Here is a 144179-nt window from a genome sequence, read left to right on the forward strand (position 1 = left end):
TGAGATGGTAAAGGAGCAGCAGGACCAAGTATTCCTCCTCTTTAACCTGCTCAGTTTCATCAGTGTCTTACCAACCTCAGAAAATGTCATTAAAGAAAAGCTGTAGTTGTTTATAGGACATGTTAATATTTAAATATTAAAATATTTAATTTCATGTCTGATTAAATTTTACAACATTGATTTGTTCTTAAAGGCAGTAACAAATATTCTTAGATACTATTAAGTAAATTGTTTCTATTAAACAGCTTGAGGGTACAACTGGCCCATGTTTGAGATTAATTTTTACTGACATTACCAACTAAATGGTAAGAAAACGAGGAATAATTATTTTATCTAACTTATAATCTAAGTCTTAACTACACTATTTATTACAGATTTTATTTTTTAAATACTTTTATTAATCTTATAAATAAATTAGCAACACATGCCCTATATAGAGTGATCTATTTGCTTGTGGGTGCTAGGAAAATATTAATGTTTAAAATTTAGTATTAATATTTCTAAGATGTGCATTAAATTGGATCCTTGTAAATTCCCTAAATGATAACATAAAAGATATTAAAAATAATTAAAAACTAAATGTAGCATCAAAATGTTACCTTCAGGATCCTGCTTTGGCATGGTGGGTTTGGCAGCATCCCTACAGTGCCGGGAAGCAGGTTTGATCCTCGGCCCCGCACAGTGGCTTAAAGGATCTGGAGCTGCTGCAGCTGCAACATAGGTGGCCTAGGATTTCTATATGCCGTGGGGCAGCCAAAAAAGAAAAAAAAAGTTACCTTTACGTTTGTATTTTGTTTACACTGACAAATTAAACTGTGTATATGGAATAATTCATAACGTTATTGATTTTTATATAATGAAAAGGAAATAACTTTAACTAAATTATTTAATTATTTTATTACAGGAAAATATTATTTATCTAGCTCATTATATCAAATGGTCAAATGAGGTATAGACTATATCTTTACACATAGGGAGGATAAGAAAAGGAGAGAGAGGAGTTTCCGTCGTGGCTCAGTGGTTAACGAATCCGACTAGGAACCATGAGATTGCGGGTTCGATCTCTGGCCTTGCTCAGTGGGTTAAGGATCTGGCGTTGCCGTGAGCTGTGGTGTGGGTCTCAGACGCGGATCAGATCCCGCGTTGCTGTGGCTCTGGTGTAGGCCGGTGGCTACAGCTCCCATTAGACCCCTAGCCTGGGAACCTCCATATGCCGCGGGAAGCAGCCCTAGAAAAGACAAAAAGACAAAAAAAAAAAAAAAAAAAAAAAAAAAAAAGGAGAGTGATAGAAGGGAGAGGAAGACAGAGACGAGATGTATTGGAGGTTAATTCATTTTTTTAACTTTGAGAAATTAATTCCAACATTTCTCTCAACTTTATATATTTTGACTACTGGTCAGTATGTAGGTGACCCATATCCTCTGTTTGTCCCTCTATTCCTATTGCCACACTACTTTATGATTTCTTGCTTTCCAATTCTCATATTTCCCTCGTTTTCCAGCCCTTTTATCCTGTGTTAAAATTACCCAGTTCTTCATAACTCTTACATCTGCTTTCTTACTTGTTATATTTGGGCAACTGATTTCTGTTAAGGAAAATTACACAACTCTGTGGATCAATGATTCTGAAAATTCATCATCGCCAACATGTAGTGGAGCTTCAATACTGTTCAGGAGTGTTTCTGACTCAGTTTCCATTCCTCTTCTTCCCAGGGTGCTTTGAAACTGGCAGCAAGTGCCTAAAGACTTTCACTTTTAAAATATTGTACAATATGGCTATTTCAGATTTCATATAATAACCATCAGTAAGAAAGAGTCTGTTGCATTCCTCCTTCATTTATATTACTGCTATAAAATATTTCTATAATGTAAATCACTTTATTCTTTTGCTTAAAATTGTCAGCGGGCTCCCAATATTCATCAGAATGAAACCTAAACTCTTTAGCATGGCTTTTGAAACTTTTTAATGAACCCGGAGTCATTTATTCAAAAAATATTTATTAAGCATCTACTATGTTTACTCACTTTTTGTCATGTTTGAGACATACCACTGAGCAAAACAGACAATGATACCTGCCCTCAGAGAGATTACATTCTAAAATACATTCTAGTGGTGGAAGATACATAATAAATTATAAATAGAATATGTAAGTAAATTATCCAGCATATTAGAAGATGAGATGTGCTACAGGTTAAAAAAAAAAATAGGCGATCAGGAATTCTGGGAGCGATTGAGGCAGGTTGTAGTATAACGAAATGGGCAGGGTCAGTATTATAAGATTTTGAGTGCAGCTCACTACCGCATGAAGTACCTTCACTACCCACCATCCCTTACCATTTTCCTTCTCCAAATAGACCTTGTTCTGTCACTTGTTAGCACTTTCATTTTACACAGAATGTCCATTTCCTGTGGAAGCCCCCTTTTTTGTTTATTGCTCTGCACATGTTTAGTTTTGATTCCACATTCTGCTCTCACTCATTCCCTCTCTACCCCTTTGTTTCCAGATGGAGTCAATTGTCCCTCTCCTTTATTATATCTATCCTAGAGATTTTTTGCAATTACTTGTTTACTTTTGTATTATTATTTTTTGCTTGTGAAACAAAGAACCCTAAATTTTGGTGTTTTATTTCTCATCGGATACGTTTCGGCTGCAGCAACTGCAAGAACCATGTAGCTCTGAGCCATGTGTTTTCTTCATTCCAGGAGTAACTCAACCTTTGGATATGACTTTTTCTTGGAAGGAGTAAAAGAGAAATAGTCAAAACATGCAATGGCTCTTAAAACTTCTTAGGTATGGCATACATTACCTAAGCTCACATTCTGTTGGATAAAGCAAGTCACATAGCTAAGCCCAAAGTCAATGGGGTGGAAAAGATTCCTACAGAAAATCCTTGAAAGTCACATAACAATGAATGGAAGGTAGAATTTGCTCATAAGAAGAAAGAGAGTGTAAGCAATACAATGTACCACATTTCTTTCTCTCTCAACAGTATACGATGGGTATCTGGAGAATGTCTATGGCTTTCCTCATCGAGCATACTTTCTGGTACAAAACAACAGGTTAATAAAAATTTTAAAAGTGAAATAAGAAAAAGAGAAGGGGACTTAACATTTATTTAGTGTCACTGTATCAGTACCATCATGCTTTATTACCACTATGTTACAAGCCAGACAGATTCCCAGGTAAAATAATTTGTACATGACAACAGCAAAGAAGCAGCAGATCCAAGATTTTAACTCCAGTCTGTCAGACTGTAAAGCTGCTTTCTACTTCACCATCCTGCCTTTGTAGAAGTATATAATTACAAACCTTATGCAGTGATTTCTTAATATTAAAATAAAGAAAAGAGATAGATACGGTAGTACTATGAATGGTGATTCTATTTCTGTACAGAATCTTGCAGTTAACCTATTCTTATCATACCTCCCACCATTTTTCTATTTCAGGCAGTTGTTACATCCCATTTAGATTTCCATAATAACCTCTTAATTATTCTTTTCTCTCTCTAGTTTCCCTTCTACACCTAAGTAATGTTCACAAAGTATATCTTTTAGCATGTCATTCTTCTGTTCAAAAGTGTTTCAAGGTTTCTAATTATCTACACTACAAACTTTAGTTTACGCTCTTAATGTATGTGGTCTCACTGTTCTTCAAATACCTCTGCTGAACTATTTACATTTTTGAGATCTAATCATCACTTTTCCAAATACATGCTTTGCTTTCTCTTTCTGACTCCACCTGGAATAATCCATCTTTTTGCCATTATTTTAGAAATGCTTTTTAACCTAAAGTGAAATGCTGCTTATTCAATAAATATAGCTCAGGTCCTCACCTGAAAGTGGTCTCTCCCTCCACTGTTTCCATGGAACTTTGTAGCTATGCAACCGTGGAAGTTATCAAGGATGTTTAGACTCTATAACAGTGAGCTTGATGAGAAGACACTCTTTAGATATTTGAAGAGTGCTCAGTGGAAGAAGAGTAGGTAGGCTCACTATAGTTCTAGAAGGGAAGAACAAAGACCAGCATGGATAAGTTAAAGGGGAAGAAGTTGAAACAACTTTAGTATCTTCTTCAAGAAAGAGTGAATTCTTTCTTTAAAGGAAGTGTTTCAGCAAAATCTGGATGTTCCATGATTGTGGCTATTAGAGGATTTATGATTCAATTGTCATTCTTTATTTTATAGTGGTTTATGTTCATGGTATTCCCCACCCCACCACCACTAGACTTGAACTCTTTAAGAATAATGACTTTTGTCTCATTTATATTTGCGTCTCTCATCATGTTTATTGGATTAGCTTTGTTATACCAAGAAGATATGAACACATACCTTTAGTACCACATGGTATAAATATAAAATAGATTTTACTAGGGAAAAGAAAAACCTTACAAATAAAGAAATAGCCAAATACACACAATCCTTGAAATTTTCACAATCGCAAATAGAAGGGGTTTAGATTGCACCTAGCTTGGCTGTGTGCACCATGAAGGGTGCTTGGCTGCAGGGCTTCAGGGGTAGGATACACCTGGCCAAGCATTATTTCCCTGCTGGAGGAACTGGCTTTGGTAGAAAGGAGGAGCCTCTAGATGGCAGCCTCCAATGTCAGTCTATTCTTCCCTTGAGCCAAGACCTGCTGAGTTGATTTCTCCCTAAGTTATCCAAAGGAAGGAAATGAGTCACCGGGACACCTAGGTCTGTTTCTTCTTATGCTTGCAATGCCTTTGCATGAAAATAAGTACTCCTTAAGAGTACTACAGAAAGAGGAGTTCCCGTCGCAGCGCAGGGGTTAACGAATCCGACTAGGAACCATGAGGTTGCGGGTTCGGTCCCTGCCCTTGCTCAGTGGGTTAACTATCCGGCGTTGCCGTGAGCTGTGGCCGCAGACGCGGCTCAGATCCCTCGTTGCTGTGGCTCTGGCGTAGGCTGGTGGCTACAGCTCCGATTCGCCCCCTAGCCTGGGAACCTCCATAGGCCAAGGGAGCGGCCCAAGAAATAGCAAAAAGACAAAAAAAAAAAAAAAAAAAAAGAGTACTACAGAAAGAGAAGGAAGGAAAATAGACCTCTATCATTTTCATGTTTTTATTTAACACACAAGTAGAGTAGAAAATGGAAATAAACCTTCAGACTTTTGTATCCAGTTAGATATTAATAATTAATGTGCCCAGTAAGGAAATGTGTCAATTCATTATGAGTTGTGGGAAACAGGAACCAGTGACTCTGGCTAACTATGGGAAGGCTAAGTACCACAAGAAGAAGGGCACTGAGTAACTGGAATGACTGAGGGACTGGACTTGTGAGGTGCAGAAACCAAGGCAGAGCCAGAGGAATAGAAACAGGAAAGCTAGGCAAGAATAAGAACAGACTGGTTAGTACCAGTAATGCTGCGACAGGGATGAAACTTGAAAACACTATGGTAAGTGAAAGCAGTCATACATAAAAGGCCACAAGTAACATAATTTCATTTATGTGAAATACCCATCATACATAAATCCCCTGAGGCAAAAATAAGACCAGTGGTTTCCAGGGCTGAGGAGAGAGAAGAATGGGCGGTGACTGCTTGATGCGTTCGTGGTCCCCTCTTAGTGTGACGGATATGTCTTGGAACAAGACAGAGGTGATAGTTCTCCATGTGAATGCACCAAATGCCAGTGAGCTGAACATTGTAAAATGGTTAATGGTTAATGTTATGTTAACTGCACAAAATTTTACCTCAGTTTAAAAAAATTGAACAGACTGGTTGAAACTACTCTGAAAGAAATAGAACTCAATTGTTTCTTCTTCTTTTTTTTTTTGTTTCACTTGCCCCTTTCAATTTGGCCAAATTTCGATCATATGCCTTCTTTCTTGTTATTATAGGGGCAATGAAGGAAAGTATGCCCCTCTGAGGCTTCTTAGTGGGAGGCAGGCCCCAGGGTTTCATGGTCCACCAAGATTAGAGAGACAATGGGAAAGATGTAATTTTCCTAAAGTAATAATTATGCTGTTAGGAAGGGATAGTGGATATTGGGCAAATACAAACTCAGAAAGACAAAAAATCAGTAACCAGGCATAAAACAATTTTTGTAAGCAAAACTGTAGCTGCTGTGCATGTAAAACAAATGTTTTGGAATGTACAAATAGTTAAAACGAAATTCTATTCCCTTTCAATGCTTCCTAGAATGCATACTGTGCAGAATTCAGAGGATAAAAAGAGCTGACTCACAGCCCCTTTTATGTCCATTGGAATGCAATGCACATTTTGAAAATAATACAGGAAAATAGATGTCACAATTAGTTCTCCACTTTTCATTAATCACAGTGCTTAAGAGTCTTTGTGGGATTATGTTTTCGTTTAAACTTGATAATTTAGATGAATTTCCTTGAGGTGTTTGACAGCCCTGAAGAAAGATTACCAAGAAAAAAAAGCAATAATAAATTGACACTTGATTTTTAGGACACAAGGAATATAAAGAATTCAGCTGCAGTTCATGTCTGTTTCTGTTCCTATATCCAGTCTGAGCAGGGTGCAATGATTCTTGTTCTCTGTGGTAACTGAGAAAGTTGCCAGACAAAGGACTTAAATGTGCAAAATTGAATATATATCAGATCAACATATCTTTTTTATGTATCAAGAAAATAGCATGGTCAGTCACGAATCTTCTTTGTGCTGAATTTATTACAATAGGAATTTACCCCAAACACAGGTGACCTGTATTTATTCTTTATGCTATAATAATGTATCAGACAAGTTTTCATCCAAATAGGAAAGGAATTCATTTCAACTTTACAATACACACTATAATTTTTTTTCTCTTACTGGCACACAGGTCAGAAAAAGTACAGAATTGGATATAGTTAGAAAGATCACTGGATATGGATCCCAAAGACCTGGGTTTGAGAGCTGAATGCTACTATCTTTGCAAACTGAGGCAGGTTGTCTGAATTCTCTGTAACTTAGTTTACTGCCCTGCAATGATGTTGTGTGGAGTATCATCCAAGTGTCACTTGTTATGGTATATTTTCTGTTTTTTGTTTTATGGAATCTTCCTCAAGAGAGAACTCTATTTTTTCTCAAAATACCACTCATTGTTTTAATGTTCTTTGAGGTAAAATGAGGAAATGTAGAATCCAGTTAGTCCTATTCTAAGAAAACTTTTCTGCAAATTGTTGTCCTCTCCTTGGTAAAATCACATATTTGCTTCTATTCCATTAATTAGTAAATTTTGACTATGGCTGCCACTTACTCCCAACCATCCCCTCTTATGACCTGCTTAACATGACTTTCATTCACAGTACGTTTATTTAACACCGGTTCTTAGCTTGAGCCTAAGTTATCTTCGGTGACATAATTCTTGATAATAAAAGGAAAAATAAAAGCCCCAGAACAAAACCAGCATGAAATCTGTAGGTAGCACTTGGACAGTGGGTATGGATCTGGTCCTATTAAAGAACAGATAGAGAGGGATGAAGATGGACTTTTTCTATGGCAAAGTGGGAAGTGAGATAGGAATTAGCAGGTGAGTAGCAGAGGGAGGGGAAGAACAAGAAAGGAGATGAGAAAGACAGGGCTGAACGTGAGGAATGAGAGGACAAACAGTACCAGGATCCAAGCACAATTGGGTATACTTAGATTCTATTTTAGATTATGTCAAATAACACTTTTACCTGTGTAGCTATTGGGAACTGACATTTAATTAGTGAATGACAAGCAAGAAATAGCAAGGTGACATGGAACCACTTAAGAATAAAGCCATCATTATTTCTCTTGCAGTTTATACTTGCAAAAGTTTTGCATTGTCCTTTATTAAACCTTCACAATATTACTGTGAGAAAGATAGATAACAAGACCTAGCTATTCACCCTCCCCTGTGGACTAAACAAAAGGAAATTGACTTAAACTGTAGTCAAGTAAAAATGTTTTGGCTGCAAAAGCCTGTATCTGTGCCAAAAAGTATTTCCTAAATGAATTGCCCATTTTAGTAAACAGCTACTGAATTTACTAATTTTATTGCTTTTTTTGTTTGTTTGTTTGGCTGTACCTGAGGCATGTGGAAGTTCCCAGGGCCTGAGATCAAGCTGCAGCTGTGACTTATGCTGCAGCTGTGGCAACCCCAGATCCTTAACCCACTGTGTGGTGCCAGGGATCAAACTACACCTCAGCAGTGACCTGAGCTGCTGAAGGGACTGTGCTGGATCCTTAACCCACTGTGCCAAAGCAGGAATTCTGAATTTACTTATTTTCATATTTACAGCACATCAGCTTTAAGCCAGGGTGATTACATTAGAAGATTCGAGGTTGAACACAGACATAGAAGGCAAAGGCAGCTTTCTACACTGTACGTTTAACATTCACTCGCCCTCAAACTTTCTCCCCCCAAACTCACATTTCCTGAAATCTTCACATTATTGACTCTTTGGGATGAGTCACTGAGGGCCCCACAATGGAAAATAGTATCTGGATTACAATGCACATTAATTTCAGCCATCTGCATTCACCTAGATAATTTTTTAAATAATAATTCCCAATCACCTGGAACAATTCCAAGAGAATGAAACACAGGAGTGGAGAAATGAATTAAAAATCAGTCACTTAAGGTAAAAGTTACCAGGTGAAATTCCCTGCTGGTGGCTTGTAAGCATGAAAATCCCTAGAGAAGGAGGCCAGCCATTTGAGATCACAAAGAACACATCCAGTAACTGAGTTATTCACTCAATAAATATTTACTGAGCCCATATAATAATGAAGAAGACACTGTCCTTGGTGCTGGGCTGGGGTAGTTAATAAAACAGACAAAAATCCCTGTCCTCATGGACCTTGAATTCTAATGGGAAAGACAGACAATCAACAATGATAAACGAGTCAAACATATAGTGTGTTAAATATTGAGAAGGAAAGCAGGGGAAGGGGACAAGAAGAGTGTGTGTGTGTGTGTGTGTGTGTGTGTGTGTGTGTGTGTGTGCATGCATGCACTTCCCAGAGATGAGCTTGTAATTTTAGTTAGGAGGGCTGTTCTATGGTAAGGGTTAAAGGAATCCAGGGATATCTATGAGATATCTCAGATGTGTGGGGGTAAGAGCCATCAAGCAGAAGAAACAGCAGAAGGCACTGGATAATCTCACAAGGGTAAAAGGAAAGAGGATTTCTGAAAAGAATGATGAAACAATGAAATCTTGTCCTTAATAATTTTATGTCAAGCTTGCCTTGAACCACGTCTTCAGACGACACCCAGAGGGCTACCCAGAGGGCAGCACTTGCCCTGTCTCACCATTCCCTTTGCCACTCGGGCCTTTGCTTCTTTGTGAAAAGCACTATCTACAGACACTCTTCTAAAAATCTCATCTCTCTTTGGCCCACATCCTCATCACCCTCTATTCATCATTTGACTTGGTTTCTCCATCCCTGGAACTTGATGCCTCCTCTGTCAACTCTTGTGACTGTACTGCCCTGCCACCAACACCCTTAATGTGCCTATCCCTTACTTTTCTGGCACAATTCATCTGTAACTGCCAGCCTTTGATCATTTCCATCACCCTTGCCCTAGTTTAGGTCTTCAACTGTAATCTACTCATGGCAACATACTTTCCCAGTCAGCTCCTACTTCCATTCTCTCTCAATAGCCCATTCTGTCACTCTTCCCCGTGTACCACTGCAGTGCTCTGGACACAAGCAGTGACTGCATGCATGGGGGGAGAACAGGCTGAGGACCCTGGAACTGCTTCCTGTTGCCACATGGTGCTACTCTGATGCTTAGCCCTCCTCAGGCTGAGCAATGCGCAATTCTAGTGCAAATACTGCTACCAGCTGCCCAGATTTCTACTCAGCTTGTTAAAGTAAAGGCAATCCCATTCCATTCTAGGAGGTTTGGATCTCTTTACTCTCAGTTTTTCCAGTATTCCCAGTGTGGCAGCTGCTATCAGGAATGCTGAGTTAGGGCTTGCTCTAGAATATGGTATCTATCTGGATACAAACCCCTTAAGAGAAGGTAAGTCAGAAAAAGAAAGACAAATACCATATGATATCACTTATATATGGAATCTAATATATGGCCCAAATGAAACTTTCCACAGAAAATAAACTCATGGACTTGAAGAATAGACTTGTGGTTGCCAAGGGGGAGTGCGAGGGAGTGGGATGGACTGGGAGTCTGGGGTTAATAGAGGCAAACTATTGCATTTGGAATGGATAAGCAGTGAGATCCTGCTGTATAGCACAGGGAACTATATCTAGTCACTTATGATGGAACATGATGGAGGATAATGTGAGAAAAAGAATGTATGTATATGACTAGGTCACTTTGCTGTACAGTATAAATTGACAGAACACTAAACTAATTATAATGGAAAAATAAAAATCATTAATAAAAAATGTTAAAAAATAAAAAAATAAAATTCTCAAATAATTTTCCTCTAGGTCATGGGCTGTTTGCCTGCTTTCTAAGGGAGGCTACCCCACAGAAACTCTGTGGTGATTGGTCCGCTAAAGGAAGTTCTAGGTGGGAGAACTTGCTCAAGGACACAAAAATCATTCTCTGGCAACACTCTCAGTTGAGAAAATATGAGGAATAGTTGCCTCATCCCCCTCCCCCACCACAAATACCCATTTCATCTCTTATGAGGTGTCTGGAGTCACAACAGTAAAAAGGAGAATTGTTCCAAACTGTTAAGGAGTTTACAATCTAGTTGAGAAGATTAAGTTTAATTTACCTTAAGGGGAGAATGCTGTCTTTGGAGTCTCTTCACCCAAAGTTCTGAATTGCTGAGCCTATCGCTGCATAAAGTAAGTAAGAGAAGACAATATATTAAGTTTCAAATTTGTAAAAATGTATAAAAGGCTATTCAAGTGGAGACATCCAAATAAATAAGAAAGATAAATAGGGCATAGGAGCTTTGTGAAATGGGGACTAGGGAGTCACTTAAATAGTGATAAGAAAAAAAAAGGAGCAGATTATTATCGTAAAGGAAGTTAATTCTGGTTAAAGATGACACTGCATGAGGTTTTAATATATAATAATAAAATCTATTGCTTGTTATTTCCCCTGGAGTTATCTCATTTAAACATCACAACAGTCTTACGGGAGTAATGGTATTATTATCCCTGTTTTACAGTTGAGGCTCAGAATACACAGATTATTTTTCCAAAATCATACAGTATATCACAGAGATTAAGTTAGAACCTAAGAATTTGAGCTTCAGAGCTTCATTCAAAGAGGCTAATGACTTGGTGGCTTCTGAAATTTTGCTGTATATTGTGAAGTTTTGTTTTACATTTGCATGTATGTGTGTACAGATATATAGATGTTTGGTTCTGCCTCTGATTGTTTAACTAATCTTGTCTCCAATCAGGGAAAATTTATAAGAGCCTAACACGGAGGCTTAACATTATCTTCTATTTTGACTCATTCAGGTCATATACCTAATTTTAGGAGCTGAGCTCCTGTCTTGTGATACACTTCCAGGAAGTTTTTGTCCCTTTTTATTTCCATTTTGGTTGCATGGCAGCATTCTAGTTCTCTGCCTTTTGCATGCTCTGAGGCTACAAAATTAAAGTATTCAAGTTGTGTAAACTCGAAACTTAAATACTTAAATCTTCCAAGTATTCAAGTTTATACACTACTTAGTTTGACCAACCCCTTTATCATGTGATAGAATAAATCCAAGCAACTTCTCAGATGGTAGCATCTCCCAGCTTTGGTGGTTGATTGCATCAGGGAGGAGAGAGTACAATCTGCATTGCTACTATCACTTTCTCTCTAGCCAGAGAGATGGGATATTGGACATGAGCCTGCTCTACATTTCTGGCCTGAATTGTTGGATGGATGCTGATGCCTCCATTTGGAATACAGAAGGAATTAATAATAGAAGACAAGGCCAAGAAAAGGATTAAGAATGAAGCCTGTCTGCTGACTGGCTGGTTGGTGGTGCCAGCAACTAAAATAGAAAATATGAAAGAGAAAAATGTTTAGGGAGAGTGTAGTAAATTATGAACACAATTCTTGACATAATAAGTTTAATATGCCTTTAAGAATGAAGGTAAATATTAAAACTCATGAGTTTAGGAGAGGGTTAGTGTTATAAAGAAAGGTATGGGAAGTATCCACATGTGATTTTATATGTCTACGTTGCAGTACCACTGAATGACTTGAGCAAGGAAGAACATATTGATTCCCAATAATATTTTAAACTACATCTTAGTTTAAAATATGGTTGGCCCTCTCTATCCAGAAGATGAAGAAACTGTTGATGCATGGGGCCAACTATACTATGCCATTTTACGTAATAAACTCCCATCTTCTTCAGATTTTGGTATCTATGAGGTGGTCCTGGAACCAATCCCTTGTGAATATTGAAGGGCAACTGTAATGACAATATTTTTCTTGTGAAGGTTTGTGCTTTCTTACATTTATGTAAAAACTAAATAAAATTTCATAAAACATTGATATTTTATTGGCTATAATATACAACTTAAATGAAAGCAGTGTACTTGCTCTGCAAATGTAACTTCAACACAAGATTCTTGGATTAACTAGATTTCTGTCCTAAAGCCCCACTTACGTAGACTTTTGAGGCCACCATCTTTGTGTAACATATACATTTCTGGACTTTCTTTTTATTAAGATATTCAAGACCTTGTTGGTTACAAATTCAGTATGTTTTAAGAGAAGGTTCTATTTTTATATACTGTTGAATAGTATATGAGATAATTTATGAGGACAATAAGTATTTTTTCCCTAAAATTACAGTCAATAGGAATAGAACAGAAGTATAGCATTATATGTTATAATCTTGTGTCCACTATTTACAGTAATATTGGCATTTATAGAATGTAATCAATCTAAAAATACTTATAGATAAAAATTTTAATACTTTATTGGCTAGTTAATCAAAGACAATATTTGTATTTAGTCATAACACTATTACTCTATAAGCTAGTTTTTTTCAAGCCTCATTTCCATTTACTTTCTGTTCTATAAAATGAATTTTACATAAAATTATAAATATGGGTTAAGAGAAATAAATATTTTTATTCAATAAATGGAGAATGATTATATATTTTCAGGACTGCATTTTGTGAACATTTCTTACAATGTTATAAAATTAAAGAATAATGAATATAAATTTAAAAACTTCAAAATACCTTTTAATAGGTGATTAAAAGTTTTAGTGATTAGTGTAAACAGGGTTTTGATAATAACATTTGTGCCAAAATATAACCCATTCTACTCATAATCTTTCAATAGACTTTCTGTACTTGATCATAATATTTTAGCATCTTTCTTCTCATAGAATGCAAGCAAGGTGCTATCTGAACAACTGGATAAATGGGACACTAATAAAAGGATTAGTCCTGATTTTACTACAAAATACTGGACTTTCATCATTTGGGAAATTATTTTTTTAATACTACTTAGTGATTACAACTCTTCTTTCCTTCTAAAATGTGTGTGCTGTACTGAAAGCTAAACATTTCCAATAGTATATCTGATAGTAGGGAGTGTGTCTTTTTCATTTTTGGTAACATCTGGCACAATTTGTAGCATGCAATAGGTGCTTTATAATATCTGTCAACTAATGAAAGAATTTGTTTGTTTTTTCAGATTACTGAATATGATCCACAATTCTCAAGGTTTTTGTTGCTGTTTCTGCCTATTCTCTGGTGATATAAAAGTGTGCCCAGTTTAGGCAGGAACCATGGCTGTGCATTTTTAAACTGAGCCACTACTAAAAATATTTTTTAAATATTCCTTTCTTCATCCTAGATTCAGCACAAAGGTTATCTCTTCTGGGAAGCATTTTTAAGTCAGAATCAATCATTCACCTCTAAATACTCAGCAAGAGTATAGTGGGATCTATATGTTGAGTATTACTTATGTGGCTTATTCTTTTGTCTTTCTGAGCTATGTTCCAATGAAGAGATCCTTCTGTTTTGATTTGGTTAAGGTTTCTTCAAAAAGGAATGAAAAGAACAAGTCTGAGGTAGTAATTAGTGTTCAACAATAGAATTTGCAACAAGGCCATAGTCTGAATTTCAGTGATTTAGAATTGGACTTTCTAAATTTCATTATCTATTATTGGCACAAACTTAGAAACTTAGTCCATAGATTTTTCCTAAGAATTCTAGACAAGAAGAGAATGGGGAGAAAAAGCCTGTCCCTTTCTAGTTGTGGAGAAATGTGTCAGGAAAAGAGAGAGTGGGAGAATATGGTGAACAGATATGAGTAAAGATACCAATGGGAGCAGAGTGAGGCCTTGCCCTAGCCCCATTTGGGACTCTGGGTGGAGGCCCCCTCATGCTTTTCTTTGTACTATCCTGACTGGGACTCAACCATAGCTGAGTTATTTTAAAGGCATAACCTTAAGTCTTATTTTTCCAATTCACTCTTACCCTTTCCTGTGTATGATAGGCCCCTGGTAGCTGAGAGTCTGACTAAAGATATGCCAAGAATTAGCAGTGTGGTATATACTTCTGTGAGTGGACCACCTAGGCTTGTATTGAATGGGACATTCAGCTTAGTGTTTATCACAGCAATACGAGCAAATAATGAGGCTGAACCTTCTAGGGGAGCAGTCTGCACATTGTAAAAGCCACAAAAAAAAAAAAAAAGGTTCCCAGTTTTCTGGCTCAGATTTTAGCATGGGAGGACCATGGAGCATCCAGAAAGTAGGCACTCAAGGAACAACACCAGGAAGCTGGAAGAGCCAGACGACTTCACCAAAGGAATTTCCCATCTCTGCTACCCTTACCACTCACCCAGGTGCCCTGTTGGAGAGGAATCTGGGAGGCAGAACAAAGACTAAGGAAACTTAGAGACTGATAAAAGTTTCCTGGAGTTCTTAAATGTTATTTCAATATATTATTTCAATTGTCCCATATTGGATTATGCTTTAAACTGGATTGGACAATTTGTTAACACTTTTCCCTGTAAACCAGAGGTGGGCCTTCCTGAAGAAGGTCAGATCAGCTATAGACAAAAGTAAAGAAATGGCATGCTCTCTAGGAATAAAATTTTGTAACCCAAGTTCCTATTTTTATTAAAGAAAAAGGAAATTTATTCTTCCCAAATATTTAATTTGTAGATCTATCAGTTCTTTTCATATTATTTTATATAAAATGATATGTGTATCTGTCTCTGTACTAGTCTTCAAGGCTGCCCTAAAGAATACCACAACCTGGGAGTTCCCATCATGGCCACAGTGGTTAACGAATCCGACTAGGAACCATGTGGTTGCGGGTTCGATTCCTGACCTTGCACAGTGGGTTAAGGATTTGGCATTGCTGTGAGCTGTGGTGTAGGTCGCAGAGGCAGCTGGATCCTGCGTTGCTGTGGCTCTGGCGTAGGCTGGTGGCTACAGCTCCAATTCGACCCCTCGCCTGGGAACCTCCATATGCCACGGGAGCGGCTCAAGAAAAGGCAAAAAGACAAAAAAAAAAAAAAAAAAAAAAAAAAAGAATACCACAACCTGGGTGGCTTTAACAATAGAAATCTACTTTTGCACAGTTCTGGAGGCTGAAAGTCCAAGATCAAGGTGTTAGCAGAAGTGTTTTCTGGTGAGACTTCTCTCCTTGGTTTATTCTCAAATGACTTTTTCTCCATGAATGAATACTCCTGGTGTCTCTTCCTTTTTAGGGTTAAATGAGGTCATAAGCGTGGGGCTTTATAAAACACCAATCCTACTGGCTTAGGCCCCACCCGTATGACCTCATTTAACCCCAAAGACCTCCTTATAGAATCTGTCTCTATACAATCACACTGAAGAATAGGGCTTCAACACAGGAATTTGGTGGGGTGGAGAGGGAAACATTCAGTCCACAGCAGTCTCCGTTAATATATTAGTTACCCGAAGACAGGAGCCTTATAATATCCCTAATCTTTAGCATGGTGACTGACACATTGTAAGTGCTTAATGAATGATGAATGGACACAAAGGGAAGTAACAACCCAGTATAAAAAGTCTCTGATTGGAGATCCTGTGGTGGCTCAGTGGTTAACGAATCCGACTAGGAACCATGAGGTTGCGGGTTTGATCCCTGGCCTTGCTCAGTGGGTTAAGGATCTGTCATTGCCCTGAGCTGTGGTGTAGGTCACAGATGTGGCTCCAATCCCCGTGGTGCTGTGGCTCTGGCATAGGCCAGCAGCTACAGCTCTGATTAGACCCCTAGCCTGGGAATCTCCATGTGCTGTGGGTATGGCCCTAGAAAAGGCAAAAGGACAAAAAAAAAAAAAAAAAAAAAAAAAAAAGTCTCTGATTAAGGACGGAGACTTTTGAGATTTCAAGTTCCAGCTCTACCTCTTATCAAGATCCAGTTATTAAATGTGTGAAATAAACATAACAGTAATGGCTCTCTTTTTTAATTGTTAGAAGATTAAATGAGTGTGAGCGTCTGGTAAATTATAGGTGCTCAATAAATGTTATTTGTGACGGTTATAATTTAACTGTGCTTCGTTTGATCAGACTCCTTTCATTTGCATGTCAGCTAAAACCAATATAGTTCCTGTCCAAGAAGCAGGATTAGAGCACCCTAGGTAGTAACCAAGGGCTGCAGGAAGGGGAGTAGAGAGAGCATGTCACAGAGCCATCATCCTGGGCAGCGGTTCTCCAGGGATTGTTTCTGTCTGCTTGGGGGTGATATTTTGGCTCTCCTGATGGATAATATTCTTAGTGTTTTCAAGCAAAGTTAGGCTGAATTAATTTTAGAAATGACCCACTTACATATTTTTCAACTTTAGACTACGGCAGCTGAACAGCTAACTTGGACAATTTACAAACTGTATCATGGCTTATATGGGGCAGGCCACTCTTGAAATAGGACCAAGAGGCTCGAGAGTCCACGTGAGTGGTTCTTGACAGATTCAAAATATCAATTAAATCCTTAACCTTTAGTAGTATGCTGTTAATCTAACAGTTTGGTGGGGGGAAGAAAAGAAATCATGCCTTAGGCTGTTCGAGGAACAAAAGACAAAACCAAAAGAAATTAAATCTAGGCTGTCACAGAATTCTTATCAAATAAAGAGAAATTTGGGCAAGTATCAATTACATTGAACTATATTCACTAGCCAAATGTCAATTTTAAGATCTGAATTAATTTGGTAAAGTAGTAAGCTCCTCAAGCTTTAGAAAGTTTTACCCATTTTTCTTGGAAGATATATTATAAAACATATAACCTTACAAACTTTCATGTCTAATATCACAAAGAACTACCACATTTAGAAAGAAATTTAAAGGTATTAAAATTTTGTCTTATCAACTGAACTAAAGAATAAATTTACTTCATATGCCAGGATTTATTTATTGGCAAATGGTTTCTTCTTGTCAAAATTCTATTAAGATCGGATTTTCTAAGCCTATTAACAATAATAGGTAAATCAATAATATTTAGTGAACAACTTCTTTCCTTTTCAACATCTTTCACATCAAATGAATGAGAACATTCCTTTTGACGACTTACTGAAGGAGAAATAAATTTATAATCTATTGACATAGAATCAATGTCTCTTGTTTTGCCTTGGCCTATTTTATCTAAAGTAAGGAGAAACTGCTTCAGATAAAATAAAATTAAATAAAACCTTGTGAAAATATTTTGATTTAAGTACATGCATCTTAAAGTTAATTGGTTAGGCTTTCTATTCAACTATAGAAAGTCATAAAAGAGATACTTTAAGGCTGTCAACATTTTGCTAATATTGAATACTGCGGTCAAAAAATCCCTGAAGTTTTCAGTGCTTACCAGCAGCACTAGATTAATACCTGATTATGGATTTCATGTTGATAGTATGTTACTAGTAACAGCTGAAAATAATCCTTCTCATGCAAGGAAAGAAAAAATTGTTCCGAGGGTATGTTCATAGTTATTCAAGTTTATTGTTAGTTATTATCTATATTGTGTGAGAAATATTTCCAAAATACTTACCAGTATAGATTAAAACCATTAATCACTAATAACTGATGGATCAGATTGCCTAAAAGCACTTTTCAATGACAAAACAAAAAGTCTATAATTTAAAAATGGAAGCATAAATGCCATTCAAATTTAAAATTACTGAAAAATTAATATAATTCCTTCTGCAAGTGCAGGCTGTTTTCATTCTTAATGGAGAAATCATGGGATAATAATTCACTTCTTCATTAAAGTATCAATATCCTACATCTTCTATCACCCTTAGAAAAATAACTTTGAAAACTAAAATCACATCAGCTCTCAACTGTGTTTTTAGAACTGTTAAAAAGAAAAAGTGCTATGTTACTTGTAAGCTTGATGAAACATTTTGAGAATTTTAATCTACACTGGTTGTAAAGTTGTACATGATATTTTTATAATTTTTTTAAGGTAGATGAATTAAATGTATAAAAGGCAGAAAGATATCAAAAGGCTCTAGAACATCAACATTCAACTCCCCTCTGCCTTGAGCCCTGTCTTTTTAGCCCCAAATCTATTTTCAGTTTGTCTTTGTTCTTAGAACATATTCAAACTCCATATGAAGACCTTACAGGGAGTCTAGGCATGGAGCATGCCTGCCACATGCTGGGCAAATAGAACCCACTGTAATTATCTCTATTTTATAACGGATGAAACTGAGATGCAGAAAGGTTAAACCATTTGTGAGAAACCACATATAAGTAAGCATTCTTTGAGATGGAGATAGAAACCTTTAATCAAGAAGAGGTTAAAATGTCACGATTCCAAATCTGAAATAGATGGTCTGAAATGGCAGATTCTTAAGAGAGAATAATTAAAGGAGTTGATGCCTCATTGTCTTTAACGATATTCCTTGCTGTTCCATCAAACCATTGAATAGATAAGAGGTGAGCAATAAGTTTCAAGCTGATCTTTTGTGTAGCCAGATAATTTAAACAAAAGCTCATAGGGATGGTGTGGAAAGTAAATTTACCTGCCTGGCCTCCAAACTCCTCAGCTTTCAGTAGAGGTGAATGAGTGACACCTGGATACAGAGTAGCATAAAATGACTGTATATTTTGGTTTCCTTTTTGGAATTTGCAGTGTTGGGCCATAGACCACGTATGCTGATTGTAGTAATTTGAACCTTGGAAGCAGATTGCTCTGCCACTTCTGGATTTTAGTTTGGACAAATGAACTTTATTCATATCCTATTTTCATTTCACCTATGCTCAGAAGACTTAACCTATAATTATGTAATATAAAATGGTTAATACTTATTCTTTGCTGCAAGGATTATAATTTCCAGTATTTAAGCGTAGAAGAAAATATCACCCTACAAGTAGTCTAGGTCATTTTTTTTGACTCTTCTCTTGCTGTTTGGGAAAGTTCTGGATCAGAAACCTTGTAAACTTCCCCATCCTCAATTTAATTTCTGATTAGTCTTTTGGGGAAAGGAAATAGGCCAGCCCTAAATTTAAAATTTTTACAACTAGGTAGAAACAGTATGTATTTATCACATTTCCTCCAGCAATTCTAATTCTCTAATATCGGTTTTTAACGGACCATTTCCCTTATATCTTCATATTTTATTTAAAACTATACTTGAAAAAGACCTAATGTTAGTCTACTTGTTCATTGATTCATAACTCTATTTTCTTTTGTACTCTGTTGTTCTTCAAAGTTTCTTTATTCTTTTGAAACATCTATATAATACATGATGTAAATTTATTCCACAGGGTTTCTTATATAAATGAGTATGGTAAATAGCTTCATATACATGAGATCTTCTTTGGTGACTGCTTAATACATTAAAACATGTTTAATGTTCTTTTAAAAGAGGTTTCAGATCTATAAAAAGCACTCTCCCTTAGACTAGAGTTAGGTAGTGGAAAAATCACCTCCAAGTGGGGATAAGCAGAAAAATGATGACATATCAGTGTTGTAGGAATCCTTTATCAACTGAAGAATCATCTTTGGATCTTCTCATTGTCATCGAATATGACAATGATCCCAGTGTGGTTTACTTTGATTGAGAGGATAGATACCATTTCCCCATAGAGGACTTGATTGATTTTCAGAGTTGCACTTTATGGACCATCCCAGTCTTAAGTAGGGATACAATAAACATATGTAGAAAAGAAGTGTTCCTTTGATAACTATCAGGACAACTTCAGGAAAGGCACAGGGACACATTTTAAGCAGTCTTTGTCATTATTAAATATGATCTACCTAATGAGTTTGAAGGGAAAGACGACTGATTTGTGAGCAAGCTGACCAAGTGCTGGTTCTGCCTATGCTGGTTTCATAAAAGGAGAGGGAAATTCTCTTCTTTCCTACAGACCTGCTTCTTTTCGCAATAAAATGAAGCAGAGGATCAAAATGCTCTCTAGAATCCCCTCCAATGTAAATATGTTCTGGTACATAAACATCTTTTGCTAAGGCTGTGTACTTGGAACTGTGGGAGACGTGATATCATATAAAGGCTTTTCTAGCCCTTCAATAGCTGGCTCTCACTTCATCATATGTGAAAATGGTAGAGACCATTAAACTGAAATTTTGAGCCAACCCTATCATACTGTGCAACTAATAGAAGAGAGCTCACAATGGTGTCTGATCTGAACCTGGGGATAACTATGATATTACCTTCATGGTCTGTTTCCCAGGCATGCAGATTTCATGATAAGAGTGAAACAGCCTTCATAGCAATCCAGTGAGCGTCAACCCATTTGATGTGGGCAACTTACCTAAATAACATGTGGAAAGCCATGGACTAAAATTTTAAAAATTAAAAAAAAGTCACAGGCTGATAAACTTTGAAGGAAATAAAAGGATGAACTCTAACCATTTTGTGTAAAAATATTTGTCTAATTCACAGTGAAGTTATTTAAATTACATTTGTGTGTGTGTGTGATAAATTGCGGTCCCCTTGAAGGCAAGGGCACTTTCTTTTTCTCCTTTTCACAAAATTAGAGTATCAGTAAATATTTACTGAAGTAAATCTTATAAAATGGGAGTTTGGGGAGTCAATCAATAGTGCCCATCCCAGCACATACTTGTACACATCCAATGAACAAATAGGCAAAATTCAATATACAAGTTTAAGCACATTGCAATAAATTTCATGGGGCCTGGAGTCAGAATTAGAAAATTAAAAAGGACCTTGGAGATCAATTAATTGTTTTATGAGAGTGAAATTTTATTTTAATGAGAGAACATGACTAGAAATCACATTCTCATTCTGTGGGAGCTGGGGATGAGAAAGAATTTATATTTAACCTTTCTGAGGGAATTATCAAATTAAAATAAGTTTAAATTCCAAAAGCATAGAAAGGATAGTATTAGATCCTTCTCATCCCCACTTCCTTACTCTGTAGAGCTCTAGGAACTTCTTGTGTTCTGTTGGGTTATTTTGGTGTGGTTGGGAAGTACAGGTGGGTGTTTTTCAGATGGGCCAATTGGATTTGGGGGTGGGAGACAGGAAGATTGGGAGTTGACATTTTTAATGAAACAAGATACTATAATTATGATGCTTCTTTATCTTCTATGGTTGTTCAGGTGCAAATTGAGCTCTATAAGTTACTGTCTTTAAAAGAAAGTTACACAAATACATACTTTTTCTGATTAATCTCATTTTATCATTAATGGCATTTGTCCCCGTAACCCACAGTGGATATGATTATTGCCATCTTATAGATGAAGAAAGAGGTACAGCAGTATTATACTCAAATGGCTATTTTATATGTTCTCACCTTTATGCATTAAATACAATTTCTCTAAATTAGAAAAGGAAAGTTATACAAACAGAAAAAATAAAATGTGTTATAAAAGTGATAAAATCTAATGAATATGGTGTTTTGAAAAAATGTAATATTTTATACAAGTTTAATTTAAATTACTTTATTTTTAATTCCACTGTGTGTTACTGCTAACTAGAGATCTGCTATGTGCTAGGCACTGTGCTTGACCTTTAAAAATTGTATCATCTAATTTAATATTCATAACAGTACTGTTATCATCTATGTTTTATATATGTGTGTGTGCGTGTGTGGGTGTGTGCGCGTGCACGCGTGTGTGTCCCCAGTGGACTTCAGTTGAATTGAATTTATTGTAAAGTGGTGAGTATATAAAGAATAATAGCTCTGGGACTAATGCACTCCTTTTATTAACTAGCCGTGATGGGGTGAAAATATGTCATTTACCTGCCCTTTAATATCTACATCTCTAAAAAAGAAGAGGCTTTAGCTAAAGTCTTTTACACCTCTAGAAATATGTTCTATTTAATTTTTTTGAAGACTTTCTTACTGGAGACCATCTAAAGGATATGGAAACAGTTTTTAAGTTTTTTTTCTTTTTATCAGAGCAATCTTACAGATTATTATCACTTGATTACTAGAAGTTTGTATGTGCATGGGTGAGGAAATTTGGAAATATTGCATCTAAGTGTCTATAGAGAATTTATATTTTAGAAAATTATATCCTACTTGGGAATTTTTTTTATAAATATTTTATTTTATTTATTTTTATGTCTTTTTGCCGTTTCTTGGACTGTTGCCGCAGCATATGGAGGTGTCCAGGCTAGGGGTCGAATTGGAGCTGTAGCCGCTGGCCTACGCCAGAGCCACGGCAGCACGGGATCCGAGCCTTGATTGTGACCTACACCACAGCTCAGGGCAACGCCGGATCCTTAATCCACTGAGCAAGGCCAGGGCTCGAACCCTCAACCTCATGGTTCCTAGTTGGATTCATTAACCACTGAGCCACGACGGGAACTCCAACTTGGGAATGTTTGTTGTAAAAGCTGAGTGCTGTAACTAATATGAAAGCTGGATGCTATAGCAGAAGAAATAAGCTTACAAGAATAATATTATATTACATTTAAGTTCATAAAAATCAATTGCACTAATATACATTGAGGGAGAATTGGCACATTTAAAGGGTAGAAAAATTTACTTCCCTTTCTGTTATGATGCTGTATTTTGCGGCAGACTGGTTATCCTGCCAAGACCAATAAGAAAGAAAAATGTTTATCAGACATAGATTTTAAAATCACTGTGAAAACAGTGCAAGAAAAAATAGTGCCAAATGGAGAATTTTACCATACTACTGGATTTTTAAAAATTGAGACATAATTCACAAATCTTAAAATTCACCTGTTTAAAGCTTACAATTCAGTGGATTTTTAGTATTTTCACAGACATGTACAAATCACTATTATATAACTCTTAAATCGTTTCATCACTTCAAGAAGAAACTCATTACCCATTAGCAGTCACTTACCATTCCCCTTACTCTCAGCCTCTGACAACCACTAATTTACATCCTCTCTCAATGGATCTGCCTATTCTGGACATTTCACATAAATGGAATCATACAATACGTGGCCTTTTCTGTATAGTATATTTCACTTAGCATAATGTTTTCAAGGCTCATTCATGTTGTAACATGTACTTCATTCTTTTCTGTTTCTGAATGGTACTTCATTGTATTGTTATACCAAATTTTGTTTATTCTTTCATTTGCTGGTGAATATCTGTTTTCTTTTTTCACGTTTGCACTGTCATGAATAGGTTGCTATAAATATTCATGTGAGTTTTTTTGTGTAGATAAATGTTTTTATTTCTCTTGGATATATATTTAGGAGTGAAATTGCTGGCTCATATGGTAACTCATATTTAGTCATCTGAGAAACTGACAAGTTGCTTCCCAAAGTGGCTGTAGAATTTTACATTCCCACCAGAAACACATAAAAACTCATAATACTCCAAAGCTTCAACACTTGTCATTATCTGCTCTTTGATTACAGCCTTAATTACTAATGAGTTTGAGCATATTATCTTGAGCTTATTGGCCATTCAAAGTTTTTCTTTGGAGAAATGCCTATCCAAATCTTTTGCCCATTTTTGAATGGGGTTATTTATCTTTTTATTATCGAGTTGTAAGAGTTCTTTATATATTCAACAAATGAGCTCTTTATCATATATTATTTGAAGATATTTTCTCGCATTCTGTCGGCAGTCTTTGCATTATCTTGATAGTGTTTTTTGGAGTACAAATTTTTTAATTTTGATGGAGTGCAATTTATTTTTTTTCTTTTATCATTTGTGCTTTTGGTAACATACCTAAGAAACTATTATCCAATCCAAGCACATGAAGATTTATGTCTATGATTTTGTGTAAAAGTTTTCTAGACTAAGATTTTCAATTGTAAGACTTTCTTTTTGAAATGTTTTGTTTATTGGGAGATGGGTTCCATCTTAATTCTTCTGCATGTGGATATTCAGTTTAACCAAGATTAAATTTCATACTAAATTGTGAAATACTGCAATCTTTACCATATGAATGCTAGTTATAGCTACTACTATTGAACATTGCACTAGATTTTTTTGCCAGTGCAGTAAGGCAAGGAAGTAAAAAAACAGTTAAGAAGATGAGAAACTAAGAAATAACCTTCCACTATTCACAGATGATATGATACTGTACACATAAAACACAAACTATAAGCTACTACGTACTTAATAAATGAATTTAGTTAGGTCACTAGATACAAGGTCATATTACCAAAATCAATCGCATCTCTATATACTAACAAAAGGAAAAACAGAAAATAGTAATGGAAAAAATAGAAGATGAAATGTTTAAAATGACAGTATATACAATAGCACAGCAAATCAAATACTAAGAAATGAATCTAATAATACATGTGAAAGGGCTCCTTACTGCAAACTACAAAATATTATGGAGATAAATTTAAAAACAGCTAAAATCTATATTTCTGTCTTTGTGCCAGTGGCGTACGGTTTTATGGATCAGGATAGAAAGCCCAGAGTTAAACCCATGTATCTACAGTCAACTAATCTATGACAAAGGAGGCAAGAATATACAATGGAGAAAAGACAGCCTCTTCAATAAGTGGTGCTGGGAAAACTGGACAGCCACACGTAAAAGAATGAAATTAGATCACTTCCTAACACCATACACAAAAATAAACTTGAAATGGATTAAATACATAGATATAATATCAGATAGTATAAAACTCTTAGAGGAAAACATAGGCCAAACACTCTCTGACATAAATGACAGCAACATCTTCTCAGATCCACCTATCAGAGGAATGACAATAAAAACAAAAATAAACAAATGGGACCTAATCAAACTTCAACGTTTCTGCACAGCAAAGGAAACCCTAAATAACACAAAAAGACAACCCACAGAATGGGAGAAAATCTTTGCAAGTGAATCGACTGAAAAGGGATTAATTTCCAAAATTTATAAACACCTCCTATAGCTCAATATCAAAAAAACAAACGACCCCATCAAAAAATGGGCAGAAGATCTAAACAGACAGTTCTCCAAAGAAGACATACAGATGGCCAAAAAACACATGAAAAGATATTCAACATCACTCATTATTAGAGAAATGCAAATCAAAACCACTGTGAGGTGCTACCCTATACCAGCCAGAATGACCATCATCAAAAAGTCTATAAAAAATAAATGCTGAAGAGAGTGTGGAGAAAAAGCAACCCTATTACACTGTTGGTGGGAATATAAATTGGTACAACCACTGTGGAAAACAGTATGGAGATTTCTCAGAAAACTAAAAATCGAACTACTGTTTGATCCAGCAATCCCACTTCTGGGCATCTATCCAGAGAAAACCATGACACGAAAAGACACATGTACTCCAATGTTCATTGAAGCATTATGCAATAGCCAAGACATGGAAACAACCTAAATGTCCATCAACAGAGGAGTGGATCAAGAAGATGTGGTACATATGCATAATGAAATATTACCCAGCCATTAAAAGGAAAAAAATAATGGCATTTCTAGCAACATGGATGGATCTAGAAATTATCATGCTAAATGAAGTCAGTCAATGAGACACCAATATCAAATGCTATCACTTACATGTGGAATCTAAAAAAAGGATGCAATGGACTTCTTTGCAGAACAGATAGTGACTCACAGACTTCGAAAAACTTATGGTTTCCAAATGAGACAGGTTGTGGGGTGGGGGATGCATTGAGGATTTGGGATGGAAATGCTGTAAAATTTGGTTGTGATTATTGTTGTCACCTATAAATGTAATAAAATTCATTAAATAATTAAAAAATATTAATACTAGTCTTAAGATTAGCAAATTAAATAAATAAATAAAAACAGCTAAAATGTCTATGAGATAGATTCCTAGCAGAATTTTTGGTAGAAATTACCAACTGATTCTGAAATTTAAATGGAGTTAGTTACAAAAGGTCAAGAAAATTTTGAAGAATAAGCTTATATGTATTTTAGAGAATATGAAGACATTATGAAGCTACGATAATTAAAATGTGATAGTAGCACAAAAATAGTACGACAGAACAATTATCTAGATTACAGAGTACAGAAACAGACTCTCACACATATGGCCACTAATTTATTACAAAGGCGACACCATGGCATAGGGAGAAAGAACAAGATTTTCAGTAAGTTATTCTGAACACGATGGGTATTTTTATGCATCAAAAATAAATCTTGGAGTTCCTGTCATGGTTCAGTGGTTAACACCGGACTAGTGTCCATGAGGACGTGGATTCAATCCCTGGTGTCACTCAGTGGGTTGAGGATCTGGTGTTGCCATGAGCTGTAGTATAGGTCACAGATGTGGCTTGGATCTTGTTGCTGTGGCTGTGGTATAGGCTGGCAGCTGCAGCTCCTATTCGACCCCTAGCCTGGGAACCTCCATATGTCATGGATGCGGCCCTAAAAAGACAAAAAGACAGAAAAAAAAAATCTTGATTCCTTTACCTCATATTGTACCCATAAATCAATTCCAGATGGAATGTAGATTTATTTATTTAGTTAGTTATTTTAATGGCCACACCCATGGCATATGGAATACATGTACCTCTAAAGAGAGGGTCAGGGATTGAATCCAAGCCACAGCTGCAACCTATGCTGCAGCTAGATCAGCAGTGGATCCTTTAACCCACTGCGCCAGGCTGGAGATCAAACCTGTACCCTCAAAGTGACTGGAGCTGCTGCAGTTGGATTGCTCACGCACTGCACCACAGCAGGAACTCTTGGACTGTAGATTTAAATATGCAAGGTAAGTCAGAAAGGATTTCCCTAAAGGACTAGCAAATAAGCTGTACTTAAATTCCATTCATCAAAAGACATCATTAAGATTGAAAAGACAGGTTATGTAATGAAAGAAATAATACACATATAGACATATACACATGTATTTATGACAAAAAAAAAACCACTTCTATCTATCTGTCTGACTGAACAGTCAGTTCACAAAAGCAGACACCTAAATTTTCCAAAAAAATGAAAAGATACTTAACTCTATTAGATGTCAGCAAAAATAAAACAGTTAAAATACCATCTTATAATTACCATAGTGACAAAAAAATTACTGACAGTACTAAGTGCTTGCAAGGACTCAAATTCTCATACATTGCAGTTTGGGAGTGTATGTCTGTCCTACCACTTTGATAAACTGCTTGTTGGTAGCTCTTAAAGGTGAATAAACACCTATCTTATGATCCAGCAAATGTTCTCCTGGGCATATACGCAATAGGAATGCATACACCTGGGCACCAAATGATATACACAAGAACGTTCATAGCATACCTATCTTTAGAGGTTCATATGTTAACAAACCAAACGTCTTTCAACAGTAGGAGGAATAATAAATTTTGATCTATTCATAAAATAGAAGAGTATACAACCAAGAAAATGAATGAATCTCTCAAATAGTATATCAAGCAAAAGAAGCCAGACCAAACAGTTTGTGCCCAGAAAAACTACGCTAAAAAAAAAAACAAACAAAAAAACAGAAAAACTAATCAGTGGTGATAGAAGTCAAGATAGTGGTTACCTTTAGAAGCAGCTGTTGCACGCAGGTATGAGACATTTCTTGCTAGAGTTGGTAATCTCCTATGTTTCTAACTAGTTGCTTAAAGGGACAAGATCACCTTGGGAAAAATTCAATGAGCTATACACTAATGATCTGTGAAGTTTTAATATAAATGCAGTACTGTAAAAGTTGTACTTCAGGTGACACAAATTTTCATGAAGACTTTGGTTAATGCGGTAAGTTCTTATGAGGATCTCAAAAGCTGCTTCTAAGATAAGAATAAAAGTAAGACACAAAAACCAATGTAAATTGGACTATAGCACAAAATAAGAGTTTTTATTAATTTTTTTTCAAGTGGAATGCAGTGCCTCATGAAGCAGTGAGTTTGCTATCGCTGGATTTATACCAAATAAGATAGGAGCACTCCTATTAATAAATATTAAAAGGGAGTTTTTAAAGGGTGGATGTTGGACAAAATGATTTCCAAGGAGATTTTCAACTTTAAGACCAAATAATGTCAAACTTACAAGGGACAAAGACAAACTACAAAGTGGATTATATCAGTTTGCCAAAGTAGATTCATCAGTGAGCAAATTATTTGAACTATCAAACTGACTCCACTTAATACGTATTTCTCACTTCCTTATACATTTGATAACTTTTAGTTATATGATTTATATATATATATATATATATATATATATATATATATAAAATAAACTACTGAGTTAAGATTATGTCTAGATTTTGCCTAGATGTTTTTATATTCCTAAGAAAATTCTCAAATAATCCTGTGACAGTTGACTGCTCTATTGGTAAAAGATGATTTGCCATGGGAAAATTTAGAATAATGCTAGCTATGTCTATTCACTGTACCAGGAGTGCCTTATGAAAAATTAAGCAAGTTCTATTTATTTCTCACCTAAATAGTCAGATTAGGTATGCATAATGTGTGTATGTGTTGATATAAACATCATCATTTTTTTTTCATACTACATAGCAAAGATATTTTTATAATGGATAGATACCGCTTCATTTTGGGCTGGACTTTAGATGCACGAAAGGAAGAGACTAGCACATATTCTACCTTTAATTCACAGGATAAATTACTCCTGATTGTCAAATAAGCCTTGCATTTTTTTGGTATAGGATCTGAAATAAAAATTTTGTGTAGTCAACACAGTAAAATCTAGACATGAATAAATTGAACATGGAGTTTTAGAGAATTTTCAGACCCATTGTTTTTATCCATATATCCTGCAGTATCTACATATCACAGGCCCTGGCCCCGTAAATTTAAATAATAGATAGTTGAAACAATTAAGTAATACTGCCAGTGTTGCTGGCTTTGTTATAATATTAAACATGACTAGGCATCCTACACTGCATGGTAAATTTAATTTAAGATTCTTTAAGTTGTTGCAGAAGCATTAAGTTTTTTGTCGTCACCCAAAACTGTGCCAAGCATTGCATAAAGCATATCCATATCTTTGAAACTTTGAGAGAAATCTACAGTTAATGAATAAGACACAAACTGACATAAGACATAAACAAGGAAGTCAAATATATTACTACCCTGTAAGCTGACTGGAAAAAAATATAGTTACCTGCATGCTTATTTATGTATGATCTCATAGTAAAATCCCAGAAACTTAATTTTACCAAATTGTTTTATTTTCTTCCATGTCCCTTTGTTTCATTCTGCCTTTTGTTTTAGGTATACATATATTTTATTTTTATTTTTACATATATTCTATTATTTTTATGATTTTTTTCATTATAATTGATTTACAGTGTTCTGTCAATTTCTACTGTACAGAAAAGTGACCCAGCTGTACAGTGGGAAAAAAAAATTAAAAAAAAAAAAAGAAAAGTGACCCAGTCATATATATATATATATATATATATATATATATATATATATGTGTGTATATATATTCTCTTTCTCAGATTATCCTCCATCATGTTCCATCACAAGTGACTAGATATAGTCCCTTGTGCTATACAGCAGGACTTCATTGCTTACCCACTCCAAATGCATAGTTTGCATCTATTAAACCCAAACTGCCAGTCCATCCCACTCCCTCCCCCTCCCCCTTGGAAACCAGAAGTCTGTTCTCTAAGTCCATGAGTTTATTTTCTGTGGAAAGGTTCATTTGTGCCATATATTAGATTCTAGATATAAGTGATATCATATGGTATTTGCCTTTCCCCTTCTGACTTATTTCACATAGTATGAAAGTCTCTAGTTCCATCCATGTTGCCACAAATGGCATTATTTTGTTATTTTTAATGACTGAGTAGTATTCCATTGTGTGTATATATCACATCTTCTTAATCTGTTCATCTGTCAATGGGCATTTGGGTTGTTTCCGTGTCTTGGCTATTGTGAATAGTGCTGCAATGAACATAGAGGTGCGTGTATCTTTTTCAATGAAAATTTTGTCCAGATATATGCCCAAGAGTGGGATTCCTGGGTCATATGGTAGTTGTTTCATTCTGTCTTAAACCATATATTGAATTCAGTAACAATAAGGAAGGACTAGTATGGAGCAGAGAAGAAGGCAAAAAAAAAAATCTTACTTGACTCAGTGGCAAAGAATATATATGCCTCCAAACAATGTATTATAAAGTGAATCTGAAACAACTTGTGAAATTCTTTCTTCTGTATTTATCTGGATGTGTACACAGTAAAAGGTCACCAACAGCATGCAGTGGTATTTATATTCTACGGGAAATACCTGGCCTGAACAAAGAACAGAGTATACTGATTAACAAAATATTTTGGCAGATGGATAACTGCCACATAGTCCACATGGGAATAATTATTTTTTAGAAGTTAATTTTAGAAGTTACTTCAGGAACTTATATTATAAATGTTGATTATTACTATGTTGTAGAAGTGCAGAAATAGGAATAAAAAGGTATACTTGATAGAATGCCAGAACAATAGTGGCTTATATTGAAGTCATTCATTCTGCCTACCACCCATGCACTATCCATCCATCCATTCATGCACACATCCATTCATCTATCTTACGTAATATGGGATATATGGGAATAACAATGGTATACAAAATGGATACTTATACTCATGGAGCTCTCACAAAGAAAAATATAACAAAAATACACAATGACTATACTAGATGATTTTTTTAAATTTAGTGAGATATAATTGATATATAACATTGTGCAAGTTTAATGTGTACAACATGCTGATTTGAAAAATTTATATTTTACCACTGTAGCATTAGCTAACACCTCTAAATGTCAAATAATTTAGATGACTGGATTTTTTTTTTTGTCTTTTTGCCATTTCTTGGGCTGCTCCTGCGGCATATGGAGATTCCCAGGCTAGGGGTCGATATGGAGTTGCAGCCGCTGGCCTATGCCAGAGCCACAGCAATGCAGGATCCGAGCTGTGTCTGCAACCTACACCACAGCTCATAGCAACGCCAGATCCTTAACCCACTGAGCAAGGCCAGGGATCGAACCCGCAACCTCATGGTTCCTAGTTGGATTCGTTAACCACTGAGCCACGACGGGAACTCCAGATGATGGGATTTTAAGTGATCATTTTCCTTGTAAATTGTAATCACCATAATTATCTTTCTTTCTCTCTCTCCTTTTTTTTTTTTTTTTTTTTTTTTTTTGGCTGCCGCATCGCATATAGAGTTCCCAGGCCAGAGATCAGGTCCAAGTGACCACTGATGCTGAAGCTACAGCAAGGCCGGATCCTTAACCCACTGTGCTAGGTTGGGGATGGAACATGGAACTTCCACCATTAAATATGTTTAATGAAATAGATATTTGTGTCTGAAAAATATGACAAATATGTACAAAGGTGAATCCAGATAAACATTATCTAAAATTTAACTACTGAAATTTATAACTTCAAATATTAAAGTGATATTTAAAATAAGTTTCTGACAATTCACATTAATATAGTTAGGAAAAAAATCTTAAATTTGCTTTTTTAATTGTGTAAAGCAGCAACCCCAGAGTAGGGCTATCTATGTCATAGCAAGATATATTGAACTCTGATGTGGACCCCTAAATATTTCTTAGCTGATGTCCTCACCTGCAGTGAAAATGTGTGGTGAAAATTGAGTGGAGCATTGTTGGTTAACATTTTAACACTAGAGTCTCTGAAATAAATAGTCAATAAAATTAACAAAGTAAATAGCAGCCATAAGACTCAGTATTTTGTAGGATGTGGAGTCTGATCTTCTAAAAAAGGGATGGACCAATCCTGGCTGCAGACAAAAGAATTTAAAAACCTATTTATGAAACGAGTCCAACTTGAGTATAATTCTCACACAATAAAGAGAAGAATATTGTAAGCAAGCGTACCAGGATTATTTTCAAGATCTTCTAATCAATGACTAAGGCTATTAGGGCAAGAAATTGACCTATATTATGATGGAGAGTTCCTGCTGTTGCCTACCACTCCTAGATGCTAGGCTATTGAGAAAAGATTCCATATTTTATTTTATTTTATTTTAGTCTTTTTTAGGGCCGCACCCACGGCATATGGAGGTTCCCAGGCTAGGGGTCAAATCAGAGCTGTAGCCACTGGCCTTCGCCAGAGCCACAGCAATGCAGGATCTGAGCCGAGTCTGTGACCTACACCACAGCTCATAGCAACGCTGGATCCTTAACCCACTGAGCAAGGCCAGGGACCAAACACGCAACCTCATGGTTCCTAGTCAGATTCGTTAACCACTGAGCCACGAAGGGAACTCCAGATTCCATATTTTAAATCTAACTTTGTAAGCTTAGGATCTAGCACAGTGTGTGGCAGAGAAGGAAGTCAATGTATGTTTTTTAAACATGTAAATGGCAACTTTTACAATAAAAGGCTCAAGTTATTTGCAGATTCCCAAGTTTTGAGAAAATCATAAAAAAAAATATCCTGATATTTATACATAGCAGGTACATGATTTCTATCCTATAGGTTCTTGGTTATAAATGTGACCCCCGGATTCATGTCTACTGACTCCTAGTACAGTGTGCTTAGCTGTACTTTTTAATATCAAAATACATGTACTATGAGAATGTGTTTTTTATGGTCAGTTAACAATTTACTAAGATATTATCAGGCGGTTTCTGTCTTTAAGAAGTTTACAATATGTTTCCTTCTAGAACTAATGCTGAAGTCATTCACAACCCAAGGTAAGAACCCAGTTGACCACTTAGATTTCAATTTTCTTATATGTAAAATGAAGGGGGCAGCCCTGAAGAAGCTTGCTTGCTAACTGTCCTTAAAGCCCTTTATTTCTATAACTACTTTATATTCTTATGCTTTTATTTTGATCAAAGGAGTTTAAAGCACATTATACAATCCATATAAATAAGCACTCGATGGTTGAGTATTTTACTAGTTTTTCTTTTATAAATTAAGCTAAAGAATCAAAATGCTTTTGGTGGCAAATTCTTCTGCTATAACATGATCAATTACCTATACTGAATGATTCATCTCTCTATAGAATAAATGACACCCCCCTTTAAAAATTTATCTTCATCTGGCAGAGTTTTCAATTTTGGCTGACTTATATGTGACTTATCTTATTGGTAGTTGTAAACAATTTCAGAGGTTTTTTTCCCCAATTATTGGCATCTGATGAACAAATATGGGTCTCCAACTGTGTTTGAAACAGTGCATTTTAACGAATAGTCCTTTAAAATAATAAGTACCAATATTAGTTCTAAAGATATCATATAATTAATTTTTGTAACTGAGACCAGTAATTCCCAACTACGGGTATTGCAAAGTATCTGAGGGAGAGTGAGAAAACAGTGTAAGATATTATATTTACCAAAGGGGCATAGCTAAAAAAGGTTGAGAGATACTGCTACAAAGAAAAATTACTTGGGCAATTTCAGAGATCTTTCATCAGATGGAAAAAGAATGTTCACAAAAGTGAATTTATTAAAAAAAGTAAACTAAATCTAGAACAAATGAATTTTAATGACTATTTTTCAAAGAATGACTAATTTGTTAATTGTGAATTCTAAAACTAAAAGTTGGTGTATGGATGGTATAATGTGGAGAATACTGGACTGAAAGCAGGAGAGCTGAGTTCAAGTCCCAGATTTGTTACCAAATGATAGGGTCCTTCATTGTTCTGGATTTCAGTTTTCTTATGTGAAAATGAAAGGACCAGCTTAGACAATTTCTAAATGCCTTCAAGTTCTGCTTCTCTATAACTCAACCAAATTTTTATGTGATTTCTTGTAAAAGTCTTTGTATTAAAAAAAAAAAAAAAAAAAAAAAAAAAAAGCCTGTGGGAGTTCCCATCGTGGCGTAGCTGAAACGAATCTGACTAGGAACCATGGAGTTGTGGATTCGATCCCTGGCCTCGCTCAGTGGGTTAAGGATCCTGCTTTGCCGTGAGCTTTGGTGAAGGTCGGAGACATGGCTCGGATCTGGCATTGCTGTGGCTGTGGCTATGCCCGGCAGCTACAGCTCCAATTAGGCCCCTAGCCTGGGAACCTCCATATGCTGCAGGTGCAGCCCTAAAAAGACAAAAGCCACAAACAAAAACAAAAAGAAAAAATGTCTGTGGTACCTGAGGGATGATACCTACAACTCTTTCTAACTAGAACCAAAGTCCTTGAACCTATGACAACAGACTAGTACACCATGCATTGTAACCAGTCTACCTACCAGATTCACTGTGGAGCATCATCAAATTGGAAGCTCTCACTCCATAAATCTGAGCTCGCATCTGAGCCTGTGTAGGTTGAGCATCTCAGTGATTTTTTACTATGTAGTTCTCATTAAGAATCACTGTTTGGGGAGTTGCCATCATGGCTCAGTGGTAACAAACCTGACTAGTATCCATGATTACTGGCCTTGCTCAGTGGTTAAGGATCTGGCATTGCCATGAGCTGTGGTGTAGATCGAAGACACGGCTTGGATCCAGTGTTGCTGTGGCTGTGGTGTAGGCTGACAGTTATAGCTCTGATTTGATCCCTAGCCTGGGAGCTTCCATATGCTGTGGGTGGGCCTGAAGAGTCAAAAAAGTGGGAAAAAGAAAAGAAAGAATCACTGTTCGAAGTTCTTCCTGTGTCTCAATGGGATTGGCAGCATCTCTATAGTGCCAGGAATGCAGATTCAGTTCCCGGCCTGGCACAGTGGGTTTAAAGATCCAGGGTTACTGCAGCTGTGGCATAGGTTGCAACTGTAGCTAGGATCTGATCCCTGGCCTGGTAACTCCTTATGTTGCAGAGCAGCCAAAAAAGAAAAAAAAAAAAAAAAAAAAAGAATCATTCTTCAAGTTCTCTTTGACAAAATGTTTCTTGAGTTTAGGATGCAGAAAAGAAACTTATGCTAACAAGGGACACAAATGCAATGTTGTACTTAATCTCAAAAATATTTCTTTCTTAGTCATCGTTCAGTATTTTTATGTGATTTCCACTGAATCAGAGCTTACAGATCTTAGACATTTGAACTGTTTTTTTTTTTTTTTTTTTTTTTTTTTTGCTGTGATCATAAAAGATCAGGCAACAGAAACTCAGTTGGCTTTCAGATGGAATATGTATGAAGAAAGAGGAAGAGACCTACATATTCTTAAATACAGCACGTAAGCACATAAAGATAATACGAAATATTTTTTGGCCCTGCACATGGCACATGGAAATTCCTGAGCCAGGGATCGAACCCATGTCACAGCAACGACCAGAGCTGTTGCAGTGACAACACTGGATCCTAACACACTGCGCCACAATGGAACTCCAATAAATATTAAACTTTTAATCTCTTACATCTTCTGCCTGCTCTTCCAAATCCACACAGCACTTTTTTTTTTGCCTGTTTCCACCCTGCTCTCTGGTCCAAAAGACTGACCTGAATGAATTTTTAATAAAACCCATAACTTCTGGCCAATGGGTAGCCCAGGAAGGATATTTAAAATGACAAGGTCATTTTCAGCTGGCTGTGTCCCTGGACCAAAGATCACTGATCCCCTTCAGCCAATCAACAGTTTATGGCATTCTGTGCTTTCAAGTTTGACGACTGCCCCCTTTCCTCATCCCTTGAAGAATGGTAACAGCTCTGACGCAATTGGCCCTAGTTTACTGTACTAGCTCTTGCGGCTTTTCTGCATTTACACTTAATAAATAAATCCTTGTAAATAAGCCCTCCTGGAATTACCCTATTTTGAGTATGACATATACTTCCTATTTACAGAAACCCTGACTGAAACAGTCTTTGATGTTAACGGCACCTTTGAGAATCTTTGATTAATACAAAGGAAGTGGAATATGTGAAAACTTGAGTTGCAGTTTGGTTAAAAAATTTAAATAAAAAGTAACTGATAAAAGCAGCATACCTAAAGAATTAAGGAATAGTGTGGTAAAAGTCATGTTAAAATTGAGGTAGTAGTGAATATGAAAAAAATGAGATGTTGGTCTGATCTATGACAGGGAAAAAAGCAAGGCGATGTGAATTTTAACTGAAGAGAAACACCGTCACAAGGCTGACACTGGTAGGATTTCTTCACATGCCCCAAAGACACTTGATCTGTGCTTTTGCATTCATCTGGGGGCAGCTCATTAACAAGAGAATATAGGCAAGCTGGAAGAAGTTCATAGAGGAGGAAAAAAATGATAAAAAGCGCTGGAGGATTGACATGTGAGAAGAGATTAAAAAGATGAAATCACTCTGCTTGAGCTAAGTGGTGACTAAGGGGGAACATGTCAACCATTTACAATTACACAAAGGTTATAAACTCCAAAAGAGAGGCAGTGATTACCACAAATCAAGGGAGAAGTGCTCTGTGGAAAGAGAAGTTAGCTCAAATAACAGGACCATTTGCTAATGTAAAGCTATTATAAAGCTGAACGTTATCTACTATAGCTTTTGAAAAAGATAAAAATAAAACAAATTACAAACCGTTACTTAATTGTTTTTTCTCTCTTTTTTTCTTTCTGTTTATGGCCACACTTGCAGCATATGGAAGTTCCCAGGCCAGGGGTCAAACCAGAGCTGCAGCTCAAGCCTAAGCCACAGTCATTACACGGCATGGTAACACCAGATCCAAGCCACAGCCACAACCTGTGCAGCAGCTTGTGGCAATGCTGGATCCTTAACGCATTGAGTGAGGCCAGGGGTCAAACTCACATCCTCACAGACACAATGTCAGGTCCTTAACCTGCTGAGCCACAAAGGAAACTCCCATTACTTAATGACTTAATATTATATATGTGGATTCTCTATAGTCTGTCTGTCTGACTGTCTGTCTATCTATCTGTCTGTCTATCTTTATGTCTCTTAGAGATCAACCTTTCACAAACATATATAGAAATAAAAGTAGTTATTGCTACCATAAGTTTTGTGCTAAACATTTAACAAACACCTCATTTAATTGTTAACACTGCATTTTAACCATCAGGAAAACAGGGTAAGAAAATTCGAGCAACATTCTGATAGTAAGATAGTAAGTGTCAGAAGCCACCGGCCTACACCAGAGCCACAGCAATGCCAGATCTGAGGCACATCTGTGACCTACACCACAGCTCATGGCAACGTCGGATCTTAACCCACTGAGCGAGGCCAGGGATCTAACCCGAAAGCTCATGCTTCCTAGTCGGATTCACTAAACACTGTGCCACGACGGGACCAAACCCAAGAATCTTTGTCTCCATGTCTCTGCTTATAAGCAAGCTCCGGATAGTTAAACTACATTAATGCATTATTATATCTACAAATTTTCATTATTCTATAATTTATGTGACCGTATGGATTGTTTACAAATTTTATGAAATATTTTTGTTATGACTTTTTCCTAAATACCTAGTAATATATTTTAGGTACCTTGGAATATGACTATTCTTGGCTCGTGGTCATTATGTTCACAAAGGAGAGTTATGTCCACAGCTATTTTCCATTCTTGAACAATCCACGTGGTCATCATCCATTCTATGTGGTAAGGCCTAAATAATTTCATTTCTTTATCTGAGACACTGCTTATTTTTAGTTTTGAAAAATAATTTCTTGATACACTATTTTATGCAATTAAAATTATTCAGTAAGTTATAATATATTTATAAATCTGTAGTTTTAAAGAAATTATGTTACTGAGTTTTCTTTTTTTAAAAAACAATCACTTCTCACAATTAATTTTTGTTGAAGATATATTGAAAGAAAACCTTGCTCATGGCTAATATTTCAAACAGTACAGAGACCATAAAGTGAAATGAGTGAGTCTTTTTCCCTTATAATCTTCAACCTCTGTGGTTAGAGATAACCACCACTAACAGTTCCTTTTGTACCTTTCCAGGAATTTTCTATGCACATATCTGTGCATACTTCCTTTTCTTCACTTAGCCAGTTAGTTTGGCTGTCTTTCCCTATCAGCATATAAAGTGATACTTTATCCTTTTTAATATGATAAAACATTCTATTATATATTTGTCCATTTCCCTGCTAATAGATATTTAGATAGTTTTTAGAGTTTTCAAAATAAGCAATCCTCTTATGAACATATATCTATATTTATCTTCGCATACCTATCCCTTACTGACGGGGTAAATTTGTAGCTAGAGCATTTCTGGGTCAAAGCACACGTATGTTTAAATTTTTTATAGGTTTTTCCCAACTGCCATTCCCAAAGTGGGTTTTACAGCAATATAAGAAAATATGAGAGTCTAAACAGGCTGCTCACACTTTAAAACACAGAACTCCAAAAGGCCATGGTATTAATGTCTGCTTTGTGTGCGTAAAATGGCAATTTGCCAAAGATGAACATTTTATTCTACATACATATTTTACCCCTGGACCAGACTTATCATTGCCCACTTACATTTTCAAGTCAATAACACATTACTTGTCTGTATTTTTCCATAGCTTAATTAAAAAGAAACTTATTAATATTTAAAATGACAGATTTGACTAATTGTTCATTTTAGGTCTTGGTTTAGGCTATTTCTTCTATCTGGAAAATCCACCTCACTCCAACCCTGCATGTCTATATCCTGTTTACCCTTCATGGTTTATTTCAAGTAATACCTTCTCCATCTAAATCATGTTTCTTTCCTAAGAACTCCTAGCACCTCTGTTTAACCCTTTAGAGGTTATAAGTCCATGATAAATGGTAGCTAACATTAGTTTAGACACTAGATTTTTTCCCATTCTATAAATGTTCTTATTCTCTACTGTCTGCCTTCCTTTGCCTGGTCCAGTAGATTGATTTAGCTGAAACTACATATTTAGTATTGTGATGCTACTTTTCTTTTCTTTTTCTTTTTTTCTTTTTTGGCTGTGCCAATGGCATACAGAAGTTCCCAGGCCAGGTTTTGAACCCGAGCCACGGCGGTGACAATGCTGAATCCTTAACTGCTAGGCTGGCAGGGAACTCCATCACGTTTTCACTTTTAATGGTTAAATACTGGTTATTTAAATTATTTAAATGGTTAAAATAACATTTTTATTCTATAGTTTCAGATTTTCAAACACAGCAGAAAATGATTTAAAATGTTTCTTTGGAACACATAAACATGTGCAACATTAAAAATTGAGAGTTAAATCTGAAACATGCCAGTGAGAGTAACATGGATGCTATCATATTAAAGGCCTTTGGAGGCAAGGGAGCATAGTTTACAAGCCATCGGACCTATTTATAGAGCTGACTTCTTTTTGCAATGTCAACTGTAACCTTATACTTATTTTAAGCCTCAGTGTCTCAAATATCAGTCTCTACTAGTTGTACAGTTCTCTCTTATTTGATATCAGAGAGCCCAATGGAGCCTTCTGAAGAACCTAGTCATATCAGCAAAGATAACTTTTTAGAAGTTCCTAATTTATCTGATTCTCTTTCTGAAGATGAAGAGATTAAAGCTAACTTCAGACCTGGTTTCTCCCCTCAACCTAGCAGACGAGGCTCTGATTCGTCTGAAGACATTTACCTGGATACTCCACCACCTTCAGGTGCGAGAAGAGTTTCATTTGCCGACACCTTTGGATTCAATCTTGTGTCTGTTAAAGAATTTGATTCCTGGGAATTACCAAGTAGTTCAACTGATTTTGATTTAACAAAGGACATTTTCCACACAGAAGAATATGTTTTAACTCCACTGTTTGACTTGCCTTCTTCAAAAGAAGATCTTATGCAACAACTTCAAGTACAGAAGGCAATATTGGAGTCAGCTGAGTATCCTCCTGGATCTACAAGTATGAAGGGTATTATTCGAGTTTTGAATATTTCTTTTGAGAAGTTAGTATATGTGAGAATGTCTTTAGATGACTGGCAGACATATTATGACATATTAGCAGAATATGTCCCGAATTCATGTGATGGTGACACTGACCAGTTCTCCTTTAAGATTTCACTGGTTCCTCCTTATCAAAAAGACGGCAGTAAAGTTGAGTTTTGTATACGTTATGAAACTTCGGTTGGTACATTTTGGTCAAATAATAATGGCACAAATTATATATTGGTTTGTCAAAAGAAAGAACAAGAGATGGAGCCTGTAAAACCACAGGAAGATGTTCCTAATAGACATATAAAAGGCTGCTTAAAGGTAAAATCAAGGTGAGAATATATCTTACATTCCTTAATTTTTTATCTTAATTTTTTAATGCCACTATTTCACTGGTTGTAAGAAGTAGCCATTCTGTTTAAAATATACATGTTATGTATAAAACAATAGTGCTAGGCTTTAACAAGTTCAGTGCTATTCAGATAATAGTACTGTATTATCTCTTCTCCAAATGTAAGAAAAATATGGGTATAAGGTAACAGATGGCGGGGGGAGGGATACAATTATATGTTGCCTACATAATGAGCTATAAATTGCTTAAATCCAAACCATGAAATCTAGATTTGTAACATGTAAAACTGTTTGTCATTTAAAGTACATTTATTTTTAGTGTTTTTAAAATATTTTTGCTGTACTTCAGAATATCTCTAATTAACATAAAACTGTTTCAATATGTACCTAGTACTCAGAAATTCATAGACTTCCCCCGAAAGTTGTAACGAACCTTTTAATGACTGAGTCACACAGAGAGGTGTTCGGAGTGATACATGTTAAGTTAAATCATAAGAGCTATGACTTTAATAAGCTAAGAGAAAAAAGTATAAGAGCGGTAATACATGAATTACACATAAAAATTTATAATTGTAACCAAATATAACATTATGGAAAACAGAAGTAGCATGATTTAGTAAAAGTAAATGGAGCAGAATTTTTTTAAAATGACCCAAATAGAAATAAGGATATTAGCTTCATAGATTAGAGATTTGGGATATGACCTCTCATTAGTAACCTTGCTCTCCTGTTAATACGAAAAACAAAGAAAACTGGGTATTCAGTTATCTCTATTATAGTGTTGACCAATTTCCATGACAGTAGGTTAGTGGATAAAACATCCAGGAGGAGATGGGGCTCTCCTGCTCCTCAGAGTGTCCCAAAGGAAAAATTCCCATTGCTCCACCAGGTGCAGGCAAATACTTGATTTATCTTCTGAGTGGTCCATTCCAACTGTCACTAGATGCAAAGATTCCAGTAACTGCACCACAAATAGTGAAATATGATGAAAAGGGAACTGTATTAGGAGTCAAGACTCAGAGATTCTAAGTGGAATTAAATAAAACATAAAGAATTAGACTGGGAAATGTTTAACCTCCTAGGCTTATTATGTTGATCTATTATAAGGCGATACATAAGAACCACTAAATGTGTTATTCTAATGCATTAATGAACTAAATATAATGTAGGAGAAGCAATTCAATCACATAAACTAGTTCTGCTGTCATTATCCTTTAAAATAATTTGAAAGATTGGTTTATCTGATTTTGTGAGTTATTCTAACTAAGTCCGAACAAAACTTTCTCAGGTTTTAACTGCTGCTACTAAGATAATATAATCATATTCTCTATGTGCTAAAGTAATAGTTTACATGTTTATGAAGTTACTTAGCAACATGTTATTATGTAGACAAAATAAGTTCAGTACTATGTCATAAACTGATTTATATACATAAACATACTAAATGTTTATTAAATGCTTTACATATTAAATGCCTACAAATAGGTTAATTACCATTGAATATCTAATAAATATGCTGCAACTTGCCCTACATATTAGAGAAAAGCAAAACCTAGAAAAGGCACAGCCTTACTGCCAAAGACCTCGTAAAAGAAGCAGTGTTTAACTCTTGATTTTTCTGCAAGTTAGAAATGCAGCTTTAAAATTATAAGCATTACATGTTGAACTATGGTAAAGATAGAGGATTCTTTTGATAGACTAAATGATGTGATACCAAGGACAAAAATGGATGACAGCTAGGCCTAATCTAGCTCAGTCATGATACTATTGAAACTTCTCCTAGCCTAAGATATGTATAATTGGATATATGTATCTGTACACACACACATTTGTATTCAGAACCGTAATCACTGGATTCATAGCGGACACCATTCAAGTTTTAATATTGCGTTGGGGAAAAACTTGAGAAGAACTAAACCACAAAATGGTCCAAAGGCCTGTAAAGTTTCCTAATGAGTTATAAAAATGGAAAAAATCTCTCTCCTTCAAAACCACAAATATATTTTCTGCACTTCTATAACTTAAAAATGACCAACATAATTCAAACCACATTTTGAAAAAAAAAGCATTTGCCTCTGGAGGAGGCCTTTTGTGCTGAGTCTCAGTCCAACATGAATTTTTACATCTGATTTATATACCACTCAAAATGGAGTGTATAAAGGAAATCCTGACAGATCCTTAGAACAGCATGTGCTATAATAGAATATTTATATAGCTTTTCCGTGATATAATTTATATGCAATGGGGTTTCAAATATTCCTAAAACTCACACAAGAGAGCATTATCAAATTTCTAAATGAATATTGCAGTTGGATTTCATTGTGAAGAAGTTGGTTAGGGAAAAATAGCTAACCTTATGAGTGTTCTTTTATGAAATGTGTACTTGGTTAAAGCAAAAATGAACTAATACTTATTTGATCAAAAAATGCATAGCTTCTAAAATATCTCCCTCGCTTCAAAGGTTACGGAAACTAACTTGGTCTGTTTTGAGCATTTCCACACTTTAACTTAATTTGGAGGTCACATCTTTGAGGTGATAAATGCACAAGAGAAATGTATGTGAATTTTTACGTCATACATGCAAGCAGATTAATAGCAGTGTGTAATATATCAGAGTTAAACTGAATATAAGTCCTGATATAGAGAGTAACAATTAACTTGAATTCCTCTTAATATCAAAGTTAATTTGCTATCAGAGTCCTAGAGATTTTATTTTCTAAAAGTGTCAATAATCCCTTTTAATAAGTACAGAAAGAACTGTGGGAACATATTTAGCGATGTAGGATTTCTGTTACATCAATCACCCTATGCATTATCTTTTCTCTATGGAAATTTTGTTTTAGGTCAGAGTTTTCAAATCTCTGCATTGATGTGGTTGTCTGTTTTCTTTTATTCATATTAATCTATCTACCTTAGACAGAAAGAAATATTTACAGGGAGAGGAAAACTGAGCTTGTAACTCATAGGCATGTGACTGAGAGTGATCCAAAGGTATTGAATTGCACTGAAAGGCATGCATCATGAGATACTTGATAAGTGTCACTACCTATGTGACACTAGGATATGTGTTAGCAAACAAACTAAGCAGATCTGTTCTACATCCCATGGACATTATTTCAAAATATGTGACCAAAAGAATTAAAGGACATTGATATAAAAAAACATTAAATGTACATAGATAAATAAGTTAAAAAGAGCATGCAGAAACAGTATAAATTCAAAGTTAAAATTTGGGGCTTCAGGGTTAAACATATTTGGGTTTGAGTCCAAGCAGCTAGCTGTGTGACCTTCTGCAAGTTAAACTTATTACTATATTACTATTCACAATTAACAAAAGGGGTGCCATCTCAAAGAGATTTCCATAAAATAATACATGTAAAGTTTTGGCATTGTATCTTGTACATAGTAGGTTATCAGTTAACTGTTAACGCCTATAAAAGACAAAGCTAACTCTAGATTTAGGTGGATCTGAAAAACCATAGAAAGGTTCAGACTGCCCCAGAGTGCCTCTCTTCTTTCCTCTCAGCATTTCTAAATGTTCAGCTTTGGAAAGTCATTTCTTTGTCTCTTGCAGAATTTTAATCAACAAGGAAAACTCAGCAAATTGTAAATTTCCTTTAGATATGTGTCCCTTGATAGCCAAAACATCTTAAGGTTGGAAGAGATCTTAATGACTACTAAAATTCCCATGTTTAATAGATGAAAAAATGGAGAACTAGATCAAAAAAGTTAAAGAAGCCTTTGATTATGGCATTGAATAGACATACATGTTAATCCCGGTTAATATACACTTAATAACTATGTGGCCGTGAACATATTACTTTCCTTCTCAAAGCCTCAGTTTATTTATCTATAAAATAGCGGTAATAACAACCAATGTTGTGATGACTAAAGTAAAATGAGATTATATTTTTAAAATCTCTAGTAAAGTGTTGGGCACATATAAAGTGTAATCAAATCCAAATATAATTGCCATCATTATTATGAAATTGTGTTCAGCTAACTAATTTCTTGGTTCTTGGACTTGTGTTATTTCACCTGACAGCATAGTCTTCCTTGTTCAGGTTTCAAAACTCATTCCACAAGTATTTATTAAGGGCCTATGTGTCAGGTACTGCGTTGTTAGGTGCAAGGCTGGAAACATGACCCCGCGAAGAGGAGAGGCCCCAAGGGAACAGGTCTAAGAGCAGCTGAGAGCAGAAGCGGGGTGGGGGGGGGGGGGGGGGGCGGAGAACACCAAAACCAAGCTCTGATTCTTTGGGTATATAAGGGAGGCCATGAATAAAAAATAAGAACCACTTAGCATTACATTTTAAGTTTTCTTGAATCTGTGATCTATAAGTGATCTTATGTACTGACCAGGAGACTGACCTTTTCAGCATCATTTTTTTTTCCTTCCAACAGCTGCTAAATGTATGTTCCCAACCATTGGGTATACAGACTGACTTCATCTGGTTTTATATTTTATTAAGTGAAACCAATTTATTATTTTAAGTAATGAAATGGCATAATATGGGTGTTGGATGGTATTTATAACCTGGCCAGATGAATGCAAATAAATTCCTTCAAGATTTCAATGCCAAAGGAAAAAAACTGATTAGTCTTCAATTTTTGTAGCTGAGGAATAGAACCAGGCACATTCAAAAATGGGAGAGAGATACTTTCTAATGCATGACTTTAAGATTACAGAGAGTTTATCTTTCAGGGTGGCAAAATCATTAAAATGAGGCCAAAAACATTTTGGAAAATGGGGCATGAGATATGGCCAAGTTACATGTTCCAGTCATAGCCATAGGATCATGAGACTTCCTTAATTTACACTTACAGTATAATCTGGGATCTTGGAAATAGTCCAAAGAGGTGTAAATAGCCCCATGAGGCCTTCAGAGTTTAATGCATTCCATAACTAACCTGTTTTGAGTCCACACTAATTGTGGAAACCAGGTCTGTTTAAAGGAGGGACCTCTGGCAAGGCCATATGGAAACATAAAACACAGCTGCACAGGACTCGTCAAGAGGACTGTTTGGAAGCTGCCAGCTGGTTGACAGCAAGGAGCCAACTAGCTTAGAGTTTCCTTGGAGAACTACCAGGGCTTCAGGGCTTCCTGGCTTTGTGGGAATCCATACCCCTATAAGCCTAGACTTTCCTAGAGTTGTTTTGAACCTTTTCTGTGAGAAGAAGAACAAGAGGGTCTCAGCACTCAGGGTTTCTCTCAAACCCTAGCTGAAGGGAATGATTATGAATGTCAGGCCTCACCTGGATCCTCTGGGATGTCTATGCGCCTCCCTTCCCACCTGAAGCCCATCTGCGGCCTATAAAAATGGAGCAGGGCCCAAGAACTGGGGGCCAATAAAGCTCCAGGAAGAAAAAAATGATTGTGATGTGGGACATTTAAGTCTTTCACATTTTTCCAATTCTGCTATAACTCTTGCCTCTGTTTCAAGGTTTTATCCCAACCCCCCAGCAGGAATAGCATAAAAGAAGGTGACATCAGAGGCAGACATCTGAAGTGGGCCTGACTGCCGGGTACCTTGTCACATTTAAAAGATCATAGAGATATAGACTGTGTGTGTGTGTGTGTGTGTGTGTGTGTGTGTGTGTGTGTGTGTGTGTGTGCATGTGAGCTTTTATGTGTAGGCACACATTTATATAACACACACACACACACACACACACACACACACACACACACACCTCTCCTTAATTGCAGACAACTCTAGAACATCAGACTATCTCTGTCTTACATCAAATTAAGGTCAGCTGCACAAATGGACGTTAAGTTTGGATTGGGACAAGGGAAATGGATAATTTTAGAGCAGAGAGCACTCTGGGGTATGAGGCAGATTTGAGTACAGGGTTGTGGTAAGGGCTCCATAGAAGCAGGAGGATTGTGGGGTTTGGAGTGGGTCTGTGCGTTTCAGCGGGAAGGAGGACTCCAAGAACAGTATGGCACATTGGAAACAGCACGGGCTCTAAAGTAGGGCAGATTTGGGCTTTCATTCTAACTAATTGCTAGCTATGTGAACTTGGATAAATTACATTTTGTATCCATTTTATTCGGGCATAAAATAGGGATAATAGTTTCTACTTGGCAGCGCTGCTATAAGAAATACATCAGTTAACATATATAAACATCATACCAGTTGCTGACACTTTGTAGATACTCAAAATGGCATTGGTGATAAATTCCACATTTTAAAATCCTGTATATGGCTAGTCCTATGCCCAAGATTAATGGAAGATTTTTTTTCCCCTCCATATCATTCCTGCTGCCTGGACCTGAGTTAGTACAAAAACATAGTTTCAAAATTATAGGTTCAATAAGCTTTGGGGCATTAACCAGAGAAACTAATATTTTATGGCATTGCTTCTATGGGGAAAAATTATTTCCAAATTCCAGAAACTTCTGGGTTACAAAAACTTTGGAACATCAGCTGGATACTAGGTATGTATTTTAATGATGAACAACATATTTTTTTCTTAAGGTAGTTCTTTTTTTTCTTTCTTTTTTTTTTTTTTTTTTTTTTTTGGTCTTTTTGCCTTTGCTTGAGCCGCTCCCAGGCATATGGAGATTCCCAGGCTAGGGGTCGAATTGGAGTTGTAGCACCAGCCTGCGCCAAAGCCACAGCAATGTGGGATGCGAGCTGCTTCTGTGACTCACACCACAGCTCACAGCAATGCCGGATCCTTAACCCACTGAGCGAGGCCAGGAATCAAACTCGCAACCTCATGGTTCCTAGTCGGATTCGTTAACCACTGTGCCATGACACGAACTCTTTAAGGTAGTTCTTAATATGCTTTTTGGGGCCAAATAATTAAATTAGATATATATAGTTTCACTTTATCACCGCTGTATATGTATGAATAAAAAATGAAATTGAATTTGATGCAATTTTTTCCTCTAAGAAATTATATTATGCACCATTGAATTTTGGTCATTCCTATGTTTTAAAGCATTTTCTGTACTCACCACTATATGTATATATATCTATCTCTATCTATATATATATATATATGTTAAAAAAAGCTCCTCTGGCCATATCCCTCAAATCCTTTCAGGTTTTTAATCTGTTTCTCTAATAGCTTTACTTGGGTAACTGGCATGGTAGTGTTATTATCTATTATATAAATAATAATTGGTTTTGAAACCTTAATCATACCATCCTGCTGTTTAAAGATTTTATGACAAACAGAAATAGATTGCCAAATTGGACTGTTATATATATAGCATTGTTTAGTGACACAGACCAAATGTACATTAAACAAACCTGTCTTAGGAAATTTTACTGATCCTTCCTATCTAGTGACTGTGAAAATAGTCTGTGATGTATATCAGTGCTATTCAAGTCACAACTAGAAATGGGATTCTAACATCATAACACAATGATGTATTGTGTGGAATTGTGGGTGTGAATTTCATTCACCCCTTTTGAAATTTGCAATAGTGAAAGAGATCAAAATATCTCTCAAATTCATATCTGTAAAGGATGCCAAATTATAGATGCTTTTCCTAATATTGTGAAACAAATTTTATAGCCCATTTAATACCGACAGTACTGTTTGTTTTGCAGAATTAAACCGTGATACAAACCTATTGACTCTAAATATATAAGAAAAACCTCATGCTGATTTTCATTCTTAAAAATTACTGTGGATGTCTTGACACAATTACAAATTATACAGAATTGCTCAGGAAACCTTCAGCTTCATAAGCGCCATATATGAAATGAACATGAATATTTCAACATCTTACTAAGATATCCCCTTTTGAGAATTAAGGTTTATAAATTTATATTACATTGTTACAACCTAAATTTCTTGAGTTTTTGGCAATGAAAAACTGCACAGAATTTTAAAATCACACTCAGGTATAAGTAGAAAAAAAAAGTTCTTCCACATGTAATCTTGAGTAAGTGTGTAAGACTGTTGTGTTTAGTGTAAATAAAGTTAAAAATCATCATTGCCAATGCTAATACAGCACTTGATTTCTGAACAGTCTTCACTGAATTTGTACTGTAGGCGAGACCATCTAATTCTACCCTTTGCTTTCAGGCAGAATTATTCTGAAAATTACCCAAGCCAAATGCTTATGATGTTCTCAAACATCTCCTGGGAAGATGGTGTTCTTCAGTAAAGTATTCTATCAGGAAATTCTATGTGTTTCATGTAGCCATTCATGTCGTTTTATGTCTTTAATCTTGTCGTTTGTTTACTCTGATTCTCAATTGAATTAAATGTTAGAGTTCCTATCCTTATACTTTAAACAGAATTACACTGTTTCTGTGACTGATTTCTATTTTTCATGTCAAACAAACCCATTAACTCTAGATTCCCCCCCCCAGGTTCCTAATTATTCAACTAATAAACTAGTTTGTAGTATTACAATGCAAAAATCAGAGAAGAAAAAACTCCACCAACCCGTGAAAGACATCAATCACTATTACAAAGGCCATACATTAGTGTGTCAGGGGCAGCTGAATGGATTAAGCGGCTAGCTAAGAAGCTCTTCTAATTCTGCCCTCTTTAGCTTTGAGTCCTGAGTACTGGACTCCTATGAGAGTCTAGAAATGGAAAGGAGACTTTATTTTACTAAATTACAAAATTAAAAGTACTTCAGAAGATCATTCAGTTTATTTCTCTATCCTACCTTAAAAGATAGTTGTATTAAAATTGTTGAAACCCTCTTAGACAAATAATAACTAATTTTGAATAATGGTTACACTATTTTATAGAAATCTAATTTTTAATACAATTTTGTTCAATGATATAACTGTGTGATATATTGAAAAGAATTTTTTTTTTTTTGTCTTTGTGTCTTTTTTTAGGGCTGAACCCATGGCATATGGAGGTTCCCAGGCTAGGGGGACTTTAGCTGCCGGCCTACGCCAGAGCCACAGCAACACCAGATCCGAGCCTTGTCTTCAACCTACACTGCAGCTCACAGCAACACCAGATCCTTAATCCACTGAGCGAGGCCAGGGATTGAACCCGCCACCACATGGTTCCTAGTCGGATTCGTTTCCGCTGCACCATGAAGGGAACTTCAGAAAAAGAATTTTGAATAGATTTGTGAAAATCAAATGTAATATAGACCGGCTGAAATATAAACTCGTTCAGTGTATCTCTTTGTAAAAAGGTTAATACTGTGTCTACAAGCAGAATTCATTTGAATATATGTTAAAATTGTTGATTCTGTGTGTGTATACAATTTTAACTAAAAGGTATTCTGGGAGTTCCCATCATGGCTCAGTGGAAATGAATCTGGCTAGCATCCATGAGGACGCAGGTTTGATCCCTGGTCTCACTCAGAGGGTTAAGGATCCGGCGTTGCTGTGAGCTGTGGTGTAGGTCCCAGAAGTAGCTCAGATCCTGTGTTGCTGTGGCTGTGATGTAGGCCAGTGGCTACAGCTCAAATTCCACCCCTAGCCTGGGAACTTCCATATGCCCTGGGTGTGGTCCTCGAAAGACAAATAGACAGATGAAAATTTTAAAAAAATTAAAAATAAAAGGTATTGTTCTAAGCAATGAATATGTGCAGAGGACTGATGCAGCCAATCCAGTTGATAATTTATTTAATAAATTGAACACAGGGAGCACTATAAGTAAGGCAGCCCACCTATGTTTAAGTTGTCCTTGATGTATTGATTTTTTTGTGTGGAAAAATACCCCCCCCACACACACATATATATAAGAGCTTTCCATTTAAGTTTTAGAAGTTTAAAGATCTCTCATGCATGTGTGTGTGTATATGTAATACATGTAATAGACATTCTTCAGATAGTTAATATTTTTCCAGTATTGTATAGTTTTGTATTAGTAATACCTCATTCAAAGCTAACCTTTACAAACCAAGTTTTTAAGATAATAGCAACTATATGAATATTTAAGCCATTTTACAAAACTCATAAAACTTGTGCAGTTCAATAGGCCTATTCTTACTATTGATTTATCCATGTTCTAGAACCTGCTTTTGCCCTTTCATGGCTTTTTTAAATTACCAGCATTCTGGCAATATTTGCTCATGGAATAGTACTCCTACGATGCAAAATAAAACAACTTTCCTTAAATGAAAAGGTTGCTGTTTGCCATGTTGGCATCTGATGCAAAGAAATAAACATTCAGCAAAACTTACTGTTCATCAGATATTTTTAGTTGGAAGGAAGAGGACTTTTGTCATATATCTCACTATACTGATTTAATCAGAATGTTTCCAATGATGGTCTTTCCAATAGTGGCCTCCCCCTGCACTTTAAAAACTTCTACGTGTGTGCCATCTTCCCAAATGGACTGTAAGATCCTTGAGGTCAGGAATGGAATGTTGGCTAAGCATTCTCCACTATGACTAACAAAGGGATTTAGCACTGAAAAAATACGGACTAAATATGATAACCACAAAGCCTGGTAAAATCCAAAAGTATCCATTCTGAATAATTAAAGAGTGAATTATGCTTATTATAGTTTCAATGACGAATGCTTTTATTGTTTTCACAGTCTTTAAAAATCAAGTGCCTTCTGGTCATCTCCATCTGGATATTCAGGTGGCAAATTAATTCCATTATGTCCCAAACCAAAGTTACATTTTCCCTCAAATTTGAATCCCTCCTCCTTTATTCTATATTTTGTTTAAAGTCATAGTCATCATTCTAGTCATGCAAATAAGAAATGTCAACATAATAACTGATTTTTCTTTTACCAACTCCTGTTAACTCTATACTCATATTCTATTCCATTGCTACAGAAGTAATGATTGTTCATTTGATTAAACATAAACATTATTTTAAAAATAAAGAATAGAGATGCAAAAACCACACTACATATTATTAAAGCAACAGATAAGAAAAATTTGTCTCTGCAGTAACCACATATTTTTATCTAAATTGTCTTAAAAATGAATATAGAATTGAACATATTAACAATATTAACATCTGTAGTCAGTCTAAATTTAGATGATAACTTTTATTTACCAGGTGTCAATGAAATATCAAGCTGGGAAATATAGTCTCCTATAGGATACTCTAATTATTGTCTTTCCTTCCTTCCTGTCTTCTAAAAAGCTGATTCACTGAGTCACTATAATGTTACTATTCTGTAATGCAAAGTGATCTTCACATCCCACATTAAAAAAAAAAAAAAAGTTCATTAGTCAGCTTTTGGCTTCCTTCCTATCACAATCCAGACCAGTGGGACCAGAAAAAACCCAACAGCCTGAATAATAAAAGAGCAAAGGCAGATATTGCATATCCACTGGTCAGTATTGAGTCACTCATTCTTTCTTTTGGCCAAGGTCAGGACTAGGGACGATACCCATGTTGGTTCTACTTCTGCTGCTCCTGGTACTCACTGATTCTGACACCTGTGGCTTCCAGGTCTGGCTGTTGTCTGTTTGCTTTTCTTTTCCTTAATGACTTCCTTTGACTGAGCCTTTTGCCACTACCTGATTTCTCTTGGGTACCTAAACTTAAACATCTAAACTACCATCCTCTCTGTTTTGAGATTGCAGATTCTTGGTCTTTGCTTATGTGAAATCATAAAAACAAAGACAATTAAGAAGAAATAATGCAATGCATGTGAACGTTTAACTTTAAAATCTACAAAAAGGAGGTGTGATGAATCTGGTACACTCGATCAAATGCTCTTTTTAAAAAAATTACTTTGGAGTGCCCTCTCTGGATGCAATAGGATCAGTGGCGTCTTGGGAGTGCCATGATGCAGGTTCAATCCCTGGCCCAGAACAGTGGGTTAAGGATCCAGAGCTGCTGCAGCTGCAGCTTAGGCCACAACTGCAGCTTGGCTCAGATCTGATTTCTGGCCTTGGAATTCCATATGCCGCAGGGCAGACAAAATGGGAAAAAAATTACTTTAATTTTAAATAAAAGTCATGGGAAGAATATGAAGAATTCCCATATTTTTGTACACAAATGTTTTAAAACTATCTAAAAGAGGATCCAGTTATATTGATTCCAGTCGTAGGTAAAAGTTTTACCTTTGAAAACCATAAGCAATGGTAACTTCCTAGTTTGTAGGTAATTGCTGATTTTTGCATAAACTACATTTAAAATGTTTTGTGAAAATATTAACAAACTCAAATGGAAATAGTACTATTGTCATTATATTATAAAACTTTAAAAATTTTTAAATTAATTTTCTTTTTATGATATAATAATTGGGAAACATATATTCTTAGCAAATTAGCATAAATGAATGATTATATATTTTATATGGCAAAATATAATATACCCCATCTATAATGATATATCAATTAATTCTTATATCACTACTCTCAACTAACGTCATAGTTTTCATTAGGAGTTTTTCTATAATCTTCCTAATATCCTAAAGAACTTTATTGTACAAAACCTGAAATTTCCACCCAAAGTATAAGTGTATTAGTGGGTAGGTAATGCACGGCATTAGCAAATAGTTATGTTTTATTTTCTCAGAAGTATTTTAATAAAAGTAGCTGAAAATTAAAGTTTTATCATTTACATTTCTTGTTGTCCAGTTTACTCTCAGTACACAAATGTGGATGGATTCCTACTGAAAATGGCACTTGTGAGACTGAAACAATTTCTGGGAAAACTAGTTATTAGCTATTGACTGAGCAGTCAGAGGGGTTATTATTCTTAGTACAACAGAATATACTTGTCTATGACTTTTGTAACCTCCAAAAAGTTAATTTTTTGGAAGCCCCTTGAAATTATGTTGGTGTGATAGTAAGTAATTTTTTATGTGTTATTCTTCAACTCCTGGAAAATTCCTTAACCACTTATGGTAATTTTGGACCAATTTGCTTTCATTCTTTTAATTTTGTATCTGAGGATCTATAACATTTACTAGAACTTTTCTACAAAACTAGATGAGACTATCTCATGCATGGACTGCAGCCCAAAAACTTTATGATATTTTACTACTTTAACAGGTTGGCTTGTTCTTTTATCTAGAAATTTCTAGTTATATAAACTTAAGTAATGCATATTTTAAATCTGTTATTATTTCTTAAGTGATGTAAAATTATCTCCCATTAGATCACTTTAATACATTGTAGCCAACATGGCCAGTCACATTTCACATAAGTCAAAACTTTGGCAAAGGGTATTTATTTGATCAAGTCCAGGAAATATATGAGAAGTTGTGTTTGTGATTTAAGGTCTCTAATTCCAGTGGCTCTCAACCATAGTGTCTGAACCAGCCCACTAATCATAAAGAAATTATGGAATCCTTATTTTATGTAGGACTCTTCCAGGTAGCTTCTCTCTTCAAATGTTAATCTAGTTAAGGGATAATATGTACATACATGAGAAGTTAGCTATCAACTTGTACCTCCTTGTAGGAGGTCACAGAAAATACAGAACAGGGGGCATTAGAGAACTGATTGTACTCTGCTGTCGGTGGAGACTGTTTACATAGAGTAAAAAATACTTTTGGACGTAACAGTCAAAACATAAATTGGAGGTTTTGTTAGTGACTTGGATTGCCTGGAATGGAAACAATTGTGGGAGTCAATCTTGACAAAGAAGGTTGAAAAAAACTGTAAAGTCTTGCTAGGCTGAGGATCTTGAACTTAAGTTCCTATGCTCAGAGACAAAGTAATATTTTAGTTATATTAATCCAGAAAGTGTATTCAGAGTAAATTAGAGAGAAAAGTATGAACTAGGTTGCTGTCCATAATAAGGACTATTGATTTTTTATATTCATAATTGTTTTTCACTTACTGTTTCTGTATGTTGAAATATTTAAAACATATATTTTTATCCTTTTGTCATTATCAATATTATTGAATTCTGCTATAGGCCATCTTTAATGTAAACAAACAGATACATGCTATGGCACAAATTTTAGATATTTCTATCTTATTTCTTGGGTGATTTACTTTCCCACTCTGGTGATGCTTAGTGTATATTCATTTTTATAATTGTTTTTGATCTAAATTCTTCCTTCAAAATCTAAGGTTTATTTTTAACTTAGTGAAAAATATTAGTCCAGGCATATCAATCTTTACCCTCTTAAATGGATTCATGGAAATTATACTAGTAGGTTTTTTCTGTATTACCAAAAACCTCAAAACTGAGAGGGTATGGATCTTGATTCACATGAAAGAAAAAAAATCAAAATATCAATAGCAAAGCCCTATGATTTTCAGATTATACATTGACAGAGAGTAAAAAGAAAGATCAGTAACTAGAAGTTAATATAGAATTTTTGTACATTCAATGAACATTTACTGAACATGAACTATGTTCAATAAACAAATTTGTGTTTTTTTACTAGTACTCTAAGTGTCTTAGAATAGTGTCTAAGTGCCAGGTACTATTCTAAGTACTAACGATTCATTAGTGGAAACAAAAATGAAAATCCCTGTCTTCATGTAGCTTACATTCTAATGGAAGGAATATTAATAAACATAAAAATAAGTAAATTATGTTAGATGATCTAAGTAATTGAGAATATAAAAAAATGGAGCAGCATAAGAAGAGTGAGAAGCAAAGACTGTACTTCCTTGAGAAGATGACAATTGATCAGAGACTTGAAGAAAGTCAGTCAGTCATGAAGAAATCTAGGGGAAGAGAGTCCCATGCTGAACAAAGCAGCCAGGGCAGATCTGCAAAGCAAGTTCAAGTGATGGACCTCTCCTTCTGTTTGCATTAGGTTCTCATACTCCTTAGGTTTCCTACACACCCTTGGGCTTATTTCCCACAGGACCAGTCACTACCCACAAGGTCCCTAAGAGAAAGGGGCAGTGCAGCAAAGGCACTGATGAAAACATGTCTTCAGCAGTTTATCTTTGACACCAAACTCTTAGAGAGTTCATTTGTTCTTTCTCTGGCTACCCAGATTCCTATATCCTATCCTTTAGGTCTATCTTTTCCAATGAAAGACTGAGTCACAAATTTTGTCTTAGTGAAGGGGGAGTTGTATTAAGTTAATCTAATCAAGGAAGAATTCCACATCTGAGTTATCTTTAAAAGCACTAAATAATTGTACCTATCATTATTTTTATTTTAAAAATGTCCTGAAAATAAACTACTAGTATCATAAATATTGCCTAGGTTTATGTAAATTGATAGCTGTGATAATAAAACATTTTTCATAAAATCAACACTATATAAATATAAATCATGCACACCATTGTAAAATGATGATTTGGAAAAATAGTAAATGTAATCTTACAAGTGCCTTCGTTTACGTACAAAATGTGGAAAAAACAAGACCAGAATATATGTATATATAATATTTTATATGAAATATTCTTTTACGCATTATAAACCCCAAACACATTAAATTATTAGCATTATCCATGAACTTACATTTAAACCATAAATTGTACTTTCTGCCTTTTTCAGTAACTATCACCTCATCTCTATTATTTTCATCTCAAAACTAATTGCCTCTTTTATGGGATCTAACCAACTAGTATCCTTGGCAATACACTTTATGGGGCTTGCATTTAGAAAAATTGTTTGGGCAATTTGCCACATAGTACAATTGGAAAATATTTTACTAACCTAGGTCTAAATCTTCACAGACATGATCAGTTTTACAATGAGAAATATAGTTTTTAAGGTAGAAAAGATTGTTTCTTGCCCTAGACAGCATCTAAATTTCCTGTCATTAAATAAATTAAGTAAACTCACTAATGTATGGATTGGTAATCCCCATGATGAGTAAAAATTAATTGTTTTATGGCCCTAACAGTAACAGAAGTACAATCCCTATAAAATTTACATTACTGCTGGAGTTCCCGTCGTGGCGCAGTGGTATGAGGTTGCGGGTTCGATCCCTGGCCTTGCTCAGCGGGTTAAGGATCCCACGTCGCGGTGGGCTGTGGTGTAGGTTGCAGACGTGGCTTGGATCCTGCGTTGCTGTGGCTCTGGTGAAGGCTGGCGGATACAGCTCCGATTCGACCCCTAGCCTGGGAACCTCCATATGCCGCGGGAGTAGCCCAAGAAATGGCAAAAAGAAAAAAAAAAATTTACATTACTGCTAACCTGTTTGATTCTGTATATCCTCTTCTCCCACCTCACAGAAAATCTTAACAGCATAGTATTTTTACTGAAGGATTTATTTTTGCACTAACCATATATTGATATAGTAAAAGCCAGTGTAGAATAGTTGTGTAAACTAGTATTTCTTAAACTTGGCTGATTACAGGATGGAAAAATAAAGTACCCATACCCAGATCCTACTATAAGACTCTCATTTCACTGCTTTGAGGCAAGTCACAGGCATTGGTATTTTTCAAAAGCTCCTGAAGTGATTCTGATATGCACCAGAGTTGAGAGTGATATAAACAAAAGACTAAACACAGGTGTTCTGAGTTATAATTTAAAAAAAAAGTTTGAAAAGAATTTAGTCTCAGTATCTACAAAAACAATAATACAATAAAACAAAGAAAAATTTGCAAATAAAATAACACCTTTGCAAATATGGCATGAGGTATTTTTAAGCAATAGCAGCATTAAGGACTATGGGAAGGCAGATATAAAAGATAAGCTTTATAAATAGGCATTTATTAAAGAACTTTTACCCCATCATTTATGATGAATCAGGGAAGGGGAAAAGACACAGTAAATAGCATGGTAAAGTTAATTTCCACTTAGAATGAAGTAAACTTTCAGAAAGTATTTAGTTTTTGTTTTGAAAAGCACTTATTTTATGATTTAGAAAAATCAAACTTTTAAATATGATCTGTAATCATACAGGATCTGGTCCAGTCTGAGCTCTCCTTACAACACATGTATATAGTTGTCACTGCTTTCCTTGAGTTTGAGTTATGGGTCTTATTACAGTTAACCTTTGAAAAATGGGGAGATTAGGGTTGGTGACCCTCTGTGTAGCTGACAATCTAAGTATAACTTATTAGTCTTCCATATACTCAGCTCATCTGTATCCATGGTTCCACGTTGTCAGATTTAACCAACTGCAGACCATGTAGTACTTTAATGTTTACTTTTGAAAAAAATAAAATCTGCAAATAAGTGGACCTGCCAGTTCACACATGTTATTCAAGGGTCAACTGCTTTTTCTTCTGTAGGACTCCATGCTTCCCCAATCATGAAAGGTATACCTGAGATTTTTAAACTGCCAGTTTTCATTTATCCTTCTTTAGACTGTGAGCTCTGTGAAGGCAGAGTTGGTTCAATCTCAGCTCACGCTAGTGGTTTAACTTCTAACATGATACTTAACACAGATCGACAATTTGTTGAATGAACACACATTAAATTTTGTCCAATAGTATACTGACTAGCATGATGTCCAGTATAAGGACTGAATCCTTTTAAAGCCAATTGATAGTGGTCTTCTTCAGAATACTGACTGCGAAGACTTATGCTCCCTTGTTAAAGGTGTGCCAGAGATGCCCATCTTTGGCAACATATCTTCATCCATGCAGAATCCAGCTCTAGCACTTGACCCCTTCAGCAATCCTAGCTTATGGCCCAAATTCTTTAGTCACATCTTCTTTGCCTTTCAGTTCATGTCTGGTTCTCAACTTGTCCTTCCCAAACACCATATTGCTCTTCTATTAATCTCTAACCATAGTCTGTCTTAGTGAGCCCTTCATACTTTATTGTTTTAGGATTTTCTGGCAATGAATTTTGCTCTGTTTAATCAGGGATCCAAAGTATTCAACTTGGAGAGTCATCTTGGCACAATGAGCTCCTCCTGCCTACTATATTTCTACCAGTGAAAGACACCAGAGGAGTAAGATGGTATTTGAACTTCAAGCTTCTTAAATCAGTTGGACTTATTTTCTTGAATCTATGAGTTTATCTGCATCATCTCTGAATCTACATGAGTGTACTCCAGTCTAGAACTTGGCTAGGACCAATAACTGGTGGATCTTTTCTAGCATTTAGTATTAAAATTAACATGAGCAAGAACATGAAATGTAATTTGTTGCATGTGATAACTACACTAATAAAATTATTTACAGTATAAATAACATTGCCTCCAATTTAAAGGGTTTGAATCAAATAGATTCTATATAGGATCTCTGCAAGGTAGCAAAGACCTTAAATCTAATTTTAAAATTATATTACCTGGATATTATCCAAACTAATAACTTCTATACCCCCAAAGACACAGTTAAGACAGTGAAAAGACAACCCACAGAATGGAAGAAAACATTTATAAGTCATATACCTAATAAGTGACCTATATTCAGAAGAACTATTACAGCTCAATAATAAAAAGACAACCAATTTTAAAATGAGCTAAGAGTATTTAAATAGATATTTTTCCAAAGAAGATATATTAATGACCAATAAATACATTAAAAGTATTAAATATCATTAGTTACTATGAAAATGAAAATCAAAACCACAATGAAATATCCCTTCACATCCACTATAATGACTATAATCAATAAGACAGATAATAACAAGTGTCAGTGAATATGTGGAGAAATTAAAATTATAGAATTACCTTAAATCCAGCCATAATCCATAATTACCATAAATTTCTAGGTGTCTACCCAGGGGAAATGAAAACATATGTCCATGCAAACACTCGCAAGTAAAGTTCATAGAAACCCTGTCCACAAGAGCCAAAAGGCTTGGAAATAACTCAAATGCCCATCAACTGGTGAATGCAGAAGCAAAGTGGGATGTATCTTTACAATGGAATACTATTCAACAATAAAAATGAAGTACTGATACATCCCACAACATTGATAAACCTCAAAAACATTTTGCTGCATGAAAGAGGACACAAAAGAGAACTGCATGATTCTCTTTATAAGAAATGTCCAGAAAAGGCAAATATATTAAGACAGAAAGATTAGCGGTTGCATAGACCTGGGTTGGGAGTAAAAAGTAACTCTAATGGGCATATTCATTAAGGGAGTGCTAGCAATGTACTAAAATTAGATTTGGGTGATGGTTGCACAACTCTGTAACTGTACTAAATAAACTAAAAATCATTGAATTGAACACTTAAAATGTGGATTTTGTAGAATGTAAATCATACAAAGTTGTTCACTTAAAAATTATATTACTAATTTTTTATGGGGATAAAAATATTTTATGATAAATATATATAGATTTCTATAGACACACTGCAGAATTTAGGGTTTATAAGTTTAGAAGTAAGGGTAAATTCAGTAGAGAAATAGTAGTAAGAGATTGTATTATATTTTAGATGATGCTACAATAAAATGGCCAGAAAATGAATATAAGTAGCATATAAAGTCCCAGATGAAAAGTTATAATATATTTCTCATACATGGTATGTGGATAAGCTTTAAAAGGTACTTGAGTACCTTTCCATGAGTTCTGTAGCCAATACTGCTGCAAGAATAAGGAATATAAGTTTGATCCCTTTCTTCACAATATGTTAATTCAAGGACTGAACAACTTCCATGCCATAACATTTTTCTTATTGTTTCAATAGGGGATGTGAATATTAACTTCATCTTTTTGCAAAGTTCCAAATGTCGATGTAATAATAGTAGCTAATACTTATTGATTTCCTGCTATATGCCAGACACTGAGTGGTTTAAAGCCATTTTCTCATTTAATGTGCTATATTGATATGAACACTTACTGTTCTTCCTTAGTTAAATTACACTTTTCTTTCTTGTGTCCTCTTTTATAGCCTTTCTCTGCTCTCTTTTTCTTTTTTCTATTCCACTACTCCCCATCCACCTTGGGTGCAAATTATTCAGTGCAAATTATTCAAATGGTTACACTATTTGTGCTTCAGTCTCATTTTTTAAAAATAAGAGTTTTGTTCTTATTGCTCTGCCTTAAGCCAAAAACCCATTTAACATTGGAGAAAAATACCAAATCAGACTTTGTGGTGAATTTTGAATGATTTTGTCAAAATGTTCAAGCGATTTGTACATATAAACCTGCCTTAAATTAAAGAAATGTGAGCTGAAGAGGAGGAGGTCTTTGAACGGGAAGTGGTAGATTCCACTCTAGTATAGACTCTTTTGTGAAGAAATCTGCAACAGAGGATAGAAGGAAGAAAATACAAGTTCACCAAAGGTGTGGGTGAAGGGCTGGCAAAGAAAACCTGTAACAGGAGATGTGGACACTTGTGAGTATGCCTCAGTGCATTGCATTAATAATTTGCATATTAAGAAGTCATGAGTCTTTGCGTTAATGAATCCCTAACTAGTCTCTGACACAATAGACTGAGCGTCCCTGGAGGAGTCATTATGGCCTATCATGTCAATGATCCGCATATTAATGCCTCTCTTACAGGCTCATCAACAGGTCGCCTAATAGGCTTCCATTGAGTTCTTTTTCATTTGCTTTTTAAATGTATCCTCTCCTCCCTTCCTTTTGTTAATACTATTGTGAAGAATTGACAAAAAGGTGCATTAAGATGATTTTAACATGTGACTTAAATTCACAAAAGCATTAAATTTAGAAATAATGCTTTAAGACTTCCTGAGTCTGCCTAGAAAACTTTTCAAGTGCAGTTAAATACAAATCCAGGTTGATAATAGGTTTCTTATTTGGATTTTAATACAAACCATCCAACCCAATTTACCATATTTCTCTTTTCCCTGATATATCAATTTATGCTGTGATTAGCATAAGTAGAATAGCTAGTTTAAAAATGTTAGTGAAATTGAATTTCTTGAAAATGGAAATGAATTCCAATGGATTTCATATCATAGAGATTACTAGACACAAAACTAAAAAGCAGTAGCAAATAATATAAACTATAGAAATATAAAAAAGTAGCTGATAATATAAAACTATAGAAATTTTAAAAATTAAATTTAAAGAAAATACTAGACATATATTAATTTCAGAGCAACAAATAAATGGTCCAAGGATCTAAAAAGAGGACTTCTTAACTTTTAAATTTAATATTAAATTAAAAGCAGTCACAGAAAGGCAGTATTTTAACATTTCTAACTTGATTTGGCATGCCTTGACTTTTGTTAACCCTAACTATTATATTTAAGATATTTTTTTAGTTACAAACATAAGACCTACGATCACCTATATGAAATATTGAAGAACCGTGCTACCAATAGTTTTATTATACATCATTTCACCTGATTTATTCTCCAGATGGGAAGAGTATTGATACATGGAATTCTCTATCAAGAGACAGGAATTGGACAAAAGCTGGGGAAAGAGTTGGAGAGGTTTGACAATTTATTCCCCATTAAAAACAAAACAAAAAAAAACAAAACCCAAACAAAACCAAACAACAACAAAAAAAAAGGAAAATCACGCATAAACTGTACTATCCTGGCGAAAAACAGAGGTCTCATGCTCAGGTGAGGTGGTCAGATTCTTCTCTCACTTGGGCAAGAGATCCTTCTGAAACGTGTCACTTCAGAGGGATTTGATTTCAAAGACTGAAAGTTTCGTGCTCCTTTGTTTTCATTCCCACTCCTAACCCTTCCAAACACAACCTTTCCACACATACACTGGAAATACCATTTTACTTTTTTTTTTTTTTTTTTTTTTTTTTTTTTTTGGCCTTATCTAGGGCTGCTCCCAAGGCACATGGAGATTCCCAGGCTAAGAGTCTAATTGGAGCTGTAGCCACCGGCCTACACCAGAGCCACAGCAACACAGGATCCGAGCACGTCTGCAACCTGTGCCACAGCTCATGGCAACGCCGGATACTTAACCCACTGAGCAAGGACAGGGATCGGACCAGCAACCTCATGGTTCCTAGTCAGATTCGTTGACCACTGAGCCATGAAGGGAACTCCCCATTTTACATTTTAAATTACTTTTTCTTAAAACAGTTTTCAGAAGAATATGTGTAATACAAATTCTGTAGAGTTTGGGTGTCAAATCTCAGCATTTGACAAACTGAGTATCTTAGGTGATACTTATGCATAGATTCCACAGAGAAAACATGTTTAATCAAGATTTTCTTAACTGCAATTACTTGGCTCACGGTTACGACTCTATGATAATAACTTTTTACAGAACCACAAACAAATCAGTATCATTATGAAGAATATAATGCCTAAGACTTACTATCCTTAGAAAAAAATAAGCATTACAGTACACCGATATTTTTTTAAGGATAGTTGTGGTATAAAGCTGTTAGGAATTATTTTGCAAGGAAATTGTGGCAAATAAGAAAGTCAGACTTCTGCAGTAGTAAGACTCTCAGCTGGACAATCACTAGTTTCTTGTCACCCACTTGCTCCACAGGTAAAAATTACTTTCATTAAGATCTTAGGTAAAATAAGAACTTTAGGCCAATAAAGTCCTGATATCTCTCAGATATATATTTAGTTTGCCCAGTATCCATCACTTAAAAACTCTTACATTTCTCTCTCGATAGAATATAATTTGCAGATTGTAGCAGAGGAGTCCCCGGGCCAGGTTTACCTATAAGTCTTCTGTTTGAAATTCATGGATTCTGCTTGTAATTACACATCTTCCAAAGCAACCTACCACTTTATTTTTGATCCGCACCTAAACCTCCAAGATTCAACCTAATTATGCACTAGATCCTCACAATTTAGTACTTATTTAGAAGACACTCTAAAGAGATCACATCCCTACAAAATTGCACACAATGACCAGATTCAATCACAGTGTTAAATCCAAATAGTTTTTTTCTCCCAGATTCCTGTCAGGTGGGGTGAGCAAGAAAAAAATAGCACCTACCACTTTGACATGACAAAGGAGATTTGAAAATAGCAATCCTTGGCAGGAGACAAAGACATAGGAAATGAAGAAACTGTGGAAAAAAAAAAAAAAACTTACCAAAGAATACTTCAACAAGATTATATATTTAGTTGCGTCTTTCTCTGCTTTTGAAATTTCTTGCAAGAAGGCATGGTACAACTGTTTTCAGGACATTTTCAAGATCAAGCACTGAGGCAATAGGCAATGTTCTAATTTACTAAAAGAAATAGCAAAGATTTTTAGGAACATAGCAAGTCAGCTTTATGGAAAACAGGAAAGTGACTCAATAAAACCATCTGGTCACTAATGTGGTGGTATGTTCTTAGTTATTTAAATGCTTGAGCAGTTCACTAGAGTTTACTCAAGGGGCTTGTGGTTTGCCATGGTTTATGATTACATATTTAAAGTAATAAATTATATCATATGTATTATCCAATACATCTGTTTGTCCCAATCAGTTGTAGATATTGGTAATGTTCTATTATTGAAAAATTTTACCTGGATATAGTAAAATAATGTGGGGAAAAATTATTGTATAATCTGCATTATAAATAATATAAAACTAACTCACGGATTGTGTGAGTAGGATTTCTGTAGGGATTAAATGTAAACTGCTGACCATGAGATTTAATTGAGAATTTATCTTTTTATTGCAATTTTAACAGTTATTTTTATTGATCCTACTAGTACTGATATATCTTTTGAAAAAAATTTAAGCAATTTCTAAATAAAGCATTTCAAAATTACATTCATGAATACTATTAGTTATATAAATATGGAACTCTAAAACTGGAAGGATGTTATTTAATATCAAAACCGAGAAAGGCAAATTGTTTCCATTTTGAGCAATAGAGGGTTTGATGGGTTGTGGCTGCCTGGCTGGGTAGAGAAGGGGCAAGGGGCTCTATCTGGTCTCAGCAAAGAAACCCATTGATCTGTTATCAGTGCTTGCCATGGGTGCCAGAGAGGGAGGCCAGCATGAGAGTATGGTATTTGATATCCCTAACCTAATTCAGAGCTTCCACTTTGAAGATTTGGAATGTGATGCCCACAAAACCATGCTCCTTACCATATTCGTTATTAGTCTCCAGATTCAGCATCTAAAGGAAATACAAAGCCACTTAACATTTTTTGATGTTTTTTCTTTGAGGTTATTTCTTGCTTTTTTCAGTCCCTGTTATTAATGCAAAACTGTCTTAATTTTGTTTTCTTTTCTGGCATTAGCATCGAGGAACTGAATTTATCTTTTCATCCTAAATTCCTTCTTGAGTTTATACCTTTAATTTTTTTTTTCCCAAGACACTTCTGTTCACAATTAGACATTTATCTCTGTAATTGTCTCTCTTCTGATGAAATACTTCTCTGCTTTCAGCTTAGCCCGGATCAAAAGAAGGCTATCGATATTGTAACACCGAAGGAATAGATATTAAGCCCCAGCAGTTGGTTATCTCTCATTAAGTACAAAATTCTGCTTTCCTCCTTACTCCAACTCACAAGTGGCTTTTAAATGTTGGAATACTAAAAAGTCAGTTTTTAGAGAAACATTACCACACAATTATGAAAATAAACAGTATGTAATATGTAATTATTTATTCCAGGAAAACTATTTCAGTATTTCTGTAAGTATCCACTTAGCAATGCTAATATTAATATATTATGCTTAAAAAGATCTCAAATGAAGTACACATTATTTCTAACTTAACAGCTCTCCATTTATATTCCTTTCTTTAGGTAAGGAGGGTAGAGGAAATGATCTCACAAGCTTTGAACAAAGAGGGCAGACTCACTTCCTTCTTAAGGAGTTCAATATTTACCTTGTAGCTGTTTATCAGAAAGTGAGAGGGGATGCCCAAGAATTCCATGTTGGTTTCTTTAGGCAGTGCTGAATACTTTAAAGCAGTGTTAAAGAGACACAAATACAATATTCATGACTCACTTTGGAAATGATCCTTTTTTATGCCAACTTTTTGATTCCTCTTGGAACAGAGTTATACTTCTGCTACCTACAACTTAATCCTGACATTTACCCTGTCTAGCTGGGTAATTCCATCACATCAGACTTAGATTGTGTGGAACAGGTCTCAGAAAGGTTTCACTCATGTTTTAAGAGACATCTGAGCTTTGAGCACAATAGCATTACAGAAACTCAGGAAAAATGATATTATTACTTATACTGAAACTACTACATTTGACAGCGTTAAAATTAACCATAACTCCAAAAGCAGAAGTGCCACATACCCAGAAACTGCAAGAATATTAACAAGGTGCCTAAACTCTGACACTGAATAAATCAATCGGGTAATAACAGAAAGTGTGAATTAGCATTCCTATGCACACTGTATTTGGAGAGGATTCTTTCAAATCAAAAGTTACTTTCACTGATGAGCTAGTGATTTTTCTTTGGAGGGTGAACTTTTGATAATAAAGGCATATTTTTAAAAGACTAAGTAAGTATGCTATCACAGGCTGTCAATTTTACTCTTTTTTTTTTTGGTCTTTTTAGGGCTGCACCTGTGGCATATGGAGGTTCCCATGCTAGGGGTTGAATCAGAGTTGTAACTGCCGGCCTATGCCACAGCCACAGCAATGCCAGATCTGAGCTGCGTCTGCAACCTGTGCCACAGCTCATGGCAATGCTGGATCCTTAACTCACTGAGCAAGGCCAGGGATCAAAAGTGCATCCTCATGGATGCTACTCAGATTCATTTCCACTGAGCCACAATGGGAACTCCTGTCAATTTACTCTTAAAAGCAATGTGTGAAAAAAATTTATCATGATTTAAAGATATTAGACAATGGAGTAAACTTTAAAAATTGTAGATAAATCCCAGTAAAAGGAGAAGCATGAGAATTAGGTACTGTGGCAGTGGAGAACTAATCGTCAGTGTGGAAATTACTACATATTTACTAATAATAATGGTAATAACAGTAGCGATGATAATAATACATTTATTAAATACTTTTGCCTATTGGGAATTATGCTAAATAACTTCCCTGTGTAAGGACTATGCAACATTTTGGAGAAAAATGAGACATAGGTTAAGTACCTTGTTGGAGGTTGAATGCCTAGCAAGTGACTTAGTAATTGGTACACAGTGGTAAAGATTGAGATTTGATTTCAGATTTTTCTTTCTCTTTCACTAGGAATTGACTAGAATAGAAGCCAGGAACATGGGCATAACTTGTTGGTGTACTTTCTAGGCACATGTACAGAGATGAGAGAAGGAGGCTAAAAACTGTGTCTACATGGTACCTGGGAAGCAGTTACCCAGCCTGCAAGACATCAGACACCAACTAGCAAACCAATTTAAGAACTTACTGACTAGTAGTACAGGAGTCTCAGTTAATACCGGACTTAACTCCCCCTTGCTTAGGTCCTGGAGAGGAAAATATTAGATTTCTAAATCTCATGAACACAAAGATCAGGCAGAAAGAAGGCATTTTTAAAAACCCACATACAGAGAATTGATCAACAAATCACATTGGTGCTACATCAAAGTTTAACTCAGGGAGTTCACACTGAGGCTCAGCCCTGACTAGTATCCATGAGGATTCAGGTTTAGTCCTTGGCCTCGCTCAGTGGGTTAAGGATCCTGCCTTGCTGTGGCTGCGGCTGTAGCCAGCAGCTGAAGCTCCGATTTGACACCTAGCTGGGATTTCCATATGCCAAAGGTGCAGCCCTGAAAATAAAAGTTTAACTCAAATTTGATTCCTCTTCTCTTTCCTCATTGCCATCACCTCTAACAGTCATCATTTGTGTCTGAGATATCAAGCCTCGCGACTTATCTTCCTGTTTCACTACGGCTCATCCCATCCAGGCTCTTCTGAGATCCTTAAATATACTTCCAGAGGTTGGTCCCAAAATGTAAATCTGACCACATCTCTCTCCCTCTTAACTGCTCCACTCCCCACCTCACCCTCAACAAAACACTGGTTTAAAAGTACAAAAAGAATTCAGTCCCCCTTTGCCTGGCATGCCAGGCCTTTTAAAGCTGGCTCCAACTAATTCTAGTTCTATTCTTTGGTATTCTTTCCCCCAAACACAGTCAAATCCTCTGAGCATTTCATTGTTTCTGGAAGGGTCTCTTCCTTTTGTGCTTCTTTGCCTTTATATCTTTGACAATTTTCTTTTTAAATTTTTTTATAGTTGATTTACAATGTTCTGTCAATTTCTGCTTTACAGCAAAGTGATCCAGTTAAACACACACACACACACACACACACACACACACACACACACAAATGCGTATATATATACACACACATTTTTTTCTCACACTATTCTCCATCATGTTCCATCATAAGTGATTAGATATAGTTCCTTGTGCCATACAGCAGGATTTCAATGCTTATTCACTTCAAATGCTATAGTTTGCATCTGCTAACCCCCAACTCCTAGTCCACCCCATTCCCTACCCCTTGGCAGCCACAAGTCTATTCTCCATGTCCATGAGTTTCTTTCTTTTCTGTTGATAGGTTCACTTGTGCCATATATTAGACTCCAGATATAAGTGATATCATATAGCATTTGTCTTTCCCTTTCTGACTTACTTTACTTAGTATGAGAATCTCTAGTTCTGTCCATGTTGCTGCAAATGGCATCATTTTGTTGTTTTTATGGCTGAGTAGTATGCCATTGTGCATATGTACCACTTCTTCTTAATCCATTCATTTGTTGATGGACATTTAGGTTGTTTCTATGTCTTGGCTGTTGTGAATAGTGTTGCAGTGAACATAGGGTTGCATGTATCTTTTTGAATGGAAGTTTTGCCCAGATATATGCCCAGCAGTGGAATTGCTGGATCATATGGTGGTCTATATTTAGTTTTCTAAGGAACCTCCATACTGTTTTCCATAGCGGTTGTACCAATTTACATTTATACCAACAGTGTGTGTGGGGGGGGTTCCCTTTTCTCCACACTCTCTCCAGCACTCATTATTTGTAGAATTACTATTGATGGTCATTCTGACCAGTGTGAGATGGTACCTCATTGTAGTTTTGATTTGCATTTCTTTAATTAGTGATATTGAATATTTTTAATGTCTTCTTTAGAGAAATGTCTATTCAGGTCTTCTGCCCATTTTTCAAGTTTTTTTTTTTTTGCTGTTGAGTTGTTTGAACTGTTTGTATATTTTGGAGATTAAGCCCTCGTCAGCCACTTTTATTCAGCATAGTATTGTAAGTCCTAGCCACAGCAACTAGATAAACAAAGAAACAAAAGGTGTCCAAATTGGAAGAGAAGAGGTCAAATCGTCACTCTGTGCAGATCACGTGATACTATAGACACAGAAAACCTTAAGGACTCCACACAAAAACTACTTGAACTGATCAACGAATTCAGCAAAGTAGCGGGATACAGGATTAACATTTAAAAATTGGTTGCATTTCTGCATACTAACAATGAAATATTAGAAAAGGAATATAAAAGTATAATACCTTTTAAAATTGCCCCCCTAAAAATTACATCTAGGAATAAACCTGGTCAAGGTGGTGAAAGATTTATATGCTAAGAACTATAAAACATTAACCAAGGAAACTAAAGAGGATTCAAAGAAATGGAAAGATATTCCATGCTCCTGGATTGGAAGAATTAGTATCATTAAAATGGCCATACTACCCAAAGTAATCTACAGATTCAATGCAATCCCTATCAAATTACCCATGATATTTTTCACAGAACTAGAATGAACAATCCAAAAATGTATATAGAACCATAAAAGACCCAGAATTGCCGAAGCAATCCTGAGGAACAAAAACAAAACAAGAGGTACAACTCTCCAAGACTTAAGACAATACTAAAAAGCTACAGTAATTAATACAGTGTGGTACTGGTACAAAAACAGCCATACAGAACAATGGAACAGAATAGAGAACCCAGAAATAAACCCAGACACCTAGAGTCAATTAATCTTTGACAAAAGAGGCAAGAAGATAAAATGGGAGAAAGTCTTTTCAGTAAGTGGTCCTGGAAAAACTGGACAGCCGCATGTAAATCAATGAAACTAGAACACACCATCACACCATGCACAAAAATAAACTCAAAATGGCTTAAAGACTTAAACATAAGACAAGACACCATAAAACTCCCAGAAGAGAACGTAGGCAAAATATTCTCTGACATCTGTACAAATATCTTCTTAGGCCAGTCTCCCAAAGCAATAGAAATAAAAACAAAAATAAACCAGTGGGACCTAATCAAATTTATAAGCTTTTGCACAGAAAAGGAAACCATTAAAAAAAAAAAAAAAAAAAGACAACCTACAGAAAGGGAGAAAATAGTTTCAAACAATGCAGCTGACCACTTCTTATTCATTCTGCCTGGAATGACCTTACCATTCGTCTCTAATTGAGAAACTCCTACTTTTCCTAAAATATAATTTAGAATATTACTTCTTTTGTGAAGAACTCCCTGATTTCTCTGAGTGCCCTCCTCATTTCTGTTCTTTTTTTTCTCTAAGAGAAATTATATCCTATTATTTATTTTATTATTTGTCATATTATAATAATTGCCTGTTGATATTTCTGTTTCCATCATTACATTATAGCTTCCTTGAGGTAAGAAACTGTATGCATATTCATTTTGATTTTCCAGTGTTTATTAGAACTTATGGCTTATGGTGAGTATTCAAAATATCTATTAGAAGAATGATTAAATGATACTAGTGACTAGATTATATGATTTAAAGTGCACTAGAAATGAACTACCCCTCCATAAAATACGCACATTTTTGACTTTTTAACTCTCAATTTGTATTAGAAGCTTTTAAATTTTTTGATTAATTATTTAAACCCATAAATAAAAGCACTGTTTTGAACTTTGGAGGGAGTGTTATTTTAAACATTATAAGACACACAGAAATATGCATGCTTTAATTTATTTGAACATTTTATAAAACTAAATTTTAATGAGGAAAGAAAAGAAGAATAATGTTATGATAATATTGGCAAGAAGTAGGGAGAAGGGAAGAGTAAAAAGGAAGGTGTGCATTTATTTGGCAGCATTTATTATGCCACTATTATGTGTCAGGCACTGTGTTATCCACTGGGAATACAGACCAGTAAGAAACTCCTTTGCTCAACAAGGACTGAGAGAATAGAAAGGGGAGACTAAAAACATTCATTGATACGTTTCATTTATACCACAACTATATACAGTTCTGGGTCTTAATCATCATCAACTATCAAGTTCTTTGCTTTTTTCCTCAAATTTCTAAAGTTGTTTTAATTATACCCTTTAAATGCAATTGGTCATATAACAGATACTTTGAATTTGGTAGTGAGATTTTATCTGTAGAATCCAGTAATTTAGGCCAGAAAGAAACCAATTTTTCTTAATAAATTATCTGGAACTAGAATATAACTATTTAGATATTTTAAATAATAAGCACCTAAAAAACTGCTACTCAAGGCACTCAGCATCTCACCATTTCTTTTCCTCTTTCCTTTCCTCTAACTTGCCCACCCGATGCAACCACAATCTTGAAAAATCAAGCTTTCTTGTTTATATAATGTTTTATTATAATTTATGTGTTCCTTGATACATAACACATAAATTATTTTAGCAACTTTTAGGTCAATAAAAAGAACATCTTCTGATGCAATGTTTTTGGACCGTTCATTTAATATTATGTTGCTATAATTTATACATGTTGTTGCATGTCTCTGTGGCTATTAACTTTGAGTGCTATATAATATTCCTCTTATGAAATGACAAGTTTTATACATATATTTCTGTTTACAGGCATTTTGATTGGTTCAATTTTATGCAGTTGGTAGCAATTTTTATCAATTAAATAGGTAGAGTATTTCCTTGTGATCTTGACTTGCATTTCTCTGTTTTCTAATAGTGGTGACTGACTATATTTATGTTTTCATATATCTTCTTGCTAACTATGAATATGGTATCTCTCTCAATAATTTCTAGGTCTTTAATATTTATTGATATTTTATATTTTTTATTCTTTTCCCTATAGGAGACTTACACATCTTCTATTAGATTTTTTAACAGACATTTTATATAATATTTCAATTTCATCTATTTCAGCTTCTCTTTCTTGTATTTATCCCCAAACCTAAGATTTCTCCCCTATATTTCTGTATTTACATGTTTTTGTAAGATATTAATAAAAGCATATACAGTTTGGTCACTAATTATTTACATCTGAAGTGAGTTAAAAACAGATTCCTTTCCTTTTGATGCAATCATTTTTAAATTAAAACATTTTAGAGAATTGAATAAGAAAAATGATGGATAACATTTTGTTTAGGCAAAAGTAAAAGGCTTTTTTTGGAGTTCCTGTCCTGGTACACTGGTTAACGAATCCGACTAAGAACCATGAGGTTGAGGGTTCGATCCCTGGCCTTGCTCAGTGGGTTAAGGATCTGGTGTTGCTGTGAGCTGTGGTGTGGGTCACAGAAGCGGCTTGGATCCCGAGTTGCTGTGGCTCTGGTATAGGCCAGCGGGTACAGCTCCAATTAGACCCCTAGCCTGGGAACCTGCACATACCACAGGAGCAGCTCAAAAAAAGGCAAAAAGACAAAAAAAAAAAAAAAAAAAAAAAAGCTTTAAAAGGTTATTATTATCCCTCCACAAATGAGATTTTCAGAATTGTTATGGGACTAAAGATGAAGCAGGAATTATTGACTTGATTATATCTGTTTAGTATTTGATTAGTGGTTTATAAATTTTTAAGTTTGTAGATTTTATATACATGTAGAAGAAAAACGCATTAGTTTGCAGTTGCATTCCACAAAAATGAATCTCTGTATAGTTATTGGCCTCATTAAACAATACAGATTTATAGATTAAATCAGTATCAATTGTGGAAATACTATATTTTTCTAATGAAAATATATTATTCATTTCTGGCTCTATTATAAGGTACAAAATAGTTTTGGTGAAACTGAGGTTAAGCATCATAAATGTATACAAAACTGAATCACCTCATATAGTAAGGATGGAAGAATTTGCAACTTTTTTGTGATTTGTTGAAATAAGATTAGCATTTCATGCAAATGAAGACGAGGCTCTACTGAACAAGTTTATTACCCATTGTCAACACTCTGGATTTCTTTTGTTGCAGAAAAGGTTATTGAAAAAATTCACTAGGAGAAAATTCAGTTGAGACAGTACAAGAAAATGTGGATACTGGGCCAGTCACTTCTGGTAGATTGACTTGTGACATAGCTATACAAAAAAGTGGGCTTTTCATTAAATTTTTTTTTTCTTGCTGAATGTCATGGACAGATCTAATTTATTGGTTCCACAAATATACCCACAAACAAACCACATTTGAAAGAAAAAGTTATTTATCTTTCTCAAAAAGTATGCAAAATTTGATAGAAAAGGTAATGCAACCCAAATTATTTTAAAAAAGAAAATATAAACTTCTACGTGAGTGATCTGAAGACTTGATTGTAAAAGTGGCCTTTGGCAATACACACATGAAGTTTTAAACTGAGTACAAATTTAGCTGCTTTCCAAAGTTTCTAGTAAGTTTTGTTTTTTTTCTCCTTTTCTGGAGATCAATATTATGTCTGTTCAACTGAAAGAATACTGAGTAAAATGGAACACAAAAAATTAATCACTGGAATGTTAGAGAGCAATTTCAATGACCACAAATGGACTGTCAATTCATAAAACTTCATCACTTAAACCAAAAGAAAAATGTTCTCACCTGAAAAGATTAAATTCATGAATGATGGAATAGTCTACATTTACATATATTTTTACTTTGGTTATATAAGTTTCAATATAAGCAAAATAAGCTTATTTATAAAAATGGCATTGTGTATATAATTTTTACATTTTTCTACAACTAATATATACTATTTCATCATTCTAAGAAATCAATTTAATATTAAAATATACAAAATAATGCAAAAAATATGAAAGGTTATGTAATATTTGGCTTGTAATTGATTTGAATTTCCTCCTCTATAAATATACTCTATTTATAGTCCCATAAAAATGTTTAAGATTTTGTTTTAAATTTAACAGTAAAGAAGAATCATCAGTACCTTCAGAGGAGAATAACTTTGAGAATTCAAAGATTACAGGTAATATTTCCTTAATTTTTAAACTGAATCCATTTCTTTTGTTAAAACCTGTGATTATAATGATCTTACCTAGACACAATTATCTGAACTTTTCAGATACCTATATCCCAACAATTGTTTGCTCTGATGAGGACAAGGAAGACTTGGAAACCGGTAATCAAAATGTGAAAGATGTAAACAGGGAACATGATGAACATAATGAAAAAGAATTAGAGTTGATGGTAAGTGTTCTGGTTGCCACAGTGTTAGAGAAGATGAATCCATTTATGCTTCAAAGATGCTGCAATGCCTGCCTTTCAATAGCTTCAACTAACATAATTTGCAAATGTGAAAAGCACAGCCTATTCTGTTCTTGCATCTCAGGCTTGATCAACAAGGCACTTTGATTTCAGTATGTTGCTTCTGGTCTCTGCAGTAGTAAATTAATGACATTCATTTCTTATCTCTTTACCAGCGGCTCTGAGTAATATTTTGCAGGAATTACAGAAGAGGTAGCACTATCCTGATATGCATTTCTAATCTTTGTGACAAGTGTACACTTATCACAAACTCGTCTGTGAAATGAGAGGGCTGAACTAGATGATTGTTAAGGTTCTGTCCGGCTCTACAAGTCTAATTCTTGCCTTTAGCAGCTTTTTTTTTTTTTTTTTTTTTACTTCCATCTTTGTGAGAATCTCTACGTTCTATATCATTGGCAAGTTTTAAATTCCCAAATGAGGAGAAAATAGCCTGTGTCATAACAGGAAACAAATTCAACACTGTACAATTTAGTATTAAATTTGTTATCATAAATTTCACACTTGGTGAACATTCAATCTATTTGGAATTTTGGGGGGATGGTTTAGATAGAATTTTTATCACAAAGGAAGAAATAGGAGTAAATGAGTCACATAATGCAATTTATCCCTTACTGTATTTGGTTGGAGTTCATATCATTAGGATACATGGATTCATAATCATCTAAGATTAAAATGACATTTGCTTCTTCAAGTGTCAGTGCTGAAACAGAAAAGAAATAGAACTCATCTCTTTCCCCACACATTCCATCTTTTCTATAGTGATATGGAAGCTGCATCACTAAAGTATGCAATTTACTTTGCTCCAACTTTAAGAAACTACAAAGTTGTCACCCATTGTGAGAATTCTCACCAGCTGAAAGTTAACACCGCCATTTTTTTCAAACCACAGAATATAATGAAAGGGCCTTGAAAAATCACATACTTCACCAATATACCTCATTACAATGAGCAGGCTAAAATATAAAAGTTTGTTTAGAAGTTACTGAGATTGTACGTCCAATAAATGAACAGGGAGCTCTAATTTAGATGCTAATTTGCTCTATGCTGACGTTAATGCATAAAACAATGAAGCTCTATAATAGATGGAAATACAACCAAATCTGTGGAACCCACAGGCATTGGCTTACAAGACAGCTGTGCAGTTGACAAGTAACATGAGCCTTATGTGAGAAGAAGGGGAAAACGTAAGATTTGCATATAATTATTGAGATCATGCAAATGTCAGTTATGAGGAGAAAAAAAAAAAAACACAGGCATCTCACTGTTAAATCCTGACAGTTGGCATCACTGAAGAGCTCAAATACATTTGAGTACCAGTTGGCAGAGGGTCATTAAAACAGAATTTGCAGAGACATTAACTCCCTCACTTTTCTTTGAGTGACGTTTTGCTATTAATAGTTTGCAGAGGCTTTGCAGAAAACATATTAATAAGAGAAACTGTAATAGGGGCACCTACAGCAAGTGTAAATGCAGCAAGGGGCACCTAGGAAGCTGCTCTCTAATTGATTAGCATGGAGCTATCAATGTGTATATCCTAAGTGAGGAGAAAGTACAATGACAAGCAAGAGTAGTTGAATAATATAATGTGATATTTGGAAGCTAGGAAGGAGAGTGATTAATTTTGGCCCCTTTTCTTATTAATCTCATGGCCAAGTCATAGCCTACAAGAAGCCCCCAAAACATCTGGTGTATAAAATTTGTAAAAAATCGACAAACAAAATGAATCAAGGCAATCTACCAGATAATTACTATCCAAGCTAATGAAACCTATCTAATTTGTTTTATATATTTAAAATGATTTGGTCATTATTCTTTGTTTTTATCCCTTAAGATAAATCAACACTTAATAAGAAGTACTGCTTCCAGAGATGAAAAGAATATAGTCAATTTTCCAAATAAAGCTGAGGGGTTAGAGAAGAAGGAAATCCATGATGAAGTATTCACTGACTTGTTCAAAAGGCCTTTGTCTTCAAGTTCATCAGCAGAAAGATCCTTAAAAGGAGATTCTTACCCCAATGAACAATATCCCTCAGGAAATGAGGGTAGTCATCAACCTTCAGAGGGAATTTCTTCAGATATGGGAGAAATCAAGCCATCGCTGGGAAATACCAGTAGTGACGAATTAGTGCAGTTACATATTGGTAGCAAAGAAGTACTGGATGATAATGCTAATCCAGCCCAAGGGAGAGGCAGAGTGAAAATATCTCATCTCTTTTCAGATCAAATAATGGCAGAAAACTGTAATAAAAAACTTGAAGAAGAAGCTAAAAAAATTGAAATGAAGGATTGGGAATGTTTAAGAAGAGATTTCCATTCGGAATTCCATTCAGAAGAATCGACAGAAAAAGGATCTTCCAAGAAAGATTACGACAGCGGTAAGAATGAGGAGGAAGAGCAAAGAATACATTTAGGTGTTAATGAAAAACAAAGAAAAAAGTTTCCATCAACCTTACATGACCAAGAAAGGAAGACAGGCCACTCTGAAATAAGTGTGGAAGGGATGGGAGCTAGCACTAGAGACCTAACTGCTCTGCCAAGCAAAGACACCACAATTCATGGCCAGGCAATCAGAGCAGATATATTTCATTCACCAAGGACAAATCTAAGCTGGGAAGAAGCTGTGTTAACAACCCCAGACTGTGATCTCTCTACTAGAGAAGGTATTTCTTTAGGCGGAATTCTTGGTCAAGCTTGTTCACCAAGAAATGGAAATGTTTTGAGGAACAAGCATCTTTTCCAGGCTGAAGAAGAACAATCAGATTGCATTAAACCTGAAGATCAGCATAAGAACACACAGCATAAACAAAATCAGAATGTTCTGGAAAGTCAGGGGAAAGCAAGAGAGAATAGAACAAATATAACAGAGCAGACCAAAGAACAAGCAGATTGTGAAGACATGTGGAAAAAAAGAGATAATACAAGGATTCTGAAAGCTACTCCTACAGAAAAACTGTTTACCTGCCAAGAAACAGCGAGCTATGAACTGTCTTCTCTTGCTGATCATGGTATTACTGAGAAAGTAGAAGCAGGTACAGCTTATATAATTAAGACAACATCAGAAAGTACTCTAGAAAGCATGTCTGCTAGGGAAAAAGCAATAATTGCTAAGCTACCTCAAGAGACAGCACGAAGTGACAGGCCCATCGAGGTAAAGGAAACAGCGTTTGATCCACATGAAGGGAGAAATGATTCACGTGATAACCTTTGTCAACGAGATACAGTAGGTGTAACCTATGACAATGATTTTGAAAAGGAATCATGTTTAGGTATTTGTAATGTTCATATAGATGAAACAGAGAAGGAAGAAACCATATCTGTATACAATTCCGGGAAGACACATGACAGGAAGAAACGTGATGTTGGAAATACAACATCTGTAGAAGAATCGTCACAGGGCATTATAGACAATCAAAAAGCAGACTCAAAACTGGATTTACATTTGGAAATGTTACCAATAGGCAAAAAAATATTTACAGAAAATAAAGATCCTGGGCAGGTACAAGAATTATCAAAGAAAACGAATATAGATGCTGTTATTCATTCTGCCTTAAACTCAGGCACTAATGGAGCTTCTCAGAATGGCTCTCACGTTTCCAATCACCATGCTAAAAATTCAGTGCCAACCCATGAACAGGAAGCTGCTGCAGAGAATGAAAATACTACCACAACTCCTCAATCGATTTCTTCTAAATCAGAATATAATTGTAATCCAACACGTGAAATCCAGGGTATTGACAAGCACCCGCATCCTATGACTACACCTGAAGACGTTTCCAAAAGTTCAGGAATAGTGACATCAGGTAGTTGGAAAGAAAGATGTACAGGCCAGATTTCCCAACAAGGAGAATGCAGTGTGGAGACATCTCTAGGGCCGACTATTTTAACCAGTGAAGCTTTGGAGAACAAGGAAGAGGCAAGGCATGAAAATGAAGGATTAATAAACTCTGGACAATCATTGTGCTCTTCAGGTGACAAGGAATCTGAGAGCTCTGCTTCTAGTAGTCTCCCTGCCCAGGAAAGTCAGGCTCAAAGCAGTGAATCTCTGCTTTCGAAATACATCAACTCTAAAATACCTTATTTTCTTTTGTTTCTGATATTTCTCGTAACTGTCTATCAGTACGACTTAATGATCGGCTGGGCATTCTAACTTTTTTCACTGTACTGGCTATCCTGGGAAGGGGGAAGACAAAAAGAGTCTGTCAAAAAGAAGTAACCTCAGCACTATTATTATTCTCTCTTAAAAGATAAGCTATTTAGCCTCAAACATTTGGATTGGTGAACGAGACTATTCATTGTTCAAACAGCCAGTGCAGTTTTTCTCTTGAAGGATCATTTAAAAAGGAATGCGTATGAAGTTTGCTCCTTCATATAAGTAATTATTCTATATAGGACCATTATGTTTGGATCATTAAATACCTATATGAATATGAGATCTGAAGCACGTCAAGTTGAAATTAGGTACAGCTGTTGCTCCTTAGCAGGCTATGAAGTTTCAATGCTTCACGTCGCTTCACTATTTAAAGTGCCATTTCTTGCATTCATTTCTTTTGCAGTAAAGCTTCATTTTTTTCTCTCAGAGTATTTTTCCATCTACGGTTTTTAAAAATAGATAAAACGTGGACAATGGCAGAGGACTTTTATGGTATTTTAATACTGACCATGAAATTTGCATTTACCACTGTATCATTTATCAGCACATTTTGATAAATCAAATCTTTCAATTTCTATTTCATATTTTTAAGAACAATATCTATACATATTGAGATGCATAGATTTAGTTTGAAGAAACACATCCTTTGCCTGAATAACCCTTAATACGCATATACACATTTTAACTCCTGCATACCTGCAAAGTCAAAGCATTTGCAAACCAAATTTGCAAAAGACTGAAACAATCAAGGGATGATCTTTCAGTTATACAAAATTTTGTGTATGGCTTGTCTTTAAGCATTGCTTTTCTCTTTTAAAGGGAGACTGTATAACACAGCTGAATAATTTCAACATCAACTATTATTCAAAGTTGGAAATTTAAGTTGAAAGTTCTACAAACATTGCTTCAGAATGAATTTGTAACTATAAAGCATAAAGCATTAAATTATAACAATAATTAAAAAAGATTTCTAAATGAACTATTCTACTTGGCAGTATTTTTTTGTCTTTAAATTTTTTAACTTTTCTCATTATAAAGCAATGAATTCTTCCCTTAGGTGCATTTAGAAAACAAGCAACTAATCATTAGTGATATTTACCATATAATTATCAGGTTGCTAAATGATAAATCAAATTTTTAAGCAGACAAATAGGCAAATATGGAATCTACTATGGGAGAAATGAATACCCAGTTACAGCAGTGACTTTGGTTGCTATTATTATCTATGGCTACGTATGTGAAATAATGGAACTAGTTATTTTAGTCACATAAAGGCAATGCAAACATTCTTATACAATTGATTTGAACAATGATTTGTCGAATGACTAACATATGCAAAACTTTCTGCTCTGTTCTATGGCAGAGCACTTCCTTTGATACCCTGAATGGCTAGTCCTCAGGGAGGAGGCATTGTATATAGCATGATGCTTTTGACTTGGCGGGGACTTGGGAAGAGAGTCACAATGAGGGAGGTCATTTGAAGGCTTTCTTTTTTATAGGAATTACTTTCATAGAGAATGTAACATTGATCTTCAGAGTGAAAAGTAACCTGTTTATTAATGTGTAAAGGTGAATTCATTGAGTAACATTTGCACATATCATCCCACACTTCCAAGAAACATGCATTTCTGGGAAGACAAAATGAGAATGCAGCATTTAAACTGGTAGTAAATGATTTCCTTTACTACCAGTGGTAGTAAATGATTTCCTTAATTTTCAGTAGTTACACAACTGTTTCCAAATCCCCTAATTGCATGCTTGTCTCAAGTCCCACTGAAACTGAATGCTTGACTTTAACTTTTTAGTTGAACAAACACAAACACCTTGAAGTAGAACTCGGGGCAAATATTTGATTGTTTGAGAAAGCATATTTTCATTAAATACAAGTGGGATACTGTAGACTGGAACTAGAATATTATCTCTGAAATTTCTATCTTGATAATTTTGTTGACATGTCTAGATCACAATGAAGTTATAGTTAGCATTTCTTCAGTTCCTAATGGCTTGGTTTCTGCATTCTACCTTTAAGAGTTTCAGTCAATATGCCATATCTTATTAATGCAAAGAACACTATATTTTTTATGAACACAGGTGCCTGAACTGTAGTTATTCCCTTATACATAAAAGAATGTAACTTCTTTATCTCTTTTATTTGATTTTTTGGCAACATTAACTTATTAAACCTTCTCATACATATTTGTAATGTGATAATAGAAGTTTCAAAGGGTTTAAAAGACTTCATTGTATACTTTTCTGCATGCAAAGAAGATACAATTGGTAATTAATTGACTTTCCAAACATTACTTATGAAGAATTTGAAACAAAGTCATAAGAATGTACCAACTGCTAGGTGGAAAGGTAGATTTTTGCAGCCTGCTTTGTTCACATCGCTATATTGAATAAGAAAAGTGAATCCCAGGAAGAACCTGGTTAATAAAGATTTGACTGTGAATCATCATGACAAGGATCATCATAGCTACCTTCATTGTGTCTCCTCAAATACTGGTTAAGGGCCAAAAGAGGGTGTGGCATGATAATAAATAAAAAATACTGCATATCTGCTTCTATAGTGGTTAAGAAATGTGATATAATAACCACCACCTTTTATCTTACTGGGCTCCTGACTTTTAGAAACAAAGTTCTAAAAAATTAATTGGCAAGTCAAGCAACTGTAGGTAGTAAAATCAACTATCATAAAAAAAATCACATCTGGAGTTCCCACTGTGGCTCAGTGTAACAAATCCAACTAGGAACCATGAGGTTGTGGGTTCAATCCCTGGCCTCGCTCAGTGGGTTAAGGATCCGGCTTTGCAAGGAGCTGTGGTGTAGGTCGCAGATCCCGCATTGCTATGGCTCTGGCATAGGCCGGCGGCTATAGCTCCAATTAGACCCCTAGCCAGGGAATCTCCATATGCCATGGGTGTGGCCCTAGAAAAGGCAAAAAGACAAAAAAAAAAAAAAAAATCACATCTGTGTAAGCTGCCAATATGTTATAGATTTTTCAATATAAGAGGAAATGATTCAAGATGACATTCACCTCTCAACATTCAAGAACATTAGTTTAATGCAATTGTGTTTTCCTACTAAGCCCCAATATTTTGATAGTAAATTTTTCCTAGGAACATTTATTTACACATATATATGTATATTTATATATATATTTATTTATATATATAGTCTGTCACTATTTTTATGAGAGAAACAGGATCCTCTTTTATTTGTCATCTTAAACCAGTCTACTGGTTAAATGGAAAACTTAAAAATATCCAGATCAAATTTGGGGAATCAAAGAAAATATTTTCCCAAATAGCATTCATGATACTTTCATAAGTTTTTTCAGTCATGAATATTATTTTATATCACCAGACTTGTTGTTTTCTTTATTAGGCTCAATTTTTACATATAAATTTTTGCAAAATAAGCAAACAAAGCAAAACAAAAAAACTAGCAGGAAAACTAATAAAGATACAAGTAGGAGAGCTGTTATCCCCAGGGCCAGTTCACCTACTTATTTTTGTTAACATGATCTCTGACCTTTCAAAATTTCACTGAGTAAATATAGAAAGTGAACTATGCAATAAAGATTGTGGTTTGTTATTTAAGTCCTATCTTTTATTTAAGTCCTTCCAATTCTGTGGAACTGAGAATTAGGATCATTTGATTCTGTAACAAGGTACAAAAGGAATATTCTTCCAGCATTTCCACAATTGTACTCCTATATGAAGACAACAGCTTAAAAAGATACTTTTATTTATTTGATTAATTTGTTTAATTTTATTCAATTTTCAGAAAAAAAATTCATAATAAAGCTCATGGCTACATAAGTTCCTTTTCATCTTTTAAAAATAGATTTGGTCATTAACACAATGTTTTCATAGTTTTACCCAAACCTCTTTAAATAGCTAATAAAATTTTCACTTGGATTTTCAACCCAGCTTTGAACATGTTTTACAAGAAATGCCATTATTGTAGCGTGTTAAAACCTTATTAAACAAACAACTCTTTAAAAATTTCAGAATTTTTATTTTGTGTCTTTTCGATATCTGTTAGGTGCGTACACATTACCTTTGTTTTCAAATATGAAACAATGGTTATGTGAAAATTTAAGGAAGAATTCCCTAAGTTTTTCCTAATATATTTAACTCTTTATATTCATGATAATAAAGAATACCATGTGTAAATCAACAATGGACTACAGAGAAATCATTATTTGCCTGAGATGATGCCAAGATCTGATTCTTCTTTCAATGACTAATTAAACTACTGATCTTGATTGGAATCAATGCTTCGTCCTTCTTATTGCCCCATCTGAACCACGGCCCCTTCATTCCCACTGCTTTGCTTCAAGTCCTCTGTCAGTCAAGCAAGTTATGATTTCCCTAGAAAAGGCCATGCTCATCTGTTCTATGACTGCTCAGGTATGTCCCTCTGTTAAGAAGTCACTTTTAGTTATCTTTCCTTCTCTCTTCCTATCCAACTCGGTACATTTTTCCATGTACAGCTTTAGTCCCCATCCTTTTGAAATCTCCTACTATTTCAGTTGGTAAGATCTCTCCAATTTTTCAGATCTCTTTTGACACTAATCATCTTGCATGCACTGAGTATTTGACTAATTATACTAACTGAACTGTCCGCTTGTTCAGGACAGGAACATGGCTTCTTTCCTCCCACGACTCATAAGGTGTAGTTTGGAGGAAATCTCGGTCAATACCTGTGGATAGAATTGATTTGCAGCGATATCTCCTCTTATCCTTTCCCTGAAACATGGATAAAGTATTCTGAGGTCTGATTTTAGAATGCATAAACTTAAAGCAATGCTAGAATTTTTTCATAAAATATCAAAGACAATGGAGAAATAGGCAAAGAGAATGTAGCTACGAGACAGAATGGTACAGTGGATCTGGGATGTGGGAAAAAGAGAAAAAATCCTTCCTCTCCATTCCCCTTAAAAAATAAATTTTCTATATTTATTAACTTTCCTAGCACAGGAAAAATCCCATTCATTCTATCTCATGGGAAATAATATACAGATTATATATTAAAAGAATAATAATACATACCATAATTCACTGGATAATGTGAAAATTAATAGAACAAGACATATTTTCAGGTAAGGAAGTTTAGTAGCTTAAAAATCAACAAGCATCACAAGGTATAAAGTGTAAGAAACTCAATATTCCCAACTGCTGCCATGCCCTTTGAAAATGGCTGATCTTTCAGTTTCACACCTGTTCAGCATGTCAACTTTTAGAGTAAGCAAACAGAACAACTAGCAACGATAGCAAGTGAATTTTTTAAAAGGAAATATTTGCCTGATTAGCATATGAGATTAGTGACATATACTCAAACACGCACATATACACAGGCACCCACATACATATTTATACATATACATACATGTATTCTGACATCTGATAAGTGAGAGTAATGGCAGCAAACAGTCTACTAATACAAGATGTAGTTATATATATATGATATGTAAAAGATTCATCCTGTCTTTGAAGACATTCATTCTATTATATTTAGATATGAAACTAAAATTATAACACAAAGATATAACTGTTTGGGGACAGAATCTAAAGGAAAGCAGTACATAGCCTGGAAATATATATAGCATGTATATAGCATGACATATAACAGCTTAAGACCATTAGCAATTTGTCTCTTAATATTTAAAGAAATGCCAGATACATGTCTACTCTATTGTAGAATTCATCAATATCATGTATTGGTTGACTTGGTGCTGAGAGGAAACATTTAAAATTTCCTAAAGACACACTCTATAAAACATAATAGCAAACAGCAGAGGGAGAATGCTTAAAAATCATTATGTGAAGTTAGAAATTCTCTTTGTAAACATTTTAAACAATCCATAACCTATTTTAATAATACTATATAGGTGGCCTTTACAGTTTATAAAATTTTTAGTGTGGGGCATTTATGGAAATATGACATTTAAATCAACTTTATACAAATATTCTAAAAATAATATTGATATTTTATTACCACACATTAAGTGATTTTTCCCAATGACAATTCCCAATAATCTTTGGCAAATTCAATTGCCATTTTTCATTATGCATATAAGGAGAATAAGGTTAAAGAAAAGATAATTTATTTCCTACCTTATAGATATGAGTGGAAATATTCTTTTTGGAAATATTTTAAATACATTTCCACTCTTTAAAAGTTGGTAAGGAAAATAAGAAGAGATTACAAATGTCCTTCATATTTATTTCGTAGTCTCTAATATTTGGGATGAGGCATACAGACATCAATATAAGTTAGTTGTCTTCTCCCATGTGCATTTTTTGGCCTTCCTGATTTTACCCCCACCCTTAAATTAGAATTTCATCTAAGAGCAACATGTTGATTTTTTATTACATGAATAAGTAAGGAAACCAGCTGTAGCCTGAATCTTTGAGTATAACATCTACATATTTATCTTTGTTGATCTATGCATGTAAGATTCAATCTTTAATAATAATATGAGTAGTTATAATAATATTTTCATTATTATGACAATAACATAATAACCAATTCTTGAGTGTTTACAATCACTGTTTTATGCCCCTTATGTGAAACAACTTATTTCTGTTTTATGACTTCATGACAGAAGTACTATGACTTCCCCATTTTACAGACAGAAACAGATACACAGAAGCTTGTTTTTCCAAGGTCACAGGCTAGTGTAGATTCAGACTCTAGTAGTCTTTCTCCAGAGTTGGTCCTCTTAAATATTGTGCCATATTGTTCCTTCAATCCAGATACATCAAGTCAAGTTATTTTATGAATTGTAGTTATATATTAGTATTCTGCACGGTCCTATACTAGTATATAAATACATTACATGTAATATACCATATCTCTTACACAGATAATCCTATCTTTATTAATGGTCCTAAAAAAATAAAGTCCCTAAAAATATTCTGTTATTTTCAATTTATGCAAATGACCTCAAAAAATACACATTGACATCCTCTCAGGCCACAAGCATTATACTAGTCCCAGATTTTGCCTAGCTTGAGTATAGCAAAGGAGATAGAGACATGAGCCAATAATTGCAATATCTTGTGACCAGTTCAATAAGAGAGGCGAGACCTAGGCACAAAGTAAGGACTGTTTGGTCCTGTAAGAACTTTACTTCTTATATTTCAGAAACATGCTATCCTTTTACCACTCTAATTTTAGGAATCAAGTAAATCACAATAAAACTTACCAAATGCCTCATTCCAATTGTGTTTTACAAACATAGTAACTACAATGAGGAAATATCCTGATGTGACTGGCATAGAGTTTATTTATGCCTGATGTCCCAGTATAATTATTAATAGCCCTCCTTTCACTTTCAAAAGTAACACATTTGGGATGAAAATGATAAGGTCAGCCTAAAAGTCCAAGAAAATATCCTGGCTAGTAGGTATACGTCGCTTTGCATTACAAGAATAAAGGGGGGCAGTTTCCAAGAAGAATCTCAACTTTAAGCTATAGGCAGAATTCTTGTACTTAGGGTTGTAGAATATAATTCAGATGTACCAGTCCTTGGTCATCCTAGGTAAAGAAGGACAATTTTGTAGATTCAGTATTTAGAATCTGAGTTGTAAAGGGCAATGATTTTTTTTTTTTTTTAAACAGGGACATTTTAAAAAGAATCCATTGGTCAAAATCCTTCAGAAAGAAGTCATTTACATTATTGACACTGGATAACCATAATATTGTGGAACCTGATACTGTAGGCTATCACCTATTCAGAGGGCTCAGGACATCATAATTCCATAGCCAAAGTGGAATAAGATAGAAGAAACTTTGTAAACATCTCTTTTACAAACAAAAAAGGCCATTGGATGTTACTCAAAATTACATGGTATAAGTTGCTGGAAGATGTATTATGAGTGAGTAAACATGCTGTCCATCATGCGTAGGAGGAACAAAAATTTTTTTGGAAATAAACTAGATCACATTATTGGCACTTAACAATCATGGCATAAGCCAAATTAAAATATAAACCAATGATTCAAGATATTCAATAAAAGACAGAGATATTTTAAGGCAGAACCAGTGTCATTCCATCTAGTGTTGGCCACTGCAATAAACTTCACTTTTCGCCTCACTTCATACTGTGCTGACACTGGATCACAATGGATCAGCATTTCCTTCACCTTGGCTTAAGGGATATGTGCACTGGAACTTTATCCAAAGAATAACTACTATCATTTAAGAACATAAACTATGTTCATACTGAATGAATGGCAAAAGATTAGCTTAGTTGCCCAAAAAGCCTGAAACTGTGCCTTTACTGACTTCAATCCAGCCTCCTACAAAAGGCATAGAGGAACAGTTTTTGAATATTGGTCTTTATTATATGTATCTCTTGGTTTATTTTTAAAATATCACTGGGGTCAATTTTATGTTTTATAAAGCTGTTCTATCACGGTGTAGAGCCCATAGTATTTCATAAAATCAGACATTATCAGACATAGTTGAGAGAAATTTGATAATATTCAATATGCAGGACTCAAAGCTCTTTGATTGGAAATAACCAAATCCCCTCAAAGTAGTTAAAGAAAAACAAAACAAAACATACACACACACACAAAGACATATAAGGAAAGAGGATCACTACTCTAAGACTAGATGTGAAAATAGGCATGAGTAGGGACAAAAGCCAGGACATGGAAAGCAATCAAGAAATGGAATAACTCCTGACTTTCCTGTTTTCCCATCTTTCTCTTTTTTTTTTCCTTTTTCTGCGATCACTTCATTTTTCTGCTTTTGCCAGTGGATTTTCTCTTTTAACTTACTCTTCAAGATACATGGTCCCTAAAATATAATTCTCCAATGTTAGTCTTGCATCCTGATCATATATGTCTAAAAATTAACTGGTTAGTTTTTTGGATCTTAGTTCCAAACTCCTAGAAGAGGGAAATTTATTCAGATGTTTGTTCTAGATGCAATCCATTATACCCCAGTAACTGGTGGCAGAGGGCAATAGTGGGAATGTGATAGAGGACTCCCTGTAAAGGGAATACTTCTAGGTTCTTGAAGGGTAAGTGAGAATATGGGATTTGTAATGTGTAGCTCTAAAGTGCCAATTCTCATATATTTATGGATAAATTTCTGCCTCTATTTTTCCTTTTGTAGATCAACATGGTCTTAATTTCCATAGATTTACAGTAGGTCTTGATATCAGGTGAAGCAAGTTCCCATGCATTCTTTTTTAAAATTCCGTAACTCTTATACAGCAGAAATTATCACCACCTTGTAAATCAACTACACGTCAATGAAACTTTAAAAAATGAAAAAAAAAAAACCTCTATAACTCTTGGCCCCTTGCTGTTCCATATGAATTGTAGGATCAGCTTATCAAGTTTTATGAAAAACTTGATTTTTAATGGAATTGTTCTGAATGTGTGCACGAATTTGAGAATTGATATTTAACATTATTGAGTCTTTCCATCCATGAGACTAGTATATTTCTTATTCATTTGTTGTTCCTTTGATTATAATTTATAATATTCTCCATACATACACTGAACATTTATGGTTAGATATACTCCTAGGTACCTTATGAATTTTGTTACTATTGTGAGATAAATTTTTCTTATTATATTTTCTTTTTCTTTTTTCTTTTTCTTTTTTTTTGTCTTTTTGCCTTTTCTTGGGCTGCTCCCAGGGCATATGGAGGTTCCCAGGCTAGGGGTCAAATTGGAGCTGTAGCCACCCGCCTACACCAGAGTCACAGCAACGAGGGATCCGAGCCGCGTCTGCGACCTACACCACAGCTCACGGCAACGCCGGATCCTCTTATTATATTTTCTTTTGGGAAATTATTGATACTGTGTAGCACTAGGTTATTTTCACATTTAACTAGTTTGCTGAACTCTCTCATTATTTCTACTAGTTATTAGTTTGACATTTTGGTCATTATACCAATAATATATAAGAACACTATTGATTTTTGTATGTTCTTATATGCATCTTGCCGAATTCTATCATTAGTACCACTAGATTATTTTTAATTTAACTTCTATTTTTAATTTAACTTCTATTGCTTTTTCTTATCTTCTTGAGGTTAATATATATCATATTCTTTTTATCCTTTCTATTTAGAGGTTTGTATAATATTATAAAATAAACCAAATATTTTAACTGCATTGGACTTCGAGAAAATTATTTACATCTCAAAAACATATACATATATATGTACATATATATAAATGTCTCAAATATTTTTATTCCCTTTTATTTCCTATTTTCCACTGTAATTTAACACGTGAGTTATTTAACAGGACATTTATTTATTCATTATGATCTTTTATAATTGGTGCAAATTACATTAGACTATTGTCATAGAAAATGGCTGGCTGCCAATTATTTGAAATGTGATAACACTTTGTGATCTACTACATCGTCAAAGTAATTATTATTCTACGTAACATTTTGGGGGGTGTAGAGTTATTTATATGCTTATTGGGTCATGCTTCATAAGTTTGTTGTTCCAAACCATATTCTAACTAATATCCAGTCTGCTTTGACCCTCACTATTTGAGATCTCTTCTAATATTATCAAAGTATCCATTTATTCTTGTAATTGTCCCAGTTTTGCTTTAAAGACTTAAGACGCCTGGTTCTTAGTTGCAAATAAGCTCATCGTTACTATCATTTCTTAGTGGATTTTCATTAATTATTATACATGATATCCTTATTAATATTTTGCCTTAAATTACATGCCATCAGGTAATAATACTGCTGTACTAGCTTTCTTATGGTTGATATTCATGTAACACAGATTTTCCCATAACTTTATCATATCTTCTTGCCAGGAATTTATAGCTATATAGTAAAAAAACAAAACACAAAAAAACAAAACAAAACAAAAAACCTCAACTTGGAATCTGTCTTTTAATAGAGGAATTTGAGTCAATTATGGTATTTTCATTAGCTAATACATTTGGACTTATTTTTACCATGTTATTTTGAATTTCTATTTTATATTTTTCTTTGTTCTCTATTCTGAATTCTTCATAAATTTCTTGAATTATCCTTCCAATTCATTAATTCTCCCTTCTACTTTGCTAATATGGGGTTATTTCTCAAGTTTCAATAACCATGATCTTTATTTAAGTGTACAGAATTTGTTCTTTTTCATACCTAGCCATTTTTTATTTTTTGTTCTTTAAAAAAATTATGAACATCTAAAGCTAACACAATACTGTAAATAAACTATACTTCAATTTTTAAAAAATTCCTTGCCATTTTAAAAAAATGGTATCATCCATTTATCAGTTGAAATATCTTATATATAGACATTTAAAATCTTTTATTTATTGATTTATTTTTTGGTCTTTTTAGGGCTGCACCCACAGCATATGGAAGTTCGCAGGCTAGGGGTTGAATCAGAGCTATAGCTGCTGCCCTGTGCCACAGCCACAGCAATGCCAGATCTGAGCCCATCTCCAACCTACACCGCAGCTTGTAGCAATGCCAGATCCTTAACCCACTGAGCAAGGCCAGGGATTGAAGTTGTGTTCTTATGGATACTAGTCAAGTTCATCACCACTGAGCCACAATGGGAACTCTGACATTTAAAGTCTTTATTGGAATATTCCATTAGTTTGAAGTGAATGTGTCAATTCTTGTATAGAAGAATAGCTTTCTTCATGTTTTAGAATTTTTGTTTATAAGTTAATTGTCTCTCTCTCTCTCAGAGTTTCTTTCTCCATCTCAACACTGTTTGTCATAGTCTTCATCTGGCTTTTTGACCCTCACATCCGAACCTAATAACATCTCCAGAATTGGGGGCTTCTGTACTGTAGGGATAAATAGAAATATTGATGATTCGGTCAATTGCTAAGTTGGTTGTTTTGTTCAGTTCTTAGCAGCGAGGATATGTCTCCTTAGGCCTAGAGCTTGTTAAATTTACATTTTAGGCTTTAGTCTGCATTTGTTCATGAACAATCCATTGCTTCAAACTGTGAACATGCCTTGAGTCACATTATCAAATGTTGTTTTTAGTTATTCCAATTTTATTTGTGTCATGTCTTAGGAAATGGCAGGAGTGGGACTTAGGAGGGAGAAAAATTCAGCCCTGCATATTAGCTAAAAAGCATGTTAAAGGGAGAAGGAAGATACTATATGTGTTTTAGTGTTGTGTATTTAAGATTACTTATAGCCCAGTTTACTCCAAAGAAAGGCTTTGTTTAGAAGGCTTAATTGATTAATGCCAATTTTAACAGCTGTTAAGAGATAGTGGTTGAGTGTGTTGTCTGTCATTCTCTTTGATGGGGACTAAGAGTATCCTAAAATTAGTAAGAATTTAGAATTAGACCAGAGATTATGTGTGAAATTAACTTCTCAAATATTTATGATGTATCCATAAATCATACCACTACATACTCTTTTATGGATTTCAAAATATGTAGAGCTTATATTTGAAAATCATTGTGTTTGAAAGAGAAGGAAATTATCTATTACTAAAGGGTCTTACACATTTGATAAAATACCTGTTTCATTGTGAACCAAGGATTTCCCAGGGCTTGAAAAGTGTATGTCCAGATGACTGGTAGAATCAAATCCCCTTTGTCATGAAATCCTGGTACATGAATTTGAAGTAATTGACATTATTTTCTCATATTCCTCAAACGTGTAGCAGGGAAATTGAAAGCGGCCTGTGCAAAAGAAACCTGAAAGGAAACTCAGCTTTTGAATTTTTAGGCTCTATCTTTTCCACTTTCATTTTACATCCCACTCTCCCCTTTTTTCTTTCTTTCTTTGCCACTATGAGTAGTTTACATGTCAAGATGATCTCAGACATTATATATATATATTTATACACACACACACACATATATATATACAAACATACATACATACACACAATATCATGAAATTTAGGACTGGGTCAAGGCAGATTAGCATTTTCTATGGGCCCACTAAAGTATGGTCTTACTAAAATATGACATAATTCCTAATATTAAATAACTAGAGAAAAGAGGTAAAAGATCATTTCAGTGCTAAAAACCATATTAGTCAATGACTGACTTAGACTACTGATATGTTTTAGTTTCAAAAGGCATGACCAATTTCAGAAACATCAAAATACCTCACTGCAACCTCACTGCTGGTTATTTGTTTCACTCTCTGGAACCACATCATCACGGAGTATGGCTGACCTAACAAGCTATCAAGTTCTGACAATTGTAAAATCCTTTTCATCTTGTTCAGGGAAAATGCCTGGTATATATTTACTTTTCATTATAGGAAAATATATCTTTATGGATTACCTCATCAAAAGAAAATTGAGTATGGTTCCTCAGATACCAAAATAATTCCTGTATAGGAAAAGGTTGAATTAAATTGGGATTTTATTAGCACATTGAGTAAACACTTCATCTTTGATATGTTAACACTACCTGGGGATTTCAGAGATGTTTTTCCTTCCAATTTATAAATTAGAATTCTGCTGTAGTTATGACTAAGAATTATGTTTTGTATATTTCCTCACAGGTCTTTCGAAGTATCCTACTTACCACAGTAATAGTTTCGAAAATAATTTAGACAAGTGAGTAGAGAGATTGAATTCAAAACACAAAAGTTTAGACAATCATTTTTTTATCATGAGAAAAAGTTAACTCTATATCTATTTCTCACATTATTGCAACTATAGCTGAACATAACTATTTCCTAAAGTAACAGATGTTAGAGTTAGCTGCTGTATAAAATTACAAGTATACAACTCTGTGAAAATAATAATCTTAGTGGCATTGGGAATGATTCACAGAGGATCTGGCTCATGGGTAGGTGCTTAAAGCATGAATTGGATTTTGACAGGAAGTGAGAAAGTAAGAAATGTTTTACCCAAGAGGGTTGAATTAATCTAACTCAACAAATACATAGAACAAACCATAATAAATAGAGCTAACGCCTAATCAGCACTGCTATGTGTTTGGCACCACTCTAAATATTTAACATGAATTATCTAATTTAATCTATTTAAAAACCTATGAGTTAGACACTATTAATATTTTCATTTTATAGATAAGGCCCTGAGGCACATAAAGATCACTCAGCTATATTAAGTGGTAGAATCAGGATTCATTGCAGAGTAGCTGAATCCAGAGCCCACATTGCTAAAAACAAAGATCCTGGAGTCAATTGCCTGGTTTCAAATTCTGACTTCATCTACACCACTTAGGTTAGTGCCTGCCACCACTTGGTAAGTGCCTAAGAAGTGTTAACTAATTTAATTATGTTTATTGTTATTACTAATGAACTGCTCTGTCAATGCTTCTTCTATGTGTAAGCTATTCAATGTATTGCAGATGATGCAAATATACTAAATTGAAGGTCTCAGTTCTCAAAGAACTTTCAGCTTTGGGGGAGCAATAGATATATACCCCAGAGTTATAATAGGCTAAGTATGGGGGAAATTAATTTCAATGGAAGAAATTAATGAAAACCCCAGAGGTGATTTTTGAGCAGAACATAGGATGGATATGCTTGCAGTTGAAGACTTAAGAGAGAAGGCTTACAGGGTGAAAGGACCATGTGCACAAAGGCATGATGTTTTAGAAATGTTCAGAATGTGTTTGGAGAGTAGATTGGCTTATATTTACTTGGCATAAAGGAAGGAAGAGCAGGGAGAGGAAAGGCAGGAAAGCAGTCTAAGTTTGTATTTCACAGAGCCTTGAAGATGTCTTTAAACAAATCAGTGACAGTTCAAAGGCACTTTTGGAACACATTTTAGTAATAGGCACAGAGTGGAAGAAGGGAGGGCAGGGTTATTACTAGAGACATAAAAAAACAGTTCAGCTTTGCTGCCATCGTTTCATTCCACCTTCATATTCTAACAGTGCAGTCTGTCATTAATTTTGTGTGTGTACTAGCTAAGTTGCTTACTATTTTGATCCTCTATTTCCTCACCTACAGAATAAGGGAGCTGAATTGATAGGTATGTGATCATCAGATTCTACAAGTCATGGACTTTCTGTGCCTGACTTTGTATCTAAAGACCTCACATGTAATTTTTGTTCATGGTGGCAGCTTATAGATATGAATATCTTCTCTTAGTAAATTCTTATTTTTATTTACTATTTCAATACATTTAGTACATAATACTATATTATTATTATTTTTATATGATTTGCATTTCTTCTTAACTAAGTTCACTGAGAGAACTTTTATACATGAAAAATAGATTAGTTTATATTGATTAGTATACATTGTAGTCTCATATAATTTTTACTTATTTAATGAATCAATAGCAATATGATATTCTATACTTTGATTGTGATCCTTTACGAGAGAGTTGAAACATTTGCCAAATCCAGCTTTTAGAACAAATTTTATAAGTAAAATTAAAAGGATGATTTATTTTACCATCACTGCTTATGTATATTAAAAAATTGATATTAATTTTTATTGTGTGTGTTTTTATATCTTACCTCCCAAACCAGAAGACCTACCATAAGAAAGGGTGGAAAAGGATATTTTTCTAAAAATCCACAGAGTAAGAAACAATTATACAAAAATTATTTTTAGGATTATGAAAAGTCTAAATATATTATCTATTCCAAGTAAGGAGAGCTGATCTCAAGTTAAATGGCTTCTATTTGGGAACTTTTGTTGTGACTTTTACATTGTGACCATATTTTCATATCGCTCTTTGGACTAGAGTAAAACACAATATCCCTTTATATTTGAAGCCCTAATGTCCCCTAGATACTTTAAGATGCTACAGCAAACAAAGGCCTATTTGCCTGAGAAACCACTAGAAGTAAATCTTAGAACTAATTATGGTTCTCCTGCTAAGAATTTCTTTAAGAGCCACTTTCCAATTTCTGTCAAACATTTGCAGTTCTAGTACAAATACATTTTTTTCTCAGAATTAATTCACTTGCATCACTTCAAGATAGTGTTTGCCTTTCATTGTGAAACAGAAAGGTTATGAAGAAATTTCCAAGGAATTAAAAAATTAACTCTTAAAATCCTATTTTAATTTTGCAAAAAACCTAGTGGGCCCAGCCCTAACCATTATGGAAATAGGCAATTTTCTGAAAGATTTAGAATGGTCTCACTGCCGATTTGGGCTTTGAAGAAAAAAAAAAATCAAATCAAGTTCATAAAAATAAACTCTGAATTGATTGTATCGCCAATTAAAACTTTAGTGGAAAATTACTAAACATGCTTTACTCTTTCATCACATTTATTATTTCCCCCCACAAAAAACAAACGTAACAACAATGAATTCCTTGCACTGTTCTCTGACCAACACAGCTGAGGTAGAATTGCCTGTGAATGACACATCTCCCTGGTTGGGAGTTGCATCGAGACTTTCTACATTTAAAGTATCTCTGGCTGACTTCATTTTTTGTTGTTGTTCTAGAAAAGGAAGAAGATTGGATTTAGTCCAATTTGTCTCTAACTTCCATATATTAACATTTGCTCAAAGAGAAGAAACATAATCAATAACATGTCTAACAGGGCCATTTTCATCTACTAGAATCTTGTTATCTAAAAATCAGCATTTGATACTTAGGTAAATACCATGTACATAAGAATTACCTATTTAAATACAAAATTTGAATATGTTTTAGATTATGAATTGCAAAGGTTTACTGTCACCATCTCAACTAAATAATTCATGGAAAGCATCTCTCGTATCCTCTAATATATTAACAACCTGAATGAAACAAAGGCTACAATTTAGAATTTAGTAACATATCCAATAAAATGTTCTAGTTCTATTAACTAGGTTTACATAATTCATTTTTCTTATGACAATCATATCTCATGACATTCAAGGATATATCCATTTAATATATTTTAAATAAATGACTCACTTCTTTTCTTTCTTGGTTCATTGTCATTTGACTGAACCCCACAGATATCTGTAATAAGAAGTAAGTTAAAAATGAAGTTTCTGTCAACTATTTTTCACTAGCAAACATAGTGACTCACCTTCCAAATAAAAGCATATCAACATAAAAGTTTCCCAAGGGTATATTCTAGGTCATAATCTTTATGTTAATGAATTCCTTACTGAATAGTAAATTGTAAGAATATATTACCTTATTCCTATAACGTATTACCTGTCAGCAGGTAATTACCCATCAAAACCTAAACAGAGAGGAAGACTGCCCTGTGACACCAGTGACCCCTACAGGTAAAATGAAAGAAAAAAGTACACTAATTGGACAAAAGATACCACTGCATTTCTGAAAGCAGCTAGATAATGCCAAAGTATAACATTTATCAGTAACTTCCCATGAGACTTATTATTATTATTTTCTAGTTGACATTGGAGATTTTATAATCTTAGGAATAAATCAAGCACATTTTTGGATTTTATTAGCTATTATTGAACTCATTTATGTTTTGCATATAGCCATGGTTTCTAGAGAAACTTGTACAGATAGGGCCTTTAAGGAGCTGTTTCGTTACTGGATGAAGGACTTGGAAGAGATCATGGTCATCTGGTTTATTGGCCTGCCTGATAATGAGATTCAATAAACTGTGTGCTTGTGATACAAAGTACTACGCATGCAGTCTGAAGAACTGCCAATGAAATGAATAATATTATTCACATATTACAGAAAAAAGATGGGAAAGTGGAAATAAGTGGCAAAGCTGGAAAACATCCCCAAAGTACCTCCTCCTGCACAGGGTGAAGGTCAGATTCAGGAAAGGTCACAAAACCACTACATAACTTCAGTTCTCAACCTAATAGCATACATTCAGTGATCACTCATTTAACATGTAGGGAATACTTACTTAATATGTCATTATGGGCTGAATCCTGAAGAGGTATGAAAACTAGCCAGAAATAAGCAGGGGGGATTTTTTAAAAGAATAATCTATCACATTAACCATTTAAACAAATGTAGTTTGATACTCTAACTGATGGTAATAAAGACAGTAGACGTCGATTCAACCACTTCATATATATAAATATATATAAACTGAGTCATTATTTGGAGTACTAATATCAACACTGAAATTCCCCAGCAGCCTATGAAAGGTATGAAGAATTTTTATAGAATACATATTTTTTCATCTGATTTCTTATATTATTTTCAGAAAAGATAAAGACATTCTTTTCTTTTTTTAGACTTAAGGTGTTTTTTTTTTTTTCTGTCTTTTTTTTTAGGGCCACACCCACGGCATATGGAGATTCCTAGGCTAGGGGTTGAATCAGTGCTGCAGCTGTTGGCCACAGCCACAGCTGCAGCAATGCCAGATCCAAGCTTCATCTGCAACCTACACCACAGCTCACAGCAAAGATGGATCCTTAACTCACTAAGTGAGGTGAGGGATTGAACCTGTGTCCTCATAGATACCAGTCAGATTTATTTCCACTGAGCCATGATGGGAACTCCAAGACATCGTTTTTAAAGTATGTGTTTTGGAGTTTATTTTTGATTTATGTTTCCAATTACCCCACGTAAAATGTAAGTCACAGGCAGAAGAAGGATGATTTTTGTTACTCTTAGAATATAATGATGGAGGGGTATGGTCAAACACTGTCTTTAACAATCAACTATAAAATTCCTGTGTCACCTAGCCACGTAACAAAAAGCAAAAGCAGAACATCCAATATCTTGGTATTTCTTTGACTTCTTTCATATAGTAGTAAACAGATTAACAAAAATACACATAGTATCAAAAATACTCCAGGGGTTCACAAGGAAACCAAGCACTGAATGTCTATTTATTTTTTCCATAAATATTTGAAAAACACCTAATATGTGCCAGGCAATGAGATAGAAATGGGGTGTACTATGGTCAACAAAAACAGACATATTCTCTGCATTCACAGAACTTATGGTCTAGAGGGGGAACTGGTAATAACAGGTAAACAAATAAATAATAAAGATGTAAGGTGCTCTTAAGGAAGTAAACAGTATAGAAGGTTAGAGGATGACATGGATGGAATCTATACGCAAGAAAGGGATCCATGAAGAAGCGTTCCAAATTCGAGCTGAGACCTGGAAACAGAAGGAGCAGCCACGGAAGAGCAATGGGAACAGTGTACACAAAGGATCCAGGAAGGGAAAGAACTTGTTCTTGTTGAGGAACTAACTACAAGGAGGCTGGTGTGGTGGTATGGAGTGTGTTGGGTAATAGGATAAAAAAATTGAGTTAAGATCAGGCAACATCTTGTCAACCATGATAGGGAGTTTTAATCTCATTTAATGGCTTCAGATAGAGACTACCAGAACATTCCCTTGCTGCTATGTAGTAATAATTCATGGCTGGAAATGAAGAAAGAGGACATTACAGTGGGAATAAAGGCAGTTATTTTCTCAGATTCTTGTAAATGGACCAGGTCTAGAGATATTGTCCTAAAAATATCAGGCTGCCATCTTAATTCTAAAATTAAAGGTTTGAGTAGCTTGAATTCAGTATTGGTTGCACTGAGTAAACAAATGCTTTGTCATATTATAATGGTTCCAAATGCTGAGTGTGTGCCCCACAGTTAAGTAAAATAAAATACCTTGTAATTAAAAAAAAAAAAAAGCACATTTTTTAAATCCAGTCTTCCAAAAAAGTAGTGGAGAAACAAATCTTCCAGAAGGTAAATTAAGGATGAATTTTTCTCTCTATAATAAGCATATCCCAATCATAAAACTGTAATGAGTCAGTCTGTACATAATGCAAAATAACCAGTCAAGTCAAGGAGGAAAAATTAGTGAAGCCAGTTATTTGGCTTCAGGGAAAATTCAAAAGGGTAGGTTTTCTGCATTTAACCTGCAAGTGGTTGGCCTCATGTAACTATAATTACTTGTTTACTTGTATGTAGGATGGGTAGATACTGCCAACATAATGGGATTTTAGGGAGAGGTATGAAAAGCTTCTTGCCTACAGCCTGCTACATAGTAGGCATTTGGATTATAATCAGAGTTTCAGGCCCAACTAAAGAGAATCTGAATGACAGACATAAGTTTTAGAAACTATGCTGATTCATTATCAGTTAGTTGATAAACCAGAATAATTAACTTCAGGATATTTAAAAAATTCCATCAAACAAATTATAAACCTGGGAAACTCTGTTCTTCAAAAATTCTACATTTTTAAAGTAAAACAAAGGGAGAAGAATGCTGCAATTAGATTGAGAATGTGAGAGAGGTGGTGAAATTCAAACATAACTTCAAGTACTCTTAAAGTTTTGTTCTTTACCGAAATGTGCTTCTCACCTTCTTACAGGTAATATATCATCCAAAATATATCAGGCTTAGGAGAAAACAATTAAGAATTTTATGGGTTAAACTGTGTCCTTCAAAAAAATCTATTAGAGTCCTAACCCATAGTTATTTAGAATGTGAACTAATTTGGAAATAAGATCTTTGTGGATGTAATTGTTAAGATGAAGTCACACTAGAATCAAATGGGCATTTTGTACAATAAGACTGGTGGACTTGTAAGAAAAATGGAGCACAGATACAGAGATACTTAGGGAAAAGATAGCCCTGTGACAAGACAGAAATTGTTATAATGCATCTACAAGGCAAGGAATGCAAAAGCCTGCTGCCAAACAGTAGCTAGAAGAGGTAAGGAAGGATTCTCCTCTATAGATTTCAAGGGAAGGATCGTCCTGATGGCTGGTACCTTGAGCTCGGACTTCTAGCCTCCGGAAATATGAGACAATAAATTTCAGTTATTTTAAGTCACTCAGTTTGTGGTACTTCGTTATGGCCATCCTAAGAAATTAATACAAGAGTGGACCCAACACAGAGACTTAGCTGACTATAGACTTCAATGTAGGGTTTTTGTTTTTGTTTTTGTTTTTTACTGTATAAAACAAGAGAAGCTAAAGACCACATGGAATGAGAGGGTACCAACAGCATTTCATTCTTAACCTTAATTTTGGTCTGGCCAACAGTATGCCTTAGCAAAAACAAACTCCAGTAAAAAGCAAACAAACAAACACCCCTCCACACATCCATTATTTATTTCTTTTCTTCTGAGTCTATGCCTTATTTAAGTGACAAATGCTGGGCCTCCAGAGTAGAGAAATAAGGTCTATTCCACTGACTTCATGCATCTTTAACAAGGGTGCCATTGCGGTAGAATCCCAGAAATCTCTTTTATTGGTGATGATGTATGCAACTAAAAGAACACAATCTGATTTTTTTCAGACCTAGGTACATGAAATTGAGCTTACAGTGCTGCAAGTTAGGAGAACCTTGTTTTTAGGGCCGTAAACTGCATATAACTTTGTGAATGTTATTCATATGCATGATATTAAAATAGCTTATCCATACCTAAAATCCTAGATTATAAAAATAGCATCTGGCTAAAAACTGTATATATTTTTTTAGTTGATACTCTATCTTTCTGCAACCATTATAGTTTTCTGTGCCCTGTCTTTCCTGCACAGTCTTATTTGCCATCAGTTGTAATTCATTTTCACAAACAAATTAAGGCAGAGAAGCCAGATGAGGAATGCAACTCTACTCTCTATCATCCACTTCCCTGTGCCTCTGTCAGAGTCAATAAATACTTGTTCAAAGGAGGAGAGGTAAGCAACTCATTAATCCCCCTGCTTACTGCTTCCAAAATATGGGTGGCTTGTTAGGTTCTCTCTGAAATCCACAGGGCAAAGTACAGCTCTTGAGTCTTGTTAAAGAGCCAGCAATATAGACATAGAGCATGAGAAGAGGGACTTACCCTCGATAATGAGACTGGTGTATGTGTGTTCTGTGATTCATCCACTCACAGCATTTTCCAAATAATACTTCCTTGTCCATAAAGGATATAGGTTGTTTTTGTTTTCAAAGACTCTTCCAAGCCTGCTGTCTCCCCATTGTTTAAATCTTTCCTTGAACATAAAAAACGCCCTGGAAATTTCCAATTTTATACAACACTTTTCAAAGCACATAAAAAGAAAGCTCTTCAAACTCTAAAGAGTGAATAGTGATTGCTGACTTGTTTAGAGTGAATATTGAAGGAGAGATGCTCCTTCAGCAATTCATTTGAGGAATGTGGATATCAACACCATAGAAATTTACCAGTAATATTGGGGATTAAAAGAAACCAGGCAAATATGACTTTGAATGGATCTACTTGCTTAGATTTCTCTCTCTCCTTGACCTTAAAGTTAGAAGTGTGATCTTGGGTTTACTCTACTAGTCTTTTGTTGTCTCCAGTTTGGGAGATTTTACTGTTATTCTTCATGGATTTTCTAACTCTAAGAGAAGTGATGTGAAAAAATAATATCAGCCTGAACTCAGTAACCTCTATTTTTTAAATTTTTTTGAGTTTGACTTGGCTAAAAGCCATTATAGGTCCTGTTTATTATTTCAAAACACCATTAATACTTTCTATGTGATTCATTTCCATGAAAATTTTTCTTTTAGAGAGGTTTGATTTAGATCAATGTATGCATTAGCTGGGAAATATCATACAATTATTTACTCAAAAAACAAGAGAGAGGAGGGTTGAAGAAAGCATATCCCATGAGATTTAAAACTGACAGATTAGCAGCAGAAAACCTTTTGTCTGAAAAGTAAGAAAACGATCCTAAGAACAAAGCACAATATACCTCTCATCTTGTCAAAACCAAAGAAAGTGCTTTATACGTACAAAACATCCAATTCTCTATTCTCATATACAACTGACTCACTTGGAAATAAACCAAATTCAAAATAAAACCTGCAATAATAAACACAACATTTTCATACATTAAAAAAAAACCAACCATTTTTCAGAAGTAAGATTTTGCTGTTCCATGTCTTCAAATATTTATTCTAATGTATTAACTTATTGGTAAATTATAACAAGGTCATAGTTTATTTACAGCTAGAGAATATAGAACATGAACATTTTAAGGATAATGAAAATAATAGCTACTACCTTCTAAGCATTTATAATATTACAAACACAATAAAATTTTTATTTAAAAATTTCCCTCTAATCCCTACAATAAACCTATGGATTTAACAGCTTTGTTTCCATTTAATAGATGGGTTTATTTGAAAATCATAAAGGTTAACTAACTTGCCCAAGATCACATAATTGAAAAGCAGAAGAACCGGGGATCACATGCAGGTTTGTATATCCTAAAAGAGGTGTTTTGTCTACTGTGCCCAGGCAGCTATGCTGACTAGATGTTAGAGATGATAAACTTATCAATTCACTGGATTTTCTGAAGTCAAAATTATCCCTTCCTTTTATTCTCTATCCCTTTCTTCTTTCCTTCCTTTCTCCCTCTCTTCCACTTTCTTTCTCTCTACTTCCTTCCTTTCATTCTATTCCAAAAATGATTTGAAGGAACTTATAATGAAATACACATATAATACAACCATTAAAAACTCCCACAAAGATATGTCCATAAGTTTGTGTGATAATAAAGACGAAGAATTATAACAGAACTCCTTTTGAAAAATGATATTAACACATGGCTTTAACACTTCGTTCATTAATTTACTGTTTACTCATTCAGCATGATATACTGAGCTGCTCCTATGTTCTAGGGATTGTGATGAGTTCTGGAAATGCAAAGATGAATATATGCAGGCCTTTCCTTTGTGACAAGTCCTGTATTACAACAAAACACACAGAGTAATGTACACAAGTGATAGGAATAGCGGACATAAGTAAATATACTCAGGAGAACTGAAAAGCTTCCACAGGAGAGTGAGCATTTCATGAGGTTATAAAGAATAAGGAGGAGTCCCTGCTGTGGCTCAGTGGGTCAAGAACCCCACATAGTATCCATGAGGATGTGGGTTCAGTCCCTGGCCTAACTAAGGAGGTTAAGAATCCGGCATTATGGCAAGCTGGGGAGTAGGCTGCAGGCGAGGCTCAGATCCGCTGTTGCTGAGGCCGTGGCACAGGCCAGCAGCTGCAGCTCTTATTTGAACCCCTAGCTTGGGCACTTTCATATGCTGCAGGTGCAGTCATAAAAATAGAAAAAACAAAAAAGAAAAGAATGAGGGAAGATTTTCCAGGAGGGAGATGAGAAAAAGATCTTCCTGGAAAAGAATGAATGAAGACTTGAACAGCTCTGTAGCTAAAGATACAGTAACTGCCCGGGAAGTGGTATGACACAAGGTAAGATATACAATTGGAAATTTTGTGGATTGGATGTTAAGCAAATTGAATGTTTACTAAGCCTTGTATAATTTCTAAAAATATGTAATTTTAAACAATCTCCTACTTAACAAACAAAAGCACAAATATAGAACAAAAAAGATTTTTTCCCCTCAACCACTTGAGAGTACATTGCTGACCTAATACTTCCTTCCTCTGAATTATTTATGTGTCTCCTAAAACAAGGATATTCTCCTACATAATCATAATACAATCATGAAATTAGAAATTTGACATTGATACATTATTGTATGTAATTTTCAGACTTGATTCAAGTTTTCTCATGGTCTTGATACTCCTTACAGCAAACACATCCAGTTCAGAACTACATGTTGTATTAAGTCCTTTTGGTTATCTCCAGTCTGGACCAGTTCTTCAGTCTTTCCTTGACTTTAATGACTTTGACACTATTAAAGATTATAGGCCAGTTATTTTGTAGGTGTTCTTCAACTTGATGTCTGATGCCTTCTCATAATTTGTTTCAAGTTACGCATCTTTTGCAGGAATATCACAGAGGAGAGGGTGTACGTTTCTCACTGCATTCTGTCAGTGGTGTGCAATTTGAATTTGCATCATTATGATGATGTTCACTTGGATCACTGGATCCTGGAATTCCCGATTGTGAAATTCCTTTTCTACTTTTGTAACTAGTAAATATTTGCATGGGGAGATAATTTGAAAGTATATACATACCCTACCTCTCACTGAATGTTTTATTTATTTAATTCAATGGGCTATATAACCAGTTACTCTATTTATTTTGATGTTTAAATGGTTCCAGAGTTGGCCAGTGGAGCTTCTTTAAGCTGACTCCTGTATCCTTTTGGCATTCCTCATCATTCTTTGACTTTCTCTAGCTCTTGAATCAGCCATTTCTCCAAATAGCCCTGTTCTTTATAATAGAGTGATATTTCAAAGTCAAAATCTGGGCACTAGGTGTGCTTAGTGCTGTTATAAATGTAGTTGCTGCTCCTGTGCCCTCTCATTGGACATAGGAAATGGGTAAATGCACAGACGTATGTGTACACATATGTATGTGTGTATACAAGCATACTAAATGTGACAGATTATATTTTCCACGATAGCCATAACAAGATCTCCTATCCCATATGATCCACTTGATCCTTTTACAATATAAAGTTAATGTTCCTTCTGCCTAGAGGTGAGAGCCACAATTGGCTCATACCTTGTATCCATGGTTGCTATACCCTGAATTGTGTCCCCACGAATTTTTATGTTGAAGCCCTAACCACCCCCGCCCCAGTATTATGGTATTCATAATGGGACTTCTAGGAGTTAGGTTTAAATGATATCATAAGGGTGGGGCCCTCATGATGGAATTAGTGGCCTAACTGGAGAGCCACCAGAGAGTGTGCTCTCAGTCTCTCTCTGCCATGTGAGGGCATAGTAAGAAGGCAGCCATCTCACCAAAACCCATACACGCTGGCACCCTGTTCTTGGTCTTCCAGCCTTCAAATTTGTAAGAAAATTAATTTCTGTCATTTAAGCCATGCCATCTTTAGTATTTTGTTATGGCTGATTATCCCAAGCTGATTAATCCCTGTGACTAAGGCAGAAATGAGGCTATGAGACTTCCCAGTCTAGCACTTAAAAGTCTACACAATTTCCTTCTGGTCCATCTGGGATACTTGGTTTTGGAATCCAGTTAGCATCCTGTGAAAAAGCAGATAGCCACAAGGAAAGGACAAGTGTACATGTCTCAGCCAAGAGTCCCAGTGAAGACCTCAGCTAACAGCCAGCATCAAACTCTAGCCTCTGGATTATTCTAGCTTCCAGATACCAAGTCATCCCCAGATTTCAAGTCTTCACAACTGAGCTCCCAGAGATAAAGTGTCTTAATGTGCTCTTTTCAAGTTCCTGATGCACAGAAATCATGAGAAATAACAAAATGACTGTAATGTTTTAAAGCACACATTTGGGGGTAATTTATAATGCATTAGTAGATAACCAGAACATGTACCTCCAGTAAAATGAAACACCACATGGTTCATTCTAGTTATCTCCCTTTCCTAATGAATAGCCTTTTTATCAAAAATTGGGAAACCTGACTCCCATTTTTCTTAATATCTTTGTTTCTTTTCTATATAACCAATGTTTTATAACTTACATTGCTGCTTCTTTTATGTGGATGTTCCTACTTGGACACTGCTACTCTGAGATGAATCTTCTTTCCTCCTCATGGAACTCAGACACTTGATGCAGACCCCACCCCACACCTCTGTGTGGATGCCTTACTCACCCTGCTTGGGCTCTGACTCTCTACTTTGGTCAACCCCTAGGCACAGATGCCTGCCTTAGTCTATCTCATCCAATGGCTTTATCATTGACTAGTTTAGTAAAGGAAAGGAGAGAAGAGAAAGATGGAAAGGAAAGAGAAGGAAAGGAAAAAAAAAAGAGAAGAGAAAAAAAGTGTAAGATATGGAAAAGGAACCACATGCCCCCTACATACCATATACCACATTTTTAGTTTTTTTTTTTTTCCTGCATCTATCTACATGTAAGGCCAAATTAACTAAAGAAATACAATAAATTTACTAGTATTAAGTTTACTTATTCATATTTTAGTACCTATCACAGTACCTAGTATATAGTAAGTATTAGATATATTTCTTGAATGAATGAGACAATATGGTAATAAGAATCAGCAATTCTTTAAAGTTCTACAAATGGGACTGACATCAGAAATGCCATAAGGACACATTCTAATACAAAATCAAGTCATGCATATCAGAACAAATAGTGGGAGACAATCTAATGCTAATAACCAGAACTTAGATCATTTTTAATGTTCTTTCTAACATCTCAATACACAGATAATTTCTTTATTTATCTATTTTGAACATGCATTAAATTTCTGAGACGATAGATGAGAGATGTAGCTGATATATGAACTCAACACCTTGCCTCATTTATTCTCCTATATAATTATACAGCCATTTTAGTTAAATTAATGGAGAATATTTTCATAATTAAGCCTCCATATGGGTCCAAGACTTTCAGTTTTCTTTTCATTTATTGTTTCACTTTTGGTTTTAAATGTAACTTACTGCATTTCTTTTTTCTTACACTATATGCTTTTGTCATATTTTTTCAAACTCTCTGTCATATCAGAAATTTTATTAAATGATCCTTTCTCCCAAAATATCTTTCCACTTTTTCTGCTTCAGTTGTGACTAGTTTCTTTCCATATCTGTTGCCCAGAAATTCTTCTGGGCTGCATCTACTTCTCCTGGCCCCTATGCCTTTCTCTTTCTTGATTTCTGATGTTACTAGAGCCACTTCCTAATGTTAGATGTAAGATAAATAAAATTTCTGAGCTCTTACATGTATGAAAATTTCTAAAGGATCATTTTTACAGAGTCTAAAGTATTTACTGGACGACTACATTCAAATGCATGTGTAATAACGTGATTGCTTTCCCTGGTTCCTTTTCCTTAACCAGTTTGACTCTAACTATTCTAGTACTAGAGAAATGATTAATTACTTTTCAAGACTATAAAAATGACTTGGAGGAGTTCCCAGTGTGTTTCACTGGTAATGACCCTGACTAGTAACCATGAGGATGCGGGTTTGACCCCTGGCCCTGCTTAGTGGGTTAAGGATCCAGCATTGCCATGAGCTGTGGTGTAGGTCGCAGGCGCGGCTCAGATCTGACATTGCTGTGGCTGTGGGACAGGCTAGTGGCTACAGCTCCAATTGGAACCTTAGCCTGGGAACTTCCATATGTTGTACCTGCAGCCCTAAAAAGGCAAAAAAAAAAAAAAAAAAAGGTTTGGATCAAATATTATTTAATACTGAGGCTTTTTAATTGTTATTAGAATTCGTTCTCTTTGGAAATGTTTTTTATACCTACTATGCATAAATATATAATTGTATATATACACCTACACTAATTTGCACTTAAAATAGTTACCTCTGACTCATTCTCTTCTTCCCATTGGTTCCCTCCTCCTCAATACCATTGTCAAGAGAATGGGTGTGGGGGAAAATTCTGGAGCTTTTAAAGAACCATTTAGAAAGTAAGAAAGTCAAGGAACTTGAAAAGCAGAATTAATTTAGAAAGACTACCCTGGGGACACCTGTACGTATGGTGATTCCCAAGTCAATTTATTATAATTTAAGTCACACTTTATTAAAGTTATGGCACTCTACAGATTAAAACTTCATTTGGGTTAACATGAATTCTCCTTTAAAGATGTAAATATTTCTTATAGAGTTTAGTAAGTGGGTTCAGTTTGCCACACACTAAAGAAAATTACCTCCCACCATCCCCCCCCTCGATGTTTCTCTAATATCTAGCTGAGATTAATAGCACTGAGTCAAAGAAAGTAAAGATCATTTTAGTGAATGATACAGAAGGGCAGTGCCAAAGCACCCCAAAGGTATATCAAGCTAATGTGAGTCTGACATCGGTATCATGAGATGAAATTTGTCAAGTAAACACACAAGAAACAGAAGTGATTCTAATAAGGTAATTGGTAGTTGAGGCAGCTGCTCCATCCCAATGGGACAATAGCAGATAGTGGAAAACATAAGCTACATTGGCAGTGATAAGACTGGGGCAGTTCCACACATTTCCAGTGGTGTGCTATGACACTCTACATAAAATCATACTCTTTTCCAGGACCTATTAGGCTCTAGAGAATCAAGCATTTGTTTGTTTCTTCAATACCATCACCTCTTTTCAGATTATAAAGTTCAGCCACACTAGTAGTCCAGCTATCCCTTGAACATGCTAAACTTATCCCTGCCTTAGCCCTTTGCACTTGGTGTTCCCTCTGCTGGGAATGCCCAGTCCCCGATCACCTGGTGTCATTTTCATGTCATTCATGGTCCAGCTCAAGTGTCACCACCTTAGAAAGGTCTTCCAATTTAAAATAGACACTCTCTATTTCTACCAACCCCCCTTCCTACATTCTCTAGAGTCTCTTCACTCTGTCTTCCTAGCACTTACCCCTTTCTGAAATTAACTTGTTTATTTATGTCTCCTTGCTGGGCTTTGCCCCAAGTCAATAAATGCTTAAGAACAGGAACTTTGTCTTGTTAACTTTATGTTCCCAGTCGCTAAAATCATGCCTGGCCTGTACAAGATACTCAATTTTAAGTGTTAAGTGAATAACAAAATTAATGAGCTACAGAAATGATAGAACAGGAATTAAGAGAGACCCTCGATGGGCTAGTCTCAGAGGGTGGAAGGAGGTAGGATAGGGAAAAACTGTGATGCAATAGTGTGTTCAGGATGGGGTAAAAACTCAAATTTGCCATTCTGTAACATGGACAGTTACTTACCTTTGCTGAATGCCAGTTTCCTCAGCTGTGAAAAGATAATAACTATTGCACATATTAAATTTAAAGATTCAGTTAGATAAAATTATGACTACATAAATGTACATAGAGAGAAGAGGCACAAAAAAGTTCTCAATAAATAATACACATTATTACTATCAATAGTGGGAAAAATGAAATTGTGCATGCTCATGGTATTGACAATGAAGATAGGAAAGCTTAAGAACTCCCTATTCAATTTCCTTCTTTTTGTAAAATATAACTTTTTAGGAGTTCCTGTAGTGGCTCAGCGGTTAATGAATCTGACTAGTATCCATGAGGACACAGGTTCCATTCCTGGCCTTGTTCAGTGGGTTAAGGATCTAGCGTTGCTGTGAGCTGTGGTGTAGGTGGAAGATGTGGCTCGGATCCCATGTTGCTGTGGCATAGGCTGGCGGCTACAGCTCCGATTCAACCCCTAGACTGGGAACTTCCCTATGCCATGGGTGTGGCCCTAAAAAGGCAAAAAAAAAAAAAAAAAAAAAAAAGAAGTATATATCTATATATCTATATCTATACCTTTTTACAAGATTTAGTATATGTTCATAAAGATAATAGTAACTTTAGTGTATTTTGCATATAAAATAAAATATTCATATAATCTTGGTTTTCAGATACAGCTAAACAATAAATTGGACCATGAAGTATGAATACTGTAACTAGTGATGAAATAGTAGTATACATGACTAGAAGAGACATAATGGTTGGTCATAAAATATGATTAACCTAGTTGAAACAAAAGGCCTTAGTACCTCACAAGTGGCAAACTCATTAGCAGGTTATAGGAGTTCCACATGAGTGAAGAAATCATGTATAATGGTTGCTCATTACATACCCTATTTATTCTTGGGGCTTGTTTTTTCTATTAAGTTTAAGCAAGAAGAGAGAGAAGTATGATATAAGAATATGCCAATTATATTTAAAAATAGTATTATTATTGGAGATTGTTCTCTATTAATCAAAAGAAACTTAACCCTTAATAATAAAGTGAGTTTGGTGTGTATTCCATGCATGACCAAGTCATTTAACATTTCTTTCAAATCAAGACTTTTATGAAGCAGAACCTTTTGATGGGCTATTTCTGTTCCTTCTCTCCTTTTTATTATTACCATTATTGCTTCTGTATCTCCAGTTTCACCACCACTTCTGTGACTTTGGATAGTGTAACTAACCATGTTGGGCCTCAGTTTCCACATCTGCAATATTATAAGGATACCAATATTGCTCACCTCATAATGCAAAACATCACAGTATTTGTGAGTGCTGGAAGCAGTTTAAGTTACCTTATGCACACAATGGGCTATTACAGAGACCCTCAGTACAGTATCTTTTATACAGAGGGTATTTAATAAATACTAACTGAATGAACAGAACCATTGTGACAACAAGCCCAGCCTTATTATACAGAGATTGGTGGGGTAGGACACTGATTTACCTTTCTGGCATGCATTTTATGTCTAAGTGCCAGGTGATAAAGATAGAAAATCTACAAATACCTTATATTTTCCTCTGTTAACATATGTTAAGGATTAATATTTACCCATATTTTACCAAAGCTAAAGGGTTTTTCTTTGTAGACAGTAGCAAATGCTTTACTTTTTCCTTTTTTTTTTTTTCTTCTTTTGTCTTTTTGCCTTTTTCTAGGGCCGTACCCTCAGCATATGGAGGTTCCCAGGCTAGGGGTCGAATCGGAGCCGTAGCTACCAGCCTATGCCAGAGCCACAGCAACGCGGGATCCGAGCTGCGTCTGCAACCTTCACCACAGCTCACAGCAACGCCGGGTCCTTAACCCACTGAGCAAGGCCAGGGATCGAACCTGCAACCTCATGGTTCTTAGTTGGATTCGTTAACCACAGCGCCACAACGGGACTCCTCTTTTTTTTTAAATTTATTTATTTATTTATTTTTACTTTTTTCTTTAACTGAATTTCTTATACATTTAAACTAGTTATTTATAGGAATTAGTAATTTAGTAGATTTTTAATATAACATTTTGACACAGTCAATATTTGTTGAAATGTTCATTTAAAAACATTGTATTTCACTGTTAGACAACATTTTGGTGTTACCAGAATGCACTATACTCAAATTTTCAAGTTCAATTTTTGGTCCCTGTTAAAATAATCATAAGAATAACCTATGGTAGTTTATGACTCAAGGGCACAAATAATAGACTAAGATAATTAAATTATTGATGAATTTTCTTTTGATCCAATGAAATAGATAAATATAGCCCATCTATCTGACTATTCCAGGCCAAAATATTTTATTCTTTCTCAAGAAAAAAATTTCAGTCTGAACCATCCATTTATCCCAAATCATTTCTTCAATGTGCCAATCTGTTTTATTGGGCATATGAAAATTCTTAATGTTTTAAAAAACCTCAGAGAAATGAAGCAGCCTCCCTTATTGAAAGAAAATACTAAATCTCCCAAGATTTAAGTCAAACGATGTTATAACTTTAATGAAATTGTCCTTTGTCCTTGAGAGAGACAAAATAAAAAGATTGGCTAGCTCCTGAACCCTGCTACATCCAGAAATATTCTTAACCCATGCATATGCCTTAGAAAAGGAAAGCAGCCCTGGCAGCTAGTGCTGGTGGTAAACAAGCAATCCTAAGTAGGAAAACATAAAAGCAAAAGGAGAAACTCAAAAGGAAAGCATCAGGACTCTAATCACTGAAGAATCTCCTTCTTGGTTCATAATTGCTAAAATCTTATTAAGCATTGTTTTAGTAGAAAGACTGTCCTTAGTAAACTTTTATTTTACTTTTATTTTTAACTACATATAATCCATAAAAATATTATTTATTATATTTTCATACCTTCTTCCACTTTTTCAAAGTAGGTAATAATGCCTTTGCTTATTGCTATATTCAGCTGTAATTTTTTCTGCTACATAATATTCCTTTGGGAGACCATAATGATTTATCATTTTGTAGGTAGACATTTGTGTTCTTTCTAGTTTTAGTTTGTGTTTTTATTTTTTATTTTTTTGCTTTTATAAACATTTCTTCTAAAACTTAATGAAAACAACAATGAATAAATAAAAGCAAAGTGCATGAGACTAGATATCTGTTGAATAAAGCTCAAAAACAAGAGAAACTTTGTTATATCTTGTTTGAGGATACATGCATATATGAATAAAACTTTTTTTTTTTTGTCTTCCTGTCTTTTTCCAGGGCTGCACCTGCGGCATATGGAGGTTCCCAGTCTAGGGGTCTAATCGGAGCTGTAGCCACCAGCCTAGGCCACAGCCACAGCCATGCCAGATCTGAGCCCAGTCTGCGACCTACACCACAGCTCAGACAACGCCAGATCCTTAACCCACTGAGCGAGGCCGGGGAGTGAACCTGCAACCCCATGGTCCCTAGGTGGATTTGTTAACCACTGAGCCACAATGGAAATTCTGAATAAAGCTTTTTAATGTAAGAACATGTTAAACATAAAATTCATGATAGTGATTATTGCTGATGATAAGATGGAGAGAAGCATACTGACTCAATAGTATCTGTAATATTCTTTTAAAATATATTTATGATGGGTTCAAGAAGGTCCATTTTTAAAATCATGTTTTATAACATGTAATATTTTAAATATCTAAAATATTAAATATTTTCAAAATTAGAAAATATGTTATTACATTTTTCTTCAAACCAGTTCTGTGAGGCAGGCTGAGTAAATACAATTGCCCTTATTATAAATAGATGTGGAAAATGAAATTTAAGTAATTTACACAAAGCCTAATTAATAGGGCTGGATTAGAGACTTTCTATTAATCATCCATCAATTAATTAATTCAATAAATATTTCCTCCATTACTCCTCCTCTCTGAGAGAATGCCATCCATCTATAGACTCAGTTACAAACCAGAGTCATTCATAATGCTTCCTCTGTCTACTTCTACAACTAATTAGTTACCAATTCCTACTAATACCGTCTCCTTTAATAGACTTAAATCAATTCTTTTCTCATTATTCCCATGCACATGACGTTATAGATCAATCTATCTTCATTTTACCCTCAGATTGGGACAACCACCTTCTTACCTTGCTGCTAGTCAATTATTGCAGTCTTAATCAAATCCACAGTCAAGGTGAAAAACAGAGTGCCCCTATCAAGGTGCCATATACCCTCCAGGATGAATTTGATGCTTCTTAATATGGCATTACAAAGCCCTCCACAAAACTTCTATAGATCCATTTTTTATTATTCCACACTCTCATGCCATACCCTCTAACTATCTGCTGGTTTCTAGGGCACAAACTCTCACAGTCCCTGGGAATAATTCCTTTTGGAGATTTACATCTTATCATACATATTACAGTAAACCAACATTCCACTAAAAATAGTTTACAAATAGCTATAAAAGCTGTGAGCAGAGTTGTAATTGACTATTTGATATAATGCCACATTTTATAGAACTGAATTAAATGCATTCATTCATTTAATAATTAGGTAGCTACTGCAGGCCAGTCTCTATTTTAGGTACTGAAATACTTCAGTGAACAAAACAGTTAAGTTCCTACTTTTGTTGAGTCTACATTTTACTTTTTACTATATTTTAATATAATTAGTTATTGATTGTTTTGATTTTAAAAGTCCCCTTTTTATATTTAAGAAATAAAAAAATAGGTTTTTCTTACATCTCAAACATTTTGGCCAGTCTTTCAAAGTTCACAGACACTTCTTACTGTGCCTCAAGTACAATATACTGCATAAAACAGGGCAGTCGAGTCACCATCATAGCTCATGCCTCCAAACTTTACACACGCTGCTCCTTTTGCCTGCCACTTTTCTACCTCATTCCCAGTTTAATTCAGCTGAACTTACTCTCTTAGCTGGCTCTTATTTGTCTTTCCAGAAGAAACTCAAACTTCTCCATCTCCAGAAATCTTTTGCTATCTAGCCCACTTGCTGCACCCAAGTCCTGAGCAACTCCAGTAAAACTGAATCACATTGATTCCTTGCTCAAAATCTTTCATTGGCATCCCATCATGTTCAGTATAAAGTCCAGAGAACCTACCACATTTTTAATAAGATTTTATATTACCTATCCTTTGGCTAACTTTGCTAGTTTATTTCCTTCCAGTCTTCTTCTTCTTCTCTCTGTTCTTGTTATACTAACTTTCTTGATGTTTTGACATATGCTAAATATGTTCTTGCCCCAGGACCTTTGCACTTACTGTTGTCTCAGCTTAAAATGCTCTTTTTCATATACTGGCTTGGCTTACTTCCTTATTTCATACTAACATCTTGGCTTGGCTTGCTTCCTTAGTTCATCCTAACATCTCAAAATGTGTCTCTTAGAAAAGCCCTCCCTAAACACCTTATCTAAAATAGGATTTCCTGTTATTCTCTTTCTTCTTTCTAGGTTTTTTAAAATTTCCTCACTGCATTTGCCATTATCCAGACATTAGGTTACATATTTGATTGTTCATTTTCCCACTGACTGTAATTGAAAGTTGTCTGTTTTTTTTTTCACTGCTAAATCCAAGGATCTACAAGTATGTTTTACACATAGTGCCCAATAACTATATTTTGAATGAATAAATGCACTTACCAAAATAAGCTATAGTCTCTGCAGTTATTATAATCAGAGGGATATGCATTCCTTCATTACCTTTCCTGCCACATTAATGACAATCTCTGTTTATTTGCCTATTTTCCCTACTACACTGTCAACTACTAAAGGATGGAAACTACTTCACTCATCTCAATGCCTGGGATACAGTAGGACTAAAGCAGGCTCAATTAATATTTGCCCCAAGAAAATGCATTGAGGGGTCTTAAATCAGTCTAGAACTTTTCATGAAACTTGACAGAAAACATTTTGTCACCCTTCTGTAACTAATTCTCTGTCACAAGAGGTTGCATTCTTGTTGGGGTATCATATTTACATGGAAAAGACCCCTAATCTGTATATTTCAGAATCTATGCTTTCCTGCTCAGCCATTAATTGCAGTTGCAAACTCTTAAGACAATATTTATAGAAATTTAATGAACTAAAGATAAAAACAAAAATTAATTCTAGTTCTTTTGAGCATCTAAAATATGAGCATTGTCACTTTTAATCTTAGTTCACTGAAGGGAAAGAGGCATGAAACTTTCCAGAATGAATCCTTATAAATGGTGCCATCTTCCTCTAGGGACACATTCACTCACTTATTCTTACATTCTTTTCTTCCTTTATTCAAACATGTTTTCAAGGGCCTATTAGGTAAAGACAGATCAAATAAATCATTTTGGACCTCTGGAAATTTACTGTCCTCAGCAATCTACAGCTTGTCCTTGTCCTCTGCGATGTTACCATCTTCTCTTTTCTCTTCCTCAGCAAGATGGTGACAATCATCGTCCTGCTGTTCCCTTCAGCTTGATTAACTGCTATACAGGTTTCTTTCTGTCTAGAAGCTCCAGACCTCCCTTTTCTTAGAGTTCTTAAGAAACCTTGCAATTGTAAATTCTTCCTCTGCCACTTTAATATGTAAACCTTCCCATGCCAGTTTTGCAACCCCAAAGTTATCTCTCTCAAGGACCAGGGAGCCATTCCTTGAAAACGTAATCTTTAAGGAAGACCGGCCCCCTACCTCCCAGTCTGGGAGAGGTAAGGACCTAAATTCAATTAGCACCAATTAACATACACAGATGGCCCAATCACTCAGACCAACCTTCCTCCTTATTTTTTCTAGCCCTTTCTCTTTAGCTCCCTCTGCTTAAAATCTCTCCCATTTTTCTTTCACCTGGGTTGAGTTAGTTGCTCTTCCTTATAGCAATAGTCATGACTCCTGGTACAACAGTCTTGAATAAAGCCTTCCTGCTTGTTTAATTCTTTCTAGTGTAATTTTTCTTTGATAGTTTTTGTCATGTGTCTTTGTTCTATCTTCAGTTTCTGCTGCTCTGTGATCTAATAGGAACCAATTTGTTCGTTTCCTTTACTGAACCATACATTAAATTTGAGTCATATATAGACCCCTTTTTTTGAAGAGGGGGAAAAAATAAAGACCTCCAAACCTATAAAAATACCTTTTTTGTTGTTGTTGTTTAAAATGTATACCACAAAAAGAAAACTTTTATATTGCTAAATTTTAAAGAAACTATCATCAAAATGAAAACACAAATTTCAAACAAATTATTATGGAACTTCTGACCCTGAAATTGTGTGCCCTTTTTCATTCCAAGTTTTCCAGAGATCCTGGGAAAGTAGTCTAAGGAACTATGCTAGAACCTTGATCAATGTTCTTTCTGGTGAGAAAACTATTTTTACACAAAATATGTGGTAATAGCTTACCCTGAATTTTGTTTTAACTTTCTATTTTAAAGGACTAGTACTCTTAAGAGTCAAAAAAATGGACCTAAATAGGGACGCTTCTATTAAAGAATCTTGACCTTTAATATGGAAAACTATAATTTAGAATATCATTTATTTTATCTACTCTCTAGTGTACATGTTTAAAGCCCTATGATTTTGCCCTCTAAGAGTGTGGGCTTGGCTGTTGATGCAAACTGTCAATCAACCTCTCTGCCCCCACTTTAGAAGGACTGTCTGCATCAAATGGCCTTTATGTGTCACAAGGGTCAGATGACAGTTTGGGCTTAAGGCGCACTGCTTAAACAAATGATCTGCCTATTTAGCATTGACCCGAGACTCTCAGTTTTAAGGTGGAGACATTTATTTGAATAATAGGAGAAAACCACTGATAAGTTGCTTTTGCTTATGATGATTTTTTTAATGATTTTTCCCAAAAAATGTGCTACCTCAGTCTTAATTAGTTAATTAGTGTTAACTTTTATCAGTACTAGGCAGGTTTTTTTTTTTTTTTGCTTATCTGTGTATAATATATAGAAAAGGCATTTGGACATTTACTAGGATGAACTGTATAACATATCACAGGAATGCGTAAAAATGACCAAAATCAAATGTCTAATAGACCTTTCCTCCCTAAAATTCATGTTCATTCCTTTTCAAAAGAAGTCACTCATACAGGTCCTGAACAAATCACTGGAGGTGGCTGTTTAATATTTGCCAGCTGGTGTTAATAATTTATAATGTAAAAGAACTAAAGTATAACATATACGCTATTTACAAAAATCTGGACATATGGGGAAAAACATGCAGAAGTACATCTGGCACCTAGGACATTTTGTCAAAGAAGTAGTGGAAGCTGTGAGAGGCATGCAGGTGGGGTAGAAGTAGAACTTGACCACAGAAAAGCAAAAGCAACTAAAATATATATTCTGTTCAGGGTTGTAAATGTCAAGAATGCGCAGCTGAAGGAATTCCTGAGATACCAGCTCTTGAAAGATTTGTGGATTTCACACTGTTGATATTAAATCTAAAGATACTGGGATGAAATTGTTGGAGGATTTTTTTTTCTTTTTATGCAGTTTGGTCACACTTTCCTGGTCCATGAATATAGCATGTGATCCATAAATGTGGATTTACTAAAATACAAGAATCTTCTGTCCCTGCTTCTATTGGAAAACACATGTGTTAGCTTTTCTACTCCGAAGAGAAAGGTAAAATCAGTGTCATTTAAGGCAGCAGCGGCTTTAATGAGGGTGAGTCATAGCACTCAGGGAGGCAAACCTATTTATTTTTATTACACAACACTTTTAACTGGGACCATTTTAAAAAGGCCAAATGACAGACAGGGGCCAAGATTAGATGCATCCTCAGTAGACAGCTAGCATTCCCTGCCAGAAGGAGGATTTAGAGGAGTATAGCTGGTAAGAAATAGCCAACAATTGGGGGAAGGGGGAGAGCAGAGAAAAATAAACTCCCTGAAGAAAGTAAAAAAACAGGTCACAGTAATTTCCCTCAGGACTAAAATGTGTGACATGAGTTTTTGCATTAAGTAAGAAATTTCAGAGTAAGAGGAACTAGGAAAGAACTAAAACCATGGGGAATAATGTCGCTATTATATTTGGGAGGGCTCAAATAAAAAGTTACTAAGTCCTTTCCAAACTAACCAGCTAAATGGTGTGCTATTTCTCAGAAAGAACTTGCTTCTAGGAAAAAGGAATTAGGCTTGTTTTCCTGTTTCACATTCAATTATAGTGATGAATTTATTAACTAATCACCTATGGTGCATATGGTGAAAAGAAATTTCCTTGCACTGCCGCATAAATATGTTCCAAGACTTCTCAGGTGACAATACTTCATACTGGACACATAATATTACTGAAGCAAAGTCACTGTTGACCATTCTGGAAAGTTATAATATTGTTTCTAGCTTCTTCTAAAAATGACTATCCTATCAATAGTTAGCCTCTCCAAGAATGTTATTCTCCTGCATTTAAACTAAGCAGTAGTTCAGTGCATAAGTTTGCATTTAGCTTTGGGGAATCTTTCCTTGAACATACTTTACATTTTTTCTAGAAGCAATATAAAAATGTGATTGTCCAAAAAGCCAAAAGTAAGTGAACAGTTCTGCAGGAGTTATACTCCTTGAGATATGTAAATTCCAAAAGAGGCAAAGGTTTCATGCATGCAATAAACACAGAAAAGAATCAACAACACCTTCTTGATCTGAACTACAGAGGCCGCAGGGAAAGCTGGAGTTGCATTTCGTAGTTGTGCACCTTTGGAAAAAGATGGAACTCTGCCAGGAGATCCTTAGGGATATAGGAGAAAGAGGTAATGCCTCAGTATTGTCCAGAACTGAAACACTCTCTGGAACTCAATAAATGTTTGTTTAAATAATAAGGAATGACTTTTGATATGGTGCTTATGAATAATTCTGCACAGTGCAAAAAAAATGGTACAGGTAAAGTTACACGAAGTTTCCTAGTAGTTTGAAATCTGTATAGTTGTAATGCTGCAATAAGAATTTGAGGGGGAGATTATGGAAATAAAATGGTGAAAATAATTTAAGTTTTTTTTTAATTAAAGTATGAGAGATGAGTTTATTGTATGTTATGTGATGATTTTCTAACTCAGAAATATTAAGATAATTTTCTTTGATGATGTAATTTTTGTTGTATATATATTATATTTTATGTATATCATATATATTTTAACATCAAACAAAATAAATCTTTATAAATTAAAACATTTAAATAAAAACAATATGATCATTCTTAAACTGATTTTCTGATATATGAATGGTATAAGTCAATGACAATTGAAAGACTAAGTAAGATTTTGAGAATTTAAATATATTAACACATAAAGCAATGGATTTGTAGCATGGAGGGTTGATCTGAATTTAGGGGGAGATTTCATTAAAAGAAACAAGCTTATGGTCACTTTGCATGAGAAAAGGTTGTTCTCAGGGCAGTCTCTCAATTAGAATGAAGAGAAAAGGAGAATTTACTTGTACCTTAAGAATTCTTCAGTTTCCTGAGAGAAGTGTTGGGGCCTAAGGTAAAGTAAATGGAGAAGAAAAAACCAGAGTGAAGAGGAAGACAAGAGAGGACTTAGGGACAGCAGCTGAGTGATGGGAAATGGCTAAGGGATGTGAAAAAATAAGGGTCTGATCTTGAGTTAGAATTTATTATGCGATCTTGAAAGAATAAACTTTGACTTCAGACTTTCAGAGTTTGGTACAGGCATTGCCTTTTATATCACAATTTTAAATATTTTTATATACACTACATAAAATGAGCTTCAGACTGACAACTGTATTTTAAAATATACATTTGATGCTCTTTTGGAAATTTTATTATGGAAACTTGCAATAATATAAAAAAGTAGAGATTAATATAATGAAGTTATCACCTAACTTAAACTATGATCAACTCAGAGTTAATTTTGTTTTACAAATACCACCTCACTCTTTGCTACCTGCCTGCCCTGGATTATTTTCAAGTAAATGCCAAACATTCTGTCATCTTACCTATAAATATTTCAGTGACTTTCTTCAAAATATAAGGACTTAATTTTTTTAAATCATAATATCATTATTACATGTAGTTTATTAATAATTTGTTTTAATAATCTAGTAAGTGTTCAAATTTTTCTGATTATCTCATGTTTTTAGCCATTTTTCAAATTGAAATCCAAATAAGGTCCAAAATTTGTAATCAATTGATGTATATCTTAAATTTCTTAACAAAGCTTTCCTTTCCCTCTTTCTTGTAAATTTGTAGGTATATTAAATTGTGCTGTTCTTCTTTAGAATCTAGATTTTTTGCGTCATTAGCAGATAAAATTTTGAATTTTGCTAATCTATTAGGTGAGAAACTGTATCTCAATGGATTTAAATTTATCTTAATGTGTGATCTGGAGCATCTTTTCATGTATTTGAGTGCTACATGCACTTATTTCTTTTTCTGTGATCTTGTAACTTATATCTCTTTTCTCTTATTCTATTGTATTATTGTTTTCTTCTCTACCTTTAGAAGCCCTTTATAAAGATATTAATTATTTGTGATAAAAATTGCAAATATTATTATACTTGTTTGCCATTTGTCTTTTGACTTTGGTGGTGATTGTGTATGTTTTTGTGTGTATGTCTTAATATACCAAATAAAATTTTATTTTTATGCAGTCAAATTTAGCAATTTTCTTTCTGTTTTTTCTTTTTCTTTTCTTTTTTTTTTTTGCTTCTAGAGTTTGAGTCACTGATAGAAATATTTTCACCTCTCCCAGGTTATAGAAGAATTCTGCTAGGTCCCAACATTTTGTTGGTAGGACTTTGGGAAGTAAGTAATTGCTTTCATGGAATAATATGATATAAAATAGGAATGACATGTTTAATAAGTGAGACACAGAGCATAGATAGAGGACTTAGAGAAGCTGAAAATTAAAATGTAACATTTAAATCCACAGAGAATCTCATTATCTATAGGGTCAGTGAAGTTCCTTCTTTAAGAAGGAAGATAAAACCACTTTTATCTGAGGGTCATAACAGAGTATTTTCAGAATGCTAGAGGCCTGAGGCTTGGATACACCCAAAGAGGGGACAACTGTGTTACATATAGCCATGTGCAATTATTTACAGCACTTTTCCATGGCCCAACATATCACTTCAGAGGTAAAGGGACATGTAGACTATTAATATAACCTATACCTAAATATCAGCATATTGAAAAGGGAGAGGTATTTGAAAAATGAAAAGCCTTTTTAAAAAATAAGGAAAGCACTCACTCTGTAACTTAACATATATATTTGATTATTTTAAAATTAGAATTAACCAAGGTAACTCTTTGGTGTTAATCCCATGACTACTAACTTGACTTTCTTTTGGTTCCTATCTAATTGAGCGCTAGATCTGTGGTTAGGAAACCATGCTGCCTGAGTGATCTTAAGTACATTTATTAATAATATAGGCAAAAATACTTTTTAGAGTTTTCCCTAGATTGACACATATACAGGCACACATACTCTACAGTTATTATCAGGCATACTTATAATAATAATATTTATGATAAAGAGGATACAAAATAATTCAAAGTTTCATTTTCATTTTAAAATAGTATATATTCTCATTGATGCATATGGGCTATTTATTACATCTTATCCTCATAAGATACACCAAATTATGGTGACACAAAACAGAACCTACTAGAAAATTTATCTTGAAAATATGTGAAGGGACAGCTATTATCTCAACTAACCCTCTATAACATCCTCTCTTTCCCTCTGGTTTATTAACTAAAGTGTATGTTAACTCTTGGAAACAGGTTTTGAAGGATTCCAACCATCATTGGTTAATGTCCTCTCTGTTGGAGGCTGCATACTCTGAAGAGCATGGGTCAAGTCTCTCTTCTCCCAAAGCCAAGTTGATTTTTCATTCTTTCTCCTTTTTTTTTTCTTTCTTTTTTTTTTTTAGGATTTCTGTTTCATTGAGGTATATTTTGCAAATAGAATTGTAAGGTAATTAAGGTATACATCGTGGTAATTTGACATACATAAACATTGTGAAAGGATGTCCCTCTTCAAATGAGTCAACACATCCATCACCTCACATATTTACTTTTTTTTTTTTTTTTGGTAAGAACATTTGAGTTTCATACTCTTTGCAAATGTCAAAGATACAATACAGTGTTAACAACTATATTTCTTTATTTACTGAATGAATTTGATAAGTTGACATTATCTACATTGTAGGATCTTTGTGAGTATCATGTAAGCCTGCTATGTAAAGTTCTTATCACTTACTGGCTATATAATAGCTGGTCAATAAACACTATTTCTCTCTCCTCAACACCCTTTTCTGTCCTGTATATACACAGCCTAATGATACAGAATTAATCATATATTTGCCTTGAGATTCTAGGGAAGAATAGCTTTTCCTTGGATAAGGTCATTGTATGTCAAATACTGTCTCAGGAAACTGAGCTGCATCTCTTAACCTTTTCCAGTTTATAAAAAATCTCCTTGGATTGCCAAATGAACAGGGATATTTACTGGCTCTTATGAAGCATGAGTTATCAGGTTAATTTAAGAGCTCAAGTGTTTCAGAGGACATTTGTCAGTTGGATTAGAAACATCTCTACTAATCAGTAGAATTTATTATACATTACCTGGCTCTGTAATTAGACACTAGTAGAAGTGCTGGGGCGGGGGTGGGGGTGGGGGAGATTAACAAGGTAACAATAAAAATAAGTGAAGATTGCTCTTCTGATGGATGCAAAAATTAATGTTCCTTTCTCAAAGCTGTGGAAAGCGCTGGCTGATTCTGCATTACAATGAAAGGAGACACAATACAAATAAATGCTCACCACCCACCATGTCCTCCAGAGTCATTCCAGTTTGGAAAATTGGATCTGGGTTGGGTTGGAGATTTCCTGGACAATATCTATTAGGGAAAACAACTTTTTTGATGAAATAAATTAAGAAGTAAGACATTGAGACAGTTATCAGTACATATTTTAAAATGATACAGCTGGGAGCTCCCATTATGGCTCAGCAGAAACGAATCTGACTAGTATCTGTGAGGATGCAGGTTCCATCCCTGGCCTCACTCAGTGGGTCGGGGATCCAGCATTGCTGTGAGCTGTGGTGCAAGACACAGACACAGCTCGGATCTGGTGTGGCTATGGCTGTGGCTGTGGCCTAGGCTGGCTGCTATAGCTCCGATTTGACCCCTGGCCTGGGACCTCAATATGCTGCAAGTGTGGCCCTAAAAAAGACAAAAATAAAATAAAATAAATGATAGATCTAATTACAAATAAATCCCTCCTCATTAAATTAGGTTTTGAAGGACTTTTACCTGAAACCCTCTTGTTAACAGTTAGGCATTAGTCATCATATTAGCCATTTCATTGATCATCATGGAATTAACCCCTCAAATTAGTCTGGATCAGTGTGGATTTACACTATAAACTACAAAAGTTGGACTACAGGCCTGACAGACATGGCAAAAGAAATTAACACTTCAAAACACTGCCAATTTAGTGACCTACTTTTAGGGAAGATTAACCTATACTGAGAATGTGAAACTAAATTAAATTCCAGTTAAATACAAATATTTTTCTTCACATACTGAGTCATCTGATTCAGACCCCGCAGGGTGCAGTGTTACCTTGCTTGGTGAACTGCATAATTATTTATAGATTTTCTCAACATTAAGCTTACCCCTTATCTAACTTTACACAGGCAGTCTAGTTAGTGACTCTTAGAGAGATACCCTGCTGCATAATATGGTCCCACCTGGTAGGTCGGGGCCCAGCTGCCCCTTTTTCCATTCTTTGTTGATGGTTTAAAAATATCAGGACAATGACTGCATGCCACATTGGTTTTATAATTCCAATCTAATGTCTCTACAGGGGGCTCTAATTCCATAAAACATGTATAAAACAAAGAGATAAATGTTACTTATTATTGAGAATGAAGGGTTCAAGGACCTATTGTGAAGCTTTGTACCTATTGATGGAATTCTAAAACTAGGCTATAAAAAAGTCATTTCTTAATGAAGCATTAATGATAAATAACAAGCCTTCAGGAGGCTAAAATACTTAACACTCAAAGACATTTCCATTTGTAGCATTTTAAGAATATAAACTAATGGAATGCAAATTGTACTTCTCATAAAGTACAATATTAGTTCTACAAAGAAACTCAGTGTTAATTGAAATCTTTCTTATAAGTAACAATCTGTGTGTATGTGTTTTAAAGAGAATAATTTTTGATTTAATGGTTAACTTTAGGCCAACTAGACATGTTTCTTTTGTTTAAGAATAGAGGGAGAGAAAAGCTTCATAGAAACATACTAACGAGAACATTTTCTCACTGTTCGACATAAAAATAAATAATAATAGAGAAGGAAGTGATAATAGCATCATCTAAGGAAATGTCTCCTGGAGCCATACAGAATCAGATAATGTACAGATTAGGCTGCCCATTCTCCTTGAAAGCCATAACACTACTCTAAAGATAGCCTTAAGAAAACTGGATAGTTCCTGTCATGGCTCAGTGGAAACAAATCTGACTATCCATAAGGATGCAGGTTTGATCCCTGGCCTCGCTCAGTGTGTTAAAGATACGGCATTGCCATGAGCTGTGGTGTAGGTCACGGACGTGTCTCGGATCTGGCATTGCTGTGGCTGTGGTGTAGGCCAACAGCTATAGCTCCGATTCAACCCCGAGCTTGGGAAACTCCATATGCTGTAGGTGTGGCTCTAAAAAAAGAAAAAAAGAAAACTAGATGGGATAACTAGTATGCACATAGTCTGAGAGATAGATACCAGAATGTCAATGTATTAATTTGCAATCACATGGGACTAGAGTATTCTATTGGCTTGATTAGCATGTTCCCTCTCTATAGACAAGCTACACAAAGAAAATAAGTCATAATCAGAAAGACGTTACTTGAGAATAGAATGTGAACAAAAGGAGTTAATATAAATATGGAATTGCCTCATTCTAAGTTGACTTAACACACCCCTCTCACAAAGTAAAGGGTTTGTCAATAGCACCAGAAATCAGTAAAGTCCACCAGTTATCATCACCTCCATCCATCTCCATTGGAGGGATAGATTTGTCATATGGATTGGATATACCTCGTGACTGATAGCTGAATCTTTCTCTCTCTTACAGTGTTTTAATGGTCACTTTATCTTACAGAGCATTTGAATTGTCACTGTTAACAGATGCCTCTATGATTCTATTTATTTTTATGCTGACCAACAGCTCTTCTGTTAGACACAGTCCTTAACGAATGTGTGTGTATGCCTATGTGTGTATAACTGGATTAAAATTAAAACCAAATGTATGCCCTATGAGCCATCCTGTCTCTTTCCAGTGATTATTTATATCTTCTCTGATCCATTACTTGTTGCTTTTACAATTTACTTCTCCAAGGACAAGTTCATTTTACTTATTTCCAAGTTCCTTGAGGGACACTTCTGTATAACCTTATACTTATTAAGAAATGATATTATACACATTCTCTCACCAAAACAATAGATAAATAGCCTTGACATAACAATTTTGACCACTAATAAAACTGTTCTATCTCTTCAAGTAATGAAGTCTTTAGTTGTGCTAAGCAAATTTCCATGCAATGGTTGCAATGATTTAGTTAATGAATAATTTGAATTATCTTTGTTTGTTAACTATCTGTTGAATGGTTTATAGCATTTGAGCACTACTTGTATAAACTCAAATTAATCATTATATGAGCTGACTTATGGCATGAGGGAAAGTGAGTCTGACATTTATTCTCAAGTTTAGGCTCCATATTACCACCATTTAGACCTTGTCTTGGTTTGGATACTATGATAGAAGTATTACAACATTATCATGAAAGGAAAAAAAATATTACACATTAAAGTTGTAGTTTTAACCAGTGAAAACACACAATCCCATTTAATTTTTCACAAACTGGGCTCCTGGGATTTGTTTGAAAGTATCACTAGATAATGCCGATAAAACTGCACGAGTAAGGGCTTTGGGTGTAGTACTTTGAATTATCTCCCAATGATTGCTTTAAGAGAAGCAACTCTGCTTTGTAAATTCTATTTAAAAATCAATTTGGTTTATAAAAATAGCACTGTAATTAAAACATTTCTCAAGACATGCGTCAACCTCTTTACTGATAACTATTCCTTACAGGCAATATCAACAATTTAGATGCCACCTTATTGAAACCACACTGCTGGTTGGCAACAGGGTAATTTCCAGCATCACCTCTTGTATTGTAGACAGAGTCCTGGACTAGGAGCTAATAGATCTAGATTTTAGTCCTGACTAACTGTGTGGCTTCAAATTATTTACTCCTTGGCTGTTATGAGTTGGATTGTGTTCCCCTCAAAATTCATATGCTGAAGTCCTAAGCCTTAGGACCTCAGAATGTCACCCTGTTGGCTATAGGGTCTTTACAGAGTGTAAAGATTAAAATGGGTGTAAGATGAGGTCATCAGGGTGGTCCCTAATCTATTATAGCCATTCCCTGTTATAAGACGGGGAAATTTGAATATAGGCATGCATATAAGAGAAACACTGGGTGAATATAAAAACTGTCATCTATAAGTCTGAGACAGAAGCTTTGAACAGATCTGTCCCTCTGAGTTCTCCGAAGGAACAAACTCTGCCAACAACTTGATTTCAGACCTCTAGCCTCCAGAAATTTGAGATAGTAAGTTTCTGTTTTTTAAGTCATTATGTTTGTAGTACTTTGCTGCCGCCCTGGCAAGCTAACATAGCTTCTTAGGCCAACAGACCTAAGAAATCCTTCTATAACAGCTCTCCAGACCCTTATTATATCTCTTCTGCATTAGTAAAATTATTCTTTTGTCTCTGGGCTTTGCAATCTTATCTCTGAAATACAAATCTGATCTTGCCAATATCCTGCTTAAAGCTTTCAATGGAACACCTACGGGGTAAGTAAAATTCCCACTGGCATATAGAGCATGCAGGGCTTTTCCTGGTCTGCTCCAAAGTCACCGTTTCAGGGCACCTCTCCACCCCCAGATGCCATTGTTGTCCATTTCCTTCCTGGACAATTCTGCCCTTTCTTTTAGTTTGGGGGATCTAGACCAAATGCAAGAGAATTGTGGGAATAGGACCCTGTGCAGCGCTGAAGCAGATTAAAAGTAGAGTAGATGGAAGATGGGAAAAAGAAAGAAAAATGGTAAATTCACATGGTTTCTGGGTAAAAATTTATCAATTAATGTCTTAGGCCAAACAAATGAATCTGAAGGTTGATATATTCAGAATTTTTGTTTTGTTTGGTGTTGCCAAAATTTTTCCAGACATCTAGTGGCATGAATATCTGCTTTGTAAAACAGTTTTCAAGTTAAAATTGCAGGTTTTTATATGTGGAAGCAGATATCTTAATGATAGCTTTCTATATATCCAGGAAAGACTAATGAGCTAAGGACTGCATCTTAAATATTTCTTTCTATTCACTATGTATAGCACAGTGCTTGATACTTAGTAAATAGCAAAAGAAAACAAAACCAAACAAAGTGTACCGAGTTTCAGCTTGGCTTAGGTCTTGATTTCTTCTCCTGAAATCTGCATTGTTTCTCTTCCAGAAATATTTTGGTCAAGTGCGAATCGTAATAAAGTTATCAAATTATATCACTTTGGGAACGGTATAAATAGTATTTTTGAGAAATAAAAGTTACAATATGGTATTGTCATATACCAACTGGACACTCTAGAATTGCTTGGAACATTCAAAGAATATCTTTAAATATAGAAATATGCTTACTTATGAGAATGTCCACAAGAGAGACAGCTTGATTAAGTCAACCCCTGTTTGGGGGGGCTCATATTTGAAACCACCCATTTTCTTTTTCTATAGCAGTCCTAAAGGTCACTTTTAGCTTCTACTTGTGGATGACTGCTCACTCTTGGAGATGCACCTTATCATCACCATCAGCCAGGATAATCCAAAATGAATCTTGTATATACCATACCAAATATACCTTCCAAGTCCATCCGCCATTCACTCTCCTGTGACTCAATAACCAATATAGACAGAAACTTCAATTCAATAGATAAATTTCAATAAATGAAGATGATAACCAGTTTACTCAGGAAGAAAAACAGTTTTTTTTTTTTTTTTTTTTTTTTTTTTTTACATTCAGTATTTTGAGACAATGCATTCAGACGTTAGGAGATCTAGTTAATGAATAATTATATTAAAATTGAAAAGATTATCAGCAACAAAAAGTGACTTAGGGAATAGGTTAAAGGATAGGATTGGGGAAGATAAGTATGGAGACTATAAATGGGAAAAAAAAGGAAAGCAAAAATGGCAAGGATCACAATTCTCGTACGTCCTGTGAATATATTTCTTGACTGCTCAAATGAAAATTGAATTATGAGGGATTTTACATTGAAGGAAAAACCTTCTAAACTTTAGCAGCTTAATTGGTAGCTTTTTAAAAAATTGTAGAAGGTTTTAAAACTACAATTCCAAATTCTATGAAATAGTGCCATTTTAGTGTTTCTAGGCCCTATTATTTTAAATTTTAATATATTTTTTTTTCCCCTGAACTAAGTGTGGAAGATTAAAGTAACATAATTTGGCTCCTGGGTCAGGCTTGGCATTCTTCACCTTGCCCAGATGTATATGATTACATTTGCTATTATGTGAGCCATGGGGACATATGGTATTTTCATCAAAAAGTGATGAAAGAAAGCATCTTTAGGAACGTTGAATATATTGCCTAACTTAGGAAATAAGCTTCTGAGAGTGGGGATTTTCTTTTGCTTGGCTACCTGGCAGTCTAAGTGTTGTATGTGTATGTAGAGTGTTGAGGGACAGGGTATAGTTGGAGAATAAGCATGCAAACAAACTGAAAATATGCAACTCACAAAATTTGGTTAAGTTCTAGATTGCTCATGAATGAGTGACACATGTATAAGCTGATGTATTTTATTTCTGAAAAACTTTGGCAAATGGTAAAGATACTTGATAAAAAGTGAGACTACTTATTCTGCAGTGTTTCTAGATTTAACTACTGATAACTGGAAAATAGGCTGAAGACTATGCAGCTGTTCTGCCATCTGCACTTTGAACAAGTTAGGCTTAAATTGCCTCCTCCACCTAATAAGTTAAAATATAAAATTATAGTTCCTAGCTGGTCCCACAGTAAAATTTGAATTCAGCCTTCCCATGAGCATTTTGTGAACTGAACACCCTTGCAAATTTTGGTGTACAAAGAGTCACTATGCCCTCATAAAACGTTTGCTCTCCTTCTGGGGATTGTAGTGTGTGCTGGATGTAACACCCATACTCACAGTCTAAGAACTACAAATCGTAGGATTTTGTTAATCAAAACATCTAATTAAATGAGTCAGTATTAAGAATATTTTCACCACACAGTCTTCTTTACTTTTTTTCTGGTCCCTCTACAGCCAGGAGTATTTTTTTTTTTTTTCCTGAAAGTGAAATGCAACTAAAAGTTTTATCAATGCAGGATCCATTTAACAAAAATTGTCTGGGACAAAAGATATGATGATCGCATTTTCTAAGAAATAGTCTTCTTTGAGAACACATTTTAAAGAATTGATACAAAAGCTGTTCTTCAAGGTAGGGGTAGTGTTAAGACATTGAATAGGAAATTTATCTTGATATGAAAGTATTCAAGAAATTCAGAATTTCTACTTTGAAATCAAGTGTTTTCCTATGAAGAAGACAGTCATTAAGTACAAGAACGTGGCTGTGGAAGTATTTATCTTGGCAATTATAATTATGCTCTTATGTTAGCTACAACATCAAGCACATTATAATTTGCACTTAGTTATTAAAATAATCTAATTTAAAAATCTATTTCCAGTACTCTGTTATGCAGGAGCCATTTCTAAATAAAGAATTGGGTCTTTCAAATGGAAATACTTTTCCCATATGCAGACCACTCTGTTCCATTGCTCATAAAGTGATAAAGTAATTAGAAATCCAGCCCAATACAAATGTTAGAATGTGCATCAATGTACTTCAGATGGATGTGTTCTTAGGAATATTTTCCATCTTTACTTCTAAATATTTTTTCTTTTCTAAGAAGTAAAATGATAGAAAATAAATAACTTTGGGTAGAAAACATAAAAATAATGTTCCAAGAAATGTAGAAAGGGTGAAAAATCTTTGGGGAAATGTTCAGAATTAAAGATAATTATCAAATAATAAAGATGATGACAATAACAATAACAGAGAAAAATAGTGTTCAAAAGTAAATATAAAAGGCATAAGGGAATTTAATGGTAATAAAGTCATACTCAAAAACAGTAGTCATTTTCTGTGTTCACTGTGTATTTTATTTTTATTTTTATTTTTATTTTTTTATTTTAATACTTTATTTTTTTTTAATTTATTTTTTTTTTGTCTTTTGTCTTTTTTGTTGTTGTTGTTGTTGCTATTTCTTGGGCCGCTCCCGCGGCATATGGAGGTTCCAAGGCTAGGGGTTGAATCGGAGCTGTAGCCACCGGCCTACGCCAGAGCCACAGCAACGCGGGATCCGAGCCGCGTCTGCAACCTACACCACAGCTCACGGCAACGCCGGATCGTTAACCCACTGAGCAAGGGCAGGGATCGAACCCGCAACCTCATGGTTCCTAGTCGGATTCGTTAACCACTGCGCCACGACGGGAACTCCCACTGTGTATTTTTAAAATTTTTTTAATTTACCAAGTTTTAGCCTCAGTTCCTTCTTTAGTACTTTTGCAATATGCTTATACTCTTGCACTCTGAATCTACACATGTGAGCTAATTTCTTATTGATGACAAGTAATGCTTTTATAAGCATACACAGGTCCTCTGCAATGGTCTTATTAATTAAGGCAAAGAAATAGTGCATCTATTTTGAGTTAATCATAATTTTGAAACCACTGGTTCATGATTATGGCTCACTCTTCTATTCAATACTTGTTTTTATCAGTGATAAAGTTTTCAGTGCCATTCTTTTTGAATAACTTTATTCAAGGCACAAAATATGAAATAGAACAAAGTATGGAGGTTTAGTAAGATTCATTCTTTACATGAAATCAGTTTGCTTTAAGGAAGAATAGCTAAGGATTTGATAGCAACAATAAAGGAATAAATTTCAAAGTACAATGATTTTCTCAGCATAAAGTGAAATGAAAATTTGCTGCTTTTCTGGTAAAGTTGACATATAGGCAGAAATATTTGCAAATTTCACTTTTTAAAATGTGTACACAGTAACTAGTTTTAGAATTTATTTGAAATTGTTCTTTTTATTTCACTTTAATCACTGTTTAAAATATTATTCTAGAAATATTTCACAAGAAGTATTTTCAGCATATAAACAGTCACAGCACTGAAACTTGATTATTTTCTTGGGGAACATTTTTCAAACACTATGAAGGCAAAACTGCCTTTAAAAAATATTAAATTAAATATTTATATATTAAACATTTATAAAATTGAACATATATTATTAAATATATGTCCAATTAAATATATATTAAATTGAGATTTAATATACATTAAATTATATGTTACATGACATCTCCAAAGCAAATAGATCATTAATAAATCTAAAAGCCATTTTTAATTCTTATTATCCTCTCCTCTTTATAGTGTTTGCTTTAATTCACCAGCCTCTTCTATGTGAAATACTGGCTTCCACGACATTGGAACCCTTCTGTTTTCTCGTCACTATTCATTGCTGTCTCTTTTGGGCAAGACAGTGTACATGGTTCCGCTCCTCTTTTCTTCTGAGATCTCTGCCCATTCTGTTTCCATTACCTTGGTAGCTTCTTTTTCTCTTCTTTCTCTAACCTGTTTGTGTCCTAAGGGTATACTCCTCACCCTCTTTCCTTTTCACACAACTCCCCTTCCTTAGCAATCTCATCGCTCACATTACCAGCCCTAAACTGGTAACTGCCAACTCATCTTTTACTTAGAGTAGGGGACACAAACTTTTTCTGTAAATGGCCAGATAGTAGATAATTTAGGCTTTGCAGGCCATACAGTCTCTGTTACAACTACTCAACCCTTCTGTTGTAGCACAGAAATAGCCATAGGCAACATAAATGAAAGAGGGCAGCCATGTCCCAATAAAACACCAGAATCTGAATCTTAGGCAAATGTCACAAGTGACAACATTTGGACATATGTTCTGGGCTGAACTGTGTCTCCCAAAATTTGTGTATGGAACTCCTAACTGCTAATACCTCAGAATATAATTGTATTTGGATATAGAATCTTTAAAGAGGTATTTAAAATGAGGTCATTATGATTAGCCCTAATTCATTAGGACTGGTGCCCTTATAAGAAGAAGAAATTTGGACCAAACAATGGAGAAGGAGGAATATCTGACAACAGAGGGAGAAGACAGCCATCTACAAGTTTAGGAGGCCTCAGATGACAACAACCCTGCTAACAACTTGTGGATGCCTCTGACTTCCAGCATCCATAACTATGAGAAAATAAATTTCTGTTGCTTAAGCCACCCAGTCTGTGGTACTTTTTTATCACAGTCCTAGAAAACTAATACAACATATAGGTTTTTCTTTTTACTTTTTTCAACCATTTAAATTAGGCAAAACTACTTTAACCTCACAAGATGTACAAAAACAGGTCATGAGCCAGAATAGGCCTATAGGCCCTATTTTGCTGACTTCTAATTTAGAGGACCTTTTCAAGCTTCATTTCTTAAAGCGACAACTACATCTTTACTTTCTTAGATTCCTCAAGCTCAACCTGTCCCAAAGAATTTGATCCTAATTTGGCTTATATTTTCTTCTCTTTAGTGTTCCATACTTTGTTGAGTAGAACCACCATCTCCTTCATCACCCAAATCTTAAACCTGGTACTTATCCTAGATTCCCCATTTCCTTCATTTCCCACATCTAATATGGGACCAAATGATACTGATTCTACTTCTTAGTAATTTCTTGTCTATGCAATGTCTTCTAAAACTAAATCTATTGTAATACTACGTAAATGTGTCCTGATCTCTAGTCTCACTGTCCACATTGCTGCCAGAGAGATTGTCTAAAATCTAAATCTAATTACATTGTTCTTCTGATGAAAACCTCTTAAGACTTCTCTGTAATCAAAAACCTAGGTTTCTGAACCTGATATACATTGTTTTCCATGAGGTCTTTCTTCATCAAACTCATTCCTTGATGGACTCTACTTTCAATAACTGTTCAAATGAAAACTTGCCATTTCTAGGAAAGGGGAATGAGGTTAGCTATCTTGCTGCTTTTATTTATGCTATTCTCTTTGCAATACTTTGCTGCTCCCTCTTCACCTGCTGAACACTTGCCTCTTGATGATGGGAACTATTTTTCATCTTTAGTGCTTACACAAGGCTTAGCAAAAGGTAGGCTCTTCATAAATACACTAATTAATGAACTGTGATCAAAAGAACTGTGCAAGAGATATTTGCACTTATGTTAATATATGTAATGCTAGCATGTGTGTGTTTATGTATATACATGTACGCACAAAAAAAACTTTGCTTTCTGGCCTAACTAGCAGTGATGTAACAGGTACAACAACTTTTAGAGTTGGGTTGAAGGACAACTGAACTCCAGAGGGTTTGAGTCCAGAATCCCATAATTTCAGGACATAAGTGAAGTTATCAGGGAAAGCACCCCTGTCCACTTCTTGCCCATTTCAGGCATGTACTGTCCTCTGTTTACAACTGCCCAAGCCTTACATGACCTTCAAAGCTCCACTCACAGATCCAAAAGCCTATTCCACTTATTCCAAAATTTACCCACTATTCCTTTTTATCTTGTAACATTTAATACCCCTTGTTTAGCACCAGCTTTTAAAATGTTCTGATTTTGAGGCTTGTCTTCTTTTGCCTTGTAAAATGCTTTGTTAAATGGTCATCTCAGCACATAGCTCCATCCCAAGTACTGTGTAGGCAAAAGTAATTGAAGGACGTGGGGCAGAAAGAGTCTTTGTTTGGATCTCTCTTTCAGCTCTGAGAGTCTACCATGCATTACATACATGAATTTTAACATTTGAGGGGTCACTGAACTTTGTGAGAATCCAAAAGATAGTGTCCCTCTTCTCAGAAAAACCAGGAATGCGCACATGCTCCCCCTGCCCCACACGTGCACCACCTGCACACACAATTTTGCATGTGATTTTAGGGACTGATCAGCTCCAACTTATCAGACTGCAAGTTCCTTTATCTATAGAAAATGTGTTGTATTTTTAAATATTTAGCACAATACCTAGCTGCTCAATAAATCTTGTCTGAAATAAACAGAACTGAACTCAAGCCTTTACTAGATTACATTTCCTATATTTGTATTCCATGCAGTATTTAGCACAGTGCCCTGGCCATAATAGTAATTTAATAAATATTTGTTGAATCAAATTGAATTCTGCTTTCTTTGTATCTCACAGAAACACTAATTACAGTGATATAGGTAGATGGGGCTAAATAAATATTTAGAATGACTCTTTCAACACTTAATCTTATTGTTTTAACATTCTACAGACTCGAATACACTAATTTAGGTATATTAGTGTTAATAGATATACTCTTTTAATCTTTTTTTCATGAAGTGTTTAAATTTTAAAGCACTTAGGTATAAAGAAACAAAGTAGAATTCATCCGTCCTTTTATAAATGTCACTACATTCTATTTTGAGAATAATGTGAATAAGGACCAGGTCTGAGAATTCTAAAATAAAGCATTTCTACCAGTGAAGGGAAAGTATGAGGCACCTTTTCTTTCCACAATCAACCCAAATGTCTCACCACTTAAAACAGATTCTCTTCTGCTTGGGTAGCAATCCTGTTCTTAGCAGTTTTTGGGATAATGAACAACCCTCTTCATAATGACAGAAGTTTGAGCCTTAAAAATAAAATAAATAATTAAAGAGGAGAAGGGAGAGCTGACTGATTGGAACGACACCAAATTTTTATTTTCAATGGCATTTGTAGCTGCTAGAAGTGACACAATTTATGTCACTTTAGGAACTCGAGATAACCAAACATAGTTGTAATTGACCAAATTAAAGTCAGAAGAACTGTAATTAGTTCATTAAATAAATGATGTGGAGAATTTCCCAACTTAGTGGTGACGTACAAAACAACAGACCATCAATTCAATAGAAAACAAGATGAAAAATGATAAAATGAGAATTAAAAAACTTTCTCTTCAAAGAAAGCAAAGCAAAGACAAAGGAAAGAAACATTAAAAAGGAAGATTCAATTAGCAAGGAAGGGAGAAACGAGAGAAATCCAAGTGGGATTCTCTAGCAAAGAAAAGAACGTGATGAGAGTTTAGATCATAATCTATAAATAGCCTTTTATTTTATACATCCTTCACATGATGCATAGGTTACACAGTGAGCCTCCCGTGTCCTTCAAATGTACAGTCTCATGGCACATCCTTTTTAGCGCAACACTAAGCACAAAGAACTAGGTCTGGAAAAATGATTTGGTCTTCTCTCTTTCAAAAACCAAGAAGGAAAACTGATGAGGAGAGAATATGGGAACAGGGTACAAATAGTCAGGAGAACACTGAAGGGATAAGTCTCAGTTGTCTATGAAATATTTCAGAGAAATAGTACACCCTGCTTCTAATTTACCAGTGTAAGGGATAATTTTAATTACCATCCTGTAATGAAGCTTCCTCCAAATAATACAGAAGACCACTTTACCTGTCATTCTTCACAAATGTGTCAGGTCCTGTGTAATTTGTCTCTTCTCACCCTCTTGCTCTGATTTTCAGTTCTGTAAGATGCTGGTGGTGATGGGAAGGGGACTGAGGATAGAAGAGTATAGAGTGTGACATGGTAGATATTTTACAATTAATTCTTTGATATGTTTTGTCGTGTTTTCAAGGATTTACTTCCCAGCACATGAAATAAAGGAGCAGTCTTTCAAATCCTATACCAGACGTAATACTCTTTTCCATGTTTTTAACAGGACAAAGAATAGGCAAATATGACCATCATCAGAGTTGGCACTTCGCTAGAATATTCTTTATTACTGGCCATCATGATTTGTTTTCAAAAAGAACTGTTATTTTAAAAGAGGAATTAAAATAGATTCTGACATGACTGAGATAGAGATGAGCTGTACACATCTGCATTCTTAGCTCTCTCTTCTTCGCATGTGACTGGGAGAACCAGAGTGGCTGTGGAAAAAGCACTCAGCCGTGGTTCGATAAGCATGGTCAATGGATTTTCCCTCCTGTCAGACAGTTTTCAAGACATTTAAAAATCTATGCCATCTTTTTTTAGGAAGATAAATATATCACATCTTCCTTCAGTCACTTATCTTGAGAATCAGTCTTCTGAACATTTCTTCTTGACAAAAAGATGAACTTTGTTTTTTAGTATTTTAATTATGAAAGAAATGTATTGTGTTTTAAGAATTAAAAAGATATATAATCTATAATCCCCACTATGTTTTCACTCTAAATATGTAAAATTACTGAGTTTTTCAAAATGTCCGTGGACACAATGATTTAATATTAATAATGTATCAATAAGAGAAGTTTCATTTCTCTAAAGATTATCTTTTGTTGTCTTCAGAATAAAATACATTCATTCTAAGAGTCACTTTCTACGAGTTCTTTCTAAATTGAATATCCCTACTTTCATTGCCTAAACTTCTTCTGCTGACCACAAAAAAAAAAAAAAAAAAAAAATACTGCTTTGCACATTTCCATCTTTGGAATTTTTGTCATTTTTCATATGCTTCCTATGGGAAATCTCATTCTGTACCATAATTTAAAATCTCTGTATAAACAGCTCCCAAATCTACACTTCCAGCCCAGAACTCACTCTTCAGCTCTAAAACTGTGGGATAGATCCACCTGCTTGTTCAACAAGTTCTTAAAGAAGGTCATTATCAGTGGAAACCTAATCCAGACCAGCTCCCTCCCTCAGATTCCATCTCTCAATTAAGATATCACAATTGACCTGGGTGTGATTTTTAACACCTTCTTCTCTTTCACAATTCCCATTCATCCCAGACATAGTGGTATCCAAGATACATTGTATCTTGTTAATAGTCCCTCTGATATCTCTCAGAGTCATCACAACATTGCCACTCTCATTGCTAGCTTCTGTTACAATGTCTTATCATCTCTTGGCTATGGTTGCTTTCAGGGACAAGAAAATTCATCATGCCCAATAATGACCCATATGCCATAATTTTCAAAATAGATGAATATACCTCCCTCCCCCCATTTTGTCCTGATCATTAGGATCATTATCCAGGAAGTGGCCAAGGGAAGATGATCCAGTTCTATAGAAAACTAACCTGTCTTTCTGAACTGTGTGGACCAGAACAAGGTGAGGGGATTAGAGTCAGAACAATTCTGAAGTCAATGTTTTATGAGACTGTTCTAACATTGATAAATACCAGATGATTGTGAATGGTAGAGTGAAAGGAAAACCATCAAAAACCTTGAGTATTATCCTCTTGTTTATTAGCTGTTGCATAATTTTCAACCTGCAAGTTGACTGGAAAGCGGAAAGCCCATAGCTGATTGGACTAGAACAGCAGCATCATAATTGGAAAAGGTGTCAGTGATGTGAGGCACCATTGATAGCCCTGAAGGGGAGGGGGGAGGCCAGATGTAGCCATTCTACTAGGAAGATTCTTACAATTTGTTGGTATATAGTTTCCCAAATGGCAGACTAAAAATCTACACCCCAAGATTCATTAAAACCAAAACTAGGTTCATCAAGGGCAGCAATGTCTAGAGCTGTAAGAACTGTTTTGAGTTCTCTCCCCCTGAAAGGAGAAACCACAGGTATTTTTGATTCTGTATAGCTGGTACTGAAGTTGAAGAGCCACAGCATCCCAGTGGACACCACTAGGTTTCTGCTCAGATGAACTGTTCAATGAACCAGGCCCAGATATTTAGGGGAATCTCTATTAATTCAGAGTTCCATTTAGTCAGAATCATTGCTTTAGGCTGCAGAGATGACAGAGAGAAATGGATAAGTATTTTTATATGTCTCACTAGCACTTCTCCAGATACAGCTCTTCTCAATCAGAAAAGTCCCCCTAGACTTTATGAACGTTTACAATACCCTCATGTGAAACACTAATATCAATTATACATTCGGCAAGGGAGGTCACAGTAGTACACTGAATTAACTCAAAGGGTCCCACCTATAAGATCTCTTTAACTTCTTTTCCCCACTGCAAACTTTGCCCAAAGTTTATCAGTCTATCAAATTTATCTAAATGTCTTTGGAAGGGTTTCTCGTTTTCCAGTGGGTGAACTCCATTAGTCCTCCCCCGCCATGGACCATATACGATAGTGACTTTCTGCCTATACCAGAGTTGTAAAAATTTGAGTCCTTATCCTCTTCAGAGTCCCCCAGATTACTAGACGAATTATGTATGGACTTCAGTTCCCCTTCAGGACAAGGAAACTTTAGCCTTTCCCCCAGTTATCTTTCTTTTTAAAGCGGCTGAGTCAGAATAGAGAAGGAAAGAAGGAACAGAAATGTGCAGAGTGAGAGTGGAACTATGCTATCACGAAAAACACGTTTTATTAACTTGAGGTCTCCAGCAGCATGGTGGCTGTTTATGCATCAACCAAACAAAATTCCAATGTTGCTGGCCCACCAAAGGCCTACATGGGGCAGCAAAGTCATCATTGCTGGAATCAATATTTCAGCTTTGAGAATCTTCTGATTCCGCAGCCATAGACAAAATGCCGTGATTCTATGGCTTTGATATTTGCACTCCTTGACTGACTTGTTGGGCTTAAATTACATAGCAATTTTTTAAAATCTTTTTAAAAAGACTCTATCTTAATCTACATCATTTGCTATCCAAATAGTATATATTAAGTTCATACCCAATTTCAACATAAAGGCTAGGGAAGTTGTCTATGGTGTGGAAGCTGACCACTACAATGTATCTTAAGGTCTTTGGAAGGGTTTCTCCTTTTCCAGTGAGTGAACTCCATTACTCCACTGATATTGCTCCCCCAACCAGAGCACTAAGAGTCCAAAATCTAGTCAATGCCACACCTGGGGTTTCTCAAGAAAGCTTGTCTATGTCAGGGAAATCTCCCTTAAAGGCATATCTCCCTTATAGCAGCCATGACCCACTACAAAAAACAAACAGACAAACAAACAACAAAAAGACCTTTGTGATCTTTTGCTATCATCTCTGAATGGATCTTAGTCAGTCATACTAGACTGCAGGTGGGGCTGAGCTGTGAGACTGTCTAGTGGTTGCATTCCTCCTTAACAATCAATTAAGTGCCCCACCTTTCACTTCCTTATCTCTCAAGCAAACCAGCTAATGCTCTAAAAATTTGCCTGGGTCTTGCCCATTCTGTTCATGAATTTCCCTCCTTTCAGCCCAGTATAGTGTACTTTTTTTTTTTTTTTTTGTCTTTTGTCTTTTTAGGCCTGAACCCATGGCATATGGAGGTTCCAGGTTTGGGTCTAATCAGAGCTGTAGCTGCCCACCTAAGCCACAGCCATAGCAACACCAGATTTGAGCAGAGTCTGTGACCTACACCACAGCTCACAGCAACGCTGGATCCTTAACCCATTGATCGAGGCCAGGGATACAACCCGCAACCTCATGTTTCCTAGTCAGATTCGCCTCTGCTGCACCACAATGGGAACTCCAAGTCTTTAGTTATTGTCTGAAATAGATCAGAGACATCTGCCTGCTCAGGATGACTCTTAGTATTAGTCATCTGGGTGACAATGGGGCAGACCTGAAACTGACTGCCAGATTGTCAAGGAATCCTCACCCTCCACCTTCGAGAATAGAAGAGTTAGTAGAAACCAAGGCATCATTCATGCATCTGTCTCTGAACCTGCATCCTGGTACTTAGCCTACAACTACCTCTAACACATCGTCATTAATAAGTAATAAAACATAAAACAATTTACTGCCAGGCTAGCCATAAAATTTGGTCAATATGTTTATACTTATTCCTACACACCTCCATCAAATACCATTAATTGCCCTGTGAGACACTAATTTCTCCTCTTCCAGAAAGCATATCTATCAGTATCCCATATTCACCACCAAACTGTGAAGGGTCTAAACTTTTCTTTATCCGGGAGCTACAAGTTAGCTGACTATAGTTTTACAGATGCTCACAGTAGACGTGAGATTCCTTTTTCAGAGTCAAAGAACTTCACTACCCATGGCACAGAAACTAGCGTGAAAGTCAGCATACATTTTGCAGTCTCTGAGCCCAAGTTCTCACAAAGAGGGCTAGATGATAACTGCCTATGAAGTGCACTGTACTCCAGGAGATGAACTCTGAACTTGGGAACCCAATTTTTTTATAATAGGCAGTAAGCATGCCTGACTATGCCTTCGAGTGAGCTATTATCTTTATTATACTGCCTCTTCCTCTGGAGGGAGATACCATCTCTATTTTTCCAAGGCTGTTTTCTATACAAACAACCTTAAAAAGATAATCTGGAACAAAGGGCTCTTCTCCCAAGACATGCAGAAATATGAAAGACCCATAGAGACTCTCTCTTACCACTTTCCTTATTACACATTCCACCACAGCCCAGGAACAAGGTATCAGATTCTAGAATTCAGAATGTTTAGATCTAACTCATCTCATCATAGTTAACATAACACTTAGATTGTAAACCTTTCCTTTGAGAGTTCCTGTTATACTGGGACATCTGCCAGTTTAAAAATCAATGCATTCAAAGCAAAGTTATATTGGACAACATAATTCCTTATTCACTTTTCTAGTTTTCTTACTTCCTATTTTCACCCCTCCTCTTACCCTTTTTATAAAAATGTATCTTACTTGATAGATTATATTCTTAAAATTTAAATACCATTTTAATAAATGAAATAAATTTTATTTTATTAAATATTATATTCAGTTTGTTTAGAGAAACTAGGGAAAAACCAGCTTTATTCTGGACAGCTATTTAAAAACCTAGAAAAGTATAGGCTATATTCAAATTAAATAAAGATGGAGATGATATTGTTAAGGTTATGAGCAAATAAAGATCTACACTCCTCACAAGAATTAGTATTTGCTATTTCCCCTCAAATCTGAGAATTGCATTATAGAATGAAGTGGAGGAGGAAGGTATCTGCCTCCTATTTAATTTAGTAGATTAAGTTTTTCAGAGGATTTAGGATTTCAATTCAATAACTCTAAGATATGTTGTTTCAGCCCCTTACCTTAATACCTTCAATCTATGTATCTATGTAAGATGTTTACACAAAGACGGCAAACCAGGGTTTTGGTATAAGATCAGAGTAAATGTTAGGATATCTATAGCAGAATGTACTAATGGTTCAAATTAATTCATTCCAATGGGATTTACTTAAACTGGGTCTATCTCAGCCATGGAAAAACATGAAAAGTCTGAAATATACGCATATATCTAGGAATGTATGATCCCCCAAAAATTCTTCATGAAATAAAAAATGAAGAGAAAGTCTCCTTTCATCATCCTAAAAGCATACTGTATTGCAATTTAGAGAATTAAAAACAAATCCTAAGGAATTAATATCAACTTTTGTTGACCTACCCATAGCTGGTGGCCCATTTACAAAGTAAAAGGTCTCTAGATCTGCTTTTTTTTTAATGAAATATAACCATTTCTGAAAAGTATATATGACTTTAGAAATATTTAACATTTCTTTAATGATGAGAAATTTCAGCATTTACCGATGTTGAGCTGGAAGGTATTACATTTTATACCCTGAAACCTGCTTTCTCTTCCTAAATTCAAGTAATATAATAAGTGAGGCCTATGGCATGTCCTTTAAAGATACAAGGACAGAAAGTCATGACATTCGCTTCTAATTTTAATTGTTCTAGTGAGCAACAATTTTCCAGCTCCTTGTCAAAAAAAGGAAAAACTGTAACGTTCTTATGTATAAATCCATACAGACCAGGCTTCTCCAGCCTTCATGAAGAAACCACTGGATCATCACAGGGTTTACCTGTGTCCATGGAGAAGATTATTCAAATTCATGTCTGGATTGCACAGGTGATTTCATCTGTCAGTCTTTTGAAACACTTTCTGCTCTCTCAGGTCTTAATGGTTCTCTATTTTTAGTTAGTCTTCTGGCAAGAGAGCAGTAGTCAAAACAAGCTGGGAACCAGAGTATTATCAACTTGTTTGTGATGCTTTCTCACCTAGCTTTCTGCAAAGCTCTTATAACTAGAGAAGGTGGTATCAGCCTGTTAATAATTAATAGCACCCAGTGCAAATGAAGCACTTCTGTCATAGGGCTTCATCAGTAAGGTCATGGTACAACAGGGGCTTCAGGTTCTGTAAGCATGAGTGATATTTGCATATGTCAGAACAGACCTTGCATGCTAACAGCCCAAACACTTCACATCTGCTTCTGTTTACTCTCATGCTAACACCCCAAAGTACAGAAGTCCTGTGTTAATTGCTCAGTTACATACTGACTGTTGATGTGTTCTCCACAGAGCTTTTCCTAAGTGCACAGTTTCAAATAAACTGCTAATGACTTTGCTTATTCCACCCTTTTAAGGAAATCTACAACACACACAGATTAATGATTCCTCTATTTAGCAGTGTGTCTTGTGACTAGGTTTGCATAGAGGCAGTATCAATTAAGTAGCAATTATCTGCAAAGTGGAAAAAAAAAGAGGAAAGATATAAATAAGTAATGAGCATGATACTAAAATCTGAGAAAAACTAAAATTGAACTCTGAAGCAAGGGCACCGACTAGTGAACATTTTCCCCCCATTTTTTTCTTATACCTGAAACCTGTAGAGCCCCTGTGAAATCCAGAACAAGCACAGACACTTAAGTGATTTTTTTTCACTTATGATTTTCAAGGTGACCACTATTTTGAAAGAGCAAAGAAACAAGGGGAACCAGTTGTGTCTAAACACTATTAATAAGACAGTTTAGAAAAAAAGAGCAAGAGGGAGAGAAAGAGAGATAAATACAGAAATAAATTTGTATTTTGTGAAAGGACATGACTAAAACATATTATATTTTCTGTGTGTCCTACAGTGTCTCAAATTATCCCTCCATTCTTGTCAAGCAGTGGCCTTTGTTAGTGCCTTATAAGACTTATCTGGAAAATTCTGCATTTTCTGGCTATGAAGAAAAAGAACAAATGGGGTTTTGAGGCAATACAAAGTGTCCAAATAGGTAGGTTTGGTAACAAAATTTATAGGATCTATTTTTTTCTTATTAACCTTGGCTTTAATAGCCAGATAGGTTCTTTTAGTTCAGGGTCCCCTCAGGAGACACTCAGAAAGACAGAGACCATGTAGGCACCCATACAGGGCAAAGGACTGGGACCCTTTGGCTCTGGTCCTTATCAATCAGTATGGTTTTGACCTCAATATCTTCCATTAACAATGGACTGGGCAGAATGTGAATTAGAGCAGTAGGCAAATGTTTAAAGGTTTCCCCAGAGGTTCTAGAGCCCAATAATTCCTTAGATAGCTTTTGTCGCTTATGCCTCAAAGACTGTGATAGGTCGAAAGTGTGTGTGTGTAGGGGGTTACTTATAATAAACATATTTTCCTGATCCTAATTGATGACGTTTAGTCTTGAGAAAGACAATTCCAATCATGAAATGTATTGGCTAGAATACTATTAGGTTAGTAACACAAAGAGACCCAATAAAACAGAAGTTGACAGAACAAAGAAGGATGTTTCACTGTAATATTCCAACCCAAAGTAAAGCTCCTGGTTGCTGGATTGCTCTGTCATGGACTTTGGTGGCCATGGAGGTGTATCACGTAGACTTTCTTAAAGAAATCCTGCTATGAGAGTAGCTGCTGCACTTTTGGATCTGCCAAGACATTCATAATAAGGCCATTGTAGCCCCTGGGCTACTCCTAGCCAATGACTAAGCATGGCAGGGGTGCCAGAGCCAGGCCATCTCTGCCCAATGCAGGGACCTTATCATGGAGTGATAAGGAGTTCACATTGACTTAGTTGACACTTCTGAGAGATGCCTTATAATCTGGAACACATCCTGCCCATCCTACTTCCCTTTTGCTCTCCTTTCATAGGTATCTGAACTGCATTGAGACCCAAAGTTTCTCCCCACCTATTCTTTTCCCTCTACCCTTTTACCTTCCGCAAACATCCTCTCCAATATTTATGGTGCACCTATCTTATATTATATACTGACCCCATTTGGAGTATTACACAGTGACTGCAATGAAGTCCACACACACACACACACACACATACACACACACAGTAGGATAAATAAAGGCTATGCATAATCTTGCATAAATATAGGTCCCCTTTTTTTAATGAATAAATAAGTCTAGATCGAGATAGGAATTGTCTCTAAATAAACTACCAAAAAAGGGTACTTGCTTTTCAGAGCTTTATAGGTTTCAGAATTGTGAACCTATATCCTTCACACTATCTTTATCCTCAGATTCATAATTCCCCCCTCCTTACTTTTTTGAACTATTAGATACTAATCCAATAGCTCTCAAGCTTCATCATCAGTAAGTATCTCCTGAGGACAGTTTTCAGCTCCCAAGTTTTTATGCACTAGGTCTAAGGTAAGACCAGAGAATCTACATTTTTAACAAGCTGGGCAACTCCCACCCCTACCTGTGATTCTGAAAGTCTTGGAATTCATACTTCGAAATTACTGTTCTAGGCTTAGTTTACATTTCATCAGGGTAAAATACTAATATCCTTCATTCCAGTTTTGATCTCTTGGATTTTGAGGCTTTTTGTTTTTTAAATGTAGAAACAGCAAACTAAGTTATTCTCTTGTACTTCCTCTTTGACTCTGGCTACTTTTGCAGACAGGTCCTTTAGCCATTCACTTCCTAGTGTGCTATAAACTTCACCAATAACTCTTCATGGATGTTTATCTTTCACTGGCAGAAGCTGGCTTTTTGAACTGAAATAGAACTGAATAGTTTCCACTTATCTTTGAGTACCTCTCTCACCAGAGTATCAGCTTTGAGCTTATAGGGTTGTGCAAGGAGGCCCCTATTCTCATTATAGCTGGAGTTAGAGGTAGAAAAACTTTAGATAAACTCTAACGGGTAAATGAATCCACAACAGGTGTAGCAGAACAACTGGAATGAAATGAATTTTTAAGTGTCCACTCAACTCAGCACTACTTTTAGCTTGATTCTCTTGCAAGACCAATTTTCTTTTAAGAAGTGAAAAAGTTATATTTCTAAACTTTCCTTTCCCCTTCCAAAGATATTTCTGATTTCTATTTTAAGCTGAGTGCTTCCTGAAGCGGGAGACTAATAAGAGACTGGAAAGTGATATGTTAAGAGGAAAGGTTATGGAAAAAAAAAAAAGTTTGTAAAAGGACCTGTATTTATTTGGGTGATATGTTTTCTGCAAATAAGTGCTTTCTCCCCTCTTAATAGGAATTTAAATTCCTCTGCTAAGCACAGCTTGGAATGGTCATAAATATTAATAAGGGCAAACACATGAAAAACTAAGTCCAAGAGCATTCTTTAGAATTACATGAATACCATGGCTTCTATGGTTAGAATTGTGAACTTCGTAGGTTCACAATTACCAAACTGAAGAATATAATATTTTGCCAAGATTTAACTGGAATTAGAGGTTAAATTTGGTATATATATCCCTGGAGAAACAATTTTAAGGAAATGTTAGAAAAAAACTAATAATTTTTATGTGAAAATAAACAGTATTATGGTACAGAATACAAAGTTTGTATGCTTTAATTAGTAAAACACACACCAGTTAAGAAATATCATAAATAAAAATGCCTCTTTAGCCCAAGACCTCATATCCTACAGAGGTCTGTCTTCTTTCTCAGTGATTCAGGGAAGCTGGTGGGAAAGTTTAGAAAACACTGCAGTTGATTGTGACATATGTGGTTAGGTATTTCCTGTAAAGAATGTAAACGTGCCTACTTTGTTATTCTAGTGCCTGCTTTTGAATTCTCCAACTCAACTTGCAATACATGGAGTTGAAAACTGTATGAAAATCATGTTTTAGTTGTGCTACCAAGGATATGCAACAGGATGTTAAAATTGAACTATTTTTGACTCTCTTTTGGCTAAAGCCCCAAGACAATATTTGCCAACTATTTCACATTCTAAAGTTAGACCACCTAGGTAGGACTTGCAAAGAAATGGAGGAAATAAAGAAGGAACCCACAAGGCCTTTTTTCCTCCTTCAGGTAACAACCTATAGGAGCCAATGGGGGCTAAGGAGAAGCCCTAACTTTAGGTGAATTTTGATCTTACGTGGACTAGACATTTTAATTGCTGAAATGAGACTTTTTTTGGGGGGGATGGGACTAGATGTGATCAAAAGACTTTTTATTACCTATGGGTGACCTAAAAGTCATACTGTTTCCCTTTGATTTCACATGTTTAGCAGAGAAAATAACCTACACAATAAGTTTGAATGGGTATTACAAACTTTTTTTTTTAATTTAATAATACTTGTGACTGGGACATGAATCAGAAAGAAAGAAGACTTATAAGGAAACATTTAGAGATTTCTATCAGTTCTTTTCTTTTGTTTTAGGG

General features: G+C 35.1%; 1 protein-coding gene and 1 long non-coding RNA gene across 2 annotated transcripts in view; one reads left to right on the top strand and one right to left on the bottom strand.

Annotated features, from left to right (window-relative positions):
* Positions 1–1007, bottom strand: part of LOC110257539 — a 67418-nt gene extending 66411 nt beyond the window's left edge. Inside the window, exon 1 of the long non-coding RNA XR_002340297.1 lies at positions 600–1007. This is a non-coding gene — a long non-coding RNA (uncharacterized LOC110257539). The remainder of the gene's footprint in view (positions 1–599) is intronic.
* On the top strand, positions 39408–81690 carry PPP1R3A (protein phosphatase 1 regulatory subunit 3A). Its single transcript, XM_003360157.4, has 4 exons — positions 39408–40257; positions 72904–72962; positions 73059–73183; positions 75093–81690. The coding sequence occupies exons 1-4, from the start codon at positions 39467–39469 to the stop codon at positions 77406–77408; spliced, it is 3291 nt and encodes a 1096-aa protein (XP_003360205.2). The 5' UTR covers positions 39408–39466; the 3' UTR covers positions 77409–81690.

Source organism: Sus scrofa, chromosome 18, assembly GCF_000003025.6.
Source record: "Sus scrofa isolate TJ Tabasco breed Duroc chromosome 18, Sscrofa11.1, whole genome shotgun sequence".
In the NCBI taxonomy this organism is placed as follows: domain Eukaryota; kingdom Metazoa; phylum Chordata; class Mammalia; order Artiodactyla; family Suidae; genus Sus; species Sus scrofa.

What these genes read in the sequence shown, in the direction of transcription:
- PPP1R3A (XM_003360157.4), top strand. Translation starts at nt 39,467, where the DNA reads ATGGAGCCTTCTGAAGAACCTAGTCATATCAGCAAAGATAACTTTTTA. An exon ending in TGCTTAAAGGTAAAATCAAG is followed by an intron (nt 40,258 to 72,903) that starts GTGAGAATATAT and finishes TAAATTTAACAG; the next exon opens with TAAAGAAGAATCATCAGTAC. An exon ending in AAAAAGAATTAGAGTTGATG is followed by an intron (nt 73,184 to 75,092) that starts GTAAGTGTTCTG and finishes TTATCCCTTAAG; the next exon opens with ATAAATCAACACTTAATAAG.